The sequence below is a fragment of the Rhinopithecus roxellana genome, chromosome 1 (genome assembly GCF_007565055.1).
Source record: "Rhinopithecus roxellana isolate Shanxi Qingling chromosome 1, ASM756505v1, whole genome shotgun sequence".
Lineage (NCBI taxonomy): Eukaryota > Metazoa > Chordata > Mammalia > Primates > Cercopithecidae > Rhinopithecus > Rhinopithecus roxellana.
The window spans coordinates 191,989,729-192,132,961 of record NC_044549.1 but is presented as its reverse complement, the minus strand read 5'-3'; the positions used below and the strand labels follow the sequence as shown (position 1 = coordinate 192,132,961).

Genomic DNA, 143,233 nt, shown 5'->3' with positions numbered 1-143,233 from the left:
CCCCGTCTCTACTAAAAATACAAAAAAAAATAACTGAGCGTGGTGGCGGGCACCTGTAGTCCCAGCTACTAGGGAGGCTGAGGCAGGAGAATGGCATGAACCCAGGAGGTGGAGCTTGCAGTGAGCCAAGATTGTGCCACTGCACTCCAGCCTGGGCAACAGAGCGAGACTCAGTCTCAAAAAAAAAAAAAAAAGAAATAGTTCTTTTATATTATTTAGATATAGATTATATATTATTTCTATGTGTATGTGTAAGAGAGTATATAAGCAAAACTAAAAATTTAAGGGATTCCTAAAACTTCTTCACAGAGTCTCAGTAACTTAAAAACAAACAAACAAACAAACACCCTTGCACTCAATTGTGTGAGTGTGCCTGTGGGTTTTGTTCTATGCAGTTTTGTCACATATAGATTCATGTCACCAACACAGTGAAGATACAGAACAAAGATCCCTTGTGCTACCCTTTTACAGGCACAATCACCCACCTCCTTTTTCCACCCCTAAACTCTGGCAATCACTAATCTGTTCTCCATTTCTATAATTTTGCCATCTCAATAATATCAAATAAATAGAATCATACAGTATGTAAGCTTTGAGATTGGATTTTTTTTTTTCACTCAGCATAATTCCCTAACGATCCCTCCAAGTTGTTGAGTGTATTCATAGTTCATTCCTTTTTCATTGCTGAATAACATCTCATGGTATAGATGTATCACAGTTTGTTTAACCATTTACCCATTGAAAGACATCTTGGTTATTTTAAATCTTCATTAAGAATAATGCTACTATGAGTGTTCATGTACAGATTTTATGTGAACGTAAGTTTTCATTCCTTGAAATAAATGCCCAGGAGTGCCATTACTGGTTCATACTGTAAGTGCATGTTTACTTTTGCAAGAAATTGCCAAGCTATCCTCAAGAGGCAGTACTATTTTACGTTCCCACCAGCAATGTATGGTTTCTGCACATCCTACCCAGCATTTGGTGTTATCACTATTTTGTATTTTAGACATTCTGATAGGTGCATAGTGATATCTCATTATGGTTTTAATTTGCACTTCCCTAATAGTTAATGATGTTGAACATCTTTTCATGTGTTTGTTTGCAACCTATAAATCCTCTTCAGCCAAATGTCTGTTTATGTATTTTGCTCATTTTCCCATTTGGTTGTTTGAGACTTTTTTATTGTTGAGATTTGAAAATTCTGTATATATTCTAGATAATAGTTTTTCATTGTATATGTGATTTTCTCCCTATCTGTAGCTCATCTTTTCAACCCCTTAATGGTCTTTCACAGAACAAAATTTTTAATTTTGATGAGGTGCAATTTATCAACTTTTTCATTATGGATAATGTTTTTGGCATCAAGTCTAAGTCCAAATGTCTTGAAATTTTTTACCTAAATATTTTTCTTAAAGTTCTTTTAGTTTTACATTTTACACTTAGATGTGTGATCTATTAGAGTTTATTTTGAGGTTGCGGTTCATGCTTGTTTTTTGTTTTGTTTTGTTTTGTTTTTCAGACAAAGTCACATTCTTGTCCCCCAGGCTGGAGTGCAATGGCATGATTTTGGCTCACTGCAACCTCTGTCTCCTGGGTTCAAGCAATTCTCCTGCCTCAGGCTCCCAAGTAACTGGGATTACAGGTGCCTGCCACCAGACCTGGCTAATTTTTGTATTTTAAGTAGAGACAGGGTTTCACCACGTTGGCCAGGCTAGTCTCGAACTCCTGACCTCAGGTGATCTGCCCCCCTTGGCCTCCCAAAGTGCTGGGATTACAGGCTTGAGCTACTGCACCTGGCCATGGTTCATGTTTTTGCCTGTGGATGTCTAATCACTCCAGCACCATTTGTTCAAAAGGATATCTTTCTCTATTGAATTGTTTTGACGCTTTTGTCAAAAATCAGCATGTCATAAGGCTGGGCACAGTGGCTTATGCCTGTAATCCCAGCACTTTAGGAGGCCAAGGCAGGTGGATCACCTGAGGCCAGGGGTTCAAGACAAGCCTGGCCAACATGGTGAAACCTCATCTCTACTAAAAATACAACAGTTAGCCAGGCATAGTGGTGGACGCCTGTAATCCCAGCTACTCAGGAGGCTGAGGCAGGAGAATCACTTGAGCCTAGGAGACAGAGGTTGCAGTAAGCTGAAATCATGCCACTGCACTCCAGCCTGGGCAACAGAGCAAGATCTTGTCTAGAAAAAAAATCAGTTGGACATATATGTATATCTTATTTCTGAGTTCTCTATTCCACTCCATTGACATATATGTTTATCTCTCCACCAGTGCTACACTATCTTAATTACTGTAACTATGTAATAAACCTTAACATTGAATAGAGTGATTTCTTCCACTTTTTCTATTTTTCAAAATTATTTTAGCTATTCTAGGTCCTGTGCATTTTTATGTACTATTTAGAATAAGCTTGTCAGTGTCTACAAAAACTGCTGCTGATATTTTTACAGAAGTTGCATTAAATCTATAGATTAATTTGAAGAGAACTGACAACATCATTACTATATTAAATTTTCCAATCCATGAATATGGTATATCTCTCCATTTATTTTTCTTCTTTTTTTTTTTTTTTTTTTTTTTCTTTTGAGATGGAGTCTTGCTCTGTCGCCCAGGCTGGAGTGCAGTGGCTGGATCTCAGCTCACCGCAAGCTCCGCCTCCCGGGTTCACGCCATTCTCCTGCCTCAGCCTCCCAAGTAGCTGGGACTACAGGCGCCCGCCACCTCGCCCGGCTAGTTTTTTTTTGTATTTTTTAGTAGAGACGGGGTTTCACCGTGTTAGCCAGGGTGGTCTCGATCTCCTGACCTTGTGATCCGCCCGTCTCGGCCTCCCAAAGTGCTGGGATTACAGGCTTGAACCACCGTGCCCCGCCTATTTAGCTCTTCTTTGTGCACCCACATTTTGTAATGTTCAGGATGTAGAACCTACACATGTTTCATTACAGTATTTCATTTTCTTTTAAATGAATACAATAATGTTATTGTGGGGTTTCTTTTCACCAATTGGTATTGTGTTTTTAATTTCAGTTTTTATACACTCATTGTTAGTATATAGAACATGATTAAATTTTGTGTGTTGATCGTGTATCCTGCATCTTGCTAAACTCATGTATTAGTTCTAGGAGTTTTCTTGTTTGTTTTTGTAGTTATTTTCTACTAGACAATTATGTCATCTGCAAATAGTAATTATTTTATTTCTTCTTTTTTGAATCCTTTTATTTCTTTTTATTGCTTTATGGCACTATCTAGAACTTCCAGTAGTAGTATGTTGCATAAGAACAGTGAGAATAGACATTTTTTCCTCGTTCTCAATCTTAGGAGGGAAGCATTCAATCTTTCACCATTAAGTATGATGTTAGCCATAGGTTTTTCATAGATGCTTTTCATCAAGTTGAGGGAATTTCTCTCTATTTCTAACTTGCTGAGAGTTTTTATCATGAATGAGTGTTGGATTTTTACAATACTTTTTTTCTTAATCAATTAATATAATCATAGGATTTTCAGCCTGTTGATATGGTGATCATATTAATTGATTTTCCAAATCGTTTTCAAACCAGCCTTAAATACTTACAATAAATCCCACTTCATCATAGTATATAATAATTGTTAAGTGTTGCTGGATTCAGCTTATTAATATTTTGGTGAATATTTTTGTGGCTAAGCTCATGAGAGACACTGATCTCTTTTTTTCTTTTTTGTACTTTCTACGTATGGTTTTGGTATCAGGGTAATAGTAGTTTCTTAAAATGAGTTAGGAAGTTCTCCCTCCTCTTCTGTTTTCTAGACTATTGTGTGAACATGACTACTCTTAAAAACATTTTTTGGTTCTGTATTTTTTCTTCTATGTACTGCCTGTTTGCACTTGTTGTTCACTTGTCTATTGCATCAGTTGTCTTTTTCTTACACACTTGCGGGTATTCTTTGCATATATCTTTACCCGCTATAAATTGAAAATGTCTTCTGCCAGCCTATCATCTGTCTTTCTAGTCCATTTAGAAATCAATAAGGAGCAGCATAAAGTTGTGGTCAAGTGTGTAACCTCTAGCACTTGATTGCCAAGGTTCAAACCCCCTTCTACTACTTATTAGCCCTGTGACCTTGGGCAAAGTATATGAACTCTCTGTGTCTTAATTTCCTCATTGTCAAAATGGAGTTGGTAATAGCATACACCTCAGAGCACTGTTTTGACCATGAATATGTAATCACTGAAAAGAAATTTAGAAGAGTCACTTGCAAAGAATAAGCCTTCATCATATATAGTTACTATTGCTTCATTTCAATGATTTTTATAAAAAGAGGATTTTAATATAAATATAGTCATGTTTGTCAATCTTTTCCCTCTTTTGGTCTATATAAGAAATCATTCCTTATATAATTGAAATTTTAAATATATTCTCTTTTTCTTCTAAAAATTTCAAATTTTGCGTTTTGTTTTGGCTTTTTTAATTCACCTTGAATTTCATATTTTAACACACAAGGTGTATATTTATGTTAGTTAGGATATAGCCTTGGCTATTGTAACAAAGAGACCCCAAATTACAGAGGCTTAAACAGTTAGACGTGCATTGCTTTGTCATATGAAAATCCAAGTGGGAAGTATAGGACTGAAGGCTCCACAGCTACCATGAACCAAAGACTCCTTTTACCATGCTGCTCTGACATCTGCATCATGAAGCTTTCATCTCAAGTCCCAGAAGGGCTGTTCTGGACCCCACTATTATATCCACATTTCAGCCAATGGGAAATGGAAAAGTGGAGGGCACATTTTCTCCCTTTAAAGGTATGATTGGAAGTCACCCACATTTCTTCTCTCATAGTCTCCCTTATAGCCAGGTGCTACCACCTGACTAAGCTCTGGCAAGAACACATTCTCTTCCAGGTTCTAGTCTTTCACTCTGTCTATTTAGCACAGAGGACTAGCTCTGGCTGCACCCTCAGGCAATGACATACCATCCACAACGGAAAGTGACTTCTACAGAACAGGCTTGGCCTGCCCATTTATTATGCCAATGGCGGGCCACTTGTAAAGACTAGCTCCTGTCCACACTCTGTGGCAAATTTCTTCACTACCAGTAGGCTGTGTTCCTGTGGTGGCCACACCATTTTCAAAGAGGTCTTAATCTCAGCCTTGGGTCTGGGTCTGTGCCCTACTGAAAATATATTAATTTAAGAAAACAGGAGAAGGATAATTGATATTAGAAGACAACCAATTATCTTCAACACATAATTCAATATTTTTCCATACTAATAGTGATTTGTTCCAACACCATTTTGTAGAAAGCCATCTATTCCCTAAAATTTGAAATATCACCTCTGACACATGTAATATCAAGTTCCCATCCATGCTTGGGCCTGTTTATAGACACTCTGTTCAATCTCACTAATGTACCTCTCTGCCTTTTTACAGGAAAAACACTATATTACTATAGCTCTGTAATAAATCTGATAAGCAAAGTCTCTCACTTGGTTTTACTCAAAATTTTACTATCATTTATGACCTTTTAGTTTTCCATATAAATCTTAGAATTATGATTTGCTCCATATAATCATCTATTAGAGTAATTTTTGCAAATACATTGAATTTATAGACTAGAAAAGAACTAACATTTTAAAAATATTCACTCTTCCAATCCAGTATCAAGATATGCCTATTCATTTACTTAGATCTTTTATGCCCTTCAATAACAGATGACATTAATTTTCATAAAGTACTTGCACAACTTTATTATATTTACTCCTAGGACATAGTTTGTTGCTACTACAAAAGGCATATTTTGCCTATTACTTTTTATGATTAATTATTACTATTGTATAGGAACACTATTGATTTTCAAAAGTTGATCTTGTGTCTGGAAATTTTTCTGAACTCTCTTATTAAGTACTACAAGTTTGTAGATTCTTAGATTTTCCTTGCAGATAATTGGGTCTTATGTAAAAAATAATATATTTGTCTCTTCCTTTCAAGACTTAAGCCACCATTTCTTTTCTAGTCTTAATGCATGGAGGACCTCCTGCACAATGTGGAATAGAAAATGATAAGAGTGGGTATCATAATCTTGTTTCTGACTTTAGCATGTATATCTAAACCTTTCAGAATTTATTAAGGTATTTGCTATCAGTTTTTGGTAGGTTTACTCAATCACATAGTGGAATAAACAGCTAATTGCTTCCCAAAATCCAGTCTCTTCTTTTTCCTTGGTAACAGAATTCTGACAAGTATACTCAGCTAGAACACAGCCTTCCCAGCTTCCCTTGCTGCTAGGTGTGGCTTTATAACTAAATTCTGATTAAAAGAGATATAACCAGAGGCATTTTTATGACTTTCAGGAAGCTCCTTAAAAGAGAGGAGGCGAACTATTTTGAGTTCTGTTTTAACTCCTCCATCCAGCTTACCATGCAAATGAGACAGATGGAGCAACCACCTTGGACTATGAGGTGACAGAAGCTGTGAATTAGGATGGTGAATTAGAAAGACAGAATTGATGGGTTCCTGATGATCATAGAACCACAAAACTTGGCCTAGTCTGCCTATCTTCAAAATTAATTCACACAAAGGAGAAATAAACTTGTGTTGTGTTTAATCCCCTATTATGTTGAAGTTTTGTTAAGTCACTAGTCTTTATGTTAGCAGATACACAGGTTTAGAAACTTCTCCTAGTCATGTGCTGAGCAGCAGAGCCTTCCCAAAGCAGCAATTAAATCTAGTTTGCATTTTTTCAGCACTTGCAGAACCAACTCCTTCATAATTTTACCCTAGAAACACCTCCACTAGCCAGCCATAATCACCTCCTAAAAGTCCAAGTTTCAGCTCCTCAGGACCCCTCCTTCCAGGTCTTTCCTTTGTACCTCCAACTCTATCTAATTATAATTATATCTGCTTCCTGTAGATCCTACTGCTGTGAGACCTTAATGTTCTCTGTTTACCTTTTCAGTTACTTAGTTAACAGATTAATACCTACTTCATAATTCTCTATATTATATTATATCTACTAATTTATCTCTATTAAAATGAATAGTGAGAACTTCCAGCTCAAGCTTGAAGATATAGAGAACTGGAAACAGCATTGCTCCCACCCTTATAAGAAAAAAGCCAAAAAAGTAGTGACTTTTCTTAAATTCATGAGAGAACTGAGATCACAGAGAACAACTAACCCAATATCTGGAGAGAAACAGGTGCCTGTAGGGAAAAACAAGACCTAAGCATTTGCTTACCTAGGACAGATGTTGCTAAATACCATATAAGCCAATGAGAAGATTTCACTAGACTTTTTTCTTTTTTTTTTTTTGAGACAGAGTCTCACTCTGTCTCCAGGCTGGAGTACAGTGGCGCAATCTCAGCTCACTGCAACCTTCGTTTTTTGGGTTCAAATGATTCTCCTGCCTCAGCCTCCCTAGTAGCTGGGACTACAGGCGTGCGCCACCACGCCCAGCTAATTTTTGTATTTTTAGTAGAGACAGGGTTTCACCATGTTGGCCAGGATGGTCTTGACCTCCTGACCTTGTGATCTGCCTGCTTCAGCCTCCCAAAGTGCTGGGATTTCAGGCTTGAGTCACAGCGCCTGGTCTACCTAGAAATTTTTAATAAATTATAAAGTACAATGGTGGGGTAGCATGAAAGAGTAAAACTTGTAGGGAGCGGAGAGGCACATAAACAGAGGAGTCTACATTCTCTCGCATCTTTTTATTCCAGTAACCCCAGCTGGTTCTTACAGGGGATATGGGTAAGAAACTTGCTAAAGCTCTCTCCCCATTTTGGCCTGGGGAAGGGGAACAGCAGTCACTGGAAAAAAAAAAAAAAGAAAGAAAACCTCTACCCAGACCCATGTTCCCTATCTCCCCTAGTTTTTTTTTAAAAAGCCCTAGTCCACAGAGGACAGGTAACAGAATGATAGCCTTAAAACACTGGTGGAAACCCACTGCAGCCAGGGGAGGTCAAATAAATAAATAAAACCGAACAAACAAAAATCCTGTATCCCCAGAGTGGAGGAACTAGAGTATAACAAGGCCCAGTATTATAAGAAGAAGCAAGAATACTTTTGGAGACCACACTTCCAAGACCCAGGTTCTCAGTACCTGCCTAAAAATGAAGCTAAATTAATATATCAAAAAACATTTCCCTCTCCTGTCCACTAGCACCGTGCTAACAAGTGTCATGTAAAAATAACAGTGGAATACAACTGAGAGAGCTGTAAGAAATTCATTCTCTCTGAGGGGCAGCACAAAGAGACAACTCAAAGCCAAGTGGGGAGCAGCCCTCAACCTAGCCCAACTACTAACTAGATTAACACAAAACCCCAAACTAAAGCCCTAGCAAAAACAAAAGCATGTGCATGTCCAAGCATAAAAATATTTACCCCAGTTTCTACTGACTTATACATTGTGCCCAGTTGTTAAAAAAAAATGTGTGGCATACAAAATGGCAAGACAAAACATAACCTGAAGACAAAAAGCAATAACCAAAAGTAAACTCACATATGACATGGAAATTGGAAATATCAGACAGGGAATTCAAAATATGTATGGGTAATATGTTGAAAGGTTTAATGGAAAACACAGACAACATACAAGATCAGATTTCAGCAGGAATGAAAACTGTAAGAGTCAAAGGAAATAGTATAAATTAAAATCACAATAACAGCAGTGAAGAATAACTTCAACTGTTGCGTTGGTGGATTCAAAACAGCTGAGGAAAGAAACAGTGAGTCTGAAGATAGGTCGACAGAAACTACCTACTGCAAAGAAGAGTCACTGCAATAAAGAGTCACAGCCTGGGCCGGGCGCGGTGGCTCAAGCCTGTAATCCCAGCACTTTGGGAGGCCGAGACGGGCAGATCACAAGGTCAGGAGATCGAGACCATCCTGGCGAACACGGTGAAACCTCGTCTCTACTAAAAAAATAACAAAAAACTAGCCGGGCAAGGTGGCCGGCGCCTGTAGTCCCAGCTACTCGGGAGGCTGAGGCAGGAGAATGGCGTAAACCCGGGAGGCGGAGCTTGCAGTGAGCTGAGATCCGGCCACTGCACTCCAGCCTGGGCGACAGAGCGAGACTCCGTCTCAAAAAAAAAAAAAAAAAGAGTCACAGCCTGTCACCGTTTCCAAACCTTAAGCAGTTCACAAACTAAGATTCCTTTGATTGTAGAGACACGGTGCTATTGAGAAAAGTTTCTTTCTTTTTTTTTTTTTTTTTTTTTGAGACGGAGTCTCGCTCTGTCGCCCAGGCTGGAGTGCAGTGGCCGGATCTCAGCTCACTGCAAGCTCCGCCTCCCGGGTTCCCGCCATTCTCCTGCCTCAGCCTCCCGAGTAGCTGGGACTACAGGTGCCGCCACCTCGCCCGGCTAGTTTTTTGTATTTTTTAGTAGAGACGGGGTTTCACCATGTTAGCCAGGATGGTCTCGATCTCCTAACCTTGTGATCCGCCCGTCTCGGCCTCCCAAAGTGCTGGGATTACAGGCTTGAGCCACCGCGCCCGGCCTGAAAAAAGATTCTGCAGAATTTCCAAAAGTATATACTATAAATCTTTCACCAGGCTTTTTCCAAAGGAACTTGCAATCATTTACTATAGTAATTGTGCACTGGTGAAAAAGAAATATCCAGAGGGATTAAAAGACACTGACTCTGAACTGACAGTAATTCCTGGGGACCCCAAATGCCACTGCAATCTAAATGGAAAATGGGTACTTATGGAAGTCAGTGATTATGGAGATGTGACCAAAGTTCAAATCATAGTGGACGCAATAGGTCTATTGACATACTTCATGGTTACTGGATCTAGATCTGCATAGTCCAATATAGTCACCACTAGCCACCTGTGGCTACTTAAATTTAAACTTCCATTATCATGCTATCACAGAAAGTTTTATTGTATAGCGCTGGTCTAGACCAGAGGTTGGCAAACTACAACCTGGGCCAATTATGGCCTATAGCCTGCCTGCTTGCTTGCTCTTTCTTTCTTTCTTTCTTTCTTTCTTTCTTTCTTTCTTTCTTTCTTTCTTTCTTTCTTTCTTTCTTTCTTTCTTTCTTTCTTTCTTTCTTTCCTTTCTTTCTTTCTTTCTTTCTTTCTTTCTCCTTCCTTCCTTCCTTCCTTCCTTCCTTCCTTCCTTCCTTCCTTCCTTCCTTCCTTCCTTCCTTTGTACATCTTGTGAGGCAAGAATAGCTTATATCTTTTTTAAAGGCTGAGAAGAAGGAGGAGGAGGAGGAGGAGATGACAACAATGTGACCCACAAAGCCTGTAACATTTACTATCTAATCCTTCACAGGAAATGTTTCCTGACCCCTGACAGCTGGGAGAGGCATACCTGGAAGCAGGCAGAATCCTCATATTGGCTCGTTGACACATGGAGTAAGGACTATGACTGTAGCCCTTTGAAACCCCTGGGAGAATTTCAAAGATTAGTGCCACCAACAAAGACTTTAAAGTTGCACAGGTAGTGTTATCTATCACATCCCATGTAACTCACTAATTTAGCTTGTTCAGAAGGTAGGCGGATCTTAGCGAATAACTGCTGATTACTGTAAGTCTGATTACGTAGTTACTCTAATTGCAACAGCCATTTCAGATGTAGTATCTTTACTGGAACAAATCAACGCAGGTTCTGAGTCCTGTACGCAGCTATTGACCTTGCAAATGCTTTTTCCTTCACATCAATTTGCAAAGATCAACAGAAGCAGCCTGCTTTTACCTAGCATGACTAACAATGCACCTGCAGTTTTGCTACAGGACTATTTAAACTTGCTTTCCCTGCAATTATATAGTCTGAAGAAATTTTCATAATATTGGTATTCTACATAACAGCAAACTGATTCACATCATTCTTGATATTATGCTGATTGGATATGATGAACACAAGTAGCAAGTTTTTTAGTTGCCTTAGTAAGACAGATGTGAATCAAAAGATGAGAGTAAACCCCATTAAAATGCAAGCACACATAATCTCAGATTCCAAGAGTCCAGTGATCTGAAGCATGTTGAGATGTCCCTTCCAAGGTGAAATATAAATTGAAATTTTAAAAAGTAAAATTTATAACAGCACCAAAAATCATCAAACACTTGGTATAAATCTAATAAAGTATGTACAGGAGTTGTATGTTGAAAACTATAAATATAGATGTAAAAAATCAAGTAAAATCTAAATAAATGAAGAGATATACCATGTTCATGAATTAAAAGACTTAATATTGCAAAGATGTCAATTCTCCCATAAGCTGATCTATAGATTCAACACAATCTTAGTCATAATCCAAGCAGGATTTTTTGTAGAACCTGACAAGCTGGCCAGACACAACAGCTCTTGCCTATAACACCAACACTTTGGGAGGCTGAGGCAGGCGGATTACTAGAGCTTAGAAGTTCGAGACCAGCCTGGTCAAGATACGAAAATCCTGTCTCTACAAAAAAACACAAAAATTAGCCAGGCATGGTGGTGCATGCCTGTAATCCCAGGTACTCATGAGACTAAGGTGGGAGGATAATATGAGCCTGGGAGGCAGAGATTGCAGTGAGCTGAGATCATGCCACTGCACTGCAGCCTTGGCAACAGAGCCAGACCCTGTCTCAAAAATTAAAATAAAATAAAATAAAATAAAATAAAATAAGAAATTGACAAACTGAATCTAAAATTTATATTAAAAGGTAAAGAAACTAGAATAGTCAAAAGAAGTTTTCCAAAAGAGAAAAATGTAGAGAAATTCTTGTTACTTGATTAATTTGTTATAAATCTTTAGTAACCAAGACAACACAGCATTGATGAAAGACGAGACATACAGATCAATGGAACAGAATACAGTTTCCAAAAATAGACCCACATATACATGGTGAATTTATCTTTGACAAAAGCACAAAGACAATTTAATGGAGAAAGGATGGTCTTTTCAACAAATGGTGCTGGAACAATTTGATATCTATATGCAAAGAAAAAGAATTTCTATTCATGTTTCATATCTTATAAAAATATTAAACTATGCCTAATATATGCCCATATGTCTAAATATAAAACATAAAATTATAAAATTTCTACAAGAAAACGTAGGAGAATATATATTTTTTACCTTGGATTAGGCAAAGCTTTCTTAGATATAAACTCAAAAGCAATAAAATTTAAAAGAAAAAAATGATAAATTATAAATCATTAACATTTAAAGTTTCTATTCTGCAAAAGATACTTTTTATTTGCTTGTTTTGTTTCTGTTTTTTGTAATCAAACTTTTTTATTTTTTAAATTAATTATTTTTTGTAGTGGTACATAACAGCTGTACATATTTTTACAGTACATGTGATAATTTGATACATTCATATAATTAAATCAGAGAAACTGGGATATCCATCACCTTAAATATTTATTTTTCCATTATGTTAGGAATATTTGAATTATTCTATTCTAGCTATTTTTAAATGTAAAATTAATTAATGTTAAATACAGTCACCCTAATAACTATCCAACACCAGGTCTATCTATCTTAGTACGTATTTGTATCCGTTAATCAACTCTTCATTCTCCTCACTCTTACCCTTCCTGGCCTCTGGTAACCATCAATCTACTCTCTATCTTTAAGAGATTCACTTGTTTTAGCTCCTACATATGAGTGAAAACATGTGATATTTATCTTTCTGTGCTCGGTTTATTTTACTTAACATAGTAACCTCCAGTTCCTTCCATGTTACTGAAAATGACAGGATTTCATTCTTTGATGGCTGAATAATATTTCCTTGTGTATATATACCACATTCTCTTTATTCATGCATCCATGGATGGATACATAGGTTGATTCCATATTTGGGCTATTGTGAATAGTGCTGCAATAAACATAGAAGGGCAGATATCTCTGATATATTTATTTCCATACATATGAAATATATACATATATGTGTATTATATATACATACATATATATGTATACTCAGTAGTGGAATTGCTGGATCATATGATCATATCATAGTTCCATTATTAGTTCTTTGAGGAAACTTTATACTATTTTCCATAGTGGCTGTACTAATTTACATTCCCGCCATGGGTGGGAACAAGGGTTACCTTTTCTCCAGATCCTCACCGGCATCTGTTATTCCACATCTTTTTAATAAAAGCCATTCTAACTTGAGTGAGATGGTATCTCACTGTGGTTTTGATTTGTATATCTCTGATGATTAGTGATGTTGGGCATTTTCTCATATACCTTTTGGCCATTCATATGCCTTCTTTTGAGAAATTTCTATTCAGATATTTTGCCCCTTTTTAAATCAGATTTTAAAAATGTGGCTATTATAGTTTTGTAGTATATCTTGAAGTCAGTTAGTGTAACACTTCCAGCTTCATTCTTTTTGCTCAAGATTGCTCTGGCTATTCAGGGTTTTTTGTGGTTCCATATGTATTGGACCATTCTTGCATTGTTATGAAGAAATTCCTGAGACTGGGTAACTTATAAGAAAAAAAGGTTTAACTGGCTCATGGTTCTGTAGGCTGTACAGGAAGCATGACACACATCTGCTCCCAGGGAGGCTTCAGGAAGCTTAAAATCATGGCAGAAAGTGAAGTGGGAGCAGTCACATCACATGGAAAAAGCAGAAGCAAGAGAGAAAAAGAGACAAAGTGAGTGAGGGGGCAGGTGCTACACACTTTTAAATGACCATACCTCAAGTGAACTCACAGCAAAAACTCACTTATCACCAAGTAGATGGCTCAAGCCATTCATGAGGAATCCATCCTCATTATACAAACACCTCCCACCAAGCCCCACCTTCAACATTGGGGATTATATTTCAACATGAGATTTGGGCAGGAACAAATGTCCAAACTATATCACCATATAAGTTTTAGGATTTTTTTCTACATCTGTGAAGAATGTTCTTGGTATTTTGATAGGAATTGCATTGAATCTGTACATTGCTTTGAGTTGTACTATCATTTTTAACAATATTAATTCTTCCATTCCATGAGCATGAAGTATTCTACCATCATTTTTATTTATTTCATCAATGTTTTATAGAATATTTTTGTACAGAACTTTCATGTCTTTGGTTATGTTGATTTTTAGGTATTCTATATTCTTTGCAGCTATTTTTAGTGGGATTGCTCTCTTGAAATTTTTTCAGATTGTTTGCTGTTGACATATGTATTAGTCCGTTTTCACACTGCTATGAAGAAATATCCAAGACTGGGTAATTTATAAAGGGAAGAGGTTTAATTGACTAACCGTCCTCCATTGCTGGGAAGCCTCAGGAAACTTACAATCGTGGCAGAAGGCAAAGGAGAAGCAAGCACCTTCTTCACAGGGCGGCAGGAAGGAGTGGGTGCAAGCAGAGGAAATGCCAGGTTCTTGTAAAGCCATCAGATTTCGAGAGAGAACAGCATGGGGGAACCACTCCCATGATCCAATTACCTCCACCTAGACCCACCCTTGACATTGTGGGGATTAAGAGGATTACAATTCAAGATGAGATTTTGGGTGGCAACACAGCCAAACCATATCAACATATAAAAATACTACTGATTTAGTGTGTTGATTTTGTATCCTGCAACTTCACTGAATTTTTGTATCCGTTCTAACAATTTATTGATGTGCTCTTTAGGTTTTTCTATTTCTTTCTCTTGACTAATTTTCTGACCAGGACTTACAGTATTGTATTGAATAAAAGTGGTGAAAGTGGTCATCCTTGTCTTGTTCCAGATCTTAGAGGAAAGACCTCATGCTTTTCCCCCATTCAATATGATGTTGGCTGTGGGTTTGTCATATATGGCCTTCTTTTCAGGTGTGTTCCTTCTATGCCCAGTTTGTTGAGGGTTTTTATCCTAAAGGAATGTTGAATTTTATTGGATTTGTCATCTACTGAAATAATCACATGATTATTGTTCTTGAGTCTTTAATGTGATATGTCCCATTTATTGATTTGTGCATATTAAACCATCCTTGCATCCCTAGGATGAACCCCACTTGATCATAATAAAAGATCTTGTTAATATGTTGTTGACTCCAGTTTGCTAGTATTTTGTTGATTATCAGGGGAACTCCACCTCCGATATTCAACATGGGTTCTTTTATATTTCCCTAAGTGTTGGCTGGTCTGAGAAATAAAGGGAAGGAGTACAAAAGGAGAAATTTTAAAGCTGGGTGTCCGGGGTGGACATCACATGTCGGCAGGTTCCATGATGCTCCTGAGCTGTAAAACCAGCAAGTTTTTATTAGCATTTTTCAAAAGGGAGGGAGTATATGAATAGGGTGTGGGTCACAGAGATCACATGCTTCACAAGATAATAAAATATCACAAAGCAAATGGAGGCAGGGTGAGATCACAGGACCACAGGATGGGGTGAAATTAAAATTGCTAATGAAGTTTCGGGCACACATTGTCATTGATAACATCTTATCAGAAGGCAGGGTTTGAGGGCAGACAACCGGTCTGACCAAAATTTATTAGGCAGGAATTTCCTTGTCCTAATACGCCTGGGAGTGCTACGGGGTACCGGGGCTTATTTCGTCCCTTTGTCTATGACCATAAAAGACAGCCATCCCCAAAGTGGCCATTTTAGAGGCCTCCCCTTAGGGATGCATTCTCTTTCTCAGGGATGTTCCTTGCTGTGAAAAAGAATTCAGCGATATTTCTCCTATTTGCTTTTGAAAGAAGAGAAATACGGCTCTGTTCCTCCCAGTTCACAAGCAGTCAGAGTTTAAAGTTATCTGCCTTATTCCCTGAACATTGCTGTCATCCTGTTCTTTTTTCAAGGTGCCCAGATTTCATATTGTTCAAACACACATGCTCTACAAACAATTTGTGCAGTTAACGCAATCATCATGAGGTCCTGAGGTGACATACATCCTCCTCAGCTTACAAAGACGACAGGCTTAAGAGATTAAAGTAAAGACAGGCATAGGAAATCACAAGGGTATTGATTTGGGAAAGTGATAAGTGTACATTAAATCTTCACAATTTATGTTCAGAGATTGCAGTAAAGACAAGCATAAGAAATTACAAAAGTGTTAATTTGGGGAACTAATAAATGTCCATGAAATCTTCACAATTTATGTAATTCTGCCATGCTTCAGCTAGTCCCTCTGTTCGGAGTCCCTGACTTCCCACAACAGTTGATAATTTTTGCATCTGTATCTATCAGGGGTATTGACCTGTAGTTCTGTTTTTTTGGTTGTCTGGTTTTGGTATCAAGCTAATACTGGCCTCATATAATGAGTTTGAAAGTATTCTGTCTCTTCAGTGTTTTTCAAAGAGTTTGAGTAGAATCGGTACTGGTTCTTCTTTAAATGTTTAGTAGAATTCAGCAGTAAGGCCATCAGGTCCTGGGCTTTTCTTTGATGGGAGACTTTGTAATTACAGTTTTGATCTTGTTACTCATTATTGACTTGTTGAGGTTTCTATTTCTTCATGGTTCCATCTTGGTAAGTTGTACGTGTCCAGAAATACATCTGTTTCTTCTAGGTTTTCCAATTTGTTGGCAATGATTTTCCATAATGGTCCTCAATGATTCATTGTATTTCTATGGTCTCAATTGTTATGTCCCTTTTTCCTTTCTGATTTTATTTATTTGGGTCTCCTTTTTTTGTTAATCTAGCTAAAGGTTTGTTGATTTTATTTTTCTTCTCAAACAACCGACTTTTTATTTCATTGATTTTTATAAATTTTTTAGTCTAAATTCTATTTATTTCTGCTCTGATTTTTAGTTTCCCTTCTGCTAATTTTGAGTTTGGTTTGTTCTTGCTTTTCTAGTTTCTGCAAGTGCGCCATTAGGTTGTTTATTTGAAGTCTTTCAACTTTTTTGATGTGGGCGTTTATTGCTACAAACTTCTCTCTTAGTACTGCCTTTGCTGTATTTCATCTTTTTGGTATGTGGTATTTCCATTTTCATTTGTTTCCAGGAATTTTTTAATTCCCTTTTAATTAATTTTAGTTAATTAAAAGGAGCATGTTGTTTAATTTTGATGTGTTTGCGTAGTTTCCAAAGTTCCTCTTGTTCCTCTTGTTATTGATTTCTAGTTTTATTCAGTTGTGGTCAGAAAGTATCCTTGGTATGAATTCTACTTTTTTTAATTTGTTGAGACTTGAGTTGTTCCATGTACTGATGAAAAGAATGTGTATTCTGCAGCAATTGGGTGAAATGTTCTGTAACTGTCAATTAGGCCTATTTTGTATAGTATGTGCCTTAACTCTGGTGTTTCTTTGTTGTTTTCCTGTCTAGATAATCTGTCCATTACTGAGAATGGGGCGTTGAATTCCTCTATTATTATTGTATTGCAGTCTAACTCTCCTTTAGATCTATTAATGTTTGCTTTATATACTTGGGTACTCCAGTACTGGGTGCATAGACATTTGTAATTGTTATATTCTCTTGCTGTACTGATCCTTTTGTAGACTGTTTTATCTGATATAAGTATAGTTATTCCTGCTCTTTTTTGGTTTCCACTGGCATTTCTTGTAAGATGGGTCTGGTGATGTTGAATTATCTTAGCTTTTGTTTGTCTGGGAAAGATTTCACCCTCATTTCATATTTCAAGAATCACTTTTCCGGATAGAGTATTATTGGGTGGCAGTTGTTTTCTTTCAGCACTTCAAAAATGTCATTCCATCCCTCCTAGCCTGTATGGCTTCCATTGAGAAGTTTGTTGCCAGATGAATTGGAATTGCTTTATATATCATTTGCTTTTATTTTTCTGCCTTTAGAATCCTGTTTGTCCTTGACCTTTGAGAGTTTGCTTAGTATATGCCTTGACGTAGTCTTGTTTGGGTTGAAACGGTTTGGTGCTCTCTGACCTTTCTGTACCTAGATATTTATATCTTTCTCAAGTTTTGGAAAATAACCCATTATTATTGCTTGAATGTGCTTTATACCCTTTGCCCTTGCTCAACTCCCTCTTGAACACCAATAATTATAGATTTGGCCTTTGAGGTAATTCTCTATATCTTGTAGGAAATCTTCATTCCTTTTTATTCTTGTTTCTTTTTTCTCCCTTGACCATGTCATTTCAAATAACCTGTTTGTGAGTTCACTGATTCTTTCCTCTGCTTGATTCATTCTGCTGTTGAGAACCTCCAGTGAATTTTTCAATTCAGCAAGTGTATTTCTCTATTCCAAGATTTCTGTTTGATTTTTAAAAAAATATTTCAATGCCTTAACTAAATTTCTCTGATTAATTTCTGAATTCTTTTTCTGTGTTACCTTGAAGACCACTATGTTTCTTTAAAACTGCTATTTCAAATTCTTGGTCAGAGAGCTCACATATCACTGTCTCATTAGGGTCATTCACTGTTTCCTTGCTTTGTCCATTTGCAGGGGTCCTATTTCCCTGGATACAACTGTTATCGCATTGAAGGATTGGTTGCTTACTTATTTTTTGTATGACTTGCTTTCATTCTTGTTGGGTATGTTTACTTAGACATTCTTCATAATCTACCTGTTGAATTTCTTACTTTTTTCTACTAGGTCACTGCCTCCTTTTTGGTACTAGATGGCACCTTAAGCCCAGGATTGCCTCAGCCCTAGCAAGTAATCAGAGAGCTGACAGTCAGGAAGAGGTCCCAAAGGGGATATTCAGCAATGTGGAAAGGCTGACAAGGGGTTTGTGCCCAGAGGACCTGTGGAATGCACCTCCTACAATGTGTCACTGCTGAAAAACCACTCCGATTTGCCATCTCCTTCGGCTAAGTTACAAAGCAAATTTTCTAGAGCCAGGGGTGATAATCCTACCTTCCCACTTTGTCTCTTGCTGTCCTCAGGAATACGTCCCCTTTAGGCACTCACACTACTTCCTGTGGGTTGAGGCATGGACAGAGCTTCTGCCAGGGAATCTAGAAAGTGGGGAAGCTGGTTATCCACCTTGGTATCACTTTTCCCAATGTAGAAACTATGATTTGGCACCTGTAATCCCAGCACTTTGGGAGGCCAAGGTGGGTGGATCACTTGAGGTCAAGAGTTTGAGACCAGCCTGGTAAACATGGTGAAACCCCGTCTCTACTAAAAATACAAAAAGTATCCAGGCACCGTGGTCTGCACCTGTAGTCCCAGCTACTCAAGAGGCTGAGGCATGAGAATCACTTGAACCCAGGAGGCAGAAGTTACAATGAGCTGAGATCGTACCATACCTCAAGCCTGGGTGACAGAGTAAGACTCTCTCAAAAAAAAAAAAATTTTTTTTTTGGTTAAGAAGGGGTGAAATTTTGCATGCTTGCTGCTTGGCACTTGGGGGAAGAGGCATTGCAGATATGAAAATCTGTTTCTCCTACTGTCTGCTTGGAATTTTTTCACTCTTTGTGGCCCCAGGAATTGACTCATTCTCATATTTGAGTTCTGGGATATTGCTGGTGATAATCCTAGCACTGTATAATTTGGGTTTGGTTTTCTGTTGTGAGGAGGACAGTGAAGCTAGCTTGAATTTATGCTGCCATTTTGAAACCAGAAGTCCACGACACAGTAAAAAAAAAAAATAGAAAGACAAGCCACATACTGGAAAAAAATTGCAAAACACAAATTTGATAAAGGATTCAGAATATATAAGGAACTCTCAAAACTCAATAATAAGCAAATGATGATCAAATATTAAAATGGGTAAAAGATTTGAACAGACACTTCAAAAAGTAGATACCAGGATAGTAGACAGGCACACAAAAAATGCTCAACATCATCAGTGATTAGGAAAATGCAAATTAAAATCACAATGATATACTATTAAACACTTAGCAAAAATTTTAAAAAACTGACCAGACCAGACCAAGTTTTGGGGAGGTAATGGAGGAAGTAGAACTTGCCACTGCTGGTGGGAATGGTGTAACCACTTTAGAAAATAGTTTTATGATTTCTCAAAAAATTAGACATTCCTCTACTATACAATCTACCCATTTCACTCCTTGGTATTTACCCAACAGAAATGAAAGCCTATGTTCATACAAAGATTTGCACATGAATGTTCATGGAAGCTTTATTTATTATAGCTAAAATTAGAAACAACCCAAATGTCCATCAACAGGTGAATGAGTAAACAAATTGTGATACAACCATACAATGAAATACTACTCAGCAATAAAAAAGAATGAACTATCAATACGTAAAATGACATGAATGAATCTCAAAATAATTATACTTAAAAGAGACAGATGAAAAATTATAATAATAATTATCCCATTATTGAAAACTCCAGACAAATACAGACTAATTTGTAGTAACAGAAAGCAAGCGCAGTAGATCAGCGGTTCCCTGGTGACAGGGGTGAGGAGGTGGGTGTACAGGAAGGCGCAAGAGGGAAGGATTGCAAAGGGGCACAAGAAACTATTGGAGGTAAAGGGTATGTTCACTATCTTGATTGTAGTAACAATTTCATGGATGTACACATATGTCAAAATTTACCAAGTTGTACACTTTAAACATTACCCCATGTAAATTATGTCTCCATTTAAAAAAGAGTACTAATTGCAATAGCTTTAATCCAAGGATCAGTGTTTCAGTTGTCTATTGAGATGCAACAATCTATCCCAAAATTTAATGGGCTTTAAAAAATTACCTTCTAGGTCGGGCACAGTGGCTCACGCTTATAATCCCAGCATTTTGGGAGGCCGAGGCTGGTGGATCACCTGAGGTCAGGAGTTTGAGACTAGCCTGGCCAACATAGTGAAACCCCATCTCTACTGAAAATACAAAAAAATTAGCCAGGCACGGTGGAGGGTGCCTGTAATCCCAGCTACTTGGAGGCTGAGGCAGGAGAATTGCTTGAATCTGGGAGACGGAGGTTGCAGTGAGCCAAGATCGCACCATTGTACTCCAGCCTGGGTGACACAGCGTGACTCTATCTAAAAAAGAGAAAAAACATCTTCTAATTTGGTCATAAGTTTGTGTGTTAGGAACCTGGGCAGGCTCAGCTGAGTGGTTCTTTTGTTGCATGTGGCATTAGCCAGGGTCATTCACTCAGCTGCATTCAGCTGTTGTTTAGAATGAGCTAGAACATCCAAGAATGCTTTACTCCCATCTTGGCATCTCATTGCTCGTTCACATGGACCATCTCTCTACCTATGGCAGTTCTGAGCTTCCTCACAGCATGGTGATCAGACTTTCTACATAATGTTTGACTTCCAAGAGAGTGCTTCAAAAAATGAAGGGAGAATTCACCATGATAGGAAAGCCATTACACCTGCTACATATTTTTTTTTATACTCATAAATCTAGTCACAGGTCACTGGAATACTGATAGAGAAAAGCCCAACATCTCTCTGACTATGCTTGCCAGGAGAAACAGCCAAAACAGTAGGAAGATGATTTCTGCTTTAAACTGCTATTCAAATCTCATGCCAGCACATCTAATTGGTGGAATCTAAATTTAAATCCAGAACTCTATCTGCAAAGGAGTCTGGGAAATCTAGTTGCTAGCCTTCTGGCTTGGGTACAGAAAGGTGCACTAGAAGGACGTTGAAGTTGAGGCTGAGTGTCCCATCCACTCAGCCTCAGAAGCATTAAACAGTTCAATTTTGCTTCTTAGTGTGATCCAACAGGTATAGACCAGGCACATGAGCCAGGAGGCAAATGGAGGTCCTCTCCCTGCTGTCCACCCCCAGAGGCTTGACAACAACCATAGGAGAATGCATTTCTATTGGATATTTATCTGCCTGGGAGAAGCATCCCAGGTGGGGACCTAAAAGGCATTACAGCTAATGTCTGGACCCTGGAAATGAATGAGAGCTATTCAGTAGAAACTTCCAAAAGAACAAACAGCAAGCCCTGTGTTCACCCTGTTCCCATGGAAAGGCCCATCAATAAGGATGTGGCCCCAAAGTTGGCCCAGGCTGAAGCCAACCTCCCTGGGAGTTGTGGCTGATTGGGCCCCCAACACTCCTTTCTCAGAATGGGAGCCACAGGGATTCTGTTCTCCACAGCGCTCAGAAATTACAAGGCTGCCTCCATTTCACAGCTAAGTCCAGAGTAGCTCCACTCTTCCCCAGTACACATTCAGGCGGACAGGTCCCCAGACTCTCCCCAGGGACCCCAGCAACAGCCGCTGCCACTTGCAGGCCCTAGGCAGGTCACTGCCGGTGCCCAGACCTGTCTCCCTTCATCAGAGCAGTGTGGGGGCTGGAATGGTTGACGTCTCCGCCCTGGCAGCCCAGATCTCCGTGCTAGTGAGAGTGGGAGGCAGCTCTTCTGTTCTCCTGTCAGCGTTCACTTGAGAAGCCTGCACTCCAGCCCCCTGCCTCTTATCTCTTTCAGAAGCCGATACACTTGCTGACAACAGGCAGCTTTTGTCAGCCACTGCCAGGTCTAAGCATTTTCTGGCCCGAAGCATTGACTTTCAGTGAAAAAAAAAAAAAAAGAACCAAAGTCTCCTGAATTCTCTTCTCAGGTCTAACACCTTTGTTCATTCACTAATCTCAGGCAGCACGGGGTGGGCTAGGACACCTGGGACTCCTGTTAGCATTTGGCTGCAGAAGTGAAGGAGGTAGCTCCAGGCAGGGGAACCGCAGCAGGAGACGCTGAGTTGCTCCTTGTGTGCCTCCTTCATTCATTATGACTGCATTCTTGCTGAGTGGGGTGGGGCAACTGGAGGATTTCAGAATCCCACAATTTTGCCCCTAGAGATGGGGAAACTGAGGCCTGGGGCAGCCTCTCAGCTATCCTATGTAGTACTGGGACTTAAGTCAATGGCTCTGCTGACCCTGTATCCAATCCTCTTTCCACATCCCTGATGTTTTTATTTTTAGAAATCTGGATGCTGGGGAAGGAATGGAACTGAGGGGGAGGCTCAGGAGTGCCCCCAGCGTGGGATCACTGGCTCCCTCGCTCATCGGCTCCCTCCCTCTTCTCTACCACCAAAGAGAGAGCGAAGAGTGCGTTAAGGAGAAAACGTCTGATCAACAAAACAAAACACAGTCTTTTGTTTCAAAGTCCAAACTACTGTTTCTGGGCAACGAGAGCCCCTAGACCAGGCTTATGTACAGAGCAGCAGAGATGAAATACCTGAAATCCAGGGACTGTTCCAGAACGGCAGCTCTGACTACCATCTCTCTAAGAGCCAGAGATATCTCCTGTTTCTCCTCCACTCCACACACACCCACACACTCACACATTCCTGAAGGAAGCACCACTTCCGCTCACAAAGGTAAAAATGCCTCCTTTCTTGTTTTTTTAAACCATTTATTTATTTATATTTTAATTTACATTCAGGGAAATTCATTCCTTTTGGTGTCCAGTTCTGTGAGTTTTGACAAATGCAGAGTCATGGAACCACCATCAAGGTCAAGATACAGAACATCCCATCACCCTAAAATGCTCCCTCCCTCACTCTGCCCCTCTGTCGTCAGCCCACACCTCCCTCCACCCCCAGCCCCCACGGCCACTGATGTTTCCTGTTCCTTTAATTTTACCTTCCCCGAAATGCCACATAAATGAATTCATAACATCTACAAAACCTTTTGAGGCTGGTTTCTTTCACCTAACACAACAAATTTAAGATTCATCCATGTTGTGTGTGTGTATCAATAAAAACACTTCTCAAATGTATAAAAATAAAACGCTGGTGGAAACCCAATGCCCAAACACAGTTCCCATCCAGTGAGAGTCTCCAGCTCTGAACACAGCTCACTAGCTCCTCTGTAACCAACGTCACCCTCCCCTCCATCCTCAGCCCCATTCCTGTCCCTGTCTGCTTGCTCATTGCAGCATGCAGCCTGCCCAGAGCCTACCCAGCTCCTTCTGAGCCTAGTTCGTGTGGTCACACTGGGTGCTCCACAATCCTCTTGGTGCTGCTTGGTCTAATCCAAGAAAGAAAATCGCAAATGCTGGCAGAGCCAGGCAGATAATTTAATAAACATAATACAACACAGAATGGTGGGGATCAAAGAGACCCGGAGAGTGCATGTTACAGACAAAGATATTCACATTGCTATAAACTATTTGACACACTTTACCTGCACACCAGTCTCCCTGCCCCCAAAAATACATCTGTGGGATGAATTCAGGAACCAGGATTCTGGATCTGCAGCCTCTAAATCTCTCACCCTGACCCTCTTACACAACTACACTACTGCCCTGATGTGAAATATGACAAAACAAAGGACAACCATCACACCTTTATGAAGGTGGCAGAACTCAGGGTGATCATATGTCCCCAGTGGAATGTAATGGAACATGGCGAAGCAGATCACCCCATGTGGACTTGAGAATATGCTTTGAATAGAATATGCTTTGAGCAGATTCAGCTGCCAGAAAGGCCAGCTGAGTGAAAGGGATAATGCCCAGGAGACCCACCCCGGCCACAGCAGTCTGGTGCTTCTTACCCTACAAAGCTCAGACCCAGGAAGGCTGTGTAATGTACAGAATCAATGGTTGGCTCTTTTTCTTATGGCTTCCATATTGCGTGCACAAACAACACCCCCGACTCCACATATCCAACCGAGGGAAGAGAGCATGCTGCAGTGAGTTGCCCAGAGCCCCTCTTAGGATGGAGTTCCTCCATCTTGCTCCTCCTCCAGCTGCCAGGAGTGTGGCTGCTGATGGCTCCCAGCTGTGCCCCTCTCTGGACATTGCCCTTGCCTCATGGGAGCTGCTCATCCAAGGTTATGGCCTCTCATCAGGAGCAGGCCACTGCCGATGACTGGTTGAAATGAAGGTAGACAAGCTTGCTCACACGACTCTGGCCTAACATTGGGACAACTCCAAGGGGTCATCCCAATTCCTGATCATCCCAGCTTCTAGGAGGCTTGGCTGAGGCTTTGGTTGCAACTGCATTAGAGTTCAACTTCCTCTGCCCAACCCTGCTTCTCTCACATTCTTACAAATATTGTTTCCAAGTGCACTCCCTAGAAACTTCCTGCATGCGAATCTCCATTTTAGAGTCTGTTTTTAGGGTTTTTAGGGAACCCAATCGAAAGCAAAGGATGAATAGGCTTTAGATAGTATGACTGTCAAATTCAATCTGTAAAATATTTATTTTTAAAACATCTTCCCATATTATTTAATTTGCTCCTCTTAACAACTCAACTAGGTAAGTATAGAATTGTCTCATTTTATATATGAGTAGAGTAAGACCCAGAAGGGTTATGTGTTTAATACAAGGTCACATGGGTTATAAGTGAAGAATCCTATCTAGGCTTCTGGCCCTCCAAATCCTGCTCCCTAGTCACTACAATGGCCAGAGCTGATAGGTGAAGGACTGCATTTTGTAGCAAGGAGATGAGACAGGTGGAGGCAGGAGCCAATGCCATGGACCGTCATGCTTCACACAACCTGGGTTACTATTATGCACATTCCTACTCATCAGAGATTTTTATTTTCTCTCAACTTTCCAGCAGATGGCAGGCAAGTGTCTTGAGGAAGGGGCGACTCGTCCTCATTTGCAGTATTGCAGACTGGCATTATTTGAGTTACTAGGGCCACCAGTAGAGGCAAGGGCATGTGTGTCTGACTTGGGCTGAGAGTACATGTAAGAGACAGCAGATGCTTCCCGCATGGGAATGGTCCCTCAGATAAGAGCATTACCTTGTCCATTGTCTAGGTATAAAGGCAGGATCGGGTCACCAGCCCTTTGGCAGCAGGTCATGGCCTTGACCTTGAATACATTTATTTTTTCTCTGCCCCTTCTAAGATAGAGGGTCTCAACTGCTCAGGCCTTCAAAATAAAGCAAGAATGCTCACAACCCATGAGGGTAGTATCTGATTACTACTTAAAACTACCTGGGGTAGAAACTGAAATGGAAGACTTTCTTCAAAATATAGTGGAAGATATCTATTGAAATGTCACTAAAATGACAGTGAAATAATTTTGTTTGTTTATTTGTTTGTTCTGAGACAGGGTCTCATTCTGTTACCCAGGCTGGAGTGCAGTGGTGCGATCTTGGCTCACTGCAACTTCTGCCTCCCAGATTCAAGTGATTGTCCTGCCTCAGCTTCCCGAGTAGCTGGGATTACAGGTATCTACCACCACATCCGGCTAATTTTTGTATTTTTGGTAGAGACGGGTTTCACCATGTTGACCAGGTTGGTCTCGAACTCCTGACCTCAGGTGATCCGCCCGCCTCAGCATCCCAAAGTGCTGGGATTACAGGCATGAGCCACCGTCCCCAACCAACAGTGAAATAATTGTAAAAGGACAAAAGGTACAGAAGAGGGGCCAACAGCGGATATGATGACAACTTCCTGGAAGTTTGAGTCGTAACTGCCAGAGCAGAGTGTGCCTGCAGAGAGAAAGCTGGCAAAAGAAAGCAAGGGGTAGCCACTCTCTTCAAAACCCTGGAAAGTTCTCAGGACTCCAGGCATTCGGTACCTTCAAAAATGGGGAGGAAGAGTGAGATTAAAAACACGAGACCTAGTAAACAGTTTGTATTCAGAGCAATTGAACTACCAGGCCCCTACTCACCCAACACAATCTGGCTACAGGTGGCAGAGAATCCTGTCTTATTTGTTTAAACAAAGAGTGAAAGACAAGGCTGGGCGCGGTGGCTCACGCCTGTAATCCCAGCACTTCAGGAGGTTGAGGCAGGCAGATCATGAAGTCAGGAGTTCGAGACCAGCCTGGCTAACATGGTGAAACCCTGTCTTTATTAAAAATCCAAAAATTAGCCGGGTGTGGTGACGCATGCCTGTAATTCCAGTTACTCAGGAGGCTGAGGCAGGAGAATCGTTTGAACCCTGGAGATGGAGGTTGCAGTGAGCCAAGATCGCACCACTGCACTCCAGCCTGGGCAACAGAGCAAGACTCCATCTCAAAAAAAAAAAAAAAAGTGAAAGAGAAGTACAAAGACGTTAGTTCTATGGTTCACTTTCATCAGGGCCAATGTTTCTGCAAATCTCCCAGCCTTCCCTTCAAGGCTGAGAGAGATTTTGTCAGCTCCAAGCATCATGTCCTCATTCAAGGTGGGGAGAATCAACAAGAGGACAGCAGTAGAGTCAGCAGCTCTTGTCCTCTTTTACCAGGAAAACAAATGCTCTCTCAGATGCTGCCCTTCCCCAGCAGAGGTTTGCTTCTGACCCTTGGCCCTCATCAAGTTACATGGCCACCACTAGGTATTGGAAAAACTGGAAAGGCAAATATTCTTTGCCTCTTACAGCCTTCATGGGAGAGGCAGGCAAGGAGAAAGAAGGGTGGGAATGAATGTGGAGCAGGCAGAGTCTCTTGACAAGTGGGCAGTATAGATGGTAATGTTGGTGCCCAGTATCAGAGATCTTTTCTCTTGGGCTGGTCAGTGTCTCAATGTGAAATTTCCCAGCTGCCTGCCTAGTGGGAAGTGCACGTAAGAGTCAGAGTTCCAGCACCCAGCAGAAGGAGGAAACCAGCGTTCTCACTAGACTCCCTTACTTTCAGTAAGGCTCCTTGAGCCTGCCTCCACTGTGCCAGATGCCCCCATCTAGAGCTCAGAGATAGTCATCTGTATGAGGGAGGACCAGCCTCTGCCAGGGAGCACTGGGCAAGGCGTTTCTGGGTCTGCTGGCCTTTGTGCGGCCTTTCCCCCAGGCCTCCTGTTCTTAGCCCCAACCTGCACCTCCACCGTCTAAGATGCCTCCTGGTCCTGACTGTTTATGGATCTGAGACCGCACTTGCTTCGTTGTCCACCTCCACTCCTGGAATTAGCAGAGTGAAGAAAACAGGAACACAAAACAGTTACTTACCTTCTTCAATCTCTCACCTTGAGGGGAATGGATTAATAAAGTGTCATGGATGCAGAATACAGAACATTCTGCAGCTATCACAGATACAACTCAAAAGCAGGGTGCTGAGGGAGAAACATAAGGAAAAGAAGGAAATCTAGAACAATACCCATTTATATAAATAAAAAGCACATACACACCAATGGCCATTAATCATAAAAAATGTGCTCAATTTCATTAGTCATCAGGGAAATGCCCATTAAACCCAGAATATGAAACCTCTGCACACCCACTGAAGGGGATAAAATGAAAATGACAAAAGAATTAAGTGTTAAATAATGCATACATTCACTGCTGGTGGAGTGAATATTGGTGGAACCACTATGGAAAACTGTCCAGCAACATCTGCTAAAAGTGAACACACACTATCCTGTGACTCAGCAATTCCACTCCCAGATATGTACCTGGCAGAAATGGGTACATATGTTCATCAAAATTTATGTACTAGAATGTTCATAGGTGTGCTACTCACGAACCCCAAACTAGAAACTATCCAAATGCTCATCAGCAGTAGAATGGGTAAAGTCTTGTATATGCATACAATAGGATTCTGTACAGCAACAAGAATGAATGAACTACAACAAGCAGCAACATGTGACTCTCGTGAGCATAAAGCTGATCAAAAGAAGCCAGACACAAAAGAGCTCCTATTACACAACTCCACTTCAAATAAATATCAAAACCAGGCAAAACTAGCAAGGGGAATTTGATGTGACTGTAGTAGTTAACTCTGGGTGGGTGTAGTGGTGGTGACAGAAAGAGAGCACAAAGAGGTCTTCTGTGGTACTGATAACGTTTGGTTTCTGTGTTGTACTGGTCACACGGATGTGTTCAACAACAGAAAACCCTTTCAAGTGAACACTTAGGATTTGTGCAGTTTTCCATTATGTAGGTTCAATAGAAGTAAAACATAAAAAGGAAAGCTTTGGGCTGTTAGAAGAGAAAACGCATATGCACAAACAACAATACTACCTGTTTTACAAGGATGTGCACATAAAGACCTACTTTAGCTCTTAGAGAGGTGCCTGTGTGGAGAAGGAGATGGCAGTGGAGTGATGATGGGGGAAGAAATAAAACAAAAACACAAGAGAGGAGTAATGATGTGGTTAACCCAACTTTGAACCTGAGGCAAAGTAAAGGCAAACCTTGGGCGAAACTGAGGGGTGAATAAAGGAAATACTAGTTTTTAAAAACATTTATCTCTGACAGCCAATGACATGTTCCTCTTATTGCTTTAATTAAATAGGGTTAGCCAGGCATGGTGGCTCACGCCTGTAATCCCAGCACTTTGGGAGGCTGAGGTGGGGGAACCACGAGGTCAGGAGTTCAAGACCAGCCTGGCCAACATGGTGAAACCCCGACTCTACTAAAAATACAAAAAATTAGCTGGGCATGGTGATAAGCGCCTGTAATCCCAGACACTCAGGAGGCTGAAGCAGGAGGATTGCTTGAACCCGGGAGGTGGAGGTTGCAGCAAGCCAAGATCACACCACTGCATTTCAGCCCCGGAGATAGTGCAAGACTCCGTCTCACGCAACAAAACAAAAAATTTAAATAGGGTCTGGCAAAGAGAAGGGAGTAGCCAAGATTTTGGCAAGGGCTCTTTGTAAGAAGTGCCTGTCTCCAGACACCTGTTGCCTTTCTCTGCACTCTGAGGCCTCTCTTGGACCACAAGGTGTGCTTTTATGGGTGAACTTCTACAGGGTCAGAGCTCTGGTTCCCCATCCCCTGGGCTTCTCTCCCCCTGTTTAAATTCAGGGTGCATGTAGACTTACCAGGCTCAGCCCGCCTCTCCTGCTGGCAACATCTAGTTGCCCAATACTAAACAGGAAACTGAAAACCCCACTTCTGCTACATATGGAAGGAGGAGAGGCAGGTCTCCACCCCTACCCCCAGCAGCTTCTATCCTAGCCTTGTCTCCTGCTTGACCCAATGTCAGTTTGCAAGTAGAATCTTTATTCTGAGGCAGAGAAGCCCGTGAGGGAAGTTCTTAGGGAAGGTAGGACCTTCCTGCTACTGTACTCTCCTGCCTGGTAGGTGTTACTCTGGGAAGGCGGTACCGCACGGGGGCTGAAACGTTGACATTGCCTGCACTTCCCCTTCTGGCCGATAGTGGGAGCTGCTAGCCAACCTGAGGCTCGTCAGGCGCTAAAGACTGGCAGCCGACCTGTGGTCCATCAGTCCGTACCCCAAACACCCCACTCAATTCAGGGCCGGAGAGGCCCGTGTCCTGAACTTTCCTGTAGACTGACTTTCTTACTGATCCGTTCCCGCAATCAGAGCAGCCTCTCCGTATGTACCTAAGGCGTCCAACGAAGCCCCACACCCAGGTCGCAAACTGATACTGTCCCCCACCCACTTCGTTGCCCTCCCACCTCTCCAAGATCCCCATCATGGAGCAGCAGGTCCCAGCCTCTGGGATCCCAAACCCAGCACCTCTGTGCCCACCCTGGCACCCATTTGGCTCTCTAAGAGCGGTTCTTGCTTCTGGGAGCCCTGAAAATGTGGCAGAAAAGTGTACCATCACTACCAATGACTGTAGTGATCAGTGGGCAAAAGCTGATGACCTGTTTTGTTTCGTTTGTGTTTTGTTTTTGTTGTTGTTGTTTTGACAAGCAGCAAGATTTAATGTGAAGAGGGAAAGAACAAAGCTTCTACAGCGTGGAAGGGGACCCAAGCGGGTTGCCCTGATGGCCTGTTTTGTTTAAACAAGAAATGTGTCCCCATAGGTCCTGGGCATGGGCGTGTGAGCAACTGTTTGTCAGCGTATGTCTCCGTGTGTGTGTGCCTGTGACCATGTCTCTGAGAGAGAAACAGTTGGTGTGAGGGTATGTGACTCCAGGCACACATATACATACATATATGTATGTATATATGTGTGTGTGTGTTTGCGTGTGCGCGTGTGGGTGTCTCCGTGTTGGTTGCCTGCTTCCTTCTGGGTCTGGGTGTGTGTTTGGTTCTGTGAGCATGTGCGTCAGTGTGTTCAGGTAGGTGTGTACCGTTGTGCAGATTTCTGTGGCATCACTAAGTGTGTCTCCAGGAAAGTGTGTTTCGAGTGAGTGTATGTGTCTCTATGTCAGTGTGTCAGTGGATGTGTGTCTAATCATGTGGGTGTCTAAGTTTGTCAGAATGTCTTCCTCAGTGTCAGTGTGTGTGAATGATGTGTCTGTCTGTGTCTGTGTGGGGGTGTGGGGGTGTGTATCTGTCTCAGGGTGCATGTATGTGTCTGTGTCAGTGCAGGTATGCCTATGGCAGCGTGTGTCTGTCTCGGCATGAGTGTCAGTATACGCCCATGTCCACGTGGGTGGGTGGGTGGGTGTCTGGTGTAGCCTTCCCAAGTCAGCAAGGTTGTGTGTGTGTGTGTGTGTGTGTGTGTGTGTGTATACTCCGGCGTGTGCTGATGTGTATGCCAGTGTTTGTTAATGTGTGCCTGTCCGCGTCCGCGTGGGTGGCCATCTGTGGCAAAGCGTCCCCGGGTCGGCGTGTGTGTACCCCCGCCTGTGTCTGTCTGTCCGCAGCCGCGTGGGCGGCTGTCTGTGGGTGTGCGCCCCCGGGTCAGTGTGGGAGTGTGCGCCCCGGCGGGAGCCGGTGTGTCCCCCCTCCGAGCGGGCGGAGCGCCACGTGCGGAGCCTAGGGCGCGTCGCTCTGGGGCGGAGCTAGCCCGGGGCCCCAAGCCCCAGGCCGAGCCCAGGCGGGGCCCGCCCCGACCCCGCCCCCAACCCCGCCCCCAACCCGAGCCCGCGCGCCGCCTGCCCAGCCTGGGAGCCCGAAAGAAGCCGCGGAGCCGAGACGGCGGCGGCGCCCGTAGGATGTGGGGATCGCTCCCCCGGGGCCGCTGAGCCTGCGCACGTGCCCCGAGCCCCGCTCCGAGCCGAGTCCGCGCCGAGCAGCAGCCGTCCCCCCCGGGGCCGGGCCGGGGGACCAGCAGGTGAGCGAGCGCCCCCGCGCCCGGCAGCCCTGGCCGGGCCGGAGCCCCCTCCGCCTGCCGCCGCCCAACTTTCCTCCCCGAGGGCCGAAGCCTGCAGCCCCAGCGTGCTCCTCCCCTGCCCGGGTCCGCCCAGCCGCTCCCTCCCCGATCAGTGCCCCAGAGAAACGGAGGGGGAGAAGGGGCGCAGATCCGCCCGGCTAGAGGGGATCCCCGGGGGAGACGTCTCTAATCACCGTGCGCCCCCCTTCCCTTCCCTTTCCTTCCGGGTTTCCCGGTGCGCTGTCGAGCGGGGGAGGGGGAGCTGCGGCCCCAGCTTCCCGGTCATCCCTGGCGCAGGCTCGGGGAGGGTCTGGGATTGGGACCCGGATTCCGGAGGCTGGAGACCCCAAGGTCAGAGCGGCGACTGGGCGCGCAGTGAATGTGGTTCCAGAGAGCGGGAGTTGCGGGGGCTGACTGAGCAGGGCTGGATATGGGGGAGGAAGCCACGCACCCCCTTTCTCTGGGCCCAGGGGGAACCGTCCGCTGGGGCTGTCCTCTCTGTGGGACGACAGCTCTGCGCGCTTAGACCACATAGAGATCTCGGTGCCCTTTGACGCCCTAAAGGGGCCGCATCTCCTCTATCTGATCTCTGTGCTTCTCGAAGGGGTAGAGATCTCTGTGCGCTGAGATTGGCGAGAGTTCTCTGCTCCCCTCTCTCTGAGCCGGACAGATCCACGCACCCTGATAGGAGGTGGCTCTTGACCTCTGTGTTATTTGATCGTCTTTGGTGGCGCCCTGGAAGAAAGTGGAGGTGTCAAGCCTTGACCGAGATGCCAAGGGCTGGTGGGGGCCAGAGGTGTGGGGACTGTTAGTGGTGGTGATGAGGATGGGGGAACATGATGTTGGGGACAAGTCCCTGGCTGTAGGCCTGACTTGCAAACACCTGTTGGAGAGCAGCGCACAGCCAGATCAGGACGCCATGGCTAAGATAGTGCAGGACTCACTCTTGTGCTCCTTCGTGCCTTCAGCCCAGCCCCGGGCCATGGGATCTATCTTCTCTTAAGGTCCGGGGCCTATGTTCCATTCCCAGGCATCTGCTCGCCTCCTGCTGAGACCCCAGGTGTGTCTCCCAGTGAGCCTAGGCAGTATCATCCCGACAGTCACACCACGTGACCCCCACCATGCCATGGCATCCCAAGCCCTCTCCCAAGTTCCCACCATCCTTCAGGATCTAGTGGGACCCCGAGCAGCAGAGGCCCCAGCTACTGGGGGCCCAGGCCCTTGCCGCTGCCCTCAACTCCACTCGGTTAGAATTGGGCAGGTGCACATGAATTGATGGTAATGAGTGAGAGGTGGAATGAGGGTGGTCAGGCTGCTGTCGCAGGAGCATGGAGAGAGTGAAGTCAGGCGACAGACAGCCAGGGTGTGGAACACAGATTCTACGTTACAGTGTCCAGCTCTGTGCTGAAAAGAGCCTCATTAAACTTTTAATCATGTCATCACCACCATATTATACAAGTGGGGATACTGAGGCCCAGAGGAGCTCAAGGACTTATTCAAAGTCATCTAGAGAATCAGTGGATTGGGGGCACCACTCAGTGTGAAGATACCTTGAGATCCTAGAACTGAGCCAGGAGGATCTAGGCAGAAGGGGAACTGGCCCTGGGGTGCCAAGAGCCAGCATTCAGCCCAATGTGGCATGGGCAGCTGTTGTGCTCTAAGGTGCTCAGCCCCCTCTCTGTGTGTTGATCAAAGCTCCCCAGGAAAAATTCTAGGATTGACTCACTCAGCATGAAGATTGGGCTCGGAGGACTGGTGGGAAGCACCAGAGACAGCTGGGGATGGGGGAACAGCGGAGGCTGGTGCCCAGGCAATCCAAAGAGAAGGGAGTCCTGAGGGCAGCCAGGGACAGTGCCAAATTGCAGTCTGTGTTCTGTTCAGAGGAGGATGGCTTCTGCTCACTCTTGGGAAGGTTATTGGAAGGGTGTGCAGTGATAGAAGTGTGTCCCCAGAGCCCACTCACAGGAGAGGTGGTTGCCTTTGACTGGGATAGTCAAGAGTCTTATTCTAACAAAAATAACCTTCCACACTGGGTTTTGAAGGGTGAATAGGAGTTTTCCAGGCAAGAACAATGTAGTCTAGCTGTTAGGACCAGTATGTACAAAAGCACAGAAATGTGAAACAGCACAATTATTAGTTGAGTGATTCGTTGGGCCCCATGGTGTGAGGAAGAGAAGAGCGGAGTTAAAGCCAAGGTCACAGTCACGGGGGCCCTTGTGAGCTCTGCTCAGGAATTGGGAATTTATCCTCAGTAATGTTACTAAAAATAGCTAACATTCACTGAGTGCTTTCTGCAGGCCAGGCATGGCACTAAGCGCTTTATAAGGTTAATCTCACTGAATCCTTGCATCAACCCTAGAGATAGGGACCATCATAATGGCCATTTTGCAGATGGTGAAACTGGGGGTCCAGAAAGGTTAAATAGTTGCATACCATCACATTTTCTAAGTAGCAGAACTTGGGTTTGAGCCCAAGTGTCAATATCTGCTGTGTACTCTACCACCTCCCCAGCTCAGACTACGGGTGTCATCCGAAGTCTTTCCATTGAAGGAGAGGTGACTGGCAGTTTACCACAGGTAATAGAACTTATGGTGTCCCATCTTCCTTCTCTGTCAAGTGACATGATGCTCTTCCATTCCCCACCTCCAATGTCTCACTAAGTGAGGTGTGCTGCCCCCTGGCGCACCATGAGAAGAAGAATGGGCAGGTTAAATTTGGGTTGGCAAACTTGATGAAGAGCAAAGGAGAAGTGACAGATGTTTCATGGTTCTGATTTGAACCTGGTGTACTTCCGAGGACAGATGCCGATATCCAGAAGGTAGTTGGAGGGAAGGGCCCAGGAAGGAAGTATGTTCAGGATGGAGATCTGGGCTGGAAATGGAAACTTTGAGTCTTCAGCAGAGGTTGGTCATTGGAGACATGGTACTGAATTAGATTGCCCAGCGAGAGTACAGACCTGGGGTTCTCAATCCTGGTGACATTAGCATCACTTGGAAAGCTTTAAATAAAAATACCTATGCTCAGGCTCTACCCCTAGACGTGCTAATTCATTTGGCCCTGGGATGGGGCCTGGGCATCAGGAGTTTTGAAAGCACTCAGGTGATTCTAACGTGGTGTAGAGGGTAAGAAGGAAGGGGGTTGAGTCAGGAGCCCAGAAACACTCCAACCATCAAAGCAGGAGAAGTCTGCAGAGAAGGCTGAGAAGGAGCAGCCAGAGAGGTAGGAAGAAAGCCAGGAGTAGGAGGTGCTACAGAAGACAAGGAGAGTGCCCCGCTCAGTGGGGGAGGGAAAGTGCCCTGTTTCCTTCTGCTGAGAGACTTAAGGTGCATTCTCATAAGTTCATGAATAGATAGAAAAAGAATGAATAATTTAAAAAGAAGTGTCCATTAGATCGAGCCATGGTGAAGGTGCTGGTGACCTTGGTAGGAGAAACTCTACTCAGCGCCTGCAGAATGTATGCCCAGCACAGACAGGTTCTTGTTGAATGAATGAATGAATGAGTGACTTGGTGGGAATGGAACCCAGTTTGGAGTGGGTTGAGAAGTGAGCTGGAGGTGAGGACGTGGAGACAGCATGTGTAGACAGCTCTTTCAAAGAGTTTGATGGTTGAAGAGGGAGGAGAGAGATAGAAGGGAGCTGGCGAGGGGTGGGGTCAGGGAGGGCTGTCGGGAGAGCCTTGAGTGGACACTGTAGGCATGCGTGTCCGTGCAGCACATCGCCGTGCAGGAGGAAAGCCTTTCCCTCAGCCGCAGGTCTGTGAGTTAAGATTGTGCCAGTGAAGTGTGTAGTGGTTACTATTTGTTCATGGGGCAGTTGGGAAGGCCTGGGTAGGGGGAATAACTCTTTCTGTGAATCTCCGAGAGGGAGATTTTGATGGCAGGAACTGTGATTCCTGCTGTGGGTGACGGGCAAGAAGGGAAGGGAGCCCTTGCTCTGCAGAGAGAAGGGTGTTCCAGAAAGCCCTATGTGGGGACAAGATGAGGTTGTCTAAGGCAGGTATCCCTAGAATTAGGAGAAGGGAGCTGGAGTAAAAGCTCTGTGGCTAAATACACGAAGAAGGCAGAGAGAGGAAAAAGCAGGGCCAGTGGGTAGCCTGTGGACAGAGGCTGGGCCCTATGGGAAGCAGACCAACTACAGGGCTGGCCAGGGCTGCAGGGGAAGCCTGGGATGGGAGAGCCCCATGGCCTGCTGCCAGCCCAGGCTGCCCTGATGCAGAAGTCTGAGGCAGAGTTCATGCGATTGGGCCATGGAAGGTTCTAGAAGGTGGACAAGCTGTAACAATTGCTCTCATGAAGTTTACATACAAGTAGGGAGATAACATTAAACCAATCCATGCAGAAGATAATTTGAGATAGGCGCTAGTGCTATGAAGGAAATACAACAGGACAATGTGTTGGAGAGACATGGGGGTGACTCTAGACTGGGTGGGCAGGGAAAGCCCCTTAAAGGAGGAGACTGAACTGAGACCTGAATAACATGAAAAGAACCAAGCCTGAGGAGATCTAGGGAAAGAATGTTACAGAGGGAACTGCAAGTGCAAAGGCCCTGAGACGGGGCGAGCTCTGTGGGTTGGAGCAGAAGGAATGGGGTGGGGACGGAGAGGTTCTGTGCCTCTGTTTCTGACCCGCCCCTTCAGACTGCCCATTCGGCTATACACAGCTTACACCACTTGCCTCAGGCTGGCAGCAGTTCCTAGGGATGAGACTATTTTTAGACACAACTCTCCTCTCCGTGGGCCTAGAACATACCGTGTCTTTTTAAGATGATCAATATGGAATGACACTATTTATAGAGACCCCACGTCAATTCTCGGAGCCTGGGACCCCCAGTGTGGGGAAAGTCCCAGGACCAGGCTTTGTGGAGGTAGGCACCACCCCTGGCACAACACTGGGGCCGTCTGACTTCAATTCTTTAACACTTATATTACCTTCTCCACCCTGCCTGCCATCACCTGCCTTCCCTGAAGAACCACAGCCATGGGCTGGGGAGCTTGGTGCCACAGCCTCCCCCTGCAACTTCACTTCCCCAAGGGGTACCTGGTGTGCCCCAAGCCCAACATAAAATTTAGTTGTGATTTTCGAAGCCAGAGTCTGATAGAACAGCTTCTCAACCTCTCTTGTCCATTCCTCACTCTGTTTACTATTCTGGAGGGGCAGAAAAGGACAGTGAAAATCCTTAGGACCTCCTAGGTTCGCCTTAGAGGGCCAGGGAGAGATCTGCCCAGGACAGGAATAATGCAAGGTTGAACTTAGGGGCTGAGCTTCCCTGGTGGGAGGTCAGTGTGGCCCAGAGCAGCCAGGGGAAGCTGCCTGGGAGAGGTGGGACTGGAACCCCTCCACAGAGGATGCACAGAATTCGGAGAGGTGAGTGCTCAGATCATGTGGCTGGACCTGTTGTCGGGAGAGAATGTCTATGCTCTGAGGCTTCAGTTCTTTCTCTCCTCTTCAGTTTCTTCTCCTGATTAAATCTCCTAGGGTGGCAGTGGAAAGTCATGTCCCCACAGAGCTATTAGCAGAGTGGAGGGATGGAGATGCTCTCACAGCATCCGTGTGCACCCAGGAGGGTCCCTTGTCCACTCAGAACCCCCTGTCATCATCACCAAGGGCTTTCCCTGGCCTCCTAACAGCCCTGGGTGGCCGAGGCTGGTGCTGGCTGCCCCATAAGCTCAAGGTCACACGGGGATGTGGGCAGAGCTCAGACAGGGCCTCACCCTTGCGCTTGCCCAGGGAGCCCCTGTGGTTTCTGGGAATGGATTTTGAACAGGAGAGAGGCTTCTCCTGGCACCAGGAGAATGGTAAATGCCATTCTGGTGGGTATTGATTCCTCGAAGGCCTGTGCGAGGCAAGAGGCTGCTTTCAAAGAGATGGCAGAGCAGAGAGAGGTACTCTGGCTTCAGGCACCAAATCAGTTCTCAGGGTAATCAAGCTACATTAGCCATTCCCCTACACTCAGGCTAGGCTGGGCGGTACCCCAAATGATCTAAGATGGGGGAAAAAATCAGACCATGGGTGGGACCAGCCCAGCCCAGCCCAATCAGTGCAACCTGCCTGGCCGTCAAAACCCCAGCCTCATCCACCTGGGCCAAACGCAGGAAAGTGGCCCAGACAAGCCCCTCAGAGCCAAGGCGCCAGCCCTTGGTTGCCCAGCTCTACTGCCTCTGGGCTTGCTCCTAGGAAGAACCCCAGCCCCGTGTTCATTCTCTACTGAGCCCAGGGCTCCACTCAAGGGACACCAGTGGGTGTAGAGTACAAGGAGACTGAGGGCCAGAGGCCACCCACCCCAGCCTCTGTTCCTCATGTTCTGCTCATAGACGTGATCGGAAGAAGACACGGGAGCTCAGCCGGCCGTTTGCAGCGACAGCCCCACCACTGTGCTGGGTCAGATGCAGCACAGACTGCCAGTTCAATAAAGCGCCAGCTAGTTGCCAACAAAACTGAAAACCCAAGGAAAGCCCCCACTTGCTTGCTGAGCCTAGGTGCCTATTAGATGTCTAATTGCTGAGCTTCTGTTTCAGGAAGTCTGAGGGAAGGAGAGAAAAATAACTCCCGAAGGATCCCTTGGGGCCTGCAGTCCTCAGAGATAGCTGGACTTCAGGTCTCTTCCAGTCCTCACCTTTTATGATCAAATGAAGGACGTGTTCCCAGATGGGTGACTTGTATTCACAGTGCATTACACAGGGAGCTTAGCTCACACTCGCCAGCAAATAAAAAGTAAAAATCTCAAACATCGTGTTGAGCAAAAACAGCCTGACACAAAAGAGCCCATAAGGTAGGATTCCATATGCATAAAGTGCTAGAACAGGCAAAACGAACCTAGGTGATAGAAATCAGAGCAGTTGACTGAAAGGAATAGTGGGAAACTTTCTGGGGTGAGAGGATGTTTACTGTCTTTTTGGAGCGGCACTTACACAGGTGTATGCGTTTGTCAAAACTCATCCAACTGTATACCTGAAGCATTTTCTTGTGTTTAAAGTATACCTCAGTATAAAAGAATATTAAGAAAAAATGGTTGCACATTTGGCTATAATACATCACGGACACCTTTGTGGCATAAATTTAGTGTATTGGTTGATTGGCTTATTTCCCTCTGGACACTAAGAGACCCTAGAGGTGGGCCTCCCAGGTTTCCATCTCCCTTAGTGCACACAGTAGGTACCCCATAAATGCCTCAGTTGCCATGGCATCAATGCACAATTCCTCTGTGAAGCTCTTTTTCAGCTCAAGTATTGAGAAAAATGAGTTGGAAGGAATTGAGCTAGAAAGAGACTTAGAATGCTGATTGCTGTCTCGGGCACCTGTGTGCCATGAGGGTGTTTCTTGGGCCACATGTGGGCACCTTTCTGACCTGATTATGTGTACCATGTGGGTGTACACAGAGATGGTCTGGTGTCTGGGGTGGGATGCCCTTGGGTGACTGAGCTGGCTCTCCAACTCTGGGTCTCTGTGGTTTCAGGGTATTAGACCATCCAGGTCCCCACCCTGCTGCCTTGGCTGGCAGCGAAGTGCCACTCAGCATATTCTAGACCCCTGTGGATGGACCTGGGCATGTGTAAAGGGACTGACAAAGAAGACTCGAGCCTGGGGGAGGGGGATGCCCTGTACCCTGTGGAGGGGGTATCTGAACGATCTGGGCCTTTTGCAGTTCCCCTGGCCTGACACTCAGACACTGATGAACAGTCGATGGGTTGAATAAGCTGCTGCCAAGCCCCTGAACCCCATCCTTACTGTGGGGAAGGGCTATGAAGAAAAAATCAGGGCCGCCCGCCTTTCAGGGAAGAGAGTGGCTACCCCTAGGCCAGTTTGTCCTTGGGAGGTGGCCTAAATTCAGGGCTCAGACCGAAGGGCCCTCAGCTCCCACCTCTGGAGGAGGACCCGGTCTTAGGGACCCCCATTTCATTTCATCCCTGCCGGGGGAATCACTTCAGCAGAGCAGCAGAGCTAAAGCGGGTAGGGTTTTCCTGTCAGCTGAATTAGCCTCGGTTTCAGCCTGGGTGTTGGAATAAATGAGATGCAAATGCATGTAAATGAGGGCATTCCCCGGCTTCAGGGTGGGTGTGTTCTCCTCCACCTCCGGGAGGGATGGGGATGATTCTGAAGGACTTAGCAAGATCACTGGAGGCAGAGATTAAGAGTAGAGAAGGACAGGCTCCTCAGACTCCTATCTCCCCCAGAACTGGGCTCCAGACTGGACAGGGTTAATGCCTATGCAGCCTCAAAGGAGCGGAGCCTGTGGGGAGCTGGTTAGCTGAGGCCCCGTGCAAGGATGGACCAATGTGCCTTTGATCTGTGAGCAAGGACCTGAAAGCACAGGCCACCAGCACCAGCTGGCACCCCCACCGAGCCTTTGTCCAAGCTGTTAGCCCGGGAGAGCCGAGACTGTGCAGATAATTGCCTGGGCGGGAGGGATGGTCTGAAACTTACTGTCGATCCCTCCTACTTAACATCCCCCACCATCCCAACCTGTGACTTGAGCCTCCACAACCACCCACAGCCACTGCCACAAACCAGGATGGCCACTTTCTGGTCTGCGGAGGACAATGTTCTTTCAATTCTTCCCTACGGTCCCAGCCCCCCAGCTCTAGCCCCATCCATCACTTATCTCCCCCAGAGACTAGCCTGAGGTTCAGCCCCAAAGCAGGTAGAAGTCTTTTTTTCTTTTTTTTTTTTTTTTTTTTGAGATGGAGTCTCGCTCTGTCACCCAAGCTGGAGTGCAGTGCAGTGGTGCAATCTCTGCTCACTGCAACCTCCGCCTCCCGGGTTCAAGTGATTCTCCTGTCTTAGCCTCCCGAATAGCTGGGATTACAGGCACCTGCCACCACGCCCAGCTAATTTTTTGTATTTTTAGTAGAGACAGGGTTTCACCATGTTGGCCAGGCTGGTCTCGAACTCCTGACCTCAGGTGATCCACCCGCCCTGGCCTCCCAAAGTGCTGGAATTACAGGCATGAGCCACTGTGCCCGGCCTCAGGTAGAATTTTTTAAGGGCTTAGGGCCTGGTGGCTGGAACTTGATGTCAGTGCCATCCAATAGAAATATGAGTCACAAATGCAAGCCACATTTGCAATTTTAAATTTTCTAATAACCATATTTTTAAACCAAAAAAAGTGAAATTAAACTTGAACACATTTTATTGAATCCAGTATAATACTATCAAATATTATCTGTTTAACCTGTAATCAGTATTAAAAATTATTAACGAAATAGTCAACATTCCTTATTGTACTAAGCCTGCAAAATGGATGTGACTTTACAATAGCACAACTCAGTCCACAGTAGCACTTGGTCGCCACATGCAGTGAATGAGTGGCCGCCCTATTGTTGGATAGTGCTTGAGCTGGAGAGAAAAACTGCTAGGGAATCGGTTCTGCCAGGAAAACTGCTGACTCTTCGGGCATGGGCAGAAATCAGCTAGGTCTCCCTGGGAACATCTGGGCTGCATAGAGGGAGAACCAGGCCCAGATGAGGCTGACAGGACTGACTTTTAGCCTTGAAGTGGGGGTCACAGACCCAGTCCAGGCAGATGGGCCATAGGCAAGCCATGAACCTTTATCCAACTGTCTGCACGCAGAGGTAGGAGGCAATGTGGTGCAATGGGTAGGCTCACAGGCCTGGCTTCAGACAGACTGAGGCTCACTTCATCTGTCCTAGAGTCAGATTTCCCGTCTGTAAAATGAGGCTAATAACCCCCGTCTTCCTAGGATTGTTGCAAGGATGAAGTAAGGTGATCCACCAACAGTACTAAGTGCAGTGCAGGGCACAGAATGAGCATGTGATGCTGCTGGGGCGGTCCTTAGTCCAGTGCGTGGGGTTGGAAAAACTGAGGTCTAGAAAGGGGACTGAATCACAGTGTGAGTGTGTATTCAGGCAATAAGAAGGTTAATCTCACACTCCCTCATTCTTTCATTCCTTTATTCACCAGCCCCTGCTTTGGGAGACCAGGACAAAAATCCAGGGGAGAGACAGGCATGCAAGTAAACTAATCCATCCTGTGCTGAGGTAGGGATGGGAATTCAAGTGTGCCAGGAATACAGAGAGGAGGGAAAGAGCCCAGGCAGGGAGGGCTGGTGTGGGCAACAAGGAGGCCTTCTGAGGTGGATTTCTCATAAGAATAATAATAATAACAATAACCACAGTAGCAACTAAATTCATTTGGCACTTTCTGTGTGCCAAGCATATACAAATATCAATACATTTATGTTTCACAGCAGTCCTGTGAAATAGATATTATTATTAACCCCATTTTACAAATGGAAAAACTGAGGTAGAGAAACATCAATTAATCTGCCCAAAGACACAAGACAAATGCATGGCCAGGGCCGAGATTCACTCAGGTGAGCTGACTTCCAAGCACAGCCCTAACCACTTCCTTATCCCTAGGAACAGGAAATCTTCAAGAGGGTGAGGTGGGAGGCCAGAGGGGGAGGCAGAGGTGGATGCAAGGCCTGGTTCTCTGGCTCAGGGCATTTCCTCGTTGCCAGTGTCAGCAAGTCTGGGTGAATTTCCTTGCCAGCCACCACAGACTCTCTTTACTGATGACTCTTCCTCATCCCCCCATTATCCCTTGTTGATTTGGGATCCATCACTTTGGGAAGAAAAGTATTCTGCGTAGTCATTTTTAGGACCTTGTACACAATGGGTGCTGATTAAATGTTCACTGAATCATTCAATTAATAAAATGAGTCTGTGAGGTGTTGATGGGTTGACATGTTCTCAAGGAAGAAATGCAGTTGCCTTACAAGCAGGGCTACAAGTTCTGATGGGCGACTCCCGGCAAGGAAGCCTGGAGTGAGCGAGGTTCCTAGCTGTCGTCTCCCCATTTGGAGGCCCGTGGATGACTGGGGTGAAGTTACAGCTTGTCAAGCTACATCTAGTCCCATTCTCCTGTCCCTGGTGTTGCCAGTCCAGGAACACCCAGACTCGTCTTTGGAGGGTTTCCAGTCAGCCAGGGTAGAGAGCAGGGGCCCTGTGCTCGTTTGTGGAGTGTGATCAGAGTATGATCAGGGAGTCCTGACCTCCACCTTTGGGGAGTGAGCTCCTGTTTTGAGGGCACCCACACCCTTTTCCTGAGCCTATTCTTTAGCACTGAGGGGCAGGCAGAAGGGGAGTGCCCTGTGGGCGGGCAAAGCTGCACTGTGTTCTGGGTGAGACTGCAAACCCTAGGTACTGGGTGCTCCAGCCCGAGGTCACCCCAACTGCAGGGCAGGAGAGAGGAGCACAGAGTGGAGGAATCCCACAGAGATTTTCTAGGAAGCCTGGGAACCACTTCCACACAATGCTTTGCATAAATTTACGTGGCAAAGAATATTCTTTGCATGCTGTGTTCCAGAGGCTCCGATTCCAAGGAGACCAAAATGCCAGACGTGACTCAGGAGGTTGAAGTGTGCTTTCCTTTGGGATCGGGGTGGGTGGGGGGAGTGAATAGGGAGGGGCTGCAGGAAAGGGAAGGCTCCCCAGGGTGACCAGCTACCCTGGTTTGTCCAGGACTGGGGGTGTCCCAAGGTGCAGAAATTTTGCTGCCAAAATGAGGAAAGTCCCATGTAAACCGGGACAAGTAGTTCACCCCACATCCATCTCCCACCTCAAACAGTGCCTACAGCTGCACTCTACCTGCCTGACTGTTGTGTCCATGTCATAGCAGTGGCACCATTGCTGATTGAGCACCAGCTGTGTGCCTTTGCATTCAGAAAACCCTCCTTCAGGAAAGCCAGTTGAGAAAACAGTGCAGGGGGGTCTAGTTTCTGGTGTGAACAGTTAATATTCTCCCTGTGCAGCATCTCTACCTTGATGTGAATACACATACTACAGGCCCTGTCAGTAACCAGCAGAGGCCAGGAAGGGGCCAGAGCTGGGTGAGGGGGCACACAGGAACGAGTCAGTTTGGGTGGATGGGCAGTCAGGAGAGGTGTCCTGGAGGAGGTGGAGTGGTGAAGAGAGCAGGAGGTGATTCTGGCATCACTTAGGGCACACAGAATGTTGGAGAATGTCTAAATCTAGGAGCAGGGGGCTGCATGTGTGGGATAGAAGGATAGAGGGAGGCACTGCCATGGTCCAAGCAGGGGCAAGGAGGCCTGTCCCAGGTCTGGGATGTTGGGTGAGGGTTGGGAGCTTGTGGCCAGTGCCAAAAGAAAGGGTGCCAGGAGGAGCCAGTCTGGAAAGGAAGATTCACAGTCTGCTCCCATCATGAGCTCTCAGGAACCTTCCAGATGCAGGGAAGGATGCATCCAGTTCCTGAAGCTGATGAACCTGGGGCAGGATGGAGTTGGGGGTGGGGCTCTAGAGTGAAGCCCAAAGGACAGGGAAGCCTGGTCCGGGAAGAGTGCATAGCCGGATGGAGCAGTCCCAGCCTGATGAGCTGCAGTAGGGCTGGTGCAGATGGCCAAGCTGATGCATATGGAGCAGCTGTCCTGGGGGGTGGAGAATCATGAGGTGCTGGCATCTAGGGGATGAGCGACTGTGGTCTTACAGTCAAGCCAGGTCCAGCTTCCCCAAATGCTGGGGCTATGTGAGACCAAGACCAGGGGCCCCTGCTTACCTATTTTCCCCTGCAACCTTCCACAGCCAGGGGATGGGTTCTGAAATCTGCAGGCCTGACATCCTAGGCCTGAGAGGTGTGGCTGAACCTGAGCACAGAGCATCCTCAGACCACCCCGAGCCCTCTTCACCCTGGCAGCACCGGAAACCCTGCAGCCGGGACTCAGCCAGGCTTGGCCACAGCAGGGCGTGGGCCCTGAGCTGCTAAAGGAAGGGCAGGGACAGAGCCAGGTGCAGGTGGCTGGAGAACAAGGGAGAAAGCGGATCCCACCCGCCCACCGGGAGCTGCCTGGGGGCCCCAGAGACAAAGGACACTCTTGGTAGGTTTACTTTGGAACATGAGGCTGCCCAGCTGCTACAGCAGAGAGCTTCATCTGGAATCTGGTTTCAGCAGCTCCCCTGGACAGACTATACCCCTCCCAGGCCAGGGCCCCGAGCGGGTGGATGCTCTGCTGGAGGCCAGCCAGGATAGGATCCTCCTTAGGACCTAGGGCTTCTTCACCAGGCCTTGGATGGAGAAGATTGGAGAGGTTATGGAAGTGCTTGGACATAGGACATCTGCCTCTCTGGTCTTCGTCCATCCCACAGGGCCACTGCAAGACTCAGAATGGAATTTCTCAGGTCCAAGGGTGGGGCAGACTGGGGTCCCAGTCCACACCTGGAAATGACACAAAGTCCTGATAAGTCAGAGCCAGAGGCCAGGGGAGTGGCTGAAACCACTCATGATAGGAGCATTATAGAATCCCAGAAAGGACTCGGAGGCTCGCGTCATCCTTCTTTACAGATGAGAAGCTAAGGTGCAGAGGAGGGGACCCCACGGTCAGCATCTGAGCAAGGACCAAGCCAGGATCTTAACCTTTCTCTACCAGTTGAATGAAGCCCATCTCAAAAGCACATATTTTGAGACAAAATAAAACACATAGGATTAGAAAGGAAACCACCTATATTGAAATACAGCTATCAGAACACAGAAACCAATTTTTGATAGAGTAGTATATGTCTTTATTCATGTTTTAAATATTAAGATCTAGCAGCAAATCTAAGTGCTGTAATTTTGAAGTCGTGATGAGTATTAATGTTATTTGAGAGGCCAGCAGCAACTGTAACACGACAGGGAAATATCTGCAGTTTCTTTTGGCCACAATTTCTGCTTTGTTGCGTACATTCACAACTGAAGGAAATGCTAAATTTGAAAGAGAGGTTAATGAGAAGGAGATGTGATTTCTCCCCTAAATCTCTCCACCACCCCTTCACAGCGTCTGTTAAGAAGGGCCCCCTGAACTATTAATACATAGACAGGCAAAACTAATCTATGCCATTAGCAGCGAGGAGAGTGGTTCCCTGGGCAAAGGAGGGTGTTTAGTGACTGGAGGGCAGCCTAAGTCTGAGAGACTAGAAGCATTTTATCTCTTTGTCTGGGTGCTGGTTACCAGGTGTGTTCTGTTTGTGGAAATTCATCCATCTGTACACTTACATGCGTGTAACTGCGTGAATCCTTTATTTAATACAAATTAAAAACACACCTTTACTGGAACAGACGTACGTGCAGGTGTCAGCTTGCACCCGCACAGGCGCACTCTCTCTCTCACACACACAAACCCTTGCCAGTGTGTACCAGTGAGCCTCTGCAGATCCATGGGCGTGCATGTGTCCCCACAACCCTTGCAGGCATATGGACACAGATGGATACAGTGAGACAGAGAACACTATTTTTAGGAAGTAAGTCTAAGCAAAAGAGGTGGCTTCCCAATTTATGGAACTGATTGCTCATAGCGGAGAGGGTTGCCCTGTAAGAAGCTGCTGTCATCCAGACTGTGTTTTTTTTTTTTTTTTTAATTTTTAAAATAAAAAGACAAATGAGTTTTATTGTTTCTGTAAAAATAATGCAAGCTCATTTTAAAGAATTCAAGCAGTGAAGACAAGTATAAAGAAAATAGTTTAAAATTAACCCAAATTTCTACAAGCTAAGAAAAAGAAGTCCTCACTCATGCGTTGATTAGTGTTACGGATGTCTGTCTCTTCACACAAAGATGGAAGGGAGGCAGGGAAATGCTTTTATAGAGTGGAAACCTACTCCCTCACTTGCTATTTTTAACAAAGATGTTCCTTTAACTTTACTTGAATGAAACAAGAAAAAGACACAGAGTGGCTCTTAACGTGCGAGTCCTGGGACCTCTGTCCTGCCTCCCTTCACAGATTTCAATCCACACTTCCCCAGGGACCAGAGGCGCCTTTTTGAGGTCTGAGTGTGTTGTGTTTGCTCACTGTTTACCTGTCTCTTGGCCAGGTGCCTGCTTCACAGCAATCCAGGGCTCAGGGCTGCGGCCCCAAAGTCCAGACCCTTTGGCGGCCGTGTGCAGGGGTTGGTATGGCAGCAGCTCGTTGGGGTCATTGGTGACGTGTTTTGCAGGAGTAAGATCAAGGCAAAGCTGACCCTTGCGAGGGAAAAGGATTTTGTTCTGGCAGAGATGTCCAACAGGTGTCCACCGTGCCCTCTTGAACGGGTGCCCACCATTCCCCGGTTTGATGTGGTCATTAGCGATGCAGCCTCCCGGCTTGGTGTCACAGTCAGGAGCTGTTCTGACCACATCCTGTTTTGGTGGGGCAGTTGGGACTGCATTCTTCTGCCTCGGTGTCATAGGCAGAGTGTGTTCACACCAGGTTCTGGATTGTTTGAGGCCATCAGGGGCCACATTCTCCCGGTTTGGCGTCACATGCATGTGCCGCCTGGACGTCCTTGCTGATGAGTGGTCACCGTTTTCCGGTTCTGCTGTCACTTAGGATCAGCATTCATTTGTTCACATTTGGGAGGAGGGGAGCAAGGAGCAGTGTGAGGAGCCAGAGATACTCCATCAGCTCTTCCCTTTTTTTTTGCAATATGATTCAATTTATTGCTAGAATTTTATTTGGTTATTACAATATCTGTAAGCATGTATGTATTTTTAAAAGGGATGGGGGAGATGGAAGGCAGAGTTACCTAAAGTTCAAGTTAGCTAAAGTGCCAGGCTAATTTTAACCTTTCCAAGGAAGGGAAATAGCTCAGATGGGCAAGGGAGGCATTGCCCATTTTTTGAGCCAGATTGTTTCGGAAGGTTTCTGCCCCCTGGGGATTTCCTTGGGAGACTCTCTGCAGGGACTCCACCACAGCTGTGTACACCAGGGTGCCAACATCTGGATGACATCTCCAAGCTGAGAAATGTCTCAAGTGATGACAGCTAAGAAACCAAAAGATGCAAGTGTTTCCTGTTGTGTGGAATGGGGCAAAAAGAAGGTGCTTGGATGACACAGTCACTCTTGCCTGCTTGAATTCAGACATGCTTGTTAGGAGGGGAAAGAGGAGGTGACCCTGCTGCCTGTCCACATGTGTGCCCCATAGCCTGGGGGGCTTTGGGTTTACCCAGGCCAGTGTTGCCCAGGTGTGCCTGTGGAGTTGTTGGCATCCTGGGGTCTGGAGCCTCTCTGCAAATGGTGTCCCTCCCTCCATGAGCACAGCCACCCCCAGGAGGTCTGCCCACCCTGCCCTCCGTCCCTGGGCATAGCATCAGGTCCATTGTCTGTGTCTTCCAGCTTCCCCGCAGGCAACGTGAGGAGAGCCTGTTCCCAGAAGCAGAATGAGAAGATGGCAAACTTCCTATTACCTCGGGGCACCAGCAGCTTCCGCAGGTTCACACGGGAGTCCCTGGCAGCCATCGAGAAGCGCATGGTGGAGAAGCAAGCCCGTGGCTCAACCACCTTGCAGCAGAGCCGAGAGGGGCTGCCTGAGGAGGAGGCTCCCCGGCCCCAGCTGGACCTGCAGGCCTCCAAAAAGCTGCCAGATCTCTATGGCAATCCACCCCGAGAGCTCATCGGAGAGCCCCTGGAGGACCTGGACCCCTTCTATAGCACCCAAAAGGTGACTACCACCCACCTCCAGCCCTGCCTACCCTTCTGTGCAACTCCTTGTCAACGGAGCAGAGAGGAAAGAGGGCCTGGCCTCCATATGGGGCTCTATTTAGGGTGGCTCACCAGGCTTTGGGGGAATGAGTCACTGGTGATCTCTATTCCAATCACCTTAATTTTGGAATTCGGGAATAAAAGACAGGAATTATGCAGCCTGAGATGCTGGTTTGGTGTCATGAAGAAGAGAGGGTAGCCTCAGGGAAAACATGCCTCCTGTGACTACCTTCTTTGGGAATTACCTGTGGTTAGATTTTCACTCCTGAAGGACTCCTCCCCGTTGTGTGGTGTGTGTGTGAATTGGAGTCAAGCCCTGAGTTCTGGCCTGCATTTGGGCCCTGCCTGTGTTTGGGCCACAAAGCATAGCATGTGGTCCCTTCTCCCTACTGGGGAGAGCATGTAGTCCCCACACCCACGAACTATGCATGGCTATGCTGACTGGCTCAGGCCACAGCCACAGCAGCAGTTCCCTGAGCTTTGAGGGCTGGTAACAGGACCAGGAAGGCCAGTGGAAAATCTGAGAGGGATGGAGAGGGCAGTGATCACTGGGGGATTTTTGGAGGAGGGTGGTGTGTGACATTCTGCCATTGTCCCTTCTGATCATAGGGAAGGGAAGTGGCTTTTGTCTACTAGGGCAGGGAGACTCAGGCTTCCTCCTAGCATGGCTCCGACCCAAGAGGTAACTGCCCCTGTCTGAATCCCCTGCCCTGTCCTCCCTCCTCCAGATCTCAGGCCCGTTTGTGCCCTAGCCCTGCACCCCACCACATACAGAACTCCTGCAGAGGCTTGGTCTCCAAGCTGCCCACGCTTCTGGGCCTTACTTCCAGAGGAAGGTGGATTTGAATTTGGGGGAGGTCTTTTTCCCAGAGGGCTGAGTACAAGGAAGACAGTGGCCAGGCACAGTACTGCAGTCAGCACCAGGCTGAGGAAGCTCGTGGGGGTCAGACAGGGCTGGTGTGGCCAGTGTAAGAATGTGACTGCAAGAGTGTGTGACTGTGGTTTAAGACCAAGCGCCTGGGGATGAGCCTGGGGTGCATCTTTGGGTGTGCATGCGTGCATTGGATGTGTGAGTGGGTGTGTGTGTGAAGTAAAAGCCCACCCAGTCCACATAAACAGGTAGGGGAGGAGGCCTAGAACTTCGTCTTGCTCCCAAGCCCCCAGCTGAAATTTCCCTTGGTACAAGTGACTCCAGTGGAGTCCAGGCAAGGTTGAGGCCACAGCTGGGGTCAGAGTGAGGCTGGAAGCTGGGCTTAGTCAAGGTGGGCGGGCCTAGGTCATGGTTGGTGAGAGATAGAAGTAGGAATTGGGGTTGGGGTTAAGGCCACAGCTGGTAGTAAGTCAAGGTTATGGAGAGAGGATGAGTGGCAATCAGACTGAAGTTAGCTGGGACAGGCAGGCTCCACGGCAGGTGGACCCAACTGAGGTTGAGGTCAAGACTGGGCTGGGCTTTTGGGGGCTGGTGGCAGCTGAGCATGTGAGGGGTCAGGGGCACCATCTCTTCTGGCCTTGGGTCTGGGAATGCTTGAACAGCAGCTCCAGGGATGATCCCAGCCTCTCATTTTCTGTTTCCACTTGCTGATCCCTGGCCACACTGCCTGCAGCCTCACAAGGCAATGGAGGCACCACAGCAGAACTTTTGGTCCTAATCTATCCAGTCAGCTTGTCTCTCCAGACCAGATTAGGTAGAACCTTGTCCCACCAGCTCATTCGGCAGGCCAGTGGACTCACTGCCTTGCCCGTGGGTGGAGGTGAGGGAGGTCTCAGGGGAATGTCAGGTTGTGATATTCCCCTAGACCTCTGTGAGGCCACAGAGCTGTGGCCACCACACACTGGGGCAGGTGGGGAGGCACCGCTGTCCTCAAGGGCTGCTTGGGCACCTGATGTGCACATGTCTCAGCATTCAGCTCTCGTTGTCCGCTCCTGTGCCCCATTGTGCTGTGTAGAAAGGATCTTCCAGAAGCTCAGGGAGGGGTTGCATTGCTGTTCATGATCCCCTGGAGGGAGGCAGTAGGCTGTGTCCTGTGGGATGGGGCTGACATTTGTCCTGGACTCCAGGAGATAGGGTCCCAAGAAAAGCTCTCGGGGGACTGCTTCTGTATTTTCCTTTTCTCTTCTACTCACCCATAAGTCCTCCCTGCTGACCCAGCTTCCCTATCATGTCCTCCCTCCCAGTGGGCCTGGCGGGGACCCCATGCAGGGTGAGGAGGGGTCAGCTAAAGGAGAAGGGGAGGGAGGAGGCATCCCCAGGTCTGCTGAGCCTCTGCTGTGACAATAGCTGGGCAAGGACTGGAAAAGGTCCCTTCTTTTTGTGACTATAATTTTGAAACTAAATCTCAACCAAACTGACATGCCCCTGAGACCTCCCTCACCTCCACCCATGAGCAAGGCAGTGAGTCCACTGACCTGCCAAATGTGCTGGCAGCCTCCCCTCCCCGTCTCCTCCCTCAGTCCCTCTCCTCCTCCTCCCACCCCACCCCTCAGCCACAGTCCAAGGGCTCTGAGTCAAAAGCTGCCCCCAAAAGCCTTCCTACACAAGGGCCTAATGCTACTGTCTGTCCCCAGACTTTCATCGTACTGAATAAAGGCAAGACCATCTTCCGGTTCAGTGCCACCAACGCCTTGTATGTCCTCAGTCCCTTCCACCCCATCCGGAGAGCGGCTGTGAAGATTCTGGTTCACTCATATCCTTTGCAGTTAATGCCTGCTGAGTACCCCCTGGGAGCCCACACTGGGGATGTGCACGGGGTGCTGCCCCCACCCCACCTCCATTCTAGTTTAGGAGAGTGGTGCTGATTCCCTGCTGGTCCTAAGACAAACACATGGTCATGACCTGGGAGCTGATTGGAAATGAAAAACCTCTGACCCTTCTCCAGACCTGCCAAGTCAGCATCTGCATTTGCATTTGATCCCCAGGAGATTCTTGGGCACATGAAAGTTTGAGAAACCCTCTTCTGATTCTTCAGGAGAACATTCTAGAAGCTAAGCTACTGAGGATCCCAGAATAAATGGCATCTGTCAGGCTCTGATATTGGATCCAAATGTCCCTTCCCACCACACCCCCTTGGGCCATCCTTCTCCCCACCCACTTGCAGGGACCTTCAAGCAGGTCACAGAACTCAGCCAAGGAAAAACCATTTCCCAATAAAGAGGCCTCCAGTTTATTCACATGTGGGCATCTTTCGAGGGCGGCAACACTTGCTTTTTGATTAGGCGTTGACAAAATGTTTGCAGTTTCAGAGTATCTCAAAGAACTCTGGTTAACGTTAAATTACATAAACCACAGCTGAAAAAAGCTCCAGCCTGCAGAGGAGAGCCATTGGAGTGATGCAGCATAATGAGGGACTTACCGGGCTTGGGCCTGAGAGGGGCGTCATTTGGGCAGCACACGGCATGGAACGTCAGCACCTAATCACTCTGTTCTCTGGACTTCAGAGAAGGGGCCCCATAGATGGAGCCTTCCGGGAGGGCAGTGCCAGCTGCAGAGTCAGAGGCGTGAGTGTTTCACTGCGAGGGCCTGGGCAGGCCTCCCTTTGGCCAGTGGCAACCGGGGTGAGTGCACACGTGCCGGTGGCCCTGCTGTTCATCTAAGTGATGCTGCTAGGCTCAGCAGTGCGACTGACTGTGGGTCTAGTGGGCTGGCCCCACAGAGCTCCCCAAAGTCCCCTTCAGCCCCCTCTCTGAATGGACTTCTTTGAGACCAAGACAAAGACTTCACTCACTAACCTCCAGCCAAGGTAGGAGGCATCAGGATTCCAGATACCTAGTGAGGGACTAAGTAACTGGGACTGAGGCTGGCAGGTCAGGAGTTTTTCCTGTCGGGGCAGGGATGGGGGATGCTCCTCCTATGGCTCCACTTTCTTCCCATCTGTTCCCAGTGCCTGATCCTGACCCCAGGGGTTCATTGGAGGGGCATGCACGGCAAGTGGTGTCTGCATGCAGATGTGCAGTAAAATGCATGCTTGCTTCCAACCACTGTCTGCTCTCCTCCAGCCCACCCTTGCCTTCCTGGTGGGGTTCCTGACACAACCCCACATGCAAACCATGGCTGTGGCATGAGCAAGGTGGGAGGCAGACACTGTGGAGAGGGACCATATGTAGCAGGCAGCCTACCATTCACAGCTGTATCTTATTCTGTGGGGCAAGTGTGGGCAAGTGTGTAGATTTCATCTTGAGCCATCCTGAGTTCCCTGTAGGTGTCAGACTCTTTGCTGGACACGCTAGGGTATTGAGCCAAATAAGACCTGTCTGGGCCCTTGGCAATTTTATCGTCCCCTAAAAGTGATAAGGCAGCTTTGCAAATAGTTATCATTTCTGCCAGAGTGTGGTCACAGCCTGGTAAGAACAGAGCAGCAGGAGGAGGAAAAGCCAGCTTTTCTTGCTCTGAGCCTGTCTCTGGCCTCACTCCAGGGGCGTGGCCTCTCTAAAAGCATCCTCCAGCTCTCACCTGGGGCTTCTCCTCCAGGTATCTAACCAACCCAGCACTGTTTGGCAGCCACAGAAGCCCTCAGGGATGTAGCAGAAGCTCCAGAGCTCCTGCAAGGGGCTGAGCTGGGTCTTGAGGGAAATGAAAGGTCAGGGAGGCAGGTGGGCAAGGGAGGGAGTGGGGGGCCCTCGGGTGCCCAGCCTGGCCAGAGTGTCCATTGAGCAATGGCTCTGAGGCTGTGAGGTGCTGCTTCCACCTGGAAAAACTGGCCCTGAGGGCTTGGAGCCAGCCTCCATCCCCCAGGACAGCTGCCCCAGGGAAGTGTCGAGCATCAGTGAGGACCTGGTTCCCAGTGGCTGCCTTGACACTTGCTGCTGCCTGGGGATGGGAGCACATTGCTGGACCTCGATAGCGCCACTTGGTGGGCTCAGTGGGCACTGGGGAAAAGAAGAGGTCTAGATTTGTGGGGTTTGGGAGCAGCCCCTCTGCAACACTGTTGAGCCTTGACATTGAGTGTGGTGTGTGGACCAGTAGCATCAGCTTCACCAGGATGTTGTAGGAGTGGCCAAATCTTGAGCCTCACCCCAGAACCTGTGTTTTAGCAAGGTCTCATGTGCATGCCACCCTAGGGCAGTTGCTTCCAAATGCCGGTCTGAGAGCCACCTCAGTCTCACCTGGGAAGTTTGTAAAAACGCAAATTCTTAGTTCTTTCCAGACCAGAATTACCAGTGTGAGGCCTAGAAATCTATAAGCACTCCATGAAGTTTTTTTAAATTTGAGGTATACTACTTCATATATGGTATACCATAAAATTTATCATTTTTTCTTTTTTTGGGAGGGGGGTACAGAGTCTCACTCTGCCACCCAGGCTGGAGTGCAGTGGCGCAATCTCAGCTCACTGCAACCTCTGCCTCCCAGGTTCAAGCGATTCTCTGCCTCAGCCTCTCAAGTAGCTGGCATTACAGGCACCCGCCACCACACCCAGCTGATTTTTGTATTTTTAGTAAAGATGGGGTTTCACCATCTTGGCCAGGCTGGTCTTGAACTCCTGTCCTCGTGATCCATCCTCCTCGGCCTCCCAAAGTGCTGGGATTACAGCCATGAGCCACCGGACCCAGCCAAAATTTACCATTTTTAAGTGCACAGTCCAGTGGTTTTTAGTATATTCATAAGGTTATGCAACCATCACCACTATCTACTTCCAGAACATTTGCATCACCCCAAAAGAAATTCTCTGCCCATTATCAGTCACTATGCATTTCTAAAGAACATCAGATCTCATCTTTTGAATGGTGAACTTTTGCTCTGCTGAAATTTTTATACTCATTCAAACATCTACTAAGTTCCATATGTGCAAAGTTCTGTGCTACGCCCTTTGGGAAGGGTAAGTGGGGCAAAGACAAACTTAAAAGTGGACAGGAATGCAGCCTGGTGAGAAAACCTGCTCACTCATGACAATCCAGGAGCTCACAGACTATAGCAAGTGTGCGGTGATTCCGCTTGGCCTTGTTCTTGGTTCCATGCTTGCAGCGTGTCTCTGGGAAGTTACCAAAAAGTAAATATGGGCATGTGGAATGATTTTTTGTATGTATTTTTGTTATAATCCTGCAGAATGTGTTCCTGCTGGGGTTAAATAAAAGAAACCAACTGAACTCCATATCCTGCCGCAGTCACATTCAGAGAGGCCTCACACACACACCAAGAAGCATTTTGCCTTCCTGGTTATACAGGATCTGTGCACAAAATCCTCCCACGTTCCTCTACCGGATTCAAATGGGCAATCAAACCACATGTCCGTATGTGTATGTGTGTGCGCATGTTGATTTAATAGCACGAATACATGAAAACACCCCTCCACAGTTAATTACCTTTTCTTTGGGAGTTTTTTTTTTTTTTGTTGTTGTTGTTGTTTTAACTCCCTGGGATCTGAAGACTTAGGCAGCCCAAGTGTCAGGCATTCCCCACAACTCAGGCAGTCCTTGCTGGCATTGTAATCACGAGCCTCGGAGTGGGTGTTTGGGGACAATGACATGACAAGATTGAAGATGTTCCGCTGAGCATAGACCTGGAGAGCTGGCCTTTGCCTCAGCCCACACAAGGAACCAGCTCAGTCATCAGCCTGAAATTACAAGGCAGTGCAAACAGGTGTGCCCTGGCTAGGAGTTCAGTTGACTCATCTCTCTGGTGTTGGCTACATGCTGGGCACCATGGGGGACCTGGGTATGCTTTAGGCAGAGTCATATGGACCAGGGGCTCAGTCTAGGAAGGAAGAGATCTCACACATGCAGAAGAAGGACTGACAATTGTGCAAGTGCTGTCCTCAAGGCCATGGGAACCAGGCAAGGATTTTGAACAGTGAAGTGGCAGAGAGACAAGAGCTTGCTACACGTCACCCTAAGTCATTGCTGTGTCTGGAAAAGATAAAACCCAGGTAGATAGCGCCTGCCATTGCCCACCATGGGACCCAGGCCCTGACTGGTGGGATTCAGAGGGATATGTGCCCTGGCTCTTCCCTGAGTCTGGGTGTTCAAGTTCTCACTCACCTCTGTCTGGGTCCAGCCAAGTCCTGTAGTACAAGACAGCCTGTTCACACCACTGCTCCCTGCAGTGGGGCCTGTTCCCCACTCTAAGGAGAGCTGTGAGTGGTCCCCCTAGAGGGACTTGGCTCTACCGAGAGGAGTCCACCACCCAGCCTTCAGCCCACGCTGCTTCACCATGACCAACTGGGCTGACTGGTTGCTGGAGCAACCCTGGCCAGCCTTGGTGCTTATCTAAACGCCTCCTCCAGGAAGCCTTCCTGCCCAGCCCAGCCAGAGGCATGTCTGGTTTTTTCATAACATCCCATGTCAGAGCTTTTTGGGGACATGGCTCCATTGACCCCCTGGCTCCTACCCAGGGCCAGATACACATGCTTAGGTGGGATTTCCTCTTACAAATAACAAATCATTTCCTCCTTCCTGTACAGTAGTCTCCCCACATTCGACGGTGCTCTTTATCTCGTTTGGTTTTCATACTGCCCCATGGGCGGCAGAGGCCAGGCGTGGAATAGCTTACCTGCTTGGCACGTGAGAGCCAGAAGCAGCGTGACTCATGCAGGCCCTCCAGTCTGGAGGCAGGAGAGTGGACCAGGTGGCCTTGAATGTCATCTTGCAGAGGTGGTGCAGCATGGGGCCTCAGAGTGGGGCCCAGATCAGGAGAGCCAGGGTGCAGGCTGGCTCAGCCATTGATCAGCTTGGTACTGGGAGTGCTTTCCCAGGACTGCTGTAACAAATTACCACCAACGCAGTGGCTTAAAGCAACGCAAATTTATCATCTTACAACTTTGGAAGTCAGAGGTCCAAAATGGACTAAACTCAAGGTGTTGGCAGGGCTGCACTCCTTTTGGAGGCTCTAGGGGAGAATGTGTTTCTGAGGCTTTTCCAGCCTCTGGAGGCTGCACCAGATTCTTGGTCTATGGTTTCCTTTCATCATCAAGCCAGGAATGGCCAGTTGAGTTTCATATCACAACACTCTGCCTCTCCCTCTTCCACTTACAAGGACTCCTGTGATTACACTGAGTCTACCTGGATAAGCCAGAATGATCTCCCCACCTCAGGATCCTTAATTTAGGGCCAGGAGCAGTGGCTGATACTTGTAATCTCAGCACTTTGGGTGGCCGAGGTGGGAGGATTGCTTGAGCCCAGGAGTTCAAGACCAGCCTAAGCAATGTGAAAGACGTTGTGTCTACAAAAAAAAAAAAAAAAAAAAAAAATTAAAAATTAGCTGGCTATGGTAGTGCACATCTGTAGTCCTAGCTACTCAGGAGGCTGAGGCAGGAGGATCTCTTGAGCCCAAGAGTTCAAGGCTGTGGCAAGCTATGATAATACCATTGCACTCCAGCCCCAGTGACACAGCTAGACCCTGTCTCGTGGAGGCCACGGGAGATCCTTAATTTAATGACGTCTGCACAGTCTCATTTTGTCCTACAACTTAGCATATTCACAGTTTTCAGGGATTCGTCCATGGCTACCTTGGGGGTGGTGGGGGCGTTATTCTGCCTACCACAGTGACCTTCAACTTAACCTCTTTGTGCCTCAGTCTTCTCATCACCTAAAATGGAAACAAAGTCTGCACCACATATTGTTGTTGGGAAAATTGAATTAGCTGATGGACACGGAGAGCAAATTCTGGTACCTAGGAAGGGCTCAATAAATATTCACTCTTGGTATCATTGCTTGCATATTTTAGGAGTCACCTGGACTCCTCAGTAGATGCTTAGCAGTAGATCCGCGGGGATGAATAAAGACTGGTTGGGGGGCTTATTAACTGTCTGCCCAGTGAGGAAAGCCTTGGCACATAGCCCGCGTGTGGGCAGTATATGTGTGTGTGTGTGTGTGTGTGTGTGTGTGTGTGTAAGGGAGAAAGTGTACTGATACTGAGATGATTATCTGATCCTGCCTTGAAAGCTGGAGAGGGATATAAGCCTGGCCCTGGAGACCCTCACGCAGACAGAGGACTGGGCAGATACCAAACTGATGGAGAGACCCCAGGCCCTGAAGTGATGCCTTCTGGTCGGGGAGAAATCAAGTCTTCCTGGAACCATGGCATTGGAGCCCAGCAGTCCTGTTGGCTCAGTCCTCGTTTGACTAAGGGAGATTCCCAAAGCCTAATTCCCTCTCGTCCCAGATGAGAAATTAGATAATTATAAACTGGAGGCTGGTTTGAGATGCTGATTTCCTGATTGCCTGACTCCCTAGAAGAGGACTGGCAGCACGGAGGGCATCTACCTGGTTAGATTCCTGAGAGGCCTCCCCACTATCCCCAGCTGGGGCAGTCGTCACCGCAGCCTGGTCTGGTCTGTGGTCTGACTGCGCTGGCCTCCCCGTCGGGTGAGGTGGAGCTATGCTAGGGAGGAAAGAGGCAGCCCCTGGAGCTCAATTACTGCAGCTCCTGGGTGGCCTGAGGGAATCACCAGTTTGGCAGCTATGCACACGAGGCTGAGGCCAGGCATGGTGTTGAGTGCTTGGGGGCAGCCATAGGGAGTGGAAGGCCCAGCCTCTCCTCTGGGGCTGGGGAGGGATTTGTGAGAGAAGCACAGTGTCCCTCCTCTAGGCCAGGCCCCAAGGGGTGCTGAAGCCCACAGGAGGCCCAGAGTCTGCCCCTTTGTTCCTCTGCAGGCCTTGCAGAAGTGAGGCAGAGGTGGAGGAGGGTGGTCAGAGCTTTGTCTAGCCTGAAGCAGCAGCTAGGAATTGTAGCCAGAGTCAGGGTCAGAGAAGGCCTGGGCAGTTCAGTTCAAGGCCAAGAGCCCACAAGTAGACCTGAAGCACACCTCTGGCATTGGAAGCACTCCCTTGTGATGGCAGACAGATGGGCATTGCCGTGCAGTGGGCCACCATGGCTAAAAGAGGGGTGCGAGGTAGCACCGTGTTACCAGAAAGGCAGGACAGGCTGCTGGGGAGTTGGGTGGGGTCCTGCTGAGGGGTTCCTGCAGGGTGAGAAGGAGATTCCCAGGTGGAGCAGAGGGCTAGCTTGAAGAGTAGGTACACAGGCAGGAAGCAGCCAGAGGAACGGTCCCCTGCCTCCCCAGGGGTAGCAGGCCCTGGCCAGGTGTGCAGTTGGTTGGCAGCAGAGCATTCTGCAGAGAACTTCTAGAGAAAGCCTGGCCTGGGCTGCTCCCCTAGAAGTGGGGGAAGGAACTCAGAGCCCTGCCACTCTGGCCTTGCCCTCCCCTGAGGAGCAATTTATAAATGCCCATTTCTCTCCTATGTGACTGAGGACAGAGCCCCTCGCCTGACTACGGTTAAAAGCCTTTGAGGTCTGGGGCCCATCTTTCCTGCCTTCCCTCCTCACAAGACCCTACCAGCAGTGTGGTTTCAGGTCTCTGGTGCCTATTAGGTGTCATGGAGCAGGCCAGGGGCCAGCTGCCAGTGCCAGGGAAGGGACAGAGACCAGCCTGGGTGGAGGGTTGGCATGGACTGGTCACAGCCCCAATGTGTCTCCTTGGAGACCCTGTTTATTGCTGTGGTAGCACTGTCCTGGCAGTGATGACTCCCAGGGGCAGGACACCCCAGCGGTGGTGGCGTGGTCGGCCTGCGCTGCTCGGCTTTCCTTGACCCCACACACGCTCTTCAGCATGCTCATCATGTGCACCATCCTCACCAACTGCGTCTTCATGGCCCAGCACGACCCTCCACCTTGGACCAAGTATGTCGAGTGAGTAAATCTTCAGGGCCTCCACTCCACGTGGCCCTCTCTCTTCCTTTCCATTCCATGCCATAGCTCCTGAAGCTGCCCCAGAGGGGGCTGTGTCCAGGCCCAGGAACTTACCCGCGGCGGTGGGACAGCCCTTGGCTCAGCTTCTACCGTCTTTTGCCTTTCCCAGTCCTGCCAACTTCTGGCATTAATTTGAGTCATGCCTTCTGGGGAGGAAGCTCTCCAGATTGGCAAAGCAGGGAGTTTCTCCCTGTTTTGCCTAAAGAGGAATGATGACATTGGAGAAGGCTCTGAAATAATAATAATTTATTGAGCATTTTGTACATGCCAGGCACTGTCATAAGAACAATAAGCATCATCTCCTTTAACCCTCATGGCCACCCAGTAGGGTGGGTACAGCCACCTTCCCCATTCCACAGATAAGACTAAGAATTAGAGAAATAGCTGGCCTGATGTCATGCAGCTAGGAGGTGGACAGCTAGGAGGTGCCCCAGGGCTATCCCCACTTCAGTAACACAGCCTGCTGCCTTTTTTCCCAAGTCCTGCCTCCTATAACCATTTGCACAGTTCCAGAAACTGCTTCTGGTCTTTTCTTCCCAAACAAAAGTACCTTGCCTGGAGGTTCTAAGCAGATTTGATAGGCACTTACTGCATTTGCCTGTAGTTTTCAAGAGACCAGCAGAATGTTGGGGCAGCCTCTCTTCCCAAAGCAGCCTGCCTGGTTGTTCTCCACGTTCACATAGATCCTAGCAGTGCTCTCAACTGGTATGTGCAGCTGCTCTGAATCCTGGGATGCAGTCCTATCCCGCTTCAGCCCTGGGGGCCCCAGTCCTAGCATCCAGGCATTTTGGATTCCTCAGGCTGCCCTAGGCAGAGAGAACAGCACCCCAACTCCCATCAGCCCCATGCATTATAACATCACCCTTCAAGCCCAAGGTGGACAGCTGGACCCACCTACCCTGTAAGCAGTTGAGGATTGACTGGGCCCATTGCTTGCTGCTGAAGACCCACAAACAGGGGTGAGGGTCCATGTATACTGTCCTATAGCACAGACCCTGTGGCCACTGTATGCCTGTTAGACGCACTGCCCCCCAGGGCTAGGGTAAGGAGATTGGGAGGAGGTCTTCTTCCACCAAGACAACTGAGAGAGAACATAGAGAGTTCAGATGGACACATGGCAGTTACACAATAATATGGAATAAACAAATTGGACGATGGATTCATTAGCCAGATGTTTAGAGCAAAGCTCCATCCCCAACTCCAGCTCTACCATGGGGGCATTGTAGAGAGCCCCGTTTGATGGCCCCTGTTGAAGGGAGCTGTGTGGGCTCGCACCATGTAGGGAACCTGGAGAACCTGGCCTGCTCAGGCCTCCCTGAGAAACATCGGCCTCTCCTGCCCAGGTACACCTTCACCGCCATTTACACCTTTGAGTCTCTCGTCAAGATTCTGGCTCGAGGCTTCTGCCTACATGCGTTCACCTTCCTTCGGGACCCATGGAACTGGCTGGACTTCAGTGTGATTGTCATGGCGTAAGTATCTCGTTTGCTATGCTGTGCTATGCCATGCAGGCGACACTAGGGTGGAGTGTGCTCACCCCAGGTCCCGGACCACCCCTCTCTTTCTGGCTTCCTCCCTGCAGTCCACATGCAGCTCTGTACATAGGCTGGAGGAAGGTAGGGTGGAGGCCCTCAGCTCATCCTGGTGGGGAGAGATGGCTTAGGCAGGCCTTGCTGGTCAGGCCTACTGGCTCACCTGGGGCTCCATGGCAGCCATGGGCTCCAGGGACACCATTAAGATTCTGGTTTTGTATCCTCTGCCCTTTCCACCAAGAGAAAACAATATTTCAACCTCTGGCCCACTGCAAATGGTGACCTGGATTTCAAGATGATTAAGAATGAAATTGCAGTCAAGAGAAGGAGCCTGGAGAAGTGACTAAGCATCCCCAGGAACTGACACTAGGCACACCAGCACATCAGCTCGCTCCATCCAGAGACTGAATGCTTGGCACATTTTAAAGCACCCAGCCACTGACACAATACAGTGTATCCTCACACCAGCCAGAGAAGTAGGGTGCATGGGGATGGCTTAGCCCATTTTATGGGTGAGAAAACTGATGCCAAGGACACACAGGGAGCCTGCCAGAAAGTGAATGTGACCCCAGGCCTGCTGCAGCCCAGGCTGAGGCCCCGCCTCTTTGCCTAGGAGAAACTCTTGCTGAGGGGTCAGTGTTGAGGCTGCACTCCACCGTGGAAGTGTCAGGGAACAGATGCTGGGTTCTGATGGGACATCTGCAGAAGTTGTGATCAGAGGCTCAGCCATCAAAGCCTTTTTGAAGGCTGAGGGCAGTGGCTCACGCCTGTAATTCCAGCACTTTGGGAGGGCGAGGTGAGCAGATTACTTGAGCTCAAGACTAGCCTGGGCAACATAGCAAGACCCCATGTCTATGAAAAACACAAGAATTAGCTGGGCATTGTGGCACACACGTGCAGTCTCAGCTACTCGGGAGGCTGAAGCGAGAGAGGATCACTTGAGCCTGTGAAGTCAAGGATGCAGTGAGCTGTGATCACATCACTGCACTCCAGTCTGGACAACAGAGCAAGACTGTCTCAAGAAAAGAGAAAAAAGAAAAAGGCCCTTCTGAAGCAGAGGACCTAGTGTGTGCAGGGTTGAGCACTGCACCTCAGCAAGGAGCAGAGCTGGTGAGGCTCATACCCCCTGTCCTTGCAAACCCTCAGTTTCCCAACATGTGAAAGGATAGTGTTGGGTGCTGTGGTATCAGAAGCTCAATTCAGCTCTCACTTTCTAGGATGCTTGGAATGCCTAAATCTACCTGTTGAAGACAGCCTTTAACCCCAGGCATGAGCAGCCCTGAGCTCAGCCATGCTGTCAAGGAGAGAGGACAAAGAGGGAAGCTAATTCCTGGTGAATGGGGCACTTTCAAACTAGATGGAGAACCTGGTAGTCGGAAAATGCATCAGAATCTCTGTTTCTAGGTATACTATTTGTGAGCCAACTCTAGGCCTCCATTTTACAAGTGGGAAAACTGGCTCTGAGAGACAATATAACTTGCCCCAAACCCAGTGTGGATTTAGGCCTGGGTGGAGTTGAGCGAGCAAGGAAAGAGTGATGGGAGGTGAAGTTGCAGAGTAGTGGGATGGAGGACAGATTGTGGTAAAAGCCAGGTGTGATGGGAGTCACTGAGGTGTAAGAACAGGCAGAGCTGTGACCTGCTTTACATTCTGTAGAGACTTCCCCGGCTATGGTGTGGACCACAGACTGGAGAAGGTAGAGACAGATGGAGTAGTTAGGAGGCTATATCTTGGTAGCCAGGAGAGAGAAGATAGTGACTGGAACCAAGGACCAAGTGGAGAAGGGGAGCACCTGGTCAGATTCTGGACATATTTTGCAGGTAGGGCTGACGGGAGGCCCCCAAGGTGGTTTTTGGTTTGAGCAGCTGCTGGGTGGACGGTGTTGCCATTGGTTGAAATGGAAAATTGGAGACAGTGGCACTGGTTGAAGTAGGAAGAGAATCAAAAGTCTAGTTAGGGATGTATGACATTTGAAGGCACCCAGGGTGAGATATTGAGTAGGCAACTGGATATTCCAGTCTAGGGTTCAATAAAGAGGTCCAAGGTGGAGGTATAAATTTAGAAACCATGGGGATACAGATGGTATTTAAAGCCAGGAGACCAGATGAGATCACCTAGGCATGAGTGTAACCTGTAGCCTGAATGTACTGTGGGACGCTCCAACATCTGGAGGCCAAGAGAGAAGACTGGAGGGCAGAGGCAAATCAGAAGAGGGTAATGTCTAGGAAGGAATGTGATTCCAATGGAAACCTGCCACCGGGAGGTTGGGGAAGGTGATGACTAAGAATGGACTATTGGATTTCACAGTGGGAAGGTCACTGGTGCCCTTGACAAGAGGGATTCCAGTGCAGAAAAAGGACATGCACCTGGTTAAGGAGGGTTCGAGAGAGAGTGGGAAGAGAGGAGGTGTGGCAAGTAGAGACATCTATTTTGTGGGGATTGCTATAAAATGGGGCTGAAAATGGTGTGGTGGTCGGTGCGGAATGTGAGTCAATCAAGGGAGGGCTTTTAAAGAAGGGGGGTATCTTTGCAGGCTGGTGAAAATAATCCAGTAGAGAGGGGATGCTAGATGATATAGATGAGCAAGGGGATTGCAGGAGCAAAGCCCTTGAGCTGGCCCGAGGGGGTGGGAATCCAGTGCCAAGGGGGAGTGTCAACCTGAAGAGCAGGGAAGGCAGAATTTCAGGTGGAGATGGAGGTAGATGGATAGAGTTGATGATGAAAGAGAAAGGAATTTCTCTTCTGATTGCTTCTATTTTCTCAGTGAAATAAGAAGCTGGATCATCAGCTGAGAACAGAGTGGGGAGGCACATCTGAGGTTTCAGAGAGAGGGAGAACTTTTCATGTCAGAGCCGAGGAGGTTGCACTGACTTGGGAATGGAGTAAGATTGCCAGGCCTGGCCCTGGGGTGCCCTGTAGGTGGGAAACAGTAATCCACGGGGTCCTGAGGCTGGGTGTCACAGGAAGGAAGGTGGCTTTGGGCAGGAGAGGATATAACGTCTGCCTGAGCCTTTGCTAGCTCCGCAGCCTGGAGCCTGGGCAAGACAATGTCACCACAGAGGCAGCCCCATATCCCAGGAAGTCATTGCCCTGGCCCAAGCTTTGGCTCAGGCTGTGTCTCTAGGAGATGCCCTGAGCGACCTCAGGCCCTTAACCATTCCTTCTGCCCTGTCTCCTGGGAGAATCCTGGTTTCATTCCCAAACCGCTTCTTCCACTGGGAGTCACAAAGCAGGTGTGCCTTCCTCGCCAAAACCTGCTTGCCTTCGCTGTGTGCCAGGGCCAGGGCTGACAAGGCAGAACTCAGCCTCAGAAGCTCAGACACTCTCCATGTTTCCAAGCACCTCACAGAAATGGCACATCCACTTCCCAAAGAGCTGTGTGACCTATTGGCACATCAGCTATTGGGCTCTTGGCTGGCCTGGCCTGGCAGCTTCGATTGACGGGGATTCTGGCTTGTGAAAACCAGTTAATTACTGCGTTTGAAATGCATTCTCTTAGAGATGCAATGGTTCAGTAACAAGGGACTCTGGGATAATCAAAGGAGACTTGAGTGAAGGGAAACATTCCATTCAGTGAAATCCTCCATCTGACCTCCATTACACAGATGGAGAAACTGAGGCTCAGAGAACCTCACACTTGTCCAAAGTTATAGACTGAATCAGAAGCAATGCTGAGACTAAAACCAAATCTCTCAACTCCAAACCATGGGATGGACGGGAGAGGCATGCCGAGTCTGATGTTTCTGCTGGGGTGATCCTCCACCCCACTGATTTAGAGGCTGTGAGAGGGTCTGGGGCAGGGTGCTGGGAAGCCTGCCAGGCTCAGCTTGCAGCCCTCCAGCCAGAGCTCTTCCTGTGGCCCCACTCACAGAAGGGCATTACCTGCTAGTTAGCACAGCCTCCCACCTTCTGGGGTTGTTATGGAAACCAAACCTGGAGGGGAAGGGAGGAAGGCAGAGAGGAGGGTGACAATTCCTGCAGTCACTAACGGCGTGGGCTTCACCATCTCAAGATAAGGGTGGGACAGGAAGAAGGCTTCCCTGTACTGGGGCTGGTGATGGGATAGGATTCTCACCCACCACCCTTTGCTCTTTCTGCCCCTGTCTGTTGTCCAGCTGTCTGCCCCTGGCCAGCAGCAGTTTAGCCATCACTGAAGGAGCAGACTGGCTTGGAGGAGAGTTTTGCCAGCCTGAGAGGGGCAACGCTCTGTCTCCTCACGTGACCCCACACTTGCCACCTCTGCAACTGGCCCTGTGTCATGCCAAGCATTCCTCCTGCCCTGCCACACTCAGAGGACCCAAAAGAGGCCTCGGTGGGGATCTGGGTAGAATAAGAGAGGCAGTAGCCCACCATGTCACCAACATGGTCCCAGACATTCCACACCCTTACCCTGCAAGTCCTCTTTTAAGACTTCCTCTAACTCATGATTGCTCTCCCAGACAGACACACGGCCACCAGCTGCACTCCTATTTCCAGCCACTCAGCTGGCTTTGCAAGCCTGCCAGGAGGACAGATATGGTCCTCCCTTATTCTGTCACTAAGCTGTCCTTGTCACCTTGGGACACCAGCTGCCTAGAAGGCAGACAATGAATGGAGGCCAAGCACTGTCTGTGCTGGGGACACTGTGCTGGGGGCAGGTTCCACCCCGGGACAGGCAAAGACAGGCAGAATCTAAGCTAGAGATAGGCAGAGTTTTCAATGGAGACACCAGGGGACAGACTGGGTCTGTAAGGGACAGGAGGGAAGCAAGGACGGTTGGTTCCCTCTCTGACCTGCACAGTATTCCACTTACTCCCTGTAATTAGAAGAGACAGCCTTGAAACCAGTATCCTGGGCAAGGGGAGCTGCTGTCCCCAGGCACAGTTGGTAGAACAGCAGCCAAAAACGGGGCCCAGAGCCTCCAGCAGGCCAGAGCCATGGTTTCCATGGGATGGCAATGTCAGCAATATCCCAGGCTCAGCCAGAAAGTCCTGTAGCAGCACCATGTCTGGAGAGAGACCGAGAGAAGAATGTGGGACAGAGGCCTTAGGATCTGATCCATCATGGAGAATGGAATAGCTCTCAGAAGTTGAGAGGGACCTTGGATCAAATGAGCAGGTGTATGTGGGCCAAAACAAGCACGGTGACTTCTGCTCCCCAGCAGACGATGGGACTGCATCTGACTGTCACACTGGAGAAAGATGTACATGCCGAAGTGAGTACAGGAGATGGAATGGAAACTACACCACAGAAAGGGTCTGGTGTCGCCAGAGGAAAGCAAGCTTTAGCAATGTGTCTGCTGACATCATCTGGGTAGGGCTTTGTGAGTAAGGAAAGATCAGCGTGGTGCATAGGGCCATGTGAAGATGGAGGGGCTCCTCCAGTGGACGTAGAGAAATCTGGTGTCAACCCAGTGTCAATTAGAGCTGGACCTATGGACCCCAGGGCATTAAGCCCCTTGACTCAGCTGGCCAAGTTCTTTCCTGTAGATATGCAAAGCCTGAAGGGGAATTGGGAAGCTGGGAGCAGACTGCAAGGGCCTGGAGGTCCAGACCGCCCAGCAGAGTGAGTCTGGCAACAGTGCCAGCCGACCCTTGCACTCACCCAGAGCCACAGGGCTGACGTCCTATGTCTGACATCACTCAGACACGTGCGTCAGACGCACTTGGTTAAACATCAGACATCCCGAGTCCAGTGTCCTTTGTTAAACACCAGACACCTTCGGTTAAATGTCACACACCCTGGATGCAAAGCCTTTGATTAAATGGCACAAGTCACTTGCCACTGTCCCGATGGCCTTGGTCACACACTGTCCATGGTCCTCGTGGTCATGTGGCCTATCTACTGCATATTCTCATATTCTGTTTGGGCAGGTCCCTGCCTGCCAGCGACCACCTTCTTACTCCTGTCCCTGTGGGGACCACGGATCAGCAACTGTCCAAGTTCCAGGAGGGGACCCACAGCCGCTCACTCTGTTGAGCCTCGCTCGGACCCAAGTAGGACAGACCCCAGGAAGGGCATCTTGCTTCTGGAGGCCAGTCCTCCAGTGGAGACCTAGAGCCATCCCTGGAAGATACCAAGGGTCTGGGGGTGGGACCGGTAGACTTGTTGGGGAGGCACTCCACTGCCTTGGGGCCCCTCATCCTGCCCTTTTCTCTTCTTGGGTTGCTCCTTGCCTGTGAGTAGTTGAAGAACTCAGGCAACCTCTCTTCCCATCTTCCAGCGCCTCTGTCTTGGGAACTCTGTTTTTTCCAATGAGTATTCAGGCCACCTCCGCCTCATGACTTCAAGGACTTCTGAGCCAGGCACAAGCTGATCAACAGATGGAGGTTCCACAGAAGATGTGGACCAAAACTAGGACCAGAAACGCACTTGCTTTCTGTATCACCTGACCTGAGCCTCTTGGAAAACAGGCTTCTCTCTTCACTCTGATGTGTCCGCAGCCCCAGACCCCACATGTGGCTTCATGTCATGGATCCCAGTGGTGTGGAGAGAGTGGCAAAGTGGTTGCCTCCTAGCACCGGTTATCCATGGCACCATCACCAAGAGAGTCACCGCCAAGCTTGCCGTGTGGACATCCTTACGGCACTGAAGCTGAAGTCCTGTGTTAGGAGGGTTGAAATCCAGAAGAAAACCTGAGGGAGGTCCTGGGCTATCCACAGCACTCCCCCCGACCCCCATGGGAGGGGGTCAAGGGAGAGGGCTGGTCGGGGAGGGCAGGCGGAGGTTCTGCTTTGTAATTCCCAATAACTGTGGTTTGATTCTGCAGGTATGTATCAGAAAATATAAAACTAGGCAATTTGTCGGCTCTTCGAACTTTCAGAGTCCTGAGAGCTCTAAAAACTATTTCAGTTATCCCAGGTAAGATGCCCAGGTTTGCCTCTCAGATCTCAGCTACAAGTGACTCTCTCTCTGTCTTCCCCACCCCCTTTCGTCCTCTGACTGTGTGTCTCCTATTGGCGTGTTGTCATTGTCTCGTGTGTGAATTTCCCTTGTTACAGATACACAACTGAATTTGTGGACCTGGGCAATGTCTCAGCCTTACGCACCTTCCGAGTCCTCCGGGCCCTGAAAACTATATCAGTCATTTCAGGTGAAAATCAGGTTAAACGCCAAGGCTGGAGGGATATGCCTGGGCCTTTCCAGCCACCTGGGAGCCAAGGCAACCCTCCAGAAGGCCCTACAAATGTGCCTGTCACCAGAATACCTTTCCTAGGGCTCAGGTGCCAGGGGCTAGTGGCAGTGGACATGCCTGTCCCCCTGGAGCCTCAGAATGGGCTTCAGGCTGCCCACCGCAGCAAAGCCCACTCTCACAGACACCAGGGGGCACAGAGCACCCCACAGTGGGCCCACATTGAACCCAACTTTTTTCCAAGATAGTGGACTACTTTTCCAAACCACACTCAGCTATTTGAATAGCTAAAAGTTTTACATGAATTGCTTCAGCCTGAAATGTCAGCTTCTGATGAAGAAACCAAAAGAAATGTATTTGTGGGACCCCCCATACACACCTGGAATGAAAGAGGAAAACGCCAGCACGGTCTTCCATGACTGAGTGCCACGGCCCGCCTTGTGCCCCATCTGGTGATATAAGTAGGGCCAGAGCCCCAGCCCCATTTTGCGAAACCAAGTGTAATCTGTGGACAGGCATCATCGGGCCTTGGTGTCTAACAGCCCTCGCTGCATGGTGCGGTAGAGGTTTAGCAAACCATGCATGGTAGCCTCAGGAAGAAATTCTCCTTGACAGATGTTGGCAATTGCATCTGGGAAATCTCTTAGGCCCAGATGACCTCTCTAGAAATCATTCCACCCGTCCATTCAGGAAAACTCTGAAAAGACTTGTGATTTCTGAGCCTGATTGTGCGATGTGCCGGTGCTGAAGCTGAGTTCCACCCAGGAGACATTCCTATCCTAAGTTTGTACTCCCTCTCCCCAGGCTCAAAGCTCCTCCTGTTTGGAGGAATTTGCTCTGGAGGGGCAGTGCCCAGAGGTTCATTCCAGAAGTCTTTTCTGAAAGCAGCCACACTTAGAATTGGGGAAGGCACTTCTTTTAAAAAGGCAGCTTGGCCGGGCGCAGTGGCTCACGCCTGTTATCCCAGCACTTTGGGAGGCCGAGGCAGGTGGATCACTTGAGGTCAGGAGTTCAAGACCAGCCTGGCCAACATGGTGAAACCCCGTCTCTACTAAAAATAGAAGAAGTAGTTGGGCATGGTAGCGCATGCATGTAATCCCAGCTACTCAGGAGGCTGAGGCAGGAGAATCGCTTCAGCCCAGAAGGTGGAGGTTGCAGTGAGCCGAGATCACACCACTGCACTCCAGCCTGGGCAACCAAGTGAGACTCTGTCTCAAAAAAAAGAAAAAGAAGGCAGCTGGAAATAGGTTGCATGCCATCATTCTGGGGAGGTGTGAGAGCTGACAGGAGGATTGGTTAAACCAGATGGCTACATCCACTCCTGATGTGGAACCTGGTGGCTCCCAGGCCTGTTGCCTGCTTTGAGCTATGTTGCCCCCAAGGAGTCAGAAGCTCGCTCTAAGCTCCAGTAAGGAATCTGGACTCCCCCGGTAGGGCTAGTTATCTTGCCAGAGGAGCCCCCAGTTATGCTATGTTCACACTGAGCTTTCTAGCCTCTAAACCCACTGTTCATAAGGGCCGCATCTCCCCCAGGGCTCCCACAAGTGACCCAGACCCCTGCCAAGGGCCAGTAGCAAGGGGACAGCCTGCTTCCGCTCAGTCCCACGGAGCCACCTGCATTGAGACAGACATCATGGGCCTTCATAGACATCATGGCACACATAGACTCAGAAACCACATGGTCTCTCCTCTAGGGCCAGGGAACAGCCTCACAAGCACACACCCCACCAAAGTAGACAAACACACTGACCACAGGACTTAAGGCATATTCCTGGTGTGTTTTATAAGAAACATTTACAAAGGGAAATATTTCTGGGTCCTGGGGAAAAGGAGGAAGCCCACCAACCTCAGCCTAGCTCCATGGGACCTCTTCAAAGCTGCCAGCAACCTAGTGAGCCAGCAGGCTCTGAAACTGGCCAATAGAAAATGCCGTGGTCGGCATTATGGAAGGCTCTCGGGAGGAGGTGTCCTCTGATCTGAGTCTGAAATAGCCCTAGTCCTCTCTAGACTCAAGTCGCTTTTCCATAAAATGAGAGTGAAATCAGAATTGGTGCTTTCCAAGGGCTCTTCCACCCAGCCCGTTAATTCAGTGGCAGGAGGATTTCCCAGCTGATCTACTGGGACCCATCCCTTCCTGGGTCTTTTCAGAAAGAATCCTGCAATTCCGTTGCAACCATTCTTGCCAGAAGTGAAATCTATCGTCAGTATGAGAAATGTTCAAAGGGGTGAGTTATCCTTGGCCACTATCTCCAGAGACCAGGTCAGGGTGTACTTTGCTGGCCTTGAATGGGATACTTCAGGCCAAAGAGACTTTAGCCTAACAATTGAGGCAGAGACCAGTTTGGGTATTCGAGCTGCTGTCCATCAGTCTTCACTTCGTTCCCCTCGAGACATGCAGGTCTCCAGCCCAGTAAACCCACCAAAGGGTACAGGAAGCTCCGTTACAGATGAGGAGCACTGGACCATGAAGAGCTTGTGGATCCCACCACCACCACTACTCTGGGCCCAGACCTGCGAGGTCCACCCACTGCCCAGGCAGTTGCCAACATCTGCCAGGACGATTTCCACAAGGAAGGCTGAGTGCCTCTGAGCCCTGGGCAGGCAGCAGTGTCAGTGGCACCATGGGGAGGTCATCATCTCCCCATCTTATGTTTGCCCACCATGGCCTCCTTGCCTGTGGGTCACAGGCCCAGCAGCAGCAGGCACAGAAGCCACAGATGCTCCTAACACATTAACCAGCGGGACAGTGGATGGATGGAGCTTAATCTGAGATCTGGCCGCTTGGGTCAGGGGCATGAGGGGCAGGGCCCTGCTGCTGGCAGAGGATCCCCCTCATTCCCCATGCTCTGCTTGCATTTGTCCTAGGACAGTCGCTAAGGGCCAGACTGTTGTCTACACATGCTTTTCTGTCATTCTGCTATGTGGTGCTGGCTTCTGCAGGGAGCTAGGCTGTGCAACTAACAGATCACAGCCTCTCAGCTATGGAGAATGGGATGGATGGGGGCATGGGGAGGTCCTAGAGGGACAGGGTAAGTGGGAAGATGCAATGCAGGTCAGCCCTGTTTCTGAACCTTCCCTAACGGTGGGCCTGAGCCAGCGCAGGCCCCTCAGACATCACCTACCATGACCCTGCCAGACCCTCACCCAGAGCCCCCAGCACACACCCGACCACAGCCCCTAACCCCTACCCGATGAGACCCTGGGCCCCTAGTTTCCTCCAAACAATCCACACTCCCTGTGCATCAAATAGAACCAACCCCAGCTGTGGAGCAGGGGGACCCCCAGCAGGAATGGCTCTATTTCTCCCCATCTCAGGATCAAGGCTGAGGGCCCTCCATTGCCTCCATCTCCTTTTCCATGGACTACATTAAAAGGGGTAGGTCTGGCACACCTTCAGACCAGCCAAAGGGGGTGATGCTCTGAGTATGTGTTTTCTCAAGAAAACAGCACTTTCCACGCCCATGCCATATATTTGGCTGGTGGGCAGCAAAGAGGAGCAGGTTCCCTCTGAAACTACAAAGCCAGCCTAGACTCCTGCCCAGGGAAATCAAGACAGAAACTCAGCTGCTGAGGAAAGTGGGGCTTGGGTCTCAAAGCCCAGGAGAAGCCTCCCTTATTCTGTCCCCACCTCTGGTTGCCTACTCAGGTCCCAACCCAGCTCAACTCAGGCCCAGCCCCCCACCAGTGGAGCACAGAGCTCAGTGCCCCTGGGTGACCCCGTGCTTGTTCTTGCCTTCCCCAGGGCTGAAGACCATCGTGGGGGCCCTGATTCAATCTGTGAAGAAGCTGGCTGATGTGATGGTCCTCACGGTCTTCTGCCTCAGTGTCTTTGCCCTCATCGGCCTGCAGCTCTTCATGGGCAACCTAAGGCACAAGTGCGTGCGTAACTTCACGGCGCTCAACGGCACCAACGGCTCCGTGGAGGCCGATGGCTTGGTGTGGGAATCCCTGGACCTTTACCTCAGTGATCCAGGTGCGAACTCTCTCTGCAGCTGGGGAAGGCTTTGCGAGACCAGCAGGGCGGGGTCACCTCCCACACATGCGTCACCAGCGGGCAGGCCTCCAGGGTTGTTCAAGCCCTGTCTGATCCCCCAGAGACCCAGACAGAGGACAGATGGGGAGCAGACTTAGGGCCTGCCTTGTGACTTCCCAGGCTAGATGGGGAGGTGATGCTTGAGGAGTGGGAAGTATGGAGTTAGATGGAGGGCCAGTTGGGGGAAGAGCAGCTGCAGCATTTGGAGATGGGACTGACCCTAGAGTGTTGCAATGGCAAGGTGACCAGCCTGCCCACAGACTGTCAGCTTAGGAAAGGGCCGGACACGGAGCCTGAGTAGTTGATGAGGCTTCAGAGTGAAGCCCCACCTAGCTGGCATGGAGATTTCCCGGTTGACATCGGTGTTCCTTGCCAGGATGCTAATTCCATGTACGTGTACCCCAGACCCCTGCAAGGGAGTTGGAACAAGCCCAGTGATTGTGCCAAGTTGTGTGAGCCCCTCTGTTGTTTCACTGCCCTATGGCTCACACTTCCACTCTCCAGGCTGATGGCCAGCACCACTCTTGACTAGAGCCATTGGTCTGTTTCAGAGGTACATGCTGCTGCAAGGCCAGATTCCAGGCCACAGGACCCTGGGCCAGAATGACTCTGAGGGCCATTCTGAGGTTAGGGCCTCTTACGTACACCAGCAGTCCACTTTGGAAAACGAAACATAGACACTTAATGAGTAGTTCAGCAGTGGCCTCATAACAGTGGTTCTAAAACTTCCATGTGCACCCAAGTCACCTAGAAGGCTCTGGAAAACAGATTTCTGGGCCCCACCACCCCTAGAATTTCTGAGTCAGTAGGTCTGGGTGGCAGTCGGGAAGTTGCATTTCTGAGCAGTTTCCAGTTGACACTGATGATGATGGTTCGAGGACCATGCTTTGACAACTGTCGCCTAAGACAAAGCCAGGTAATGGTGAGTGTTGGGGACTGATGACTGCCACAGAGAGGAGAGGACAAGACGGGCAGTCCTGTCTGGTGCAGCTCCATCCGGACAGACCACAGCATTAGCATGGTGACTATGGCAGGCATCACTTCTACCATTTTATGTGATGGAAGTGAGTACAGAATTGGGCAGTAGCCGGCCAAGGCCTCACAGTGACTCGGCAGCCAAGCTGGAACTCTGCCCAGACCCTTGCCTCCTGACCTTGGTGGGCCCCCTGAGTGGTTTCGGGTGGGGTGCAGAAGCTTCCTGTGGGAACAGCTGAGGCCCTGCCTAGGGCTTCCCGTGTCTTCTGAGAGCATGGGGACACTGGCAGCAGGATGTCTGCAGAGGAGCAGGAGGAAGGCCAGAGGCACAGCCAGAGTTGCCTGAAGCTTGGCCAGGCAGAGGGTAGGGGCAGGGAAGGAGCAGAGAAGAATGAAGACCACTAGTGAGGTCTCCACCTCTCCAAAACCCTGGATGCAAGGCAGAAACTTTTGGGCCAGAGTGCCCCTCACCAGCATGATGTTTCTTTTACAGAAAATTACCTGCTCAAGAACGGCACCTCTGATGTGTTACTGTGTGGGAACAGCTCTGACGCTGGGTATGTGGCACCCACCACCCCGGGTCTCCTTGTCCTGCCAGGGGAGTCTCCTGGTGTTTTCTCAACTGATTCTATTTTCTATTTATGCCCTGACCCCAGGGACAGTGAGGCCTTCTTTCGTCTCCCTTCCCTGCCAGGACCCTTCCCCAGCTTCCCACCTTGTCCCCAGCACAGAGGAGACAGCTGCTGGAGAAAGGTCAGGGACAGAGCTGCAGAGAGAGCTAACGGAGCCCTGAAGGGGGGCTGGGACTGAGGGATAGCTCGGGATGCCTTCTACAGCCCCCCAACCAGCCCACCCCCAACTCCATTCCCTTCCAGAAGCTCCCCAGAACTGCTCCGTCCAGCTCCAGTCTTCCCTCCCTCACGCTGAGCTGTCCCTTGGAGTGAATGTGGTTTCCCCAGCAGCCTGGACTTTCCTTGGGATGCCCCAGTAGCCACGTGCAGCTTCCAGGGCCCTGTGCACACCAGGGTCTGGATCAGTGTGACAGTGCCATGGAGTGTTGGAGAAGTGGGTCACAGAGGGTCACCTCAAAGGAGAAGTACCAAGTTTGTTGCCTCCTTCCTGTCACCAAAGAGATTGTCTGGAGGGTCTTGGGACATTAACAAGACACAGAGGTCCCTTGGATGCATCCATCCACTTGCTAAGTCCGTGTGTGTGTGTATCACACACACATACATGCACACATTACTCCAGACCAGCATTTCCTCTTTGGGAGAGAGGCTATCACCTCCAGCTCTGTGAACTGTGGATCTGCCTCACTGAACCAGTGACTGTGTGCACAGTTGTGCAAATGGGCTCCTGACATGGCCAAGCCCCAACCCATCCCCTCCAGAATCATTTCTCAACCCCATGGCCCTGCCTTTGCCCTGGGCTCATCCTGTTCAGCTCAGCTGAGGCTCACTGCTCTCCCCAACCCTGCTCTACCCCATGCCCGTGCTGTACTCAACTCCTCATGGGGTAGATGGGCAGAGGAAGAGACATGAGCCAGGCTTGTGTGCTTCCTCTCTGTGAGGAGAGGTAACTTAATAGTAGCTGGTGATGGTGTGTCATATGGGCAGAAGGGAGCTTGATTTAGGCCTAGCAGAGTACAGATAGGTAGAGTAAAGAGGAAGATAGTGTCCCAGTGGGAGGCACGCACGAACAAAGTCACGGAGGCAGGATCCAGCCGCGTGGCACTAGGTTTGTGAAGCTCAGCTTCACAGAGCAGTGGGGCATACACTGGGTTGCCCAGGGCGACAAGTCCAGCCCAGCAAGGGTGTCAAGGTCAGCAGACCCCTGACAGCATGGAACAAAGTCTCTGTGTGTGGCTGCAGGACATGTCCCGAGGGCTACCGGTGCCTAAAGGCGGGCGAGAACCCTGACCACGGCTACACCAGCTTCGATTCCTTTGCCTGGGCCTTTCTTGCACTCTTCCGCCTGATGACGCAGGACTGCTGGGAGCGCCTCTATCAGCAGGTGTGTGTGCCCACAGAGGGACAGCAACTGTGGGCTCAGGGTCCAGGCTACACAAGTGATTAGCCAGAAGCGGCCCCAGCAGCCTCCCCACTGGTGAGAGCTTTGGAGGGGATGGGGACAAGGACCTTTGCTTCTGAGGGAGAAGGGACCCGCAAGCAAAGAAACTTTCTTTTTGCTGGTGATGAAGCACCAGTCCCTTCATATAGGATGCTGTCTGCTCTGTGAGGGGGACACTCCTTCTCCCTGTAGGACGGAATATTCTCCCTCTGTGGGCACAGCATGCCCTGAGTTGGGAGAGACATTCTGACATTCTGCCTCGCTCCTTGGGTGGGACACAGCCCCACTGTGTGCAGGTCATTCTCTGCAGGTCAGTACATGTCCCTCTCTATAGGTGGGACATCTCTACCCTCCTCCCTAGGCTATGGCTATTTGAACCCCTGGTACAACTAGACCAGGTGACTTGGAAATGCCATAACCCAGTAGGGGCCCCAGTGAGGGTGACCTCTGCCCCCCTTGCTCCCCCAGACCCTCAGGTCTGCAGGGAAGATCTACATGATCTTCTTCATGCTTGTCATCTTCCTGGGGTCCTTCTACCTGGTGAACCTGATCCTGGCCGTGGTCGCCATGGCCTATGAGGAGCAAAACCAAGCCACCATCGCTGAGACCGAGGAGAAGGAAAAGCGCTTTCAGGAGGCCATGGAAATGCTCAAGAAAGAACACGAGGTGGGTGAGCAGTGCCACCAAGAAGCCTCTAAGCCCTCACCTGACTGTGGGTGCTTATAGGTGGGGTATATGCTGGGTAAAGCTGGTGCCTGCAGGCATGGTACATGCTGGGTAAAGCTGGTTCCTGTGGGTATGGTGCAGTCCCTGCTGGGTAAAGGTATTTTCTGTGAATGTGGTATCTGCTGAGTAAAAATTTGGAACCTGCTGGGTTAAGACGTGCCTGTTAGTGAGGAGCCTACTAGGTAAAAGTGACATCTGGGCCGGGCGCAGTGGCTCAAGCCTGTAATCCCAGCACTTTGGGAGGCTGAGACGAGCGGATCACAAGGTCAGGAGATCGAGACCATCCTGGCTAACCCAGTGAAACCCCGTCTCTACTAAAAAATACAAAAAACTAGCCGGGTGAGGTGGCGGGCTCCTGTAGTCCCAGCTACTCGGGAGGCTGAGGCAGGAGAATGGCGTGAACTGGAAAGGCGGAGCTTGCAGTGAGCTGAGATCCGGCCACTGCACTCCAGTTTGGGCGACAGAGCGAGACTCCGTCTCAAAAAAAAAAAAAAAGTGACATCTGCTGGGTAAGGTGGGTCCTATGTGTGTGGCTTGTGCTGAGTAAACTTGTTCCTATGGTCATCCTGTCTTCCAGATGAAAGTGGTGCCAGCTGGGTAAAAATGGTGCCTGCTAGGTGGTAGCTCCTGGGTGAAGATGGTCTCCGTGAGCACAGTGCATGCTGGATAAGAGATCCGTGTGTCCATGCACATAGTTTATTCTGGTCAAGGGATGCCTTCTGGTGGGGTAGTGAAGAAAGTCCAATGTCAGAGAACAGAGCTGTCTCAGAAAATAAGCACTGACAATGCTGCCCTAGCCATCACCAGTCCCCCACATGGTGGAGCCTGGAGGCTGGCTATAGAGTGAGCTATTAGAAGCCAGGCTGTGGGCACCCACTTGTTCTTCTCACTGCCCCATGCCACATCTTCCAGTACACTTTTGGCCAGCTAAACCTTCTAGGAGAGCCTCTGCCCTCTGGTTCTGCCACTTCTCTGCTCATCCACACCCACCTCCCACCTGTTCCACACACTCCCCTCTTCCAAGACTGCCCACTTTAGCCACTCCTATTTTCCTTCCTGGATCTTGATCTTTCCCAAAATATTCTGGGTCTGTCTGAGTTTATCTCCATGATGTCCTCATTTTGGAGTAGGTGTGCAAGTCCACTTACTGATAGAGAAATCCCAGTCACTGAGAGTTCCCTGGCCTGCCTGAGCCTGAGGCTGCACAAAGTCTCAATGATGGAAACATCCCTTCCTTCACTCTTTTCCAGGCCCTCACCATCAGGGGTGTGGATACCGTGTCCCGTAGCTCCTTGGAGATGTCCCCTTTGGCCCCAGTAAACAGCCATGAGAGAAGAAGCAAGAGGAGAAAACGGATGTCTTCAGGAACTGAGGAGTGTGGGGAGGACAGGCTCCCCAAGTCTGACTCAGAAGATGGTCCCAGAGCAATGGTAATCCCAGCTGTGGTTCTAGCTTTTCCAGGGTGGGTCTGGCATGAAAAGTCCATCATGCTAGGCCCCTGTACAGTCACAGCCCCCATGGTTGCTCCTCTCTGCCCTTCCTGTTTCCCATGGCCTTCCTTATAGTAGGGGAGCTCTGGGCAGAGGGACAGGGTAGTTTTGGGTGTTGTGATACCCCCAACCTGAGGCCAGTATCCCAGCACTGGAGCTGGGGCCGGGGGACGAGGCCCCATGGTATGGGTTGGTAGGAGTTCAAGGACATGCCCATAAGAGTGAGGGGCCATTCCGAGTGCCCCAGGTCCTGCTCAGACCGGGCCTGTCTGCAACACCAGGAGCCTTCCTGCCTCCTTCTCCCTTACCCATCCTGAGCTCGAACTCCAAGCCCAGTTAAGTTTCAGGCTCCCAGCTCCAGAGACATAGATTTGAGGGGAGTAGAGATCCCAGAAGATACAGGATTATCTCTAACCCCACATCCCCTCTTCCAAGTACCCCTGACCCAACCCACCCAGTTCCTGTGTGGCAAAAAAAGCCCTCAATGCTCCGAGAAGTTTGGCTGAGGCCAATGGCACAAAAGACAGGCTGGGAGCACATGAAGAACACATGTCATGGTTGTGTCCCCTCTCCTCATGCCCTTAGAATCATCTCAGTCTCACCCACGGCCTCAGCAGGACTTCTGTGAAGCCACGTTCCAGCCGCGGGAGCATTTTCACCTTTCGCCGGCGAGACCTGGGTTCCGAAACAGATTTTGCAGATGATGAAAACAGCACAGCGGGGGAGAGCGAGAGCCACCACACATCACTGCTGGTGCCCTGGCCCCTGCGCCGGACCAGTGCCCAGGGACAGCCCAGTCCTGGAACCTCAACTCCTGGCCACGCCCTCAATGGCAAAAAGAACAGCACTGTGGACTGCAATGGAGTGGTCTCCTTACTGGGGGCAGGTGACCCAGAGGCCACATCCCCAGGAAGCCACCTCCTCCGCCCTGTGATGCTAGAGCACCCACCAGACACGGTGAGCCAGCCCCGAGATGCAGGCACCAGGGCAGTTCTGGTCTCTCAAACCGATCACCAGTGCCAAGTCCAAAAATACTCACCAAATATTTGTTGAGCACCTATTATGTGCTGGGCTCTAGGTGCATAAACTTACAAAAAAAAATCTCTGCCCTCATAGAGCATCCATGCTAATGGGGACAGACAGACAAAAATCAAAGGAAAGCCGGGTGCGATGGGGCACGCCTGTAATCCCAGCACTTTGGGGGGCCGAGGTGGGGCGATCACGTGAGGTCGGGAGTTCAAGACCAGCCTGGGCAACATGGTAAAACCCCATCTCTACAAAAAATACAAAAATTAGCTGGGCGTGGAGGTGCATGCCTGTAATCCCAGCTACTTGGGAGGCTGAGACAGGAGAATCACTTGAACTCAGGAGGCGGAGGTTGCAGTGAGCTGAGATCACGCCATTGCACTTCAGCCTGGGCAACAAAGTGAGACTCCATCTCAAAAAAAAAAAAAATCAAAAAAGAAAAAATGTCTATATTGTGTGTGATGGTGATAAAGAAGGATAATAGTTAAATATGTCACAGCTAGTAACGCTGCCATGACCATCATCTGGGGAAGCCTGTTCCGAGCACAAGGAACAGCAAGCGAGGAGGCCCTGAGGCAGAATCTGCCTGGCCTGTTGGAGGAGATGCCATGAGGTCACTATGGCTGGAACAGAGGGAGCGACAGCGAGAGAAGTTGCAGTGACTGTTCCAAAGGTGATAGGAAGGGACTGGCCAGATTGTGAAAGGCCAATCAGAACTTTGGTCACTTAGTCAATCCTATGACAGACTTATGGCTGCCCAATCAGCCATCAGGTGTCCTTGCGGACCCCGGGCCCCCAACACAGTGACCAGAGCAGCCCACCCAGGAAAAAGCTGAACATCTGGCTCAGCCCCCAAGGCCTGCAGGGCGCACTTGGAGAGGAAGGTAGAACGGATGGAAGGCTTGACCAGGAAGGTGGAAGGTGGCCTGAAGATGTAGGGCTCCCAGCCGCATGGCTTATTTCATGTCACTCAGACTCTTGCTCCATCTGTGGAACATGGTACAGGTTAATTAATCTCTTTGTGCCTCAATTTCCTCATCTGTAAAGTGAAAATTATACGCCAGCAAGTTGTGGTGAGGACTGAAAGAGTGCAACCAGGTCCAGTGTTGAGACCCGGACTTGCCTGGTGTTGGAGTCATCAGTATTATCTGTTATCGGTATTAGTGAGCAGGAAGGAGTGAGGTTCCTGGGGCACACTGCAGAATGCCCAGGGTCCCACACTCCTCTGGAGCACAGTGTGAAGGGAGGAAGCTGGGCACCCCTGGGGACAGACCACAGCTTTAGGTAAAGCTGGGGAGGCCGTGGCCCATCTGCAGGGTGGGGTGTCTAGCTTCCAGGAACACTAAACCAGGCAGGTGCAGCCCTGGAGCTTCAGCCTCATGGAATTGGGTCAGCAGCTGGGAGCGCTAATAGAGTTTCCTAATCTCGTTAAGGAGAAAATCATCTCATTGTACTGCACATGTTGGGAGGAATCCAAGTTCAAGCACTTCATTACCAGGAATTCTGACTTCACCCATTCTCACTTCTGTGGGACCCATTTGTAACCTTAAAGGGATTAGCAGGCCAAGACAGGGTCATTTGCAAAGTTAAAGGAATTAGCGAACCAAGATAGAGACATTTGAAGAGTCAAAGAGATTAGCAGGCTGCAGGCCCTGGGAATGCCTTCTGTGCTTCCACTGGGTCCCCAGTGACACATTTCTGCCCAGTTCTAGTCTGAAAACAGAGCACAGTGTTGGACACACTGTGGATGCCTAATCAACAAGGATGGGGAGGAAGGGCCAGCCCAGCAGACAGCTCACGTTCAGTTTATCCAGATTGGGAGGTAGGGACTGAAGACTTACTTTGCCCTCTGCTTGTATGAGACAAGGAACCAGTATGAGACTGCCTGGTTCCAAAAGTCTAGATGTAGGTGGGAGAAGCACACTGAATATCCATTCCTTTTCTCCCCCTGCATGTTAAATCTTCATCCTCATTTCCTGTGGCCACCTAGCAAGTTAGAAACAGAGCTGGAACTCTAACCCAAGCCTTCTGATTGATTGCCAAGAATTTATCCATCCATCTAATATTTATCTAGTGCCAGCCTGCCATGTGGAGTGCCAGGCAGTGTTGAGACTCCAGGGTTATATCAGCAAACAAAGAAGGCAAGATCACTGTCCTCTTGGAGTTTATACCATAGTTACGAAGACAGTAAACTAATCAATATTTTCAGGTAGCAGTAAGTCATGTGATAGCAAGTTGCTAAGGGGAGGGATGAGGATGAGGGCTATTAGAATACTTGGGAAAGGCCTTCCCAAGGAGGTAACATTAAAACTGACAGGCAAATGATTTTAGGGAGCCAGCCCTAAAGATGCAGAGGAATAGCATTCAGGTAGAGGGAATAGCAAGTGCAAAGCCCCTGAGGAGGACACATCCAAGGGATGAGAGTGACTAACAGGGCCAGGTGTGGTGAAACATTAAAATGATTTTCATGAGTTAGGATTTGGACTGTGCAGGACCTTCTAGACCATAGAAAAGTTTGGATATACTGTGTGAGTAAGATGGGGAGGAGTAGGATGGGAGGAGTTGTTGAACAGAGGAGTGACATTATCTGATTCACTTTTTAAAGGAATCCCTTTCTACTATGCAGAGAATAGAGGGACGAGAAGAAGAAAAGAAGCCAGTTAGGAGGCTGTTGTAGTGGTTTTGGGAAAGGGATGATGACCACCTGGACTAGGATGGTGTATTAGTCAGCTACTGTCATAATAATGCCGTGTAGCAAACTACCCCAGAAGTCAATATCTAGCAACAAGCCTTTATCTCATGCTCACTTATCTGCAGGTTGACTACAACGTGGCCCATGTAGGTTAGGCTTAGCTGGGAAGCCCTACTCCAGACTGCACGCTGGCTGGGCTGGGCTTCATGCTGTGGGTTAGGCTCAGGGCTGCTCCACGTCTTTGTTCTGAGGCCCAGGCTGAAAGGGTGACAGTTACCTGGGGAAGCTCTCTTCATGGAGAATTCCTGGAGCACAAGAGCAAGATAAACAGCACTAGCCCAGTTGAGGTTTCTCTTCACAGCGTGTCCACTAACATTCTGTTGTCCAAAGAAAGCCATTCATGCCCAGGGCAGGGAAGTTTAATTCACCCTCGGTGGGAGGGGAAAGAGAGTGCATATGTAACAAGTGATAACCAAACTATGATAGATGGCAAAGAAGGAGGGGAGAAGTTGGGAAAATTTAAAACTTGCTTGTGAGTTAAGCTGGCCAAATTCATGGTTGCGTTGGACCTAGGGTAGTACTGTTGCACCAGCCACCTCAGCCCTCTCAGGTGCCTCCACTTGAATACTTGACTGGGAGTTCACTACCTCCCTAGGCAACATTTCAGAGCAGTCCTACCAATGGCCGGGATGTCCTTAACTTGAGCCCAGATCTATTTGGTACCCACCCTATGCCCTGCTTCTTCTACCCTGGGTAGTCTAGGCCCATTAGATTACAGAGTTTTGCTATTGCATGCTGAACAGCTCAGCGCCTGGGCTGAAGTGAAGGCTTTATTGGCCCTCCTTGGTTCTGTGAGAGGCTCCAGGTAAGCCTAGAGAATGCCTGCCTGCCACCTCCCTTCACCAGGGCTGTTTCCAGGCCTGGGTTTTATACTGATAAAAATGGTGCATGCGTGGTGAAAACAAACCCCACAGTGCAGAAGTACACAGTGCAGAAGTGAAAAGGGAACTTCTCCCTCTCTTTCCCCTCCCCCACAGTCCCATTCCCCAGATATGTCCACTTTAATCATTTGGTATGCATTTTCCAGATCTTTTTCTTGTTTTTTCATCAAACTGTTTGCCTTGGAGATGCCCCCATGGGAGCATACAAAGAACTGCCTCATTCTCTTTGTTGTCTATCAGAGCCCAGAGTTGGATTGTGTCTATAATTGATTCGAATATGGTTGCTATTGATTGGTTGTTTTGTTCTTATGGTATTAGGAACAATGCTGCAATGAACATCATTTATGTGTATTTTTGATGCACATATGTAATTATTTATGAAGTTAGATTACCAGATGAGGACTTGGAGGGCCAATTTAAAATTTTCTTGGTAAATCCAGCCTAACTGCCCCCACAAAAGACACAGCCTCCCACCAGCCATGTATAAGCATTGTACTTTATCCTTCTATTAGCATTATCTTAGAGCATGTTAGATTTTTTTTTTCAGCTTCTTTATGCTCTTGACGCTAGGAAGCTTGTGGTCAATTAAGACTCCCAGATCATTTTTGCATGTACTAATGTGTATGACAGCATCAGGCTCAGGGAGGACCTGTGATATGTGTAACTTCCTGACCACACTCAGGAATCACTGCTGATGAGAGGCAGTGAAGAAGAAACGAGAATGAAGGAGACAGTGATTGGCAGGAGGGGTGGAGGGAGTTCTTAACTGGGAGGGAGTTGGGAACAGAGAAGCCTAGCATCCAGTGTCCCATCAAGACCTTCATCTTGATGGCATCCCCAGCCTGAGTCTGGAATGGCCACCCCAGCAGGACTAGAGCTAGGGGCAGGACCCCTTTCCCCAGGCTGACACCAATCTCCTGATTGCACTCAGACCACACCATCGGAGGAGCCAGGCGGGCCCCAGATGCTGACCCCCCAGGTTCCGTGTATAGACGGCTTCGAGGAGCCAGGAGCACGGCAGCGGGCTCTCAGCGCAGTCAGTGTCCTCACCAGCGCACTGGAAGGTCAGCACCCCCAGGTCATTTAAATACTCCCCACCTCTGCTGCAGGCACCCTTACCTTCATCCCAGCCTGATCCAGGCATCCCCCATTTGTCTTGGCTTGCTTTGGACATCCCCACACTGTCCCAGCCTTCCCTGTTCTGTGGAGCCTTGCCTGTCCTTCCGTCTCTTCTCATCTGTTTCAGCTTGTTCTCTCCTGGGCATCACCATGTCTGTGTTTCTCCCAAACACTCCCACATCTTGCTTGTCCCTGATGCTTATCAGTCTCATTCCATCGTCTCCCAACCATAACCATGTTTGTCTAGGACCATCCTGTCCTGAGCACACCCATGTCTGTTCTAGCTATTCCCATATCTACTTCAGGCTATTCCAGGCATCCCACATCTTTCCCAGCCATTCCTGCCCTAGGCAACTCCACATCCCTTCCAGTCTGAATTTGGCACCCCCCATCCTGATCTTGTTCCCTCCTATCTCAGATGTATTCTCATCTTTTCCAGCCTGTCCTCGGCATCTCCTCTCCCATTTGTCCTGACACATCCTAGATGTCCACATCTGTCCCTACCCATTCTGTCCCAGGTGTCCTTGTGTCCGAACTTGCCTGTCCCCATTACTGTTTCATCATTTTCAGCCTGTCCTCCCCGAGTGTCCCCAGGTCTATGTGGGACTGTTGTCTTAAGCAGTGTACGTTTGTCCTAATAATCTCTCCTGTCCCCATTTTCCCCGCCTCCATCTCTGTTTCCTGTCCCTATGGCCCTCTTCTCTCATATTTCCAGACTAAGGAGCCAAGACACAAGCCACCATTCCCTTGGCCTTCCCTGCTCCCACCGTCCCACTGTCATGTAGCAGCCCTGTCATCTCCCAAAGCAAGTCATAAATCTTTTCTGGAAGGTATTCCAGATACATATGGCTCAGTCAACAGAATCAAACTAACTCACTGGCTGTCCCCTCAGAGTTAGAGGAGTCTCGCCGCAAGTGTCCACCATGCTGGAACCGCCTCGCCCAGCGCTACCTGATCTGGGAGTGCTGCCCACTGTGGATGTCCATCAAGCAGGGAGTGAAGTTGGTGGTCATGGACCCGTTTACTGACCTCACCATCACTATGTGCATCGTGCTCAACACACTCTTCATGGCGCTGGAGCACTACAACATGACAAGTGAATTCGAGGAGATGCTGCAGGTCGGAAACCTGGTAAGAGCCACCTGCAGCTGGCTATCAAATGGGCATCCTGGCAGGAGGGAACCTCGGGCAGCTGGCACAGCCTTCATGGGTAAGGGAGAAGGGATCCTGCACACAGAAGGATCTTTTGAGGGTGGGAATCATCACAGAAGACATCTTGGAGGAGGGAGGGAATCTCAAGGTCAGCTTCTATGGAGCTGAGAAATGTAGATTTGGAGTGGGAGGGTGAAGTGAAAAGTTTATGCAGATGTTCACAGTCTAGAAAACAAAAGTGAGCTGGGGGTAAACCTGAAATGTGTGGAGACTTGAGATTTTGTAATTTGTAGATGGAGGAGAGTGTGTGCAGAAGGAGGTAGTTCTCTTATGGACCGAGCTTGCATCAGTGTTGTTGATGGGGGAAATTGTGGATGAATGGTTGGATAGAAGGAGGGAAAGATGGAGGGATGGGTAGATGGGTGGATGGATGGATGGATGGATGGATAGCTGGGTGTAGTAAGTAAATCAGGCAGAGCCAGATTTGAATTCTGACTCAGCTCTTACTAACTAGCTGATCTCAAGCAATTTACTCAGTAATTGGCCCAATAAATATTTGTTGAATTCAATAAATGGGAAATTAGTATGACAATATCAACCTCATAGGAAGGTAATGAGGATTGAATAAGATAATATCTATAATCTGCTTGGCTCATAGATTGATAAGCAGTAAGCACTCAAAACAAATGATAGCTGTGCTATTGTCGTTGTTGTTAGATTGCTCCTGGAAGTCAGAATGTCTGGGTTCTAATTCCGATTTTTTTTTTCTTGATACCAAATCAAGTCCTGCCTCTTTATTATACAGATAGGGAAACCGAGGCCCAGAGACCGGAGGGATGACATAGCAGGGGCAGAGTTGGGCATCTCTCAACTCCCAGGACAGGTCCATATTGGATCAGTCCAGGTAAACAGAGTCAGCTCGTCTTTAGAGGATCCCAGGGCAGAGTTGCCATGAGCCCACTGGCCTCAAAAAGGAGCTTCTGAGATCACCATTGAGGTTGGTGTGAGGATGGTAGGGGGACTTCTGGCCCCATTTGATCTAAGCTTGCTCTTACTGCAGAGCCAGCCTGTCTCAGGCCCAGCTGTTCAAGTGACCCCCATAGGCAGGTAGGTCTCTCACACTGTGGGGTATGAGGATTTTCTTTTCTTCTTACTTTCCAAATCCAGGACTCTAGATAGTTCTCTGCAGGGCCTATTGAGATTTTTTTTTACCAATTTGAGTCCACTTGCTGCAATTTTACTTTTCTTTCCTTCTATGTGCAAACAGAAGGGAAAGCTACATCTCAGTGGGTAGCGGTCTCATGGCACTGTTGGGAATGTTGGGTGGTCTTCAGATGGTAGTTATGCAGGGTTTCAGTTGAGTGTGGTTTTATCAGGTTGTGACCATTGGGTTGGACTGAGCAGCAAGTTAGGTGTGATGAACAGCACTGGTGGCTTCACTGGGTCAGCAAGTTGTGGCTAAACTGCAGTTGTATTAAACTTGTCGTTAAATTATAGATAACAGGCAGTGTAGTTGGGTTATAGCTATATTTTGTTCTGTTTGAATAGCTTTATTGCTAGTATGTAAGGTTTTGATTTTATTGCATTTAATATATTCTAGGTAGTTTAAATATTAAGTGTTAAGAAACAATACCATAAAAATAAGCATGAGTAAATAACCAGCTTGGGAAAAGCCTTTCTAAGCATGTATCTGAAGACAAATTCCATAAAGGAGAAGACTGATAGATTTAACTAACTTTTTAGCCCATCACACAAATAAAGGTAAAAGGCAAATGAAACTTCTGTTTCCAGCAATATTATGGACAAGAAAATCTGAAAAGTTTCCTATTAATAAATAATTTAATATACAGCAAACATTCTTTGAATTACAGAGCTAAGTGCATGAGAAAGTACAGTAGTTCCTCTTATCCACAATTCTGCTTTCCGTGGTTTCAGTTACCCATGGTCACCCATGATGTGGAAATATTAAATAGAAAATTCCAGAAATAAACAATTCATTAGTTTTAAATGGCACACCCTTGTGAGTATTACGATGAAATCTCACACTGTCTTACTCCATTCTGCTCGGGGACATGAATTGTCTCTTTGTTCAGCGTATCGTGCTCTATATGCAACCTACCCATTAGTCATTTACTAGCGATCTCTGTTATCAAATAGACTGTTGTGGTATCACAGTGTTTGTGTTCAAGTAACCCTTATTGTACTTAATCCTTATTCTCCAAAGCAGAAGAGTAATGATGCTGGCAATACAGATGTGCCAAAGAGAAGCCAAATATATGACAAAGAGAAGTTGTTCATCTCTTATTGTGCCCAATTTATAAATCAAACTTTATCAGAGGTATGTAGATTTAGGAAAAGTCATAGTATATATAGGGTTCAGTAATATCCATGGTTTCAGGCACTCACTAGGAGCCTTGTTGGAATGTATTGCCCATAGATAAGAGGGGGCTACTGTAACGGAAACCCGAAGTGCCAAAAACAAAAAGAAGCTTAAAAACCATAGCAGTAAATTTGTGAAATGGCTCTGTAGCTGCCCTGGGTGGGGTGGGGAGGTGTTGATTTGCATAGTCTGGAGGCTTGGATTTTAATGAGCATGTAGAGACAAGACACTCAACCTTGGGACAGTGTGAGTAGGGGTCGAAACTGAGTAGCCCCATAAGAATATGACCATACATTCAGAAAAATGGTGATCCAGAAAAAACCTACACACAAACCCTGGGAAATGATAGAGAAGCCCTGTCATAGCCAGGGCTGGAAAGGAAAAAAGTAACCCCTGAAAGGCTGTGACTATGGATTTGGCCTCATACAGATTTGGGGTTCATATTTATACCTGAGTAGTCCTGGAACCTACATCTAAAAAATTAACATAGAAAGTGATCCTAGAATAATGTCTTGGGGCCCCTAAAAGGGAACAAAACTTCTCTGGAAGGACACACCTTTGGCCCAGGTCAAGCTGGATTGCCCAAATTATAAAACACAGAAGGAAATATTCCACCATGAGGAAGAGTCAGCAGACACACACACGCACAGACACAATCAGGCTATCCCCTTAAAAATGTCACATAGTAGAATTGCTTGATAGAGATGATAAAAATGTTCATAATTGGCCAGGTGTGGTATTTCACACCTGTAATTCCAGCAGTTTGGGAGGCTGAGGCGGGCAGATTGCTTGAGCTCAGGAATTCGAGACCAGCCTGGACAACATGACAAGACCCTGTCTCTACTACAAATACACAAAAATAGCCAGGTGTGGTGGTGTGCACCTGTGGTCCTAGCTACTTGGGAGGCTGAGGTGGGAGGATCACTTGGATCCCCAGTGGGGCCAAGATTGCAGTGAGCTGAGATCATATCACTGCACTCCAGTCTTGGTGACACGATGAGACTCTGCTCAAAAAAAAAAAAAAAAAAGTTCATAATAACCAGAGACATAAAATAAGAGATTAAAAACATAAGAAAATAATACAGCTTTGAAAAGGAACCAAATAAAATCTCCATAAATGAAAAATATAGCCATTGAGATTAAAATTTCAATGTACACATCAAGTAGCATATTAATACAGTTGGGGAGATAATTAAATGATTGTAAATTTAGATCTAATAAAGTTGCCCAGAATGTAATATAGAGAGATGAAGAGAAGAAATAGAAGAAAGAAGGAAGAAAAACATATCTGACATTATTTTCCAGATTATGTTGTTGTCTATTTAAATCGTTTTAGAAAATCTACAGAGAGGCTGTTAGAACTAATACGAGAGTTCAACAATATTAGTGGGTACAGCTTCAGTATTCCAAATAGTGTTCCTAGTCACCATCAACAATCAATTGGAGAAAATAAATTTTTAAAGTTATCACTTATGATCACAATAAAAACTATGAGAAATTTAGCAATAAATATAACAAAAGGTATGCAAATTTTGTATGAAAAAATATGAAACTGCCAAAAAACATAAAAGAAGACATAAAAGTGGAGAGATGTGCCATTTTCATGAATGAAAGTATGACTATTGTAGAGATACAAATTCTTCCCAAATTAACCTATAAGTTCAATGTAATTCCAGTCAAAATCTCAATACTTTTTTTAATGGAACTTGACAAGATAATCCTAAAACTCATATGGAAAGTAAAGCAGATCAAGATAAATTAAGGACTAAGGTAGGGAATTTACCATAGTATGTTAAGATATCTTAGAAAGCTAAAAATATTAGAGTATTGATGCAGGGATGGAAAAAAAGATTGTGCTACAGAATTGAGAACATAGAAATAGAACAATCCATATTTGGTAACTTGATAAATAACAGAGATGGTACTATAAATCAGTAGGAAAAGGCCGGGTGCAGTGGCTCATGCCTGTAATCTCAGCACTTTGGGAGGCCAGCCGAGGTGAGCAGATCATCTGAGGTCAGGAGTTAGAGACCAGCCTGGCCAACATGGTGAAACCCTGTCTCTACTAAAAATACAAAAATTAGCTGGGTATGGTGGCATGCACCTGTAGTCCCAGCTACTCAGGAGGCCGAAGCAGGAGAATCACTTGAACCTGGGAGGTGGAGGTTGCAGTGAGCTGAGATCGCACCACTACACCCCAGACTGGGTGACAGAGTGAGACCCTTTCTCAAAAAATAAAATAAAATAAAATAAAACAAAATAAATCAGTAGGAAAAGGATGGGACTGTTTAATAAATGATGCTGGGAGAATGGTTATCTGCGTGGAAGAAAATCAATTTAGATCCCTACCTCACATCATATTCATAAATTAGATGTAGGGGAATTGTACTTAACACCTAAATGTGATAAAGCAAAACTTTAAAGTTTTTGGAATAACAACAGGAGAAAAAGCTTTAAGATCTTGGGGTTGGGAAGGCCTTCAATAATCCAAAAAAGCTTACATCATGAAAGAAAAGATTGCTAAATTATAAATTGTTAAAATTTGTAATCTCTGTACAACAAGGAATATTACAAACTAAGTGAAATCACTACCACAAACTGGAAATTGATATTATGATAAGTATTTAACTAGAAATACATGGAATCCAAGCAATATTGAAGATTTACACATCAATAGGAAAAGAGGGATAGTGATAAAATGATAAAAACACAACCACAACAATGGACAAAGGAAATGACAAGCAAATCACAGAAGAGGTAATTCAGATGGTTATAAACAAATGAAGAGAAACAGAGGAATGGAAATTAAAGCAACATTGAAATACTGTTTCTTGCCCTAACAGAATAAAAACTAGGCTTCTGTGTGTTGACAAGGATGTGAAACAGTGGGAATTCACAGCTTGTAAGAGTGTGGATTTGGTACAACCATTTGGGGAGCAATTGAACAATATCTGCTAAATCACAGATACATACTGTATACCCTACAACTCAACAATTCCATATATATATATATTCTTAAGAAAGTCTCACACATCTGTACAAAGAAACATGTATAAGAAAGTTCTTTATAGTATGTTTAGTCATAGGGGAAGTTAGAATCAATATAAATGTCCATTAATTTTATAAAGTGGATAAATAAATTGTGGTGTACTCATACAATGAAATACTGTACACAGGCCAGGCGTGGTGGCTCAAGCCTGTAATCCCAGCACTTTGGGAGGCCGAGATGGGCGGATCACGAGGTCAGGAGATCGAGATCATCCTGGCTAACACGGTGAAACCCCGTCTCTACTAAAAATACAAAAAAAAATTAGCCGGGCACGGTGGCGGGCACCTCTAGTCCCTGCTACTCGGGAGGCTGAGGCAGGAGAATGGTGTGAACCCGGGAGGCGGAGCTTGCAGTGAGCCAAGATCGAGCCACTGCACTCCAGCCTGGGTGACAAAGCGAGACTCCATCTCAAAAAAAAAAAAAGAAATACTGTACACAATTAGAATGGATACATATACATGTGTCAATAAATCTCAAACACAATGTTAAAAATAAAAGGAACTTGAAAGAGAATATATAAAGCATAGCTTATTTACATAAAGTTAAGAGAATACAAAAATACTATGTGTTGTTGTTATATACATTAAAAATGTAAAAATGTGTAGAAATGATAAACATCAAATTTGGGATAGTGATTACCTTGGAATGAATACAGTACTATGGGTGGCTCCTGGTTTATCTGTGATGGCACATGATGGGTAAGAATTCATAGTGGAAGCCATCATTTGAATTACTTGTTTAACTCCTTTGTATCTCAGTTTCCCTATCTGTAAAATAGGGAGAATAAGCATTACATATCTCATAGGGTTACTGTGAGGGTTAAATGATTTAATATATGTAAAACACTAGAACAGTGCCTGGCATACATCAAATGCTATTTAAGTATTTGCTTTTTTTTTTTTTTTTTTTTTTTTTTTTTTTTTTTTTTTTTTTTGGTAAGGAGAAAGAAAACAAGATTTGAAACAAATATGGCAAGATGTTAACATTCATTAGAGTTTGGTGGTAGGTGCACAGGTAATCATCTTATTATCCTATACTTACACTTTAAGTATTTTAAAGTGTAAACAAATACAATAAAGGTAAATGACAAATCAGGAAAATTGTGACAATACAAATAGTACTAATAGACAAAAGGGTAATATATAAAGTATGTTTATAAACCATACAAAAAAGCAAACACCTTAATAGAACAATTAAGAGCAAAGGATATGAACAGAAAATTTCACCAAATAAGAAATATAAAACAAAAAGAAATGTCCAATAAAACAAGAATGTCCTGTTGGATGAGAAAAGGTCATGGGAACGGAGTACCCAGTATTAGCATAGTTAAAGGGAGGCAGTTACTCACATGCAGCTCGTGGAATTGGTTAAAGCCTTTCTCCGAGGATCATTTAGCACTATGTGTCAGAATCTCTGAAAAACATTCATTGACTACACAATTTCATCTCCAGAAATCTTTCCTAAGAAAAGAATTAGACAAGTTGCTTTAAAACAAGCATGTAAAAGGATATTTATTGTGGCAATGTTTTTAATAGGGGAAAAGGAATGACTATCACAGGGAAATGGCTAAATCAGTTATAGCATATCTGTACAGTGGAATGTGCCACAAATGTAAAAAAAAAAAAAAAAAAAAAAAAAAAAAAAAAAAAAAAAAGAAAGAGAGAGAGGGGGGAGGGAGGGAGGGAGACAGGAAAGAAGGAAGGAAGGAAGGAAAGGAAGGAAGGAAGGAAGGAAGGAAAAATGATGCTGTAGATTGTGTTTAATTGGCATGGAAGGATGTTCACAAGGTACTATGTTTTAGATACAGGTTTATAGTGCATGGAATATAGTCCCATTAAAGTCATATGCCAAGGTCAAAGAGAATTTGGGGTTCCCCGTAAGTTCCCCCAATTCCTGGAAAGCGGCCATTTGCACTCATTGCTCAGTGAACCTCCTGCCAGGAGTTAGGGGAAGTGGGTCACCATGCTCAGAGCCTCCATCTGCCAGATCCCAGTGAGCCTATAAAACATGCAGAGTTGTTTATATCTGAAGGCAGCGCCTGCCTGGGTCTGGAGCTCTTGGCCACTCTCAGCAATCACAATAAATGCTGCTAACAGTAACAGTAATCACCCTCTCATGCGGAGTATCCACTTCATAGCCATTAGCTATAACTCCTAGAAACCTCCTATGGAGTTGTTATTATTATCCCCATTTTATATATGAGGACCCTCAAGGCTCAGAGAGCTGAAGAAACTGGCCCAAGATCACACAGAGGCAGCCCCTGCTCTGGAACCCCAGCCTGGCCACCATTCTCTGCATATCTTAAACCATCAAGCTTTGATCACACGGCCTTAGAAAGCCTGGCATGAGCCTGTGGAAGGAGGAGGTCTGTTACCAAAATGTTTGTACTTCTCAAGGTTAGCTACACATTAGAATCACCTGGGACGTTTTTTTCTCTTTTGAATCCCCATACCTGGGTTCCACTCCAGTCCAATGTAACTAGAATCTCTAGGATGCGACCCAGGCATCCATATTTTTAAAGCTCCCTAGGTGATTACAGAGTGCACCAAGTTTGAGAGCTCATGGTCAAAAACAGCACTTGAACTTTAAATCCCAGGAATCTAGTCAAAATGTAGATTCTAATTCAGGGGCCTTGCAAGATTCAGCGTTTCCAAAGAGCTTCCAGGTGATGCTGTAGGTCCCTGAAAAACCTTTTATCGTTTCCCTGAAGGGCACTCCCCAAGAACCTCTCCTGTCTTTTTTTTCCTGAGTCCTAGCTCCACCTGATCACTGCCATCTCGCCACCAAAACAGCTGGGAGCCTGGACAAAGTGAGGTGCAGGGCTTTTCCTGAGCTCCCTTCTCTAGAAATGAGTGTCGGCACTCATGGGTGTCAGACCCACCCTGGTGCACCCCGGCAGTGCTGGGGAAGATCAGAAGTGGAGGTCCAAGGGAGGCGCTACCCGGGCCCCACCTGTAGGGGCTCTCAGGGAAACTGTGCAGGCTGTGCTGCTGAGTGAGGGCTCTAAGCACAGCTGTGTGTGTCTCAGGCTGGGTAGGGAAGGCTCCTGGAAGTAAGCAAAGCAGCACAGGACAGGCAGGACATGGCGCACGGAAGGTCAAAGGCTCAAACATTTGTTCATCTATTCAACAGATACTGGTGGACCACCTATGGGCTGGGCATCGTTCCAGGTACAGTAGGGAAAGGTCCCTGCCATCACACAGCCTATCTTCTAAACAGACGAGGCTCGATAAACAAATAGCTGTTAGATGGTGGTGTGAGGCAGAGGAAAATGAAGCAAGGATGGGGAATAGGGAATTTGGTGGGAGGGAGGCACATTTTAAGTTACCAGGACACCCATGGATCAGGTGGCTCTGAAGGGAGTGAGTTATGCGGCTGGGGAGAGGCATGACCCAGGGAAAGGGAGCAGCAAGTGCAAAGGCCCCGAGGAGGGGACAGCAAGGAACAGGCGTGGCTGGAACAGGAGAGCAACAGGCAATGGGGTGGGGGGTTGGAAAAGGTATGGAAGCAGGTTTGGGTGCTGGGGAGAGAAGCAGGTCTCAAGGCTGTCTCTCTATGTGTGAGGAATGCAAACTGAGGCTGGAGGATTTCAGGGTCCTTCCCTTTCCCAAGACCCGGCTGATGGAGGAGCAGTTCCCTCTGGGCACAAGCACTAAAGGGACCCTTGAAGTCAGGAGGGCTGGGCTGGTGGGTGGTGCCCTGTGTGGCAGTGCTGAGGAGCCCGCCCACCTGCCCTCCTGGTGCCTACCCCTGAGCCAACAGCATCCCGCTGCCCTCCAGCCCACCTCCACAGAGCCTCTTCTGAGCTGATGGGGAGAGGATGGCACTGGGGTGGCCAGCAAATGCCTCTCTTTCTAGCACAGAGCTCCGTCAGGGCAGGTGCCCAGACCAGAGTGACCTCCCCACCTGATTGCCAACCCCGGTGAGGTGCCTCGGCAATGCCCGTCTCTGACCCCCACCTCCTTACAACTGCTGCAGGCCTGACACTGTTCTCAGGGGTACTCTGGCCCTCTGGCTTTAGCCCTCCCCTCCAAAAGACCCTGAGTGCCTCCTCACTGCCCTCAGGACAGCCCCCCAGCTCCTCAGCATGGTCAAGAGGCCTTGCATACAGGACCCCGACTTCCTGCCATCCACACCATCACAGAACATTCTCTCCTCTGGGAACCGGGCTCCCATCAATTGGCACACTGCAGGGCAGCTGGCACGGCTCTCTGGTCCACTGCACCATGGGATCCTTGGCCACAGGGTTCTGCTGGCCAAGGCTGGGCAGCTTGGGACTCGTAAGTCCAGGCAAAGTTCAGCCTCTGTCCACTCAGGAATGTTTCTAGAAGAGAGAGGAGGTTTCCCTAAATTCTGGAGAGCAGCACTGGGTTCCTCTCCTCATTCTCAAACTTAATAGCTACATGACCCTAGACAAGCTACTTAACCTCTCAGTGCCTCAGTTTCCTTACCTATAAACTGCAGGCAATGATACTTCCTAATGGGGTTGCTGGATGAATCAAAAGAAACAACATGTGCAGAGTGTTGTGACCAGCACTTGGCACGTAGCCCTCGGGAGGCAGTGGCTGCTGATTATCACAGTGGGCAGAGTCCAGTAGGTGGATGAGGAGGAAGGGCCTCCTGAGGAGCAGGAACAGCAAGGACAGAGACCCTGGGTCAGGGAGCCATGAGCGTCATGGTGATGCGTGGATTCAGCATGTGTCAGGTGAAAGCCCTTCCTGTGGACACACAGATCAGAAGTCTAGCGCTAGGTCATGTCACTGTCCACCGCAGGGGCCCCCTAGAGCTGTGAGTCTCTGTGGAGCCTGCAAAGGGCCCAGGCCATTCCCGACGGCCAAGCTGTGTGCCTGGTGTGCTTGGTGAGCAGCTGCAAGGGCTGGGGGAGCAGGCTGGAGAAGAGAGCTGTCCCCAAGGGCTGGGCCATGGCCAAGCAAACCCCCACTAGGAGCCTGGGCGCAATCAGAGCTGGCAGCCCTGGAGGGAGCCCCTGTCACAGCAAGAGTCAGGAGGCAGGTGCCCCTGCTGGCCAGGGGGTCTTTCCATCCCGAACAATTCCTGCTCCCTCCTCAGGTCTTCACAGGGATTTTCACAGCAGAGATGACCTTCAAGATCATTGCCCTCGACCCCTACTACTACTTCCAACAGGGCTGGAACATCTTTGACAGCATCATCGTCATCCTTAGCCTCATGGAGCTGGGCCTGTCCCGCATGAGCAACTTGTCGGTGCTGCGCTCCTTCCGCCTGGTACCTGGCTGGACCCACCGCAAGGAGGGGTGGGCAGGGTGGGGGTGGAGGGCTGGGCACAACCCAATCTGAGGTCATCACTTGGTCATCCCTACTTTGATCTGTCATGCCTTCACCCAACAGCCATTTGCTAGGTACCCCTGGATGCCTGGCCCGGTGCTGGTGATGGTGGGGGTACAGAGGCAGGCAAGGCAGGAGACATTCCTCCAGAGGAGCAATTGTGGTGGCCATCCTGATGAATTGCAAAGCCCTTTGTGGTCCAATGTGACCCTTTTAGCCTTCACAGGATCCAGGAGTGGGGGTGGTATTACTACATTTCCATTTCACAGATGAGGAGACTCAGAGAGATGAAACGAATTTCCCAAAGCTACATGGCAGATAACAGAGGGAGCTGGGCTGCTAACTGCTCATCCGAGGTTCTGCCTGCTGGTTTCTGAATCAGCATCTTTAAAATATTAATGCACACACAAATCACCTGGGGATCTTGTTAAAATGCATATGCTGATTCAGTGAGTCTCAGGTGACGTCAAAGCTGCTGGTCTGTGGACCACACTTGGAGCTTGAAATGCTTGAGAGGTCCAGACATGGCGTGGGAGGTGTAGTCAGGGAAGGCTTTCTGGAGGAGGTCCTGAGCACTGTGGGTTGCTGCACATACAGTGGATGGGTGTGGAGCGGCGGGGAGTGTGTAGGAAGGCAGGATGGTGGGGGCAGGAGGGAAAGCCAAGGCTGTGGGTTCTAGTCCTGACTCCACTGCTGTGAACCGAGGGACTTAGACAAGTTACTCCACCTGTGTGGGTTGGCAGCTTCTTCTGTCAAATGAGGTAATACCAATGCCAACCTCATGTGGTTATTGGGAGTTCTGACTGAGTTCATCCATTCTAAGCACAAGGCCTGGCACGCAGACATTCAGTAAGTGTTAAGCACCTTCCCCCCTTTCTCTGTGATGACTGAGAGGCAAAGGTGACTGGACGACTCAGAGATGGTTTGAGCTGCCCCAAAGGATACCTGATGAGGACAGGTATGAAAGAGCAAGGACACTCCCTGTTGAGAGAATGTAGTGGGCAGATCCTGGAAGTGAGGCCAAGGCAGAGAGGAAGCTGGTGTGGGGACGAAGAGAAGGGATGAGTTGGGGAGGTGAGGCTGGAGCTGTTGACCTGACTCCCAGAGCAGTGCCCAGTGAAGCTGCCCTCAGGCTGTGGAGACAAACAGTAGTGGGTGCTCTGGGAAAAATGAGGGGAAAAATAGGTGTCAGTGCCCTCCAAGAACTCCCTGGACTTTCAGGCAGGAGCTAGAGAGAGTGAGGGTGCCCGTGGGCAGCAGGAGCCAGTGACCCTCACAAGGTCCCCTGCTCTTCCTCCTTCCCCAGCTGCGGGTCTTCAAGCTGGCCAAATCGTGGCCCACCCTGAACACACTCATCAAGATCATCGGGAACTCAGTGGGGGCACTGGGGAACCTGACACTGGTGCTAGCCATCATCGTGTTCATCTTTGCTGTGGTGGGCATGCAGCTCTTTGGCAAGAACTACTCAGAGCTGAGGGACAGCGACTCAGGCCTGCTGCCTCGCTGGCACATGATGGACTTCTTCCATGCCTTCCTCATCATCTTCCGCATCCTCTGTGGAGAGTGGATCGAGACCATGTGGGACTGCATGGAGGTGTCTGGGCAGTCATTGTGCCTGCTGGTCTTCTTGCTTGTTATGGTCATTGGCAACCTTGTGGTAAGTTGGCCAAGGGCCTCACACACACACACCATCCACTCATCTACCCAGCTACCCACCCATCCAATTATCCATTTACTTACCCTTCTATCAGTCCATCTACCCATCCATCCATCCGTCTATTCATTTACCCACATTTCCATCTAACTACTCACTCATTTATTTCATCCACCTGACATGCACTCACTTACTCGTCCATCTATATACTTACCAACAAACCATCTATTCAGTGTACCCATTTATTCTTGCACCTATATGCTCATACAGCTGTCTACCTATTGATCATCCACTTATCAATCACCCACCCACCAACAAACCCACCCATCCATCTGTTCACCACTCCAGCAATCAGAAGGATCAGTAGATCCTTCCCTAGTTACCAAGCCACCCATCCATTTATCCACTCATTCACCTTGTCATTCATCCATCAACCCCCTTTTGCTCATTCACTCATCCATTCACTAATCTGCTTATCAGTCACCCATTCATCAACCCCCATTCACACACTTACGCATCCATATGCCCATTCATCTATCCACCCATCCATTCACTTACATAACCATCCATCCCTCCCTTCATCCATCACCCATCTGTCCACTCACCCAACAATTCACTCCTCTACTCATTCATCCACCCCCCATCTATCAACTCACCATTCACTCATTCACCAATTCCATCTATCTACTCATCTGTCTATCCAGTTGTCTACTTACTCACTCATTGACCCATCCATCTATTCACTCACTCTTCACCACATTTTTTTTTTGAGACTGAGTTTCACTCTTGTTGCCCAGGCTGGAGTGCAATGGCATCATCTTGGCTCACTACAACCTCTGTCTCCCAGGTTCAAGTGATTCTCCTGCCTCAGCCTCCCAAGTAGCTGGGATTACAGACATGCACCACCATACCTGACTAACTTTTTGTATTTTTAGTAGAGACAGGGTTTCACTATGTTGGCCAGGCTGGTCTCAAACTCCTGACTTCAGGTGATCCACCTACCTCGGCCTCCCAAAGTGCTGGGATTACACATGTGAGCCACTGTGCCTGGCCTCTTCACTGCATTTTCCTCATTTATGCATTTACTCACTTACTTACCTATTTATTCATTATTTACTCATTTTGTTTTCATTCATTTACTTATCTGTTCATCTACCCATTGTTTTACTGTCATACACTATCAATGAATTATCACATGGTTTTTCAATTTATCTTAAACATTTGCTAAGCCATTGTTGCATGGAAAACATTGTGCCACATGCTGTTGGGCATACAGAGGCAAATGAGGTCTAGCGCCAGCCCTGACATCACTCACCAGCTTGAGAGATGACTGGGGAGGTGGAGAGTTCAAACAGGCCTGAAATAACTCTCAGACTGGTCAGAGTGATCAGAGCCATTAAGGAGGAGACCGTGAGTACTGTTCCCACTCAGCTAGGAAAATCAAGGAAAGCTTCCTGGAAGGGATTTTGGAGCTGATCTAATAAACAGGCAATGCTGAAGAGGGAAGGAGCAGGATGAGCAAAGCACAGGTGCAGACAGGTGGTGGTCCAGGTAAGGTGGAGCCCGTAGGAGCTTTCTTTATATGTCATCCTGAGTACTGTGGTAGGAGTCTCTGCTGTCCCATCATGAGGGGCCCACACCGTTGCTCCTGTGGGTACCTGTCTGTCCTTCGGCAGGTGCATCTTGTCTTGTGTCTTTACAATGTGGGGAATTCTGGAACTGAGAAAGGTCAAAATTTAAATACCAGAGAAGGTGCCTTAGGAAGAGGCAAGGTTGGGGTCAGTCAGTGGTTCAGGCAGCAATCAGTGTCCACTGTGGATGTGAAGCTACCTTCCTGGGAACACAGGTGGCCCACACATGCTCAAGCAGCATACCTGCATTGTCTGGCTCCCACCCATAGCTGTATGTCTCTGTTGTGGGCAGTGCGGTCACATCAGCTCATAGAAAGATTTTACATTCACTTTTTCAGCCTGCTGTGGGGCAAGTACTATCGGCTATAGATTCCAGAGTCTTTCCCCAAACCTGTCTGACTTCTTCTCCCACGTGCCTTATCCAGGCCAGGACAGGGCCAGCCAGTTTGGGATCATTCCCCCGCCGGCCCATGAGCCCAGAGGCCAAAGGAATGTAGAGCCCAGAGAGAGCAGAGCCAGGGCTCAGTGCACAATGCCACTGGAACCCTGCTCTTTGGCTGGCCCCCAGCCCCCCCTTATGTCCCCTCAAACTAGCTATCCCTTGGGGTGGAGGGTTGCTCAGCCCATCCCAACCCCAGGGCCTGCCAGGCTGTCTATTCTAGGGAGAATGAGAGTTGCCAAGCACTCAGCCCAGGGCCACGCTGCGCCACCCCTCACACACGGAGCCCTGCGATTTCCCAGCAGATCTGCCTGAGGATGAGAAAATTAGAGGCTGCTGGAGGAGGGAGCTAATGCCAGCCCACGCAGCCCCCTCCCCGGCCGCCTGAGGAATTGGGCCTCTGCTGGGCGTGGGAGGAAGCAAGATTGCCATTGAAATGGGAAGTGATGATCAGGCAGGGCTGGGAGCAGCAGCGGCACGATTGATGGGGAAAGCACTGGAAGAAGCTGAACTTCTGCAGCCAGCAACAAGGAGGGCCCTAGACTCCTGTGTGGGTGGGCATGACTGCCTAAGTACCCACCCTCCGCCCCCCCACCCTACTCCCAGCCTAGGCTCAGGACTCCTGGAGGTTGGAGGATGCAGGGCCTGGTGTGAGTGAGGGCTGTGGGGGAAGGATCCAGTGGGCATTCTTCCTGGGAATAGAGGCGGCCATGCCTGGGTCCTTGTGGACAAAGGCCAGGGGCCAGGCCGGAGGTCGGTGTAGAGAGCAGCTCAGAATTGCATCACATGCTCTACCCCGTAGTAATGATAAAGAAGGCTGCCAGGTGTCAAAAGTGATCATCTCTCCATAGAGATAGTATGGGAGAGCCTATCTCTTCACCTTCCGTACTGTCCGCATGAATATGTTTTGCTTTTAAGCCAAAGGCATGTTTCTGAGGGTGCTTTTGTCAGAATTCTCATTCCCAGCTTGCTGATAGGGATGGGGTCCCTGGTAGTGGCATGTTTTAGAGGCTCTTGAGAAACCAGAACAGAGTCTCAGAGTGGATTTCCAAATAGAACTGTGCACCCATCCTCACACACCACCCTGCCATAAAGGCGCTGGGAGGGAGGAGACACCAAGCCCATGGTGGCCTGGCGGCCTGGTGAGCCATGGGCCAGTCTGACCCATGCATGTGGGAATCAGCCCACCGCCATCTTAACTGACCCTCCATGAGACTGGGAAATGGACACAAGCCCAGCCCCTTGTCACACAGCAAAGGCCTTCTTTTTAAACAAAAGCTAAAGCTTCACTCTTGTAGGAGGGCTTAACGACAAGCAATTCTCCAGAACCATCCAAAGGCAGAGGGTTATGCAACTCCTCTTAAGAACTCTCAAGTCCCTAAGCCCTGATGATAGACCTCAATAAAATACTGCACCCTGTGGAACCTCCGACACTGCACCCTCCCCTGGCTCCCTGCAGCATAGCAGGCCTTGACCTTCACACAGTACCCTTCCTAGCACCCCTCACAGCCTAGACACGGTCAGCTCTCAGTGGCCTGACCCCATGGTTAGTCCAAGTACCTGAGGGCTGCCTGTGTCTTCCTGACCTCTTTTCCAGCTATTGTACCTTTCTCTGCCCAGTCCCAGCATCCCTCACCTGGAAAGCATGGCAGACCTGGGCCTCAGGTGGCATGTGCCCTACAGCAGCAGCCCCAGGCCTCTGAGCACCAAGCTGGCTTCAGTGGGGAACTCAGAGGCAGGTCACTGCTCCTCCTCTTTCCAACAAAGTCCCAAAAGCTCTGGGTGTTTCTTGGTGGGATTCTGTCTTGTCCCTGGACTCACACTTCCCAGAAAGGAGACCTGTGCCCATCCTAACCCCACTGCCCCTCACTACTCCTAAGGCAGCAGGAAGAGGAAAAGGGAGAAGGCTTGTGTGTAGAAGCCACTGGTGCCAAGACAGGGCTCAGTGTGTGTGACTGGGCTAGCCCCTCACTTTGACACTGAATGCATGCATAGTTCTTCCATGAACCTGAGCCAGGACACAACATCCTCAATTCAGACTGTGTCTGAGCCCTTGGAAAGAGGAATTCGAATTTGTATTTTCTTTTATAGCCAGACCTTCCATATTCAAGAAAATCAGGGGTTAGGATGAGGGCTCAGGGCCCTGGATTCGAGCCTCGGAGCTGTTTGTCACAGGCAGTCTTAAAGGTCTCTAGGCCTCAGTTTCCCCATCATAGAACTGGGACTGGATGGCTTGGCATGACGCAGTGCCTTGGTGAGCCTGACCCATTATCTTGACAGGTCCTGAATCTCTTCCTGGCCTTGCTGCTCAGCTCCTTCAGTGCAGACAACCTCACAGCCCCTGATGAGGACAGAGAGATGAACAACCTCCAGCTGGCCCTGGCCCGCATCCAGCGGGGCCTGCGCTTTGTCAAGCGGACCACCTGGGACTTCTGCTGTGGGCTCCTGAGGCAGCGGCCTCAAAAGCCCGCAGCCCTTGCCGCTCAGGGCCAGCTGCCCAGCTGCATTGCCACCCCCTACTCCCCACCACCCCCAGAGACAGAGAAGGTGCCTCCCACCCGCAAGGAAACACGGTTTGAGGAAGGCGAGCAGCCGGGTCAGGGCACCCCCAGGGATCCAGAGCCTGTGTGTGTGCCCATCGCTGTGGCCGAGTCAGACACAGATGACCAGGAAGAGGATGAGGAGAACAGCCTGGACATGGAGGAGGAGTCCAGCAAGCAGGTGGGCCCTCACCCCTGCATGTATATACAAGGCCCAGAGCTCTGCTGTCCGGGCCACCCAGCCTTGCTCAAAGCAGCCGCCTCTGCCAGACTGCCTTGGCAGTGGGTAGGAGTAGAAGGCAGGCCCTCTGCACAACAGCCAGCCTCTCAGAGAGGTGCTGAGACCAGCCCTCAACCCTCTCTTCCTAACTCAGTCCAGAAGCTGACCTGGGGAGGCGCTGCTGTCCACCATTCATGCCCTGGCTAGGCATGGGGAGCTCATTGTATGACAGGGAGACTGAGGCATGGCAAGAGAGACTTGTTAGGTGTTCCTCATGAGTTTAGAACAGAGCTTGTAGCCCCCAGTCCCCACACTGACCATTGTCCCCCTCCAGGACTGGCAAGGTAGTGTCTTGGTGAAGGAGAAGTATAGTTTTCTGACCTCCAGACTGCCCCTTCCCCTCCTCCCACACCCAGGGCTCATTCTGAGATTTAAAAATAAGCATCCCTAAGACTGAGGTGTCAGGGACAGCGCTATCTTATCTCCCAACCTGTTATTTTTAACACTGGGGACCAGAGTCTGCACAAAGCAGGCAGGGCCCACCCCTCCCCTCCCCTCCATTTTCCCTTGGCCTGAGCCAGGCTCAGATGGCTTCTCCTTAGGGCTTTAGGTCAAGCCCCCAGGAGTGTTCTCCCTGTTGAGTCGGGCCCATCTTGGCTGCTTCCTCTGGGCCTGCACTGGGTGGGCCTGGCTGTGGAGAGCAGCGGCACCCCATGTGTGGAACTTGATCTAAGGCTCTGGGCTTGGTTTCACGTCCTCCTGCCTCCCTGTGGTCCCAGAGGCCACCCTTTCAGTCAGGTTGTGGGGCAGTGGCAATGTCTGCTCAGGGAGGGGCAGTGTTGGTGTTGCCAGGACCACAGTTTCCAATGATCTCCAGCACAGGAGGGGAATTCCAGCTGCCTCTGCTTTCCCTTCTCCGTTCCTTCTCTTGAGCCCGTCGACTCTGGCTCTCTGGGGGATGTGTGTGTTCTCATCTGAGAGTGCCACGGGGACTCATGAGGGAAGTCAATGTGCCCTTCCTACAGTGGCCAGCATTTGTGAGCTGGCCATCACGGCCCAGCTGCACCCTTCCAGGGAGTCTGGGGAGGGGGAGTTATGCCAGGCTGGCCAGGGGCTTCGTCTGGCTCTAGGCCCTTTGCCTGAACCTACCAGGAACCTCCCACCTGCCTGCTCAGGCCCCCTGAGGGAGGGGTCTTCAGTGAGATGGAGGCCCCATGAAGAGAGCTGGAGGCAGTGACCGAGATGCACAGGCAGGGTCTGAAACCCCCAGGGTCAGGGCCCTGGAGACCTTCTAGCTGGGTGTGTGGACTCAGCTCATAGGCTGGGGTCTTTTCAGCAGGAATCCCAGCCTGTGTCCGCTGGCCCAGAGGCCCCTCCGGATTCCAGGACCTGGAGCCAGGTGTCAGCGACTGGCTCCTCTGAGGCCGAGGCCAGTGTATCTCAGGCTGACTGGCAGCAGCAGCGGAAAGCGGAACCCCAGGCCCCAGGGTGTGGTGAGGTAATGCATGCCTTTGTCCATGAAGCCGGCAGGCCACTGCTGCTTGGGTCAGAGCCAGGCTGTGAGAGGTGCACGCCTGCATTTGCTGTTGGGAGCCACAGCCACTGTCACAGGCAGCGTGGAAGACCAGTCTGCAGAGGGGAGAGTGGGCATCCCTGTCCTGACAGGGAGAGATGGTGCAGGGCCCAAGGCCAAGGGGAAATTCTGGAAATTCTAGTCCCAAACTCTGATGCAGTACTAACCCACTACCTCCATGTGTTCACCTTCTCCACACACTCCATCCCTGTGTTTTGGTCCGTTTGGCAAATATTTGTCCTGTGAATCTCCTCATCCAAAGACTTCAGGAGGCTGGGCACGGTGGCTCGCTGTAATTTTAATACTTTGGGAGGCCAAGGCAGGTGGATCACTTGAGGTCAGGAGTTCAAGATCAGCCTGGCCAACATGGTGAAACCCCATCTCTGCTAAAAATACCAAAATTAGCTGGGCATGGTGGTGCACGCCTGGTAATCCCAGCTACTCAGGAAGCTGAGGCCTGAGAATCACTTGAATCCTGGAGGTAGAGATCGCAGCGAGCCAAGATTGACCTCTGCACTCCAGCCTGGGTGACAGAAGGAGATCCTGTCTCAAAAACAAAAACAGGCCGGGCGCGGTGGCTCAAGCCTGTAATCCCAGCACTTTGGGAGGCCGAGACGGGCGGATCACGAGGTCAGGAGATCGAGACCATCCTGGCTAACACGGTGAAACCCCATCTCTACTAAAAAATACAAAAAAAAGCCGGGCGCGGTGGCTCAAGCCTGTAATCCCAGCACTTTGGGAGGCCGAGACGGGCGGATCATGAGGTCAGGAGATCGAGACCATCCTGGCTAACACGGTGAAGCCCCGTCTCTACTACAAAATACAAAAAAAAATTAGCCGGGCGAGGTGGCGGGTGCCTGTAGTCCCAGCTACTCGGGAGGCTGAGGCAGGAGAATGGTGTGAACCCGGGAGGCAGAGCTTGCAGTGAGCTGAGATCCGGCCACTGCACTCCAGCCTGGGCGGCAGAGCGAGACTCTTGTCTCAAAAAACAAAAAACAAACAAAAAAAAAAAAACAAAAAACAAAGAAGACTTCAGGGAGCTCTGAGAATAAGCACATTGCCCACCAGCAGCTTCTTATCTGCACCAAAGCAGAGGCCACAAGTGGGAAGCCCACCCAGCCTACCACTGCATTTTGATCTGGCCACAGAAAGGTTTTACTTTAAATTAGCTGCCACTATTTAAAAACTGGGAGCTTTTATGTAAAAATCTGCATTTCCGGCTTCTCTTGAAAAATCAGAAGACGTGCCACCCTGCCAGAGGCAAGTGAGAGCCACCTCCTGGATGCTGGCTGGAGTTCTCTAGTTTGCCACAGAGCCACCTGCCTGACTGCATTTTGTTACCTGCCTGATTCTGTAAGCATTGGAGTTTGCAACCCCTGAGCAAGAGGCTGGTGGCATTGCTGACTAAGCCGCCCAGTCTCACATCTAGCCCACAGAAGGTGGAGGGCACATGTTCAGAATGCTTGGTGGCCACTGTCCTGCAGCCTGACCTCACTCAGTGCAGCACTTGTGCCTTTTCCTCTTTTGTGAGATGGGCCCACGTGAGTTTTGCAAGCATGGTCAGTTTTTGGAGCACAAGGACCTACTAGAGTCATCTTCCTGACTGTGCAGATCACGGTTCTCCACTTGATGGTCTGAGCCGTGAAGGCACGTGGGGACAGGAAGACACAGGAGAGAGGCAGAATGTCATGGGAGAGAAGAGGCTCTCACACAGATGCTAACCTTTGAATGAATTTTACAAGTCTTCCTTTCTTCAAATCAGTTCATGGGGGAGCCTATATAAGGGAGAGATAGGCTGGGGTTTTCCTGGGAAAGGGACTCCCTCGTCTCACCTGCAGTAGGACCTGAGAACACGTCCTCTCACATGGCAGCCCCATGGACTTCAGACAGCTCCAGTGTTTGGAAAGAAAAAATAAGCATGCTGCTCTCCTCTGGCCTGCCTCTTTCATCACCCAACTCCTTTCATCCCCTAACTGAGCTGGGAGGAGAGGGGAAGGAACCCTCAAAGCCACGGGGGACCACGAAAGGCTGAGCCCCATCTCTCTGGCCAAAGATCCACCTGCACTGAGCAGTAGGCTCTGTTTTCCCTCCAGAATCCATCCCTTTCCCATCACAGATCTCAAAAAAGGAAAAGAAGCCCCTGAGGCATCAGCAGATTGATTCATCAAAGGAAAAGAAAAGAAAGAAGGCAGCTGTAGGAGCATAGCCATGCCCAAGAATTCAGACAAGCCCCTCTCTAAATGGAGCCTGGGCCTGAGCTGATGTGAGATGGGGGCAGCCAAGATGGGGGCTTTGGACCTGACCTGAAGGGAATGATGGATTTTCCCCCAACATACCCATCTTTACGTCCCATTCCCTAGAAGCAGAGGGATTCCTGTGCAAATGACTTGTTGAGGGTGTTCTCAGGAGAAACCCGTGAGAAAGTAAGAGAACAGGATGAGGCAAAGGAGGAAGCCACGGAAGGGCTTTCCAGCTGGAGTCAGCCTCATCCTGTCCCAAGTAGAGCTCTGGGGCATGAACTGCACCACAACATTGTCCCAACTCAAGGCTAGGGGCTGGCCTTCTGTATTCCTGTATCAGTGGCTGCTGGGCACTGGCCGCCCCTCGGGATGGCAGCCCCCAGCTGAAGATGATTTTCTGGAGGAGGGCCAGCTGAGCAGCTAGTGTTCACAGTGGCTGGGAATGGGTGCATTAGTCTCATGCAATGGAATTGGGCAGGGTACCCACAGTGGCCCCTGTAACACCCCTCCACACCCACACCCACAAGTGACACACACGGACACTCACGAGGGCACACCTGCATGCACATGCCTCTCTGTAGCCTCCCTATAATCAAGTTATTGAGGTCAAGGCAGCAGACTTGCAAGGACAGGAAGTGGAGGGCTCCATCACCTTCCCAGCCTCCAGGCTCTGCCCAGCACACCAGAACCCACGGGAATTGGGCAAAACATGTGGGTGGGGTTGTTGGCCTGTTCTCTGCGGTCTGACCTTGCTGCCTGTGTGTTGCCCGGGATCCGGGTTCTGACTTGTTCTGGATGTGACATGCCTGTTTCCACTGTGTGCCATGCCACCACGATGTGTCCATGTCCCACCGTGTGTCCATATTGCTACCCCATGTCCGTTTTGCTCCCAGCTAGATGCAGTCCCCATCCCCAGTGGCTTCCCAGACCCCTTTCACAGCCCCCACACCCTAGCCCCAGACTCCAGCAGACCAGAATCACAGACCCGGGAGCTCCCAGGTCCAGCCTTGGCCCAGCCCTGACTGGCCAAAGGTGGCTCTGTGGCAGGTCCCAGGGTGTGTCATGAAGATGCTGCCTCCCTTCAGGGAGCCCCAAGCTCCTTCAGATTCTGGGCTCGAGGCCAAAGGCTGCTACTCAGTCCACACTCACATCCTTTCCCACCCTGCCCCACACCCCTGTCCACAGACCCAAGAGGACAGTTGCTCCGAGGGCAGCACAGCAGACATGACCAACACCGCTGAGCTCCTGGAGCAGATCCCTGACCTGGGCCAGGATGTCAAGGATCCAGAGGACTGCTTCACTGAAGGTAATGGCCCGGGCAACCCTCTGCCCCAGTGTCAGTTCCACCCAGAGGGGACAGGAGTACCAGCAGCTCTTTGGAACCCAGGGCCACGTGGCACCAACACCCTGCCTTAGATATCTGCCCACATCCTCCATTCCTCTGCTATCCTGGGGGTTCCTCCATCTGCCTGACGTGTCTGCCTACAGAGTGCTGGGCTGGACAGCTGCACCAAGGACTGGAGACATTGTGTTTGTGGTGTGTTAGCATCACTGTGTGCCCAACAGCAGTAGGGTCTAGGTCTAATTCGCTCCTGTACCACCAGGCCCTAGCACGGTGCCTGACACATAGTAGGCCCTCTGTAAATCCTTGAGGCAGGTATGACATGTGGCCGTGCTGACTGGCATCTATAGTTTTTATGGATTGGTGGTATATTTGGAGGGTAACTGGGGATAAAATGAGAGCCTGGCCGGGCACGGTGGCTCACACTTGTAATCCCCACTATGGGAGGCCAAGGCGGATGGATGACCAGAGGTCAGGAGTTCAAAACCAGCCTGGCCAACGTGGTGAAACCCTGTCTCTACTAAAAAAACAAAAAATTAGTTGGGCATGGTGGCGGGCACCTGCAATTCCAGCTACTTGGGAGGCTGAGGCAGGAGAATCGCTTGAACCCAGGAGGCGGAGGTTGCAGTGAGCCAAAATTGTACCATTGCACTCCAGCCTGGGCAACAAGAGTGAAACATCTCAAGAAAAGAGAGAGAGAAAAAAAAAAAGAGAGCTTGCCCTTCATGTGACACATCCATGGGGGCTCTCATTGAGGGGTCTGCCCTTCCCAAGGCTCAGAAACTACAAACATGGAGAAGGCCCAGGGAATGCCCAGGAGTTCCTACCATTTCCCCAGGGGGACAGTTTCCCAGATGAGCAGCAGACAAGCTGGAACCTGTCCCAGCCCAGCCTTGTCCCTGCCCAGGCCTGCCAGGCTGTTCACCCACTCACTGGGTGCTCAGTCCATCCATCCTCCTCACAGGGTGCCTGCAGTGTGTGCAGCCCCCATGGGTGGTGCCCACGGCCCTCGCTCACACGGCCCTGCTCACCATATTGCCCTGTTCACCACCCCCACCATTGTAGCTCTTTCTGTCAGTCATCTCTTCAACCCTTCAACCTTCTGCCATTAGACGTGGGCATTCACAGGCCCTGAGCTGGGCCTGACCCTCACCCTCTCTCATAGGCTGTGTCCGGCGCTGTCCCTGCTGTGCGGTGGACACCACACAGGCCCCAGGGAAGGTCTGGTGGCGGTTGCGCAAAACCTGCTACCACATCGTGGAGCACAGCTGGTTCGAGACATTCATCATCTTCATGATCCTGCTCAGCAGTGGAGCGCTGGTACCCTCCTGGGGATGCAGGGTTGGGGCAGGGACGGCTGGAGGAGGAGGGGAGGCAAGGGAAAGAAGGTCTCCAGCTGGGAAGTCAGATCAGAAACTGGGGCAGAGCCTCTGCTGAAAATGTGCTCCCCAGCCCCCCAGAGCAGGGAACAGCTCACAAACTCTCAACACCCACGGCACATAGGGAGGCCAGAGCAGGAAGGGCTCGCAGAGGGCATGTGTCCAGGCCTTCGTCCTTGTTTCACAAAAGGGAAATGATTTGCCCCAGATCACCAGCCTCCTGCACCAGAGGTCTGGTGACACACCCACCTGCACACAGCATCAGTGTTCGGTCAAGCTGTCACAGTGCAGTTAACCATGCTGGCTCATAGTACAGTGCTGGCTCCACTGAGTCCATGTATTCAGGCTGGAGGCTGTACCCTATAGTTCACACATGGTGACGTTTAATCCTCATGACAACTCTTTGTAGAAACATTAAGTAACTTGCTCAAGGTCCCACCACTCAGGAACCACAGATCTGGTATTTGAACCCAAGCAGTCAGATTCCAGAGTCCTTTGTCTTGACCTCTCATTTGTTCGGTCAGTCTTCTAAGCTCTCCTTGTATCTAGCTCTGTGTATTCAGCCATGTGGGAGCCACAGGAGGCCTCAGCCCTGGCCTCAGGAACACCCAATCAGGGTGATGGGACGTCAGAGAAGGTGGAGCAATCAGGGTAGTCTCCCTGGAGGAAGCAGATAGAGCTGGACCGTGGAGAGCAGGGAGGTGTTGAAGCCAGGAGGAGCAGTGAGGCCCTCCAGGGTTGCCCCATTTGGCTCCCAGGCAGGCCTCTCTAATCTCTCAGAGCATTTCCAGGAAGAGATGGAACAGCCCTGAAGGGGGTTCTGGAAGATGCTGGTGAAGCAGGGAGAAGGGTGATTAAGAAAGCAGAAGATGGCCAGGCACGGTAGCTCACACCTGTAATTCCAGCACTTTGGGAGGCCGAGGGATCACCTGAGGTCAGGAGTTTGAGACCAGCCTGGCCAACATGGCAAAACCCCATCTCTACTAAAAATACAACAATTAGCCAAGTGTGGTGGTGGGTGCCTGTAATCCCAGCTACCTGGGAGACTGAGGCATGAGAATCACTTGAACTCAGGAGGCAGAGGTTGCAGTGAGCCAAGGTCATGCCACTGTACTCCAGCCTGGGGGACACAGCGAGGCTCAGTCTAAAAAAAAAAAGAGAGACATGGAAACTTTGCTGGACCAGGGAAAGTAAGAGCCTGTGGAAACTTTGCTGGACCAGGGAAAGCCTGTATTGCTGGGGAGGTGAGAACCCCATAGATGAGCAACTAACAATGCTTTAGACCACAGAGTGAGAGAAAGGGCACTTTGATCCAAAGCTATGTGCCTCCATTCCATGCTGCCTCCTCCTGTGGGGTTAGGCCATGGGGAGGCACTGTGGCTGTCACTTGGAAGCCTCTGGGCCTCCCACCCGACCCCGGGCTGCCCCGCCCCTGTTCCAGAATGGGCCTGGAGCCATGACTTGCAGCCTGCCTGCTGTTTTACCATTGACAGCTAGAGCCAAATCTCTGTAGGCTTCAGAGAAAGATGGTTTGACAATATGTTAACGAGTTTTGTTTTTAAACAGCCACAAACAAGGGCAGCCAGAGCCATTTCGTCTGGGCTGTGGAGGGAAAGCTCAGCTTGGCATAAGTGAGGAGGAGTTTTGGCAAGCATCTGGTGAATCTAATCAGGGTAGACAGCCAAGCTCTGTTGTTAAAAAACCACGTAAATGATATATTGAGAAAAAGAGAAATTTGAGTGTGTTATTTAAAGTTGTAAACTTGTTTAACAGAAAGCAAACTATATCCTTTCCAAATTGCTGAGGGATTTTTTTTTTAAGGAAAAACAGAGATCTCACAGCAAAAGATAGAGGAAAAAAGAAGCAACAAGAAAACATAAAATCAGAAAACAAAATAGTATAATAGAGGCAAGATCAAACGTGTTTTAATAATAAATGTAACTGGATAAAATTCGTCTTTTAAAAGGAAAGGACTCAGAATGGATCAAAAAAAATCTTCAGCCATGTGCTCTCAAATGATAAACCTAAACCAATGTGACTCAGAAATATTAAAAGTCACCAGGCAAGGTGGCTCACGCCTGTAATTTCAGCACTTTGGGAGGCTAAGGCAGGAGGGTGACTTGAGCCCAGGAGTTCAAGATCAGCCTGAGCAACATAGTAAGACCCCACCTCTACAAAAAGATTTTTAAAAATTAGCCGGGCATGGTGGCATATGCCTGTGGTTCCAGCTACTCAGGAGGCTGAGGGGAGAGGATCGCTTGAGCCTGAGAGGTCAAGGCTGCAGTGAGCCCTGTTCACACCAATGCCTTCCAGCCTGGGTGACTGAGCAAGACCTTGTCTAAAATATATATATATATATACACACACATACACACACAAATATATATATATAAAATATATGTGTGTATATGTTATACATATAGTGAACTAATAAAGTAGATAAGGCAAATGCAAATAATGACAACAAATTCAGGGTGCTTTTTGTTTATTGAATTCAAGGTTAAAAGCTTGAGATGAGACACAGAGGGTCCACACTATAATGAAGATATAACTATTGGCTGGGTGCAGTGGCTCATGCCTGTAATCCTAACACTTTGGGAGGCTGAGACAGGAGGACCGCTTGAGGCCAGGAATTCAAGACCAGCCTAGGCAACATAGTGAGACCCCCATCTCTACAAAAAAGAAAAATTAGCCAGGCATGATGGCACATGTCTATAGTCCCAGTTTCTCAGGAGACTGAGGTGGGAGGATTGATGGAGCCCAGGAGGTGAAAGCTGTAGTGAGCCATGAACATGCCACTGCATTCCAGCCTGGGTGACAGAGCAAAACCCTGTCTCAAAAAAAGAAAAAAAAATGTGTGTGTATGTGTGTATGTATAAAATACATATATATTTACACATATAAATATATAAATATCTATAAAAGAATATAGATTTATACAAAATATATAAATATAGATTATACAAAATATATAAATATATGTAGAAATATATAAATATATAAAATATATTTGTGTATTAAATATGTAACTATAATCTATATAAATATGTTCATATAATATATGAATATATCTTTATAAAAATATATATTTATATAATGATATACAATTATATAAACCTATATAAATATAAGTATATATTATAATACATAATTACATATACCTATATAAGTTCATATATATTATATGTATAGCTATTATGTATACATTTGCTTGGGATTGCATAGCACTTCAATATACAAAACCAAAACCACTGGAGAAAAAAACAGGAAAAAGTGACAACAGTGCACTAGTACTGGGAAACACTGCCATATTTCTATTACTTCTCGACATTCCAGTGGAAAGAACAAGACAATCAGAGATCTAAATACATATATATTTATATATAATAAATTTGACCTAACATCATAATAATAAAGACAATAGTTAACTCTTAAATAGCACTCACTATATTCCAGATACTGTTTTAAGCATTTTATAAGCATTAATTCATTTAATTCTCACAATAACCCTATGAGATAGGTACTATTATTAATCCTATTTTACAGATATGGAAAGTACTAGAAATGGAAAAAATAGGAGGATAAAAACAAACACCTGGCCAGGCGTGGTGGCTCATGCCTGTAATCCCATCACGAGGTCAGGAGATCTAGACCGTCCTGGCTAACACGGTGAAACCCCGTCCCTACTAAAAATACAAAAAATTAGCCGGGCGCGGTGGCGGGCGCCTGTAGCCCCAGCTGCTCGGGAGGCTGAGGCAGGAGAATGGCGTGAACCCGGGAGGCGGAGGCTGAGGCAGGAGAATGGCGTGAACCCAGGAGGCGGAGCTTGCAGGGAGCCGAGATCGCACTACTGTGCTCCACCACTGCACTCCAGCTTGGGGGACGGAGTCTCGCTCTAAAAAAAAAAAAACAGCTAAAATGTAAAAGTCATTCTTTTTTTTTTTTTTTTTTTTTTTTTTGAGACGGAGTCTCGCTCTGTCGCCCAGGCTGGAGTGCAGTGGCCGGATCTCAGCTCACTGCAAGCTCCGCCTCCCGGGTTTACGCCATTCTCCTGCCTCAGCCTCCCGAGTAGCTGGGACTACAAGCGCCCGCCACCTCGCCCGGCTAGTTTTTTATATTTTTTAGTAGAGACGGGGTTTCACCGGGTTAGCCAGGATGGTCTCGATCTCCTGACCTTGTGATCCGCCCGTCTCGGCCTCCCAAAGTGCTGGGATTACAGGCTTGAGCCACCGCGCCTGGCCAAAAGTCATTCTTAAGTAAATCTTGGATCAAACAGAAAATAGTTTGGTGGTAGTTTAAGGGGGTTCAATTGATTGATTAACTAACAAAAGAAGGCCATTCATGCACCAAAGGTGATAGTGTGCTGTGAATCAAAGATTGAGATTCCATTAATTCTGTCCAGGTGAGATCTGGAAAAATAAGAAAAGTGTAGAGGTAGAGAAAAATCTGTGACTGGTAGAAAAAACACTAGAAAATAACAGTATTGAGAATACTGCATGTGGAATACAGCCAAAGTTGTAATAAAAGGAAAATTCATTACTTAAATATTTTTATTATTAAATAGAAAGAACATAAATTATTTAACTCAAGAAATTAAAAATATAATAAAATAATCTTAAAGAAACCTAGGCAAGTAATTAATAAAATAAAAACATTTTTACTTTGCCCCATATGATCTGCAGTAATAAAAACATATATTAATGAATTAGAAAATAAATAGTAAAATTGATATAAAATTCCAAAGCTGATTCCTTGAAAATGTAAAGCAACCAAATTGATAACCACTAGCTCATCGAATTTCTCACATCTCCAAAAACAGATTCTTTCACATTCTCAAGGAAGAAAATAATTCCAATGCTATTTAAAGTACTCTAGTGCATGAAAAAAGATAGAAACTAGAAATTGTTTTTTTGTGTGTGTTTGTGTGTTTGTTTTTGAGATGGAGTTTTGCTCTTGGTGTCGCCCAGGCTGGAGTACAGTGGCGTGATCTCAGCTCACCGCAACCTCTGCCTCGCGGGTTCAAGCCATTCGCCTGCCTCAGCCTCCTGAGTAGCTGGGATTACAGACAGGCGCCACCACGCCTGGCTAATTTTGCATTTTTAGTAGAGATGCGGTTTCTCCATGTTTGTCAGGCTGTTTTCGAACTCCCGACCTCAGGTGATCCGCCCACCTCGGCCTCCCAAAGTGCTGGGATTACAGACGTGAGCCACCGCGCTTGGCCTAGAAATTGTTTTTTTAAAAGCTAAATAATGCTGATTTTTAAAACCTCACGTATACCAAAAGAAAAACCTAGGCTAGTTTTCATGCTTCATACTCCATACTTCTGAATAGTGATGCAAAAATCTTAAACAAAATACTGCAGGTAGGATCTAGAAATATATTTAAAAGATTGAGTACATCATATGACAAATGTGTCATATCCTAAAATGTGAAAATAGTACCATATTAGGAAAACTATATTAATAGGACAAAGATGAAAAACCATATAATTATTTCAATGAATGCCTGATTTTCAAAACTCTGGTAAGAATAGAAATGAAATATATTTTATTCTACCGAATCCAAAGAACAAAAAACAGAAATAAAATGTGTTTTCTCAATTTAGTAAAAAACTGACTCTCAAATTAACTTATATCATTAGTAGTAAAACCACTTGACACGTTTTCATTAAAGTGAAGAATAAGAAAAGGATGATTTAACTACCTTTTTAGCTATTGCTCATTATTTAATAATAGCCTTGAATTATAGCCAGTGTAATTAATTAAGAAAATTGAACACATGATATAAAAGTTGGTTAATAAAATAATTGAAGTTAATCCAGTCAAGTATAAAAGCAAGAGTTAAAAATGATAGAAATATATCATTATTTATAGATAATATGATTGCCTAGAAAAGAATTTAAACCTATTTTAAAAACATTATATAGCCGGTTATGAAATAAATATGCAAAGAATTATTGCTATTGTTGTTTTATCGTAAGAGAAACCATTTAGTCACAAGTAACATCTCTCAAATATTTCTTACATGCCAAGCACTGCAAGCATAAAATAACTGGGAATAAATATAATAATAAATGTATAAGAGATGCATGAAGAAAACTCTAAAACTTTGCCAAGCAGTGTAAAACAGAACAAATAGATAAACACACCTTCATCTTGGGTAGGAAGACTTCATATTAGTTCCTAAAGTAATTAGTAGATTCAATGCAATAACAAGTTTGCAACATTTCTGAGGAAATATGACAAAACATTGGTAAAGTTTATCCTGAAAATCATTTAAATGTCCAGGGAAATTCATGTGATACTAATTCAGGAATAGACAGAGAACAGTAGAACCACATAAAGAGATCTGAAGTAGATTTAAGTAAATAAAGAAATGTACTATATGATAAAGTTGACTTTTAATCAGTGGATTATAAGTGGATTATTTAATAAAGTGTTGGGGCATTTGATGAGCCACATTCTGAAAAAAAAGTATTAAAATAGATATTTACTCCCTAGCAAACTATATTTAATTTTTAAAATTGTAATGTAAAACAATGAAACCACAAAAATTGTTTTCAGAAGCTCATTTTTTCCTAGCCTCGGAATAGATAAGGGCTTTCTAAATGCAACACCAAAAATTTTACTAAATGAAAATTATAGTAAATGATATGATAATATTAAATGATATAATAATTGAAAATGAAGTACATAGAACTTCAGCATGGTAAACAAAAGCAAGTGAGATTTTTTTTTTTTATTATTATACTTTAAGTTCTAGGGTACATGTGCATATGGTGCAGGTTTGTTACATATGTATACTTGTGCCATGTTGGTGTGCTGCACCCATCAATTCATCATTTATATCAGGTATAACTCCCAATGCAATCCCTCCCCACTCCCCCTTCCCCATGATAGGCCCCGGTGTGTGATGTTCCCCTTCCCGAGTCCAAGTGATCTCATTGTTCAGTTCCCACCTATGAGTGAGAACATGCGGTGTTTGGTTTTCTGTTCTTGTGATACTTTGCTAAGAATGATGGTTTCCAGCTGCATCCATGTCCCTACAAAGAATGCAAACTCATCCTTTTTTATGGCTGCATAGTATTCCATGGTGTATATGTGCCACATTTTCTTAATCCAGTCTGTCACAGATGGACATTTGGGTTGATTCCAAGTCTTTGCTACTGTGAATAGTGCCGCAATAAACATACGTGTGCATGTGTCTTTATAGCAGCATGATTTATAATCCTTTGGGTATATACCCAGTAGTGGGATGGCTGGGTCATATGGTACATCTAGTTCTAGATCCTTGAGGAATTGCCATACTGTTTTCCATAATGGTTGAACTAGTTTACAATCCCACCAACAGTGTAAAAGTGTTCCTATTTCTCCACATCCTCTCCAGCACCTGTTGTTTCCTGACTTCTTAATGATTGCCATTCTAACTGGTGTGAGATGATACCTCATTGTGCTTTTGATTTGCATTTCTCTGATGGTGAGTGATGATGAGCGTTTTTTCATGTGTCTGTTGGCTGTATGAATGTCTTCTTTTGAGAAATGTCTGTTCATATCCTTTGCCCACTTTTTGATGGGGTTGTTAGTTTTTTTCTTGTAAATTTGTTTGAGTTCTTTGTAGGTTCTGGATAGCAGCCCTTTGTCAGATGAGTAGATTGCAAAAATTTTCTCCCATTCTGTAGGTTGCCTGTTCACTCTGATGGTAGTTTCTTTTGCTGTGCAGAAGCTCTTTAGTTTAATTAGATCCCATTTGTCAATTTTGGCTTTTGCTGCCTTTGCTTTTGGTGTTGTAGACATGAAGTCCTTGCCCATGCCTATGTCCTGAATGGTACTACCTAGGTTTTCTTCTAGGGTTTTATGGTATTAGGTCTAACATTTAAGTCTCTAATCCATCTTGAATTAATCTTCGTATAAAGAGTAAGGAAAGGATCCAGTTTCAGCTTTCTACTTATGGCTAGCCAATTTTCCCAGCACCATTTATTAAATAGGGAATCCTTTCCCCATTTCTTGTTTCTCTCAGGTTTGTCAAAGATCAGATGGCTGTAGATGTGTGGTATTATTTCTGAGGACTCTGTTCTGTTCCATTGGTCTATATCTCTGTTTTGGTACCAGACCATGCTGTTTTGGTTACTGTAGCCTTGTAGTATAGTTTGAAGTCAGGTAGTGTGATGCCTCCAGCTTTGTTCTTTTGACTTAGGATTGTCTTGGCAATGCGGGCTCTTTCTTGGTTCCATATGAACTTTAAAGCAGTTTTTTCCAATTCTGTGAAGAAACTCATTGGTAGCTTGATGGGGATGGCATTGAATCTATAAATAACCTTGGGCAGTATGGCCATTTTCACAATATTGATTTTTCCTATCCATGAGCATGGTATGTTCTTCCATTTGTTTGTGTCCTCTTTGATTTCACTGAGCAGTGGTTTGTAGTTCTCCTTGAAGAGGTCCTTTACATCCCTTGTAAGTTGGATTCCTAGGTATTTTATTCTCTTTGAAGCAATTGTGAATGGAAGTTCATTCCTGATTTGGCTCTCTGTTTGTCTGTTACTGGTGTATAAGAATGCTTGTGATTTTTGCACATTAATTTTGTATCCTGAGAATTTGCTGAAGTTGCTTATCAGCTTAAGGAGATTTTGGGCTGAGACAATGGGGTTTTCTAAATATACAATCATGTCATCTGCAAACAGGGACAATTTGACTTCTTCTTTTCCTAACTGAATACCCTTGATTTCTTTCTCTTGCCTGATTGCCCTAGCCAGAACTTCCAACACTATGTTGAAAAGGAGCGGTGAGAGAGGGCATCCCTGTCTTGTGCCAGTTTTCAAAGGGAATTTTTCCAGTTTTTGCCCATTCAGTATGATATTGGCTGTGGGTTTGTCGTAAATAGCTCTTATTATTTTGAGGTACGTTCCATCAATACCAAATTTATTGAGCGTTTTTAGCATGAAGGGCTGTTGAATTTTGTTAAAAGCCTTTTCTGCATCTATTGAGATAATCATGTGGTTCTTGTCTTTGGTTCTGTTTATATGCTGGATTACGTTTATTGATTTGCGAATGTTGAACAAGCCTTGCATCCCAGGGATGAAGCCCACTTGATCATGGTGGATAAGCTTTTTGATGTGCTGCTGAATCCGGTTTGCCAGTATTTTATTGAGGATTTTTGCATCGATGTTCATCAGGGATATTGGTCTAAAATTCTCTTTTTTTGTTGTGTCTCTGCCAGGCTTTGGTATCAGGATGATGTTGGCCTCATAAAATGAGTTAGGGAGGATTCCCTCTTTTTCTATTGATTGGAATAGTTTCAGAAGGAATGGTACTAGCTCCTCCTTGTACCTATGGTAGAATTCAGCTGTGAATCCATCTGGTCCTGGACTTTTTTTGGTGGGTAGGCTATTAATTGTTGCCTCAATTTCAGAGCCTGCTATTGGTCTATTTAGGGATTCAACCTCTTCCTGGTTTAGTCTTGGAAGAGTGTAAGTGTCCAGGAAATTATCCATTTCTTCTAGATTTTCTGGTTGATTTGCATAGAGGCGTTTATAGTATTCTCTGATGGTAGTTTGTATTTCTGTGGGTCAGTGGTGATATCCCCTTTATCATTTTTTATTGCGTCTATTTGATTCTTCTCTCTTTTCTTCTTTATTAGTCTTGCTAGCAGTCTGTCAATTTTGTTGATCTTTTCAAAAAACCAACTCCTGGATTCATTGATTTTTTTGAGGGTTTTTTTGTGTCTCTATCTCCTTCAGTTCTGCTCTGATCTTAGTTATTTCTTGCCTTCTGCTAGCTTTTGAATGTGTTTGCTCTTGCCTCTCTAGTTCTTTTAATTGTGATGTTAGAGTGTCCATTTTAGATCTTTCCAGCTTTCTCTTGTGGGCATTTAGTGCTATAAATTTCCCTCTACACACTGCTTTGAATGTGTCCCAGAGATTCTGGTATGTTGTATCTTTGTTCTCATTGGTTTCAAAGAACATCTTTATTTCTGCCTTCATTTCGTTATGTACCCAGTAGTCATTCAGGAGCAGGTTGTTCAGTTTCCATGTAGTTGAGCGGTTTTGATTGAGTTTCTTAGTCCTGAGTTCTAGTTTGATTGCACTATGGTCTGGGAGACAGTTTGTTATAATTTCTGTTCTTGTACATTTGCTAAGGAGTGCTTTACCTCCAATTATGTGGTCAATTTTGGAATAAGTGCGATGTGGTGCTGAGAAGAATGTATATTCTGTTGATTTGGGGTGGAGAGTTCTATAGATGTCTATTAGGTCCGCTTGGTGCAGAGATGAGTTCAATTCCTGGATATCCTTGTTAACTTTCTGTCTCGTTGATCTGTCTAATGTTGACAGTGGAGTGTTGAAGTCTCCCATTATTATTGTATGGGAGTCTAAGTCCCTTTGTAAGTCTCTAAGGACTTGCTTTATGAATCTGGGTGCTCCTGTATTGGGTGCATATATATTTAGGATAGTTAGCTCTTCCTGTTGAATTGATCCCTTTACCATTATGTAATGGCCTTCTTTGTCTCTTTTGATCTTTGATGGTTTAAAGTCTGTTTTATCAGAGACTAGGATTGCAACCCCTGCTTTTTTATTGTTCTCCATTTGCTTGGTAGATCTTCCTCCATCCCTTTATTTTGAGCCTATGTATGTCTCTGCACGTGAGATGGGTCTCCTGAATACAGCAGACTGATGGGTCTTGACTCTTGATCCAGTTTGCCAGTCTGTGTCTTTTAATTGGAACATTTAGTCCATTTACATTTAAGGTTAATATTGTTATGTGTGAACTTGATCCTGCCATTATGATATTAACTGGTTATTTTGCTCGTTAGTTGATGCAGTTTCTTCCTAGCCTCAATGGTCTTTACATTTTGGCGTGTTTTTGCAATGGCTGGTACCAGTTGTTCCTTTCCATGTTTAGGGCTTCCTTCAGGGTCACTTGTAAGGCAGGCCTGGTGGTGACAAAATCTCTAAGCATTTGCTTTTCTGTAAAGGATTTTATTTATCCTTCACTTATGAAACTTAGTTTGGCTGGATATGAAATTCTGGGTTGAAAATTCTTTTCTTTAAGAACGTTGAATATTGGCCCCCACTCTCTTCTGGCTTGTAGAGTTTCTGCCGAGAGATCTGCTGTTGGTCTGATGGGCTTCCCTTTGTGGGTAACCCGACCTTTCTCTCTGGCTGCCCTCAAGATTTTTTCCTTCATTTCAACTTTGGTGAATCTGGCAATTATGTGTCTTGGAGTTGCTCTTCTCGAGGAGTATCTTTGTGGCGATCTCTGTATTTCCTGAATTTAAATGTTGGCCTGCCCTACTAGGTTGGGGAAGTTCTCCTGGATGACATCCTGAAGCGTGTTTTCCAACTTGGTTCCATTTTCCCCCTCACTTTCAGGCACCCCAATCAGACGTAGATTTGGTCTTTTTACATAATCCCATACTTCTTGCAGGCTTTGTTCATTTCTTTTTCTTCTTTTTTCTTTTGGTTTCTCTTCTCCCTTCATCTCATTCATTTGATCCTCAATCACTGATACTCTTTCTTCCAGTTCATCAAGTCAGTTACTGAAGCTTGTGCATCTGTCACGTATTTCTCGTGTCATGGTTTTCATCTCTGTCATTTCGTTTATGACCTTCTCTGCATTAATTAGTCTAGCTGTCAATTCTTCCACTCTTTTTTCAAGATTTTTAGTTTCTTTGCGCTGGGTACATAATTCCTCCTTTAGCTCTGAGAAGTTTGATGGACTGAAGCCTTCTTCTCTCATCTCGTCAAAGTCATTCTCTGACCTGCTTTGATCCGTTGCTGTTTATGAGCTGCGCTCCTTTGCAGGGGGAGATGCGCTCTTATTTTTTGAATTTCCAGCTTTTCTGCCCTGCTTTTTCCCCATCTTTGTGGTTTTATCTGCCTCTGGTCTTTGATGATGGTGACGTACTGATGGGGTTTTGGTATAGGTGTCCTTCCTGTTTGATAGTTTTCCTTCTAACAGTCAGGACCCTCAGCTGCAGGTCTGTTGGAGATTGCTTGAGGTCCACTCCAGACCCTGTTTGCCTGGGTATCAGCAGCAGAGGTTGCAGAAGATAGAATATTGCTGAACAGCGAGTATACCTGTCTGATTCTTATTTTGGAAGCTTCCTCTCAGGGGTGTACTCCACCGTGTGAGGTGTGGGGTGTCAGACTGCCCCTAGTGGGGGATATCTCCCAGTTAGGCTACTCAGGGGTCAGGGACCCACTTGAGCAGGCAGTCTGTCGCTTCTCAGATCTCAACCTCCATGTGGGGAGATCCACTGCTCTCTTCAAAGCTGTCAGACAGAGTCGTTTGCGTCTGCAGAGGTTTCTGCTGCTTTTTTTGTTGTTGTTGTTTAGCTGTGCCCTGTCCCCAGAGGTGGAGTCTACAGAGACAGGCAGGTTTCCTTGAGCTGCTGTGAGCTCCACCCAGTTCGAGCTTCCCAGCAGCTTTGTTTACCTACTTAAGCCTCAGCAATGGCGGGCGCCCCTCCCCCAGCCCCGCTGCTGCCCTGCGGGTTAGATCGCAGACTGCTGTGTTAGCAATGAGGGAGGCTCCATGGCTGTGGGACCTTCCCAGCCAGGTGTGGGATATAATCTCCTGGTGTGCCCGTTTGCTTAAAGCACAGTATTGGGGTGGGAGTTATCCGATTTTCCAGGTATTGTGTGTCTCAGTTCCCCTGGCTAGGAAAAGGGATTCCCTTCCCCCTTGCGCTTCCCAGGTGAGGCGATGCCTCGCCCTGCTTCAGCTCTCGCTGGTCGGGCTGCAGCAGCTGACCAGCACCGATTGTCCGGCACTCCCTAGTGAGATGACCCCAGTACCTCAGTTGAAAATGCAGAAATCACTGGTCTTCTGCGTCACTCGCACTGGGAGTTAGAGACTGGAGCTGTTCCTATTCGGCCATCTTGCTCCGCCCAGGGCACTCTTAGCAAGTGAGATTTAAAGGCAGGTTGGTGCCACAACCCAGGCTTGTGTTACCAAACAAAGAGTTAATGTTCCCAAATAAACCGGACACCCAAGTACAAAAATAGGCAAAGGATATGAAGAGGTAATTCCCCCCCAAAACACAGCAAATATCCAAAGAAAAGATGTCAGCATCACTCCTAATAAAATAAATGAAAATGTAACAAAATGCAAGTTTCCTTCATTAGGCTGGGAAAAGTGAAAAAGGAGAAGTGACAGCAATGTCGGTGGGGTGGTGGAGAAGAGCCCCCTTCCCGGCCCAGAGATGGAGTGTCAACTGGTGTTGCCTTCAGAGAGGTCCATTCCCATTCTGTACCAAAAGCACACCTTTCGCCTGGCAACCCAATTTGTCCTCAACAATCCCCTGTCCACTGCAACTTTATTTCTACTAGAGATAAACTGTAAATAACTGAAATATGCATTATTAACAAGGTTATTGGCTAAATAAATAGCAGTGTATGCAAATAATGAAATATGCAGCCCTTTAAAATAGTGATAGATATTATTGTATGTATTCATATTATTGAGTGCATAAATGTTCACAACATATTGTTTGATGGAGAAAGTAATTTCAAGGCAAGTATTTAGTGTGTCTCATAAAATTGTGATTGTGTGTGCACACACGTACACACTGTCAAAAATAATACTCACCTAAATGTTAGCAGTGGTTACTTTGGTGTCATGAAATTATAGATGCCTTTTACTTTCTTTTTTATCGTTTCCATATTATTTAATTTTTATAAGATGCACCCATTTTTATACTCAGAAAAAAAAATACAATACCCCTACTTTTTTTATTTTTTATCTTGAACAACTCCCAAAATCCATTTTGGGAGCTGAATTATCCTGTTGTGCCGTCTACAGTGACCCAGTGAGCCATATGTATGCCTCGGCAGTGCCAACAGCACTGGTCTCTTGGGTCACTGTCACTCACAGAGGCCCTGAAGTCGGATAGGGAGGCCCAGGAGTGGGAGGTGGAGGCAGCTGCCCCAGAGCCCTAGTTCAGTTGCCTAGACAGGAACCTCAGAGCATACTCTGGACAGAGACAGAAACAGGAACAAATCAGTAGGCTGGAGGTAGAAGCCATGTGGGAGCCACTGGACTTTCTCTGTTAGCTCAGGAATTTGAGTTGAGGCAGAAATTAGGAAGTGGAGAAAGACTTACACTCCTAGGATTTTGGAAACTGACTCCTAGAGCCTGAGAATTGCAGATTTGACTTTATCTACACCTGTGGTTCCTAAACATCATATCTACAAATGACTTTTACTCTAATTTCTTTAAAATTCAGCTTTACATCAACTCTCATTGGTTTTTGCTTATTTAAATAAATGTTTTGTAAAGTGAAACTTAATCATTATTATTAATTGGAAACCAATATTTTTCCGTATACAAAAAGTAACCGTATAAACAAAGCTAGGCCGGGCGCGGTGGCTCAAGCCTATAATCCCAGCACTTTGGGAGGCCGAGACAGGCGGATCACGAGGTCAGGAGATCGAGACCATCCTGGCTAATACGGTGAAACCCCGTCTCTACTAAAAAAATACAAAAAAAAAAACTAGCTGGGCGAGGTGGTGGGCGCCTGTAGTCCCAGCTACTCCGGAGGCTGAGGCAGGAGAATGGCGTGAACCCGGGAGGCGGAGCTTGCAGCGAGCTGAGATCTGGCCACTGCACTCCAGCCTGGGCGGCAGAGCGAGACTCCGTCTCAAAAAAAAAAAAAAAAAAAAAAACAAAAAACAAAGCTAAAGCAAAATGGAGTGAAAACAAAAAATACTTTATGTTTTTTGCAACAGAAAGCTGTGAGCTGAGCCTGCATACCCTCTCTCCTTGTTAAAATGGCAAGTTTTAGAAAGGCCTAGCCCAAAACTCAGACTTGATCTTTATTGCGCAGGGAGAGGGGATCACACCATTCATTTGCCTTACTATCCATCTACCATGTAAGGCCATCTCATGGCCTGCCAGTGGCACAGGCCCCGCTTGGAGGGCATTCTCATCTAGTCCAACACTGCCCAGGAGGAACCCTGTCCACAGCATTCCTCACCCCTTCCCCGCTATCCTGGGCAGCAGGAGGTGTTGTCAGAAATGGTGCCTAGGCCAGGTGCAGTGGCTCACGCCTGTAAACCCAACACTTTGGGAGGCCAAGGTGGGTCGATCACAAGGTCAGGAGCTCAAGACCAGCCTGACCAACATGGTGAAACCCCTTCCCTACTAGAAATACAAAAAATTAGCTGGGTGTGGTGGCGGGCATCTGTAATCCCAGCTACTCAGGAGACTGAAGCAGGAGAATTGCTTGAACCTGGGAGGCAGAGGTTGCAGTAAGGCAAGATTGCACCGCTGCACTCCAGCCTGGGCAACAGAGCAAGACTCCGTCTCAAAAAAAAAAAAAAAAAGAAAAGAAAAGAAACGAAACGGTGTCTGGTGCAAGGTGGAATCAGCAGTGGTCCAGACTTCATGTCCGCCTTGTCTGGCCTTGTCTGCAGGCCTTCGAGGACATCTACCTGGAGGAGCGGAAGACCATCAAGGTTCTGCTTGAGTATGCCGACAAGATGTTCACCTATGTCTTCGTGCTGGAGATGCTGCTTAAGTGGGTGGCCTATGGCTTCAAGAAGTACTTCACCAATGCCTGGTGCTGGCTCGACTTTCTAATCGTGGATGTGAGTGTGGGCACCCGAAGGGAACAGGAAGGGGAACCCCATTGCTGGTACGGGAGAAGGAGGTGAGGTAGAGGGCCCAGTGGGAGCCAGCAGGCTGAAGGGGAGGCACGCGGCAGTGTTGCAGGGCAGACAGAGAGGAAGGAGGACGTGAGTCTGAGACTCAGGTCTTGTCCTCAGGTTTCCAGGCTCAGAGGAAGACAAGAAATAGGAGACGGGGTCCTGCCTCTAGAGCCCCCAATTTGGAGCCACAGCAGGCAGAGACCTAGGCCCCTGCTTCTAGGGGAGATCGTTCGAGAGTAGTCAAGGTACGGGTGTGAGCCAGGGCAGGGGCTGGGGGCTCAGAGTCCAGAAAGGGAAGTGAGCAGACAAGCTTGTGCTCTAGCACACACCACAGCAGACTGTAAGTGTCCATCGGGCCCATTAGACAGATGGCCAGTTCAGAGCCTCCATGCACACATGAGGGGGACAGCTTGGAGCCTCCATGCACACATACCAGGGGGAGAAGGCTGCTGAACGGATGCTGGGCAGGTAGGGGAGAGCCTCCAGCTCAGGGAGAAGGTACTGGCTGGGGAGGATGCGAGAGGGGTGGAGTCACCCCAGAGGAGGAGGAAGCCGTGAACACTGGCTCAGGGGCTCTGGGTTGCTGCCCTAGACGATCAGGTAGCTGTGAGGGCTGCCTGCTCAGGCTGTGTCCAAGGAGGGCCTGGGGCAGGAGGTCAGCATGGCTTCTGAACACCCGGTTGGCAGATGGAGTGTAAAGCCCCTGCCCCACAGCTACCCAGGCCCCAAGACACTGCTGGGTGCCAGGCAGCATGAATGCAGGGTTAGAGGGAAAGTAACCAAGCAGGGAGAAACAGGTCGGTGCAGGGCAGCTCTGGGTCCGCACTCACTGAGGACAAAGAAAGAGAAGGCAAAGGGTGCAGGTGGAGGGACCTCTCTGGAGATCAAACAAAACAGAGTGGGGGTCAGGATCTGCAGACTGAAAAGGGCTTTCCAGAAGGCTTTGCTGATGGCTTCCGGCCTTGACATCGGGCTCTGCACACCAGCAGGAGCTATCCTTCCTGTGCTTACAGGACAGGCTCAGGCCTGTGCGATCTCTATACCCCACTCAGAGGCTCAGTCCCCAATAAGCCTGGCCAGAGTCCAGGTTGAGGCTACCAAGGCTGGATGGGAAGTCAAAGTGTGGGTGGCCATGGTGGCAGAGGCACCTTGGGCTAGAGGGATGTGCAGAAATGCAGATCCAAGTCCTTGGACCTGCAGTTCAGGCCTCTTCCTGTCACCCCAGGTGGCCAAGAGGATGCTAATGCTGGGGTGAGGGTGTGCTGTGGGTGGAAGAGGGGCGAGGAGAGCTCTAGACACACTGGACTGCCTGGCCCAGCCCTCAGAGCCTCCCTGAGATGAAGGAGAGGCCCCTGAGGCCTCCCCATTGAGGGACCATGGGAGGGCCTGGGATCCTGGCAGCTCAGCCCTGAGGCTCCCTGACCCATGTTCCTGCAGCATCTTGGGCAGTTGGGTCTGCTGAGGGTCTCCCGCAAGGCAGGCCAGAGGGACTCTGCACAGACATCTGCGGAAGCCCACCCACCAGCCGCTGGCCACCTTGGGGAGCTCAGAGCCAAGGCAGGGGAAAGGGAACTGGCAATGCTTCCCTGCTTAGGTCCAAGAGAGGAGAATAAGCCTGTGGAGAAGGCAACCAAGGCTCACAGCAGGGAGGGGCCTTGCCCAAGGTTGAGCAGAAGGAAGTGGGTATGGAATTCAGCTTTCCTGACGCTGGCCACACTGCTGTGCCTCTACCCCATCCACATGCTTCATGGGAAAGTTTGTCTCCATGACAGAGTCTAGGGAAGGATGTTTCCAAGAAGAATTCTGCATTATTTTTCAGTAAATGCTATTGGGTCTCTACTGTGTGCAAGCACGGTTATGGTGCTGGGGATCTTAGAGAACAAAACAAGAACTCTTCCCCACGTGGAGGAAGGTGGCTGCAAACAATCAGCATCATCAAGAAGCCACTTTTACATTATGTGGAAAAGTGGTATCTATCATGGAGCAAAGAGAACTCGGGAAGGGAAGTGGGTGGAGTGGAGGGGAAGGTGCAGGTTACCACGTTAAATAGGATGATCAGGGTAGGCCCACTTTGGTAACATTTGAGCGGGTTTGAAGTTGGGGTTAGCCAGGCCAGTGTCTGGCAGATGTTCCAAGCAGAGATTGGAAGAGCAGTGCAAGGACGGTGTGTCGGGAGCACACCTGGCATACTGGGGGAAATGCAGGGAGGCTAGAGCCACTAAGCAGAAGGAAGTGCAGGAGATGAGGCCAGATTGCAGGGGATGCAGCCAGATTGCCACCTTTGAAAAAATATGGGCTTTGATTTAGAATGAAATGGCGGTAGGGGGACAGAATTAGAAGGCTCTGAACAGAAGAGTGCCGTGAACTGACTGATTTTCTTTAGGGCTCACTCGGTCATGGAGGCCAGGGTAGACAGGAATGAGTAGAAGCAGGGAGAAGAGTTAGGAGATTCAGGCCATGATCCAGGGAGAGACGATGGAGGCTGGGCCAGGATGGTGGCAGTAGAAGTGGTGAGAAATATTTGGACTTCAGATGTATTTTGAAGGCAGAGCCAACAGGAAATCCTGACGGGTTAGACACAGGGTGTCAGAGATAGAGAGGAGGCAGGGAGGACGCCAAGGATCGTGGCCTGCACAGCTGGAGGGATGGAGTTGCTGTCACCTGAGACGGGAGGCCATCACCGGGGCAGATGGGGCAAGCTTTGCAAAGAACAGACCACAGGGCAGCCTGTTAGGAACTGGGCAGACGGACCAGCTGGACCTGGCACTCTGGAGGTCCTGCCCTCAAGGAGAGGTCCCTGAAAGATGCCCCCCGACTCTCCAGGATTGAGGGCCCATAGCCCAGCATCCTTGAGGGGTGAGTGCGGGCAACACCGAAATCAGTCTGGCGTGTCTTCCTCCCCTCGACCTCTTTGCTCAGCTCCCTCCGACCTGGTGCTGCCAAGCCTGGGAGGAGGCTGTGGGAGTCAGGCCCCTGCCCCCAGCCTCTCCGAACCCCAGGCTGGCCTGAGCACCAGGGCAGTGTGTATAGTGACTGCAGGGGAGCTCAGGCAGGAGGCCATTTTTGGCCTGTAATCACAGGCCAGCAGTGAAGTAAGAAGGGAGTAGATACCCACGGAGCTTTAGAAGGACAAAATCCACAGAGTGGAAGTGCCCTGGGAGGGGTGGGCCAGAGGGAACAGAGAGCTGAGGCTCCTGGTGCCACCAAGTCCCCACCTTTGCTTTCCTCCTTTGAAGATGTTGAAATGCTGCACAGTCTGGCCTTGGGGAAATGCCCCGCGATTGTCTGTTTGCTCCTACTCAACCCAGGACTGTCTCTCCTTCCTCAAAAAAGGCTTCTTTGGTGAAGAAGGAGATAGGTCCAAGAATTGGAATTGAAGGAAAGAATGTGGAGACCAAAAGCCCAGGCTTTGTGTCCCTGCTCTGCCACACCAGCAAAGTGGCTTTGGAATTCAGTTTTCCCATCTGTAGAATAGAGGTGACACATCGCAACATCGCAGGGTTAGTGGGGTTTTTATAGAGTATGTATGTGAAGTACACATAGCAGCCTCTCGGTAAAGGCCCAGAAGCCAGGACACTCTTGGGCTCGCCCCAGCTTGGGCTCTGGGAAGCCTGGCCCAATGCAGAGCTGGCCTGTGATGACAGTCCACCCCAGGACTAATAAAGAGTGGACATGGGAGGCCTGTGGCTCTCTGGCACCCAGCACTATCTTAGCAGGGCCAGGAGCCCTACTGTCTGTCCCCAACAGTGGGGAGCTGTTCCCATCCTCCCCATTTCTACTTTGCCTCCCCCAGGTCTCTCTGGTCAGCCTGGTGGCCAACACCCTGGGCTTTGCCGAGATGGGCCCCATCAAGTCACTGCGGACGCTGCGTGCACTCCGCCCCCTGAGAGCTCTGTCACGATTTGAGGGCATGAGGGTAAGAGAGGCGGCTGCCTTCCCACCCAGGGAGTGGGAGGCGGTCCCACGGAGGGACCCCCAGCCTCAGCTTGCTGACCCACAGGCCCAGCCCACTGCTACCCAGGGTCCCTCCCTGTGCTTCTGATGTCCTGTGGCCGTGGAGACTGTGGCCGAGGCTGACTTGGTAGGAGCATAGCCCAGAACCTCCAAGAGAGGCACAGCTGGACATGGAGGCACCCTGAGGGTAGGCAGCTGTGAGAACCCACCTCCAGGGCTCACCCTCCAGCCCTGTGAGCTCCTGTGAGGGCTGGGAGAGCACTGGACAAAGGAGAGGAAGCAAGACTTGCTGGGCACAGGGGTCTCAGCTATACCCCAGGCCACTGGCACCAGGGCCCCTGTGCTTCTGCTGTCCCGTGGGGCTGCATCTCTGTGTGCCCACTCAGTGTGCCCCTCTGCATGCCCTGCCTCCTGGCAGACACAGGCTGCCAGCCCTCTGTGATGGGCAGTGGGGCTGTGGTCGGGAGGGTGAGGGAAGAGGCATAGAGCAAGCTGCATTCCCAGCATCAGACAGAGGCTGTATAGGAAATGACCACGTGCTTAGTGATCTCCTGTGCACCATTTTCCTAGTGCAGATCCCTATGCATTTTTCAAGTCACCACATTTTACCAAAGAATGAGAGCAGATCAGTCAGATTTGAAAGCCCACCAAGAAAATCATCAGCTGTGATATATAGCAAGAAAACAAATACACACGTGTGTGTTTGTGTGTACTTGTGTGGGGTATTTTTTTTTTTTAACGAAACATACACAGTTCTGTGTGGCTTCAGAAGACATGTTTGTTTGTCTGTCACTGACCCAGCAGGCACCATCACACAGCTCAGGTTGATGGCTTTGAACCTTGCCCACACCCCCAATCCATGGAGACACACATAGCTCATTCCTGGTGGGAAACCATCCACAAGATATTATTCGGAGTTAAATATCTCTTTGGGAGCAAGGACATTTGATTCCAGAGGGACACAAGGAGACACTAGGTGCCAGGGATGCCTCTGAGGTGGCCATTGGCCACAGAGCCAGCCAAGGGCAAACTCCCAGGGCTTCCCTGCCTCACTCTACACCCAGATGTTTGGTGCCCTAAGAGCTTGTTTCTCACCCTGTTCCAGGGTTCAGCGTGCCTTCTGGGGAACAGCATCCCCCAACCTGGCATCTGGGCCATACCACACGGTCCACAGCAGCTTCACCTCCAGTCTGTGTGGCACTCGTGTTCCTGGTGCATGGACAGCTGGGGACTTGGTCCATGAGTGGGGTGGAGGGTCCCAAATGCCTCTACTAGGGAATCTTCTACAGGGTGCTCTGAGTTTATATGCAGAGCATGAGGCTGTGGCTCCATGGGATCTGAGAGCCCCTCACTGGGGAGCGGGTATCACAGTGAGTGCCCATGCCACCTGCTCTCTGGCTCTGCTCTTACAGGAGCACTGGAGAACTGCCACAACACCCTCTGGACACTGCACTGAGGTCCCCTGGGTTACTTCAGGGGAGAACACCCATCCATCCCAATAGCAACAACCTAAAATAAACCAGAATTTAGCTCCAAAAATGTAAGGACTCTTGGGATTGTTAGGAAACCCAATCTTGGGGACATGTTTTGAGAGGTCTTTCCCAGCAAGTTGCTGGCATCCTCAACCAGCACACACCTTGATGAAAAATCAGGTTTTAAAGACCACAGATTCAGGGCAGGGCCAAGAAGGGAAAGCAGATGTTCTGAAGCCACACCAAACTCTAGTGTGCAGTCCCCTCACTCCCCACCAGGGCTTCCAGCCATGGAGCTGGCCTCTCCCATGAGTGTGGGATCCGCACACCCACCTGCACAGGCCTCTGCAGCCAGGGAGTTCATTCTTTCGTGGGGGGGGGTGGTCTTGAAAAGGGCATGTGCTCTGGGCCCCCCCAGGAACTGAGCCACTTCTCTGTCCACTTGAGGTGGTGGTCAATGCCCTGGTGGGCGCCATCCCGTCCATCATGAACGTCCTCCTCGTCTGCCTCATCTTCTGGCTCATCTTCAGCATCATGGGCGTGAACCTCTTCGCGGGGAAGTTTGGGAGGTGCATCAACCAGACAGAGGGAGACTTGCCTTTGAACTACACCATCGTGAACAACAAGAGCCAGTGTGAGTCCTTGAACATGACCGGAGAATTGTACTGGACCAAGGTGAAAGTCAACTTTGACAACGTAGGGGCCGGGTACCTGGCCCTTCTGCAGGTGGTAAGTCCTGGAGAGAAGGGACTTCCTTCCTCCCAATGGCTGTCGAGCAGCATGGCCATCACCCATGATGTGGGCAGGAGTGGGGCAGTGGGGCCATGCTGGATCCTCACAGGAGGATCACAGTGCCCAAAGGAGACTCAGGACTCTCCAGGGATTTGGCTCCTTGGGAAATCCCCAGACTTTCAGTTCTAGAACCAATACCACATTCTCCAAATTGCAGAGTATAGGGATGGCTCCGTGGTGCTGTAGAACCAACTCCCCAGCCAGTAGTCAAGTTGACCTCTTCAGGCTATCAGTTAGGCAGTGTGATGGCACAGGTTAAAAAATGAAAGACCGTAGACTACTGAGGAACTGAACTGTTAGCAAAGTTGTGACTGTGGCCACCCTCTGTTATAAAAGATAGTGTTAGCTCTTGTGTTATTTAAAAGAACATATTTCCATCTTTGATGTGCAATGTTTAAGCACACACAATCCTTCTAGGGTTTCCATTGATTTTGTGAGTATGGTGGCTTCTGTGATTATAACACATTCCATAAAATTAACCTACCATTAGCCTTGACTAATGCAGCAGAACCACAGTGCAAAAAGCTACAACTTGCTTGTCTTGCTATTCCAATCTTAAGCCCAGACACCTGTCTCTGGTTCCCAAAGCAGAGGAAAACTCAGCAGACTCTTACCTGGAAACTTTAGGCATCCACTCACACCTCCACCTATCCCTTAAACCCCAGTGGTAGTCCCACAAAGACTCGCCTGCACTGCCTAGTGGAGAACAGTAGATTAGCGCCAAACCCAAGGAGCTGTCTATTCCTGCAACTGTCCCTCAGAATATCGGAACTTTGGAATAAAAGGCCTCCTTTTGTAGACTAAGACCTGCTCACCTTTCCAGACACAGCTGCTCGGTGTTTGGGAAGAATTCAGTCATAAGTATCTCATACCCTTGGGTGGTCCCCAGCAGTTTCCAAAGTATTTCCGGGCCTATCTTTATAGGCAAGGGCCTGTTGGTACAGGGAGCTGGAGTAACTTGCCTACTATGGGCGACCTCAGTTTCCCCTTCTGCCTTACCTGCCTCATAAGAATTCTTAGACACAGGAAGTTTGTGTTACTGAGCTTGTGCTTAGAAAGGAGGCTTGGGGGCTGGCCGCGGTGGCTCACACTTGTAATCCCAGCACATTGGGAGCCTGAGGTTGGTGAATCATTTGAGGTTAGGAGTTTGAGACTAGCCTGGCCAACATGGTGAAACCCTCGTCTCTACCAAAAACACAAAAATTAGCTGGGCATGGTGGTGTATGCCTGTAATCCCAGCTACTCAGGAGGCTGAGGCAGGAGAATCACTTGAACCCGGGAGGCAGAGGTTGCAGTGAGCTGAGATCACACCATTGTAGTCCAGCCTGTTTGACAGAGTGAGACTCTGTCTCAAAAAAAAAAAAAAAAAAAAAAAGGGAGGCTTGGGGCAGGACAGAACTGGATTTGGCCAAAAACACAAATGAGACTTCACTGGGGAGTCAGTCAGTCTCACCACCAAGCATGTCTCTTGGGCTCTTTCTGCATAGCAGCCCAGACTAGGGCTGGTGCCACCAGCACCAGGGCCCTCTCTGGTTCATCTCGCCTCTTTACTCCCTTGGTGTGGTATGCTGGAGCCAGCTTGTGCCAGCTCACAAGAGCTCATTTTTACATTTTCAGAAATTTTGCAAGCTGTTTATTAAACATAGCCATTAAAAAAATTAATTCTATAAACTTACAAAATTAACTAAATGATATTAAAACAAAGGTAATAAACACTCAAGATTCATCATTACTTTTTAGTGTTATCATCTATGCTTTTGAGGTTTTTTACATCTATTTTGTCTGTATAGTGGGAGTACCATAATGCTAAGCTCTTATGCATCTCTTCTCAACTCCATTGAGTAACTTCACATTGGTAACCTGAAATCAACCATGGTGGGAATATTTACACAAGAGAAATTGGCAAACCAACAATCAGGGTTTTTTCTTTTCTTCTGGGAAGTCAGCTGTTAACTATTTACCAACACACCGTTGACAAAAGAACCCCCTTAAGTACCAGGGAAGGTTGAGATTCTTCGGGAACTTCCCTTGAAAGTCCATGGAGCAGAAGCCGCATGGTTCTCTGAGACATAGGACAAGAGGGACCAGGTCAGCCCTGGAGTCTAGAACACAGAGTCTAAGCTCCACCTCTGTCTCCCTGACAGAATCACTGGCAGGATTCTGTGATGTTTCAGAAATGGAAATGAGTGTGGATCTGAAGGACAGACCTCCTGCAAGCCCCCTCAGACTCTTGGCCTCAATCAAGAAGCTTATTCCCTGCTGCATGGCCTTCTTGGGGCATCCGCTCAGTTGCTTCCCCTCCAGCCCTAGCCCTAAACAAGGTCTTTCTCTGACCACCCGGGCATTTGAATGCTGCTGAAGGGGTGAGGTGGGGTGTCCTGCTTTTCATAAGAAGCTTGCTTCTGGCTTCATCCGTCCAGACCAGAGCCCTAAGTAACTCAAGCAAGGTGCAGAATTAAATGATTGTCCTAATCTTGTCTTTTCCTCCCAGGCAACATTTAAAGGCTGGATGGACATTATGTATGCAGCTGTGGACTCCAGGGGGGTAGGTTGCCACAGTGGCCCCTTCCACCAAGTCAGGCACCTGAGGTTTCTGGTTGCTTGGCCACCAGGGAATCAGTGTCTGCATCTGAAAGCCCAGCCCACAAGGGCAAGATCTCGTGTCACTCTGGAGTTCAACCTCTCTGGAATGCCCAAGCCTGACTCTGGGGCAAGGTTGCTTGGTCTCCTAAAAAGTCCCAAAATTCTCAAATGTCTTTAATTAAACTCACTGTAGTTTACTGACTTTTACCCCAGGAGGATGGGGTGGAAGCAACAGAGATGCAAATCAAGCTTCTTCTTTGTCCAGCACCCCACCCGGTCACACTGACAGCTCAGTGAAGACTGAAAGAGGTCCCCATGTACTCCAGCCTCCCATTGGCCCAGGGCCGGAGCCAGGCACTGATACTCTGCCAGCCCTGAGCCCAGCATGTCTGCTGTCCTCACCTGCCACTATCCACTCCTCTCACCTCTATCCCCACCCACCTCTGGCCCACAGACTCACATAACTGGGCTAGTGACCTTCCTCTAGATACACCCTCTCTCCCACAGAATGGATGCCCCTAGGCAGCCCTCGGCCTCCGCCCCCCACCCCTCCCCATGTGACCCCCGAGACCCCAGCCTGTCTGATCTTCCTGTGTGATTTCTCCCTCACAGTATGAAGAGCAGCCCCAGTGGGAATACAACCTCTACATGTACATCTATTTTGTCATTTTCATCATCTTCGGGTCTTTCTTCACCCTGAACCTCTTTATCGGTGTCATCATTGACAACTTCAACCAACAGAAGAAAAAGATACGTAGAGCACCAGCTCCCCGCTGGGCTGGGCAGGGCAGGGCTGGGTGCCAGGGGACTGAGGGGCCATTCGGACTCCAGGCCCCTTCTCACCTTCCCTGCTGGGGATGGTCCTCTTCTTGCTGCTGCTGGAATGAGGTGGGGAGAAGGGTGTGTCCAGGGATGTAACATGTCTAGGCCTATAAGAACATAAGAAGGGGCTTTGGTGGGAGGCCCTATGTCTGCCCTAATCCACCTGAGAGATGAGACTCCTGGGAGAAGCTGGTGTGAGAGCCGCATCTGTTCACCTGGTCCATGATCAGAGGTCATGGGTAAGGCCTGTGCAGAGGCCCTGGGTCTTCCCAGAGCTTCATCAGAGCGGCTATAACTGGGTTGTAGACAAACCAAGTGAACAGAGAGAACCTGAAGGCTGGTTGAGCTGGGAGGGGGAAAGGGCGGGGGGTGGATACTGGATTTGCAGGTCATAAAACCGGAGAGATCTCAAGGTGAAAGGGGACAGGGCTCCTGGATAAATAGATTTGGGGAAGAATCTGTGGTGCAAAATAGGGATATATTTTGTCCAGGAGAGGAAGCCAGGAGGTGGTTGACCCTGGCATCCTCATCAAGGAGGCAAGATCCTGGTGCCCTCCATGCTGGGGCCTCTGAGAACCCCAGAATGAGGTTGGTGCCTTCTCTCTGCACTTAGGGGGCCAGGACATCTTCATGACAGAGGAACAGAAGAAGTACTACAATGCCATGAAGAAGCTGGGCTCCAAGAAGCCCCAGAAGCCCATCCCACGGCCCTTGGTGAGCTAGGCTCCTGGTTCTGTGGGAGTGGGGAGGATCTTCTGGGGTCCCTGGGAAGCTTTCATGCCGCACGGCCAGCCATCAGGGCCACCTCACAGTCTTTCAGCCCAGCCTGAGGGACGCTATCAGATGTCTGAGCATGAAGAGAGGTCCCAGCCTCATACAGATAGGGAGGAAGGTATGAGAAGGATGTAGCATCCCGGGACACTCTCCACCCACAGGAACCCTCTGTCTCTGAGCAGATTTCCTCCTTCCCCTCAAGGATGCAGGTTTTCCTCAGGAAAAGCAGGGCAGCCTTCACAGCCCCACCCCACCCCACTCAGATCCTCATCCTTGAACCCCCAGAACAGTCAGGGAGCTGGATTCCCGAGTTAGCTGGTGGGGAGAGCCAAGAGCTCTGGAGAGTGGGGTCCTCTCAAAGACTGACTCCCTTGGCCCAGTCAAGCCATTATCCAAAAAAATGTGTGTGTGTGTTATTTATAATCTTTTCTAAGTGGGAGAACAGAAAAGAAATATATATATATATATATATATATATAAAATCTTATTTCTTTCCCCAAATAATCTGGGCTGATTTACAATTAAAGACACATGTAAATATGGTTAGTACAATAAATAAAATAAATTATATTTAAAAAGTAGAGAAAATATATTAATCTAAGCACTGACATAAGTACTAGGGTTGAAGTTGAAATTTACCCTTGAGCCTTCAGACTGTGGCAACTGAAAGGGAAGCACAGTGAACAGTGTGCTAAGGATGCTTAGGGCAGGAAAAATCTCTCCCTGAAGATCCGTCATGGAAGTCCTCATGGAAGATGGAGCCTTGGAGCTGGGTCTTGAAGCCCAGGAAGCATTTCAGCAGGAAAGCCAATAGCTTTAACCTCCAGGACTTTTTCCTCTGCACTCTGTGGCAGTGTGGCAGGGGCTTTGAGCTCACTAGAGGGTAGAGTGGGAGGGTGGGTGGCCTGGGATGAGAGGCAGAAACGGGCATTTGCCAGCCTCCCAAGGGCCCTGCTGAGCGCTTTCCATTTGCCTCTCCTTTCAGAACAAGTACCAGGGCTTCATATTCGACATTGTGACCAAGCAGGCCTTTGATGTCACCATCATGTTTCTGATCTGCTTGAATATGGTAACCATGATGGTGGAGACAGATGACCAAAGTCCTGAGAAAATCAACATCTTGGCCAAGATCAACCTGCTCTTTGTGGCCATCTTCACAGGCGAGTGTATTGTCAAGCTGGCTGCCCTGCGCCACTATTACTTCACCAACAGCTGGAATATCTTCGACTTCGTGGTTGTCATCCTCTCCATCGTGGGTGGGTATACAAGTCAGCTGGACAGAAGCCCTCCCCAGCCACGCCTCTTGTCCGGCCCCTGGGTCTCTGCTGAATGCCACGTACAACCCTAGGTTCTTTCATTCTTTTTTCAGTGGATTTCTCACCCCCCTCCCCTCATACATACATGCACACACACACCTCTCCAGAGAGAACTTATCTGGAAGGGTCCACTTGGGTCAAGGAGACCAACCTGGCAGAGGACCCAGCACTCCCTCCTGGCCCCACCCTCCAGAGGACCTGGGAACACAGTTCTCTAACTGCTTAGATAGCTTCAAGGATGAGTCTGGGAATGGGAGTGGGTGCTGTGGAGGCTAGTTCTGCCCGCACTTAGGTTGAAGGAGAAGGAAGCTCACTAAGGATGAGGTGGGTCCCCAAGGATGGGGGGTAGGTGGCCCTCCAGAGTAGAAGTTATCCCTGAAGATGGAAAATTCTGGAGCTAACCGCCAAGGTGTATGCCAGACTCTTTCAGACATACCTGTCTCATGCAATTCACCAGTCAATTCAGCACTAAAGGAGGGAGATTGTACAGCTAGGGAGAAGCAGAGACCCAATCCTGACCCATGTCTGTTTGACCTCAGAACTCAGATCTTTTTTTTTATATAACAGCTTTACTGCGACATAATTCACATACCATAAAATTCACGGTTAACTTTAAAGTCACTTTAAAGTATACAATTCAGTGTTTTTTAGTATATGCACAGAGCTTTGCAACCATCACCACTATCTAATTTTAGAATATTTTCCTTTCCCCAAAGGAAATTCTACCCATTTAATAGTCACTCCCCATTCATTTCCCCTCTCCCTCAGCCCCTGAAAACCTCTTATCTAAAATTTTGAGGGACCACCAAACTGTTTTTCAATTGGCTGCACCTTTTTACATTCTTACCGTCAATGTATGAGGATTCCGATTATTTTGCCCTCACCAACACTTGTTATTGCCTGTATTCTTTTTATGGGAGCCCTCCTAGTGGGTGTGAAGTGGTATCTCCTTGAGGTTTTGATTTGCAAAACCAAATGACTAACGATGCAGGACATCTTTCCATGTGCGTGTTGGTCATTTATATATCTTCCTTGGAGAAATCTCTATACAGGTCCTTAGCTCATTTTTTAATTGGGTTATTTCTCTTTTTAGTGTTGAGTTGTAAGAGTTCTTTACATATTCTGGATCATAGTCTCTTATCAGATATATGACTTGCAAATATTTTCTCCTAGTCTGTGAGTTTTTTCATTTCCTCGTGGTGTCTATTAAAGGACAAAAGTTTTAAATGTTAATCAAGTCCAGTTTACCTACATTTTTTCTTTTGTCACTTGTGTTCAGAGCCCAAACTCTTAACTCCACCCCCATGGGGCTCTGCCTTGTGGTGACTGTAAGTTTCATCTTTCTGCCATATACAACCTCTGCCTCTGGTAAATATAAAGGATAATGCAGGGGCTAAGGCAGGCACTGCTGCGGCTATAGTGATGGGCAGATGGAAGCACAGAGTAGGGTTAGGAATCTCTGGGGGGTCTCAAGCAGGGTGAGGGTGAGAGCGTGCCTCATGGGACTGGAAAGGAACTTTAGAGAATGCAGGATGTGAGCAACAGGAATGGAACCATTGAGGGACAGTCTCAGAGGCTTTGGAAGGTGCAGCATGTACTTTGGGATCATCTCCTGGCCCGGTGTTTGGGCAGTACCAGAGAGGAGTGGTTAAGAGATGAACTTGGAGCCCGAATGTCTGAGTCAAATCCCAGCTTCTCACTCACTAGGTGGCAACTTGGGTAAGTTACCTCACCTCTGTTTCCTCTTCTGGAAGATGAGAATGATGGCATCTGCTCACTTCCTAGGACAACGGGAAGGAGTAAATGAAATGATGGCTATGAAGTGCTTGGCCGATTGCTCCACTGACCGTAAACACTGGACACATGTCAGTCAGTGACATTTGTATATAAGGAGTCTGGAAAGGGCACTTGGGCCATATAAGACAAGTTTATTTCACTCTTTATTCTATCATTTATATCCATGCCCCTTAAAACTCCAAACCCAGGTAGTCACTGAAGACCCAGGGGTAGTGAAGCCCTCAAAGGTGGCAGAGTTAGGAGGGTGATAAGAACCATCACAGAGAGGCTGAGAGAAGACACTGGCCATGGCGTGGCATCAGGGAGCACTGATTTCTGGGCCAGTGTTTCATGCCCTTTCATAGGCACATAAATCATCTGGGCTTATTAAGATGCAGTGGGCTGCAGTGGAACTGAGATTCTGCATTTCTAATAAGCACCCAGGAGATCCCAAGGCTGCTGGTCCTCACACCACACTTTGAATAGCAAGGAGCTGAAAGGCCTGAGTGCTAGTCCAAGCTGGGCGGGCAGGATGCTAAGCAGAGCCCCTCTGGCCTGAGAACCCAAGATACAGAAGATGGGCCTAGGACAGCTCTATTGTGCAGGTACACACTGAAGATTAAGGAATGAGGGGGCTGAGAAGGAACCCTGCAAAGGACCCATTTTTCTGGGTGACAGATGCAGACACGGAGACTCAGACAGGCAGGAGCAGGCAGAGTCCTAGCATGCCCAGTGGACGCAATCCTCCGGGAAGGGCCACCTCTCCTTGGCTCCTTGCCATACAGAGACTCCCCCACCCCCTGCACAGAGATGCTGGCTAGAGGACCGAGGTGCCACCAGTAGCCACAGTCTCTGTTATTTCCCACAGGCACTGTGCTCTCGGACATCATCCAGAAGTACTTCTTCTCCCCAACGCTCTTCCGAGTCATCCGCCTGGCCCGAATCGGCCGCATCCTCAGACTGATCCGAGGGGCCAAGGGGATCCGCACACTGCTCTTTGCCCTCATGATGTCCCTGCCTGCCCTCTTCAACATCGGGCTGCTGCTCTTCCTCGTCATGTTCATCTACTCCATCTTTGGCATGGCCAACTTCGCTTATGTCAAGTGGGAGGCTGGCATCGACGACATGTTCAACTTCCAGACCTTTGCCAACAGCATGCTCTGCCTCTTTCAGATCACCACGTCAGCCGGCTGGGATGGCCTCCTCAGCCCCATCCTCAACACTGGGCCCCCCTACTGTGACCCCACTCTGCCAAACAGCAATGGCTCTCGGGGGGACTGTGGGAGCCCAGCCGTGGGCATCCTCTTTTTCACCACCTACATCATCATCTCCTTCCTCATCGTGGTCAACATGTACATTGCCATCATCCTGGAGAATTTCAGCGTGGCCACAGAGGAGAGCACCGAGCCCCTGAGTGAGGACGACTTCGACATGTTCTATGAGATCTGGGAGAAGTTTGACCCAGAGGCCACTCAGTTTATTGAGTATTCAGTCCTGTCTGACTTTGCCGATGCCTTGTCTGAGCCACTCCGTATCGCCAAGCCCAACCAGATAAGCCTCATCAACATGGACCTGCCCATGGTGAGTGGGGACCGCATCCATTGCATGGACATCCTCTTTGCCTTCACCAAAAGGGTTCTGGGGGAGTCTGGGGAGATGGACGCCCTGAAGATCCAGATGGAGGAGAAGTTCATGGCAGCCAACCCATCCAAGATCTCCTATGAGCCCATCACCACCACACTCCGGCGCAAGCACGAGGAGGTGTCAGCCATGGTTATCCAGAGGGCCTTCCGCAGGCACCTGCTGCAACGCTCTGTGAAGCATGCCTCCTTCCTCTTCCGTCAGCAGACGGGCAGCGGCCTCTCTGAAGAGGATGCCCCTGAGCGAGAGGGCCTCATCGCCTATGTGATGAATGAGAACTTCTCCCAGCCCCTTGGCCCACCCTCCAGCTCCTCCGTCTCCTCCACTTCCTTCCCCCCCTCCTATGACAGTGTCACTAGAGCCACCAGTGATAATATCCAGGTGCCGGGTTCTGACTACAGCCACAGCGAAGATGTCGCCGACTTTCCCCCATCTCCGGACAGGGACCGTGAGTCCATCGTGTGAGCCTCGGCCTGGACACATCATGTGAGCTGGCCAGGACACACCAAAAAGCAGCCTTTTGCACCGTGGCAAACCCAAATGCAGTCAGTCACAAACCAGCCTGCGGCCTTCCTGGCTTTGGGAGTAAGAAATGGGCCTCGGCCCCGTGGATCAACCAGGCAGAGTTCTGTGGTGCTGCATGGCAGCCGGAGCAGTTGGCCTGTGCCTGGAGGCCTCAGACAGACCTGTGACCTGGTCTGGTCAGGCAATGCCCTGGGGCTCTGGAAAGCAACTTCATCCCAGCTGCTGAGGCGAAATATAAAATTGAGACTGTATATGTTGTGAATGGGCTTTCATAAATTTATTATATTTGATATTTTTTTACTTGAGCAAAGAGCTAAAGATTTTTCCATGGACATGGGCAGCAATTCACGCTGTCTCTTCTTAACCCTGAACAAGACTGTCTGTGGAGCAGCCGGAACTCTGTTCTCAAAACAGAAGTGGAATCCAGTGTGGCTCCCACAGGTCTTCATTGCCCAGGGGTCAAATGAGGTCCCCCTCCCACTTGACCTGAGATGCTGGGAGGGCTGAACCCCCCACTCACACAAGCGCACACACACAGTCCTCACACATGGAGGCCAGACACAGGCCATGGGACCCAGACTCCCAGTCTAAGGGAGACAGGCCTTTCCCTGCCGGCCCTCCAACGATGGGGTTCTTGTCCGCGGGGCTCACCCTGGCTTTCTGTTGTCTCCAAGGTCCCATTCTCCCCCAGCGTTTTCACACAGGTCATATTGTCAGTCCTACAAAAATAAAAGGCTTCCAGAGGAGAGTGGCCTGGGTCCCAGGGCTGGCCCTAGGCACTGATAGTTGCCTTTTCTTCCCCTCCCGTAAGAGTATTAACCATAAAACCAAAGGGCACAGGGTGCCAGCCCCACTCACGGCCTGGCATACAGCTTGTCCTTGCTCCTGGAAGCTGGCAGGCCCTGCCCAACAGGCCAAGGGAAGAGAAGGCTGAGCCATGTGGGTTTGGGGCTAAGAAGTTCACCAGCCCTGAGCCATGGTGGCCCCTCAGCCTGCCTGAAGAGAGGAAACTGGCCATCTCCCAGGGCTCTCTGGACCATGTGCGGAGGAGTTTTCTGTGTGGTCCCCAGCTTCTCTCCAGACACAGAGACATGGGAGTGGGGAGGGGAGCTTGGCCCTGTGCCCTCTGCAGGGAAAGGGATGGTCAGGCCTAGTTCTTGTGCCCTGAGAGGGGAATGAACCATGGCTCCTCTGAGAGAGGGGGCACTGTGGTCAGGCCCAGCCTCTGGCTCAGCCCGGGATCCTGATGGCACCCACACACAGGACCTATTTGGGACAAGGTCCAGGTGGTCCTATAGGTCTTGTGAAAAGGCTTTTTCAGGGAAAAATATTTTACTAGTCCAATCACCCCCAGGACCTCTTCAGCTGCTGACAATCCTATTTAGCATATGCAAATCTTTTAACATAGAGAACACTCACGCTGAGGTAACAGGGTCAATTGGCGGAGCCTGAGCAGGCAAGGGCTTGGCTGCCCTATTCCAGCTCTCCCACAGAGCCCCTCCATCAGGCACATGCCTCCCAGGCCACCTCAGTCTCACCTGCCCGCTCTGGGCTGGCTGCTCCTAACCTACCTCGCCGAGCTGTCGGAGGGCTAGACATTTGTGGCAGTGCTGAAGGGGGGCATTGCTGGCGAGTAAAGTATTATGTTTCTTCTTGTCACCCCAGTTCCCTTGGTGGCAACCCCAGACCCAACCCATGCCCCTGACAGATCTAGTTCTCTTCTCCTGTGTTCCCTTTGAGTCCAGTGTGGGGCATGGTTTAATTGTCCCAGCGACATTTCTCCAAGTGGAAATCCTATTTTTGTAGATCTCTGTGCTTTGCTCTCAAGGTTTGGAGAGGTGTGTGCCCCTGCTGGGCGCTCACCACCCGCTGCACAGGCAAGAATGTGGTTGGGAGGCAGGCCAGGCTGCCAGCCCAGCTGGCCGGAAGGAGACTGTGGTTTTATGTGTGTGGACAGCCCGTGAGCCTTGAGACAGGTGCCTGGGGCTGGCTGCAGATGGTGTGGCTGGGGGCGGGGGTGAGCCGGACCCAACCCTTAGCTTTTAGCCTGGTTGTCACTTTTTTAATTTCCAGAACTGCACAATGATCAGCAGGAGGGGAAAAGAGAGTAGGAAAAAGGAGGGAAGGACAGACATCAAGTGCCAGATATTGTCTGAATTAATCGAGCACTTCTCACCAAACTTCATGTATAAATAAAATACATATTTTTAAAACAAACCAATAAATGGCTTATATGACCTGGTCTAGGCTCTGTCCTTATGATGAGATTTGACAAGAGTGGTAGCAGAGGCCCGAGGGCCTGGGAGATGGCCTCATCCGGAGCAAGTCTGGGGAACTTGCTGAGAGAGCATAATACTGACCATCATAACCATCGTTTAAGCCTACAGTTCTGTGGCAGTAAGCACATGCATACTGTGGTACCACAATCACCACCGTCCATGTCAGGAACATTAGTGTCAGCCTAAATTACAACCCTGCACCCATTAAACACTAACTCCCCACTCCTCCCTTCCCCCAGCCCAGGGAACTGCCATTCTGCTTTCCATCCCTACAAATTCGACTACCCTAAGTGCCTTATGTAAGTGGAATCATACAGTATTTGATGAATTCGACTACTCTAAGTGCCTTATATAAGTGGACTCATGCAATATTTGTCCTCTTGTGACTGGCTTATTTCACTTACCATAATGTTCTCAAGGTTCATCCAGGTTACAATATATTTCCTTCTTTTTTAGGATTTTTTTTTTCAGGATTTTCAGAATTTTTTCTTAGTTTTTTTCATAAATTTTCAGAATGTACATCCTTTTTAAGGCTGAATAAGATTCCATTGTATGTATTTTGCTTACCCTCTCACCCACTGAGGGACACTTGAGTTGCTTCCACATTTTAGTTATTGTAAATAATGTTGCTGTGAACATGAGTGCAAAATATCTGAGACCTTGCCTTCAATTCTTTTGGGTAGGTACCCAGAAGTGGAATTGCTGTTTCATATGGCAATTTTATTTTTAATTTTTTAAGGAACTGCCATACTGTCTCCCACAGCACAAGGGTTCCAGTTTGTCGACATCCTCATCAACTCCTGTTATTTTCTGTTTTGTTGAAATAGCAGTCATCCTAATCTGTCTGAGATGGTATCTCATTGTAGTTTTTTTGTTTGTTTTTTATTTTTTGAGATGGAGTCCCACTCTGTCACCCAGGCTAGAGTGCAATGACACGATCTCAGCTCACTGCAACCTCCGCCTCCTGGATTCAAGTGATTCTCCTGCCTCAGCTTCCCGAGTAGCTGGAACTACAGGCACCAGCCACCACCAGCTAATTTTTGTGTTTTTAGTAGAGATGGGGTTTCACCATGTTGGCCAGGCTGGTCTCGAACTCCTGACCTCAGGTGATCTGCCCGCCTTGGCCTCCCAAAGTGCTGGGATTACAGGCATGAGCCACTGTGCCCGGCCTCATTGTAGTTTTGATTTGCATTTCCCTAATGATCAGTTATGCTGAATATATTTTCATGTGTTTATTGGTCATTTGTATTTCTTCTTTGGAGAAATGTCTATTCAGGTCCTTTGAATGTGGTTGTTTTCTTTGTCACTGTTGACTTTTAGAAGTTCTCTATATATTCTGGATATTAATTCTTTATCAGATATATGATTTGCACATATTTTTCCCCATTCTGTGGGCTGCCTTTTTACTCTGTTGATACTGTCTTTGGATGCACAAAACTTTAATTTTCATGAATTCCATTGTCTATTTTTTCTTTGTTGCCTGTGCCTCCTCCCATCTTATTGACTGTCTTTTCAGCCTCGCTTGGCAGAACATCCTCTGGTGTCTAATGTTCAAGTTCTTTAGGCCCTGTGCTCTCTCCTAGAAAGACTGGAAAACACATTCTTTTCCCTTCCCATGGCTTTGAAGAGTCTTGATCTTTTCCTGAGGCCAGGTCTCTCCCTGGAGCCCCAGGCCAACAGATTCAGCTGCTTACTTTGGACATCTCCAGAGCTTTCAGGCCCAGCCCAGCCAACTCTGAGCTCCTCTGCCTCACCCTGAGCCTATCTGTGAAGGTGCTCCCACAAATCCATCCTCAGCCACATGCAGCCCTCACCTCTCTCCTCTCACCTGGTCCAAGCCCCATTGGCTCCACCTCCTTCGTGTCTTTCAAATCCCACCTTTTGGCTCCATCTTATTGTCCCTTCCTTGGGTGAGGCCAGCATCTCACCTCATGGAGGCCACCAGGGAAGCTCCTTCCTCTAACCTCATCCATTCCAAACTCTTCTCCACTCAGCTACCAGAGTGATATAATTACCCCCTGGATAAGACTGCACAGTGGCTTTCTGTTGCCTTAGGATCAAGGCAACCCCCTCAGAGGTCCCCCCAGCCCTGCCAACCTCTAACAGCATGTCTTCCAACCCCTCAAAGCCTCCAGACTCTTCCTCCTCCCAGCCTCGCCAGAACACTCGTCTTTCCACTTGGCCTTCAGGCCTCCCTGCATGTCCCTTCCTCTGGGAACCTCCCCTGACACAGCCCGGCCCCTCCCCACGATGTGCCCGCTCTCAATGCTTCCCTGCCACAGCCCTCCACGCTCTGTGCAA

At 48.2% G+C, this 143,233-nt stretch overlaps 1 protein-coding gene across 3 annotated transcripts; it reads left to right on the top strand.

Moving 5' to 3' along the window:
• The first annotated feature begins 31,385 nt into the window (after window positions 1-31,385).
• Window positions 31,386-140,895, top strand: SCN5A (sodium voltage-gated channel alpha subunit 5). 3 transcript variants are annotated; one of them, XM_030934945.1, is made up of 28 exons: window positions 31,386-31,556; window positions 47,692-48,016; window positions 50,623-50,741; window positions 58,586-58,675; window positions 60,079-60,207; window positions 67,248-67,339; window positions 71,121-71,351; window positions 72,880-72,943; window positions 74,258-74,399; window positions 74,925-75,122; window positions 76,433-76,612; window positions 77,258-77,629; window positions 82,263-82,395; window positions 83,343-83,581; window positions 94,102-94,275; window positions 95,642-95,992; window positions 100,340-100,780; window positions 102,159-102,317; window positions 105,818-105,938; window positions 107,140-107,294; window positions 122,765-122,938; window positions 126,792-126,914; window positions 128,872-129,153; window positions 131,708-131,761; window positions 132,412-132,549; window positions 133,231-133,335; window positions 134,381-134,651; window positions 137,356-140,895. In XM_030934945.1, the coding sequence occupies exons 2-28, from the start codon at window positions 47,744-47,746 to the stop codon at window positions 138,591-138,593; spliced, it is 6,048 nt and encodes a 2,015-aa protein (XP_030790805.1). In that variant the 5' UTR covers window positions 31,386-31,556; window positions 47,692-47,743; the 3' UTR covers window positions 138,594-140,895. The 3 variants fall into 3 exon arrangements, with proteins under 3 accessions (XP_030790805.1, XP_010369798.1, XP_030790807.1); XM_010371496.2 differs by having other exon boundaries at window positions 102,156-102,317; XM_030934947.1 differs by lacking the exons at window positions 31,386-31,556; window positions 47,692-48,016; window positions 50,623-50,741; ... (1 more) ...; window positions 60,079-60,207; window positions 67,248-67,339 and adding an exon at window positions 70,696-70,754 and having other exon boundaries at window positions 102,156-102,317.
• The last annotated feature ends 2,338 nt before the right edge of the window (window positions 140,896-143,233 follow it).

What these genes read in the sequence shown, in the direction of transcription:
- SCN5A (XM_010371496.2), top strand. Translation starts at nt 47,744, where the DNA reads ATGGCAAACTTCCTATTACCTCGGGGCACCAGCAGCTTCCGCAGGTTC. An exon ending in AAGATGGTCCCAGAGCAATG is followed by an intron (nt 76,613 to 77,257) that starts GTAATCCCAGCT and finishes TCATGCCCTTAG; the next exon opens with AATCATCTCAGTCTCACCCA. An exon ending in AGCCCATCCCACGGCCCTTG is followed by an intron (nt 133,336 to 134,380) that starts GTGAGCTAGGCT and finishes CTCTCCTTTCAG; the next exon opens with AACAAGTACCAGGGCTTCAT.